Source organism: Podarcis bocagei, assembly GCF_964188305.1.
Source record: "Podarcis bocagei genome assembly, chromosome: 10".
In the NCBI taxonomy this organism is placed as follows: Eukaryota; Metazoa; Chordata; class Lepidosauria; order Squamata; family Lacertidae; genus Podarcis; species Podarcis bocagei.
Window position 1 is genome coordinate 42,286,368 of NC_138135.1, and position 140,734 is coordinate 42,427,101.

A 140,734-nucleotide genomic window follows, 5' to 3' on the forward strand; every position below is an offset into this window, starting at 1 on the left:
GTCAGGGAATGCATAATATATTCTAAACACAGCCACAACATATTAATACATCTTTTTTATTTTTATTGACTGAAGCCTTGATTTTTGTCTTAGCTTTTCTATTTCAACAGTATTTCTGAGTGGGCCAAGGCTCCAGTGGGATATAATGACACCAAAGTAAATAGAAGAGTTTAAAACCAAAGAATTGTTTCTCCAGATTCTGTCAGCAATTTGTACCATGCTAACCGAAACATTGCTTCAGTAAGAAAAGCATACATGCATTGAAGTAATGCAAACAACATTAGTATCAGTGGCATGGAAGGGACGGACTCATCATGGGGCTACAAAAGGGTAGATTTTGACCGATACTGAAGTAATAGGCTAGGACAAAATTGTTGTGTGATGTTAAAAGTTATACTTTAATTCTGGAAAATAGGGTAGCAGACCTGAAAAGTAAGAAGACTGCCAACGTACCACAAAATAATAAACATAATTTGGAATTATGAAACAGATTTTAATATCACATTACTGAATTTTAATGTGCTGTGAATGTGCATTCATTCACCCCACTGGGGTGTGCAACTGCTGGGGAGAAATTGATGCATTTTTTACACAAAACATATTTACATCATTAATATGTTTGGAATAAGATGGACATTCCACATTTTACTTTTTAACAGATACATATTCCAATCTACAAAGCAGAGAAGCAAAATACCTAGATGTGGGCCAATTTGATTTTGATTTGTTTTGCTTGATTGAGAGGTACAGGAAACGAGTTTAAACACATGTACTTAAATCCAACTGTGGATCAGGCTATCTCGGTCACATACCACTGCACAATCACAAACCATTATTGTACGTATACATCCATTTGTTCACCGGATCATACCAGCCACTTTATAATAATTCCATACATGCTTTTAAACCATACTGCAAAAATAAATTTCAGATACAAATATTGTAATTTCTCTGATATTTATAAAAGAACTTAGCCAAAGAAGAAGAAGAAAAGGTGGGAAATCATGCAGCGTAAAATAAAATACAGCATACATGGAGCTGAGGAACTTTCTATCTGCAGAATCCAAAAAGAATGGCAATGCACAGGCTCACCACATGTTTTAAATGCTGAAGGTCCAATGACTATTTCAAAGCTTTTGCCTTCTTTTTGCCACTTCCCCATCCACCGCTGAGCTGAACTGGATGGTCTCGAAATGAGATCCGCTCTTTATGCGAGGGCCCCAAAGGTGATCTTTCAGGCACAGGTGCATCCTTTTCTACACAAGAAGAAATTGGTATGAAAATGCTGTTGCTCAAGTCATCTTTAAAACAACAACAACAACAACAACAACAACAACAACAACAACAACAACAACATAGCAGCCTCTCATCATGCCTAATTTTGTTACTTAGTTCCTAATTCGAAAAGTTTTAGCAGAAAATCTAAGCTACTTTAAAGCCATTAACTGATTAAAAACTTTGATCTCAATGGCAATTTGTGGATATTTAATATGTGTGTGCTCTCTCACACATGTGTTTCTTCTGAATAATTGCAGATAAAACATTCATTGGCCGGGAAATCACACTAACCACATTGGCGGAAATAAGAGATGTGCAGAGTGACAACAATGTGATCAGCACTGAATACTATTTCACAAGGGAATGCCTCTGATTAAGCATATACATTTTAAACACATAGTTAACACATTCACAAATTGCATTGATAATTCATTCACATTTACATGCTATCTCGCAACTGAGATTTGTAAAAAGCATGGGCAGGAACAGTATTTTAGGAATATTAGAATCAAATTGAAAAAATCCAGACATATAATTTACATATTCATTGTTTCCTTTTCGTGTCCAACTATTTCTTCGTCATTTGCACATACCGTATTTCATGAACACATAAGTGGCACAGAGATATCGTTTTTATGGATTCTGGCATTTTTTAACCACATGAAGAAAATTCCAGATGATTTATAGGGCCAACGGGTTGCTATTTTAATTTCTCAGCCCAACATACGCTTGCCAGACGTCCACCAAGGGAAAGACAGAGGAAGTCACCATTTACTCCACTGAATAAGAAATGGAGAAAGCTGACCTAAATATTGAATTTTTATTCAAATCTTAAGTCTTCAATGGTAACTATGTAGCTGTCAATAACACCTTCAGAAATTTCTGAGTACTACATAGGGCTCCAATCAGCCTCAAACAGGAGCCATATAGCACTCACTGGGGCTTGTCAGATGTAGTTTTATCACTTCCCTCCACTATACAATATAGTGATCATGGTAATGGGTTCAGGATGAGGGCTGGCTGCCCATCCTGAATCTGAGTGCTTCATTGCTCTATAACTGCTACTGTCGGTGGTTAAATATAGCACTGCATGTGTGTGTGTCGCTTGCCACAAAATGTTCCTGGCCTCCAGGGTAACCTTAGCTTAATTTGACTAATTCCTCCGTACCTTCATCATTCCACAGTCCATCTGCCCACAACCACACTGTGATAATGTGCATTCTGTGCTGGATGCAGGTACATTTTTGGGGTGCTGCACACACATATTGTTCCTGTCTTGCACCATTCATATATATAAAGCTCATCCTGCTGGAACGGTTATAATCCATTTTGTACCGAGAATGAACTTCTCAAGTGCTTTCTGTCTCCCTGTGTACACAGAGAGCGCTTTTTCATGTCATCTTCTATTGGGTGGACTGTCTGACATTGCAAGGCCTGTGCCAATTCACATTTTCCAGTCTAGCTACATGCACCAGGAAAAGCAGGGAACAGACCATGGGTATAACCTCAGATTTGTATTGATTTAGATTGATGGGGCAGGGCAGCTGCCCCCTTGCCCTCCCTTGGCTACGCCAATGGAACAGACTGTATATTGATAAATCAGTACATCAGTTTCTGTAGTCTCTTTTTAGGGACAGCTAGAATTTGAATGACCAAAAATAATCTCAAAAAAGTACTATAGAACAACATGTGCTCAGCTGCAGTGTGGCATTACATCATTTCTGCCCACAGCCAGGAGGCATGGGAACACAAATTTAGGGGAGTAGATAACTCCAATGTGTTGGTGTACATGTACTGGTTGGTATACATACCCACCTGTGTGTACAGACAACATGGACAGTGGTGGCTGCTTTGCCTAGTATTATAATGATGCGAAGAGGTGTACAATTAAAAAGCACTATCTACAAAAGTGCTTCACACTGTAAACATAGCCTAATTGTGCATTTCACACAGTGTCTCCAGTTTCTGGTTCGTGCAGACATTCAGCACTTCCCAAAATGGAAATGAGAGTGCACATTGAAAACAATGCAGAAATGAGTCATTATAGTTGTCATTAAGCTGTACTGCGCCCTCCCCCCAAAAGCAAAAGACAGGAATTTCTGTCTTTCATTTTAAATGTGAGCCCAAAATTCCCTCTCCAGGCAATTAGAAGTCTTGCTCATATTTTTCTCATCACTATTCTTTCGACATTCTACAGGTCATGGAAGCTCACAGGCTCCCCCCTTTTTTATACAAAAACCTTTCACATAAACTTTTGCGTACCTAATTAACAAGTATGTGAAAACCAGAATCATGGGTTGTATCCAAGTAAGTCCAACTCAGAGTAGAGCCATTAAAATTAATGTCTGGTCATCCCCATCATTCTTAGTGAGTCTATGTTGGATATAGCCACTTGCTTTTAGGTGGTCTCATTTTGCTTTCAAACAGACACTTGCCTACTTAGGTTCACTATTAGAAGGAATGTGTAATTTTAATGTAATTCCACATATTAAATTAGGAAAATATGCATCTTTCCATTTGAGTACACACCAGCTGGTGCCAACTTCAGTTCCTTGAGATGCATAAGTCTTTTGCAAGTATATTTTACAGTATGCGTTTTGTTTATACATTTGCAGTGTATACAACACGGCTACTAAAAGTGGATATGGCCTCTAGATGGATGTGTTTATAGTCAAAATCATCCAAAGCCTCTGATATGGCTTCGTCTGATAAATGAAGGTAATTCAATGACTTTAAAAATATTAAGAAGAGCTGGTTGGATCAGCCCAGTGGTTTTCAACCAGTGTGCCATGGCACCCTGGGGTGCTTTGAATGATGGTTAGGGGTGCCATGGGCAAAACTGGTCTCTGTCCCTCTTCCCTTCCCTCCCTCCTCTGATGCCCTCTCATGTCTCTGCCTCCCAAAGCCTTGAATGGATGTTTGTCATAGCAGCCCTAGCTACAAGTTTCCCAGGTGAATGGTGCCTCTGGGGCTGGCCAGGGGGTATTTCCCAGGCCCCTGTGGGGCAGTGTGAGAAGGCACCTCTCTTTGGGGTGGGCAGCTCAAAGACAGGGGGGGGAGCAGCTGTGGTTGCCCAGAGGACTCCCAAGAAGAGGGGAGAGGAGAGGAGGCTGAGGGAACACGCCACAAGGGAGGGTGTTTGGAAAAGGGTGAGAGGCTGCCAGCTCTGCGAGCAAAGGGTGACATAACTGGGCTTCTGAGCCCCACAGGGGTGCTGCAGAAAGAATGTAGTGGGTCAAGGGGGCCGTGGACTCAAAAATGTTGAGGCCGTGGACTTCAAAAATCTATCTAGTCCAACACCCAGTGGCCAAACAGCTGCCTCTGGGAAGCTCCCCCCAAAAGACCTAAGCAAAACAGCAATCTACTCATTTGCAATTCCCAGCAGTTGCCATTGTAATACTTTAGCCCCAATCCAGTTAAGTGTAATCATGACCAAGTCCTGTTGATATGGACAAGCCATAAATTTAATTCCATCACTTTCAATGGCGCAATGAGATGTGACACAATAAATCTGTTATCAGGAACAACATTTCCCCATAAGTTAAAAGGGGTGGGTGGGAGAGAGATGCAATAGAGATGAGATGTGGAAATAAGGGTGAGAGCAGGGAGGCAGTTAACTCTCTCTCTCCCCCTCCCACTTGGTTTTTCTAATTCATTCCTGCCCTAAGCTGCGAATTATCCCATGAAAGAAAACATAGCCACAAAGCAAACAACAACCTTGGGGTGTGAGATTCAAACTGTTGTGAGAAAAGGGTTTAAAAGTTGCACTCCCAGCACCAGGCTCTGGGTTGATTCATACCTCTGTGGCTGCATTTAATGCTTAAGAAAATGCCTTCACAGTAAAATGCTGATCACATATTGTGTCTAGTTTGAGCCTTAGTCACAATTAACTTTAACTGTGTCCCAGTCTTTGCTTCAATCCTCTGGCGCTTAGAAGTAGGTAAACTAGATTTGTGTGTGTAAACCATGGGTAGGCAAACTAAGGCCTGGGGGCCGGATTCAGCCCAATCGCCTTCTAAATCCGGTCCGTGGACAGTCCTGGGAATCAGTGTGTTTTTACATGAGTAGAATGTGTCCTTTTATTTAAAATGCATCTCTGGGTTATTTGTGGGGCCTGTCTGGTGTTTTTACATGAGTAGAATGTGTGTTTTTATTTAAAATGCATCTCTGGGATATTTGTGGGGCATAGGAATTTGTTCATCCCCCCCCCCAAATATAGTCTGGTCCCCCTCAAGGTCTGAGGGGCAGTGGACCAGCCCCCTGCTGAAAAAGTTTGCTGACCCCTGGTGTAAACTCTATAACCCTGCTTCTTTAACAGCTTTCACCAGAACTTACACCAATTACAAGAAGTTGCACTTAAGATTAGAACAGCAGTATTAAGGGAAAAAATAGATGTGGTTCATCTTATGTGACTGAGTTGCATCCAGACATTTCCCTATGTGAATGGAAGGATTCCTTCTTGTACAAATGGTACTCTAATCCAGTGGATGCTTCCACTCACTGGATGCTCCTGCAGGAGGCAATTTCTGCTGATCTCTTCCTTGCTGCAGTCACTGCATACACTGTTCCAGAGTCCCCGTCCTCCCCGACCCTATGGAGCAGAGGGCTGAAGAAGTAAGAAGGAATTGCTGAAAACTGTCTCCTCCCCTTTCACCCTCGGAAGCCCCCAATTAGTGAGACTCTTCTTCAGGTAAGCCTGGATTCAACCCATGCTGTTTGGTTAATCAGAAATAACTCTGGACTTATAGTGAACTTTCCCCATTAAAATTATAAGAACCAGATAAGGAACTCTATTCTAAGAGCAACACTGATGTTAATCCAGTTATGCCTTTGGTGAGGTTTCTAATTAAGCCAAGTGAGAAAGCAACATTATTGAGTTTGTCTGCTTCCTTAACTGGAGGCGTAACTTTAAGGTTGGAAAATTGTGATGAGGAAAAGGTAGGTGGGAGGAACAGCATTAGAGTTTTTGAAACTGTAATTTTCTTGTGAAAGAGTCAGTCCCTCATTTTGTGTTTAGACTGAAGAAAGTGCTCAGGGCTATTGTTTTGGTATGACATCCTTGATCCAATAATTGTCATTATAAGTTGCTGCCTCTTATAAATTTTATGAGGGTATGAACTATTTCTTTGTCTATCTTTATGAAATCTATTTTCTTATCTTCCTTACTTCCTACCCAGCCTTTGTATCTCTGAGTCTGTTTTCATTTATAAAAATATTGTTCTGAAGTGGTTTGGCACTTCGAGAGATTTGGTGAAAAGTGTTACAAGACTACCACTTAAATAGCAATAGGATGCAATCTATCCTGAGCATCTCTTCCAAAAAGATCGTGGAAAGGAATGAGAACTGTGCAACTGTACTCTAAGCTTCCTTTCATTCTAATATGGCTTGGGTAAGAACAACAACAACAAAAGAAATCCTGCTGGGCTGTATCTAAAACTTTGTATTAGGGACTTGAGCTTCAAAATGTGATTTTCATTTGATAAATAAAATAAAATGTTTACTTTTATTTAATAATGGTATGAGCATTATCTTTCCTAAAAGATACCCACCAATCTGCTTATTTATTTCATAAACTGTATCCTCAGTAAAGGAACCTGTATTATTGAATTTGATGTTAAGAGCCACAGTGTATCCTGTAGCTTCAAAATCCCACACAGAACTACATGGGGAAGTGCAAGTGTGACTTGCAACATAATGTTGCGGCCTGGGGTGCTCCTGTTTAGGTTTCAGACAGACATTCCTCCATTCCCCTTATACCCTGGTTTTCTGTGCCCCTGCTCCACCTATCAGTCTAGTGTGCCCACTAAACACCAGTAGTCACTGGGCTTCATTTTGCCAACTTTTAAGGATTTTGCTCCCCTCCCTGTGGTGTTATTTTGGCTACATAAGTTCCAGCATTTGAAAAACAGATTTCACTGTATGTATATATGATGTGGCATTGCCTCTCATAACTTCAGCAGCGTTATTCAGGTGCTGGATAATTTCTTATTGCATTGCTTTTATAAATATATTTTTGATGGAGAAGAGAGAGGACATTCTTAAGTGGACAGTTATGGCTTCTGGAATCATTGCCTTATTCCTTTCTGCCATTTAGAAAATGTATGTTGTGTACCAAGCATAATACGGGTGTAAGTAGGTGTAGCAAGAGAATAATGATTTCTAGTGATCTTTATCTTCCTATCTGATACATCATTGTTAACAGAAAGTCAAGGAACTCTGGGAAAAACCAATCAGTAAATTCTCCTGTGTGAACTCCATAGAAACACACAATAATTTTGCCGCAGCAGAGCCACTACTTCATCAAACAGCAATCTTAAGTGCTGATGTCTATGTAGCTTAACTGGGCCACTGGGAAACAAAAGAGAGATACCAAAATTCTTGGTGTAGCACTGAGGTTTGCAGGGATTAAAAATAGAAGAAAAAACCCTCTGTGGGGAAAACCCCCAAAATAGCCTAATAATATATAAGATTCACAATTGATGGGGTGGGAAAAAGGAAAGTGGAATATAGTACCCACGAATAAGGAATGACTGGCTGGCTTGGACTCTGAACACTTCACACTATAACATTCTGTTACAAATCTCAACTTGCTTCATGGCTCCTAGCTAAGTTTACAGTACCAAACATATTGGTGCTGCCCTCAACCTTCCCATCTCTAGTTTTTCTTGAGAGTTCTTCATGTAGGATAACCCTTAATTTCAAAGTCAACAAATGTGTTAGGAGGAGACAAAAGGAAACAAAAAAGAACAGAGTTCTCCGCTTATGATTGTTACCAAAAGGCCGATATTTCATTGTAATGTTTCTGAGATCACAAGCCCTGTTCTTGTCAAACTAATGCCACAACAACCACACATTCATACACAAAAGCTACTCTTTATAAAACCACAATTACAATAACACATAAATACAGAATTGCTTTTTTTCCAGTTCAACCTAGTACTACATCATGTTTTGTGCTTATAAACCATTACTGCCTTGATATGTTTTCACAGGAGCAGCAAGCCATAACTCTGGAAGCTGAATTCCTCCTGGAACAGAAGCACCATGTTCTTGAAGCACCATTCCAGAAATTGCATACATGGTGGACCTAGCAAAGGTTCTGAGGCTTCTGGTGCCACATGAGGTCAATGATATTATTATCCCTTTAGCAGATCAGAAGCTTCAGGCATGGAATGAGGGAGTCTTGCATGCTCCAAGGACTCTGTTGCAGTAAGAGCAGTCAGATGCCACAGCAGAGGCCTCACAGTATAGAAAAGGGTGCCCTCAAAATGTACCCAGGCTGCTCTACATCTGTGTCATATGCATTCCCCAGAGCTGGCATGAAATAACCTGAGTCTGCTCTTGGAATACTTCTGCCTGAATTGGGAAGTCCAAGGTATTTGGGTTGGGGTGGAAGCATCCTTTATAATCTATAGCATTTGGCAAACTGCATGTGTGTTTAGTATTACAATGTAAAATTTTGTGACCGTTACAATGAAAAAAGCGTTTGCTAGACACTCAGGTGATTTAAATTATTTGTACCCAGCTACTCAAAATTTCAATAATATTTTGAGTCAGATTTTAAGGTGCCTGCATGTACAAAAAACCTGCAGAATTAATTGTGTGCTGAAAAGACTTCTTAAATTTGAATAAATGCTCCTTTCCCCCAGGCATTAAGTTCTCTTCTCTTTAATCTATTTTCTTTGCTAATGATTTGTTCTGTGCGCTCTCTTTCTCTCTCTCTGCCCCCCCGACTAAATCTTCTATTCTTTAACAGATGTCAAAGTTGACATACAACTCTGTTTTGATAAGTAATGCAGTATAGGAAATATTTGGAACTTTTATTGGAGGGGGCAGGAAGAAAGAAAAATAGAGACTTTGCAAATCAGTGTATTGGCATACCATAACGTCTGCTAAGACGTCATAGAATTTTCACCAGTCTATCTAGAACTCTGTGACGTATTTTATAATTTATCCAAATCCTTTACCATATTGTATTACTTAGCAGCAAATACAGCATGGTTGTGTGTGAGAGGAAACCAGCTATTTAACAACAGTGACCAGAACAAATCTTTTGCTGCAAAATGTTTACATCAGTTTGAAGTTATATGAAATAAGTAGAATTTAGCAGGTTGGAGTTGAGTAACTGTTTTATTATTTTTATTCTTTAAACAACGTCTCTTGGGTCTGTCCTGAAATCATTTATTTAAATATTTAAATCATATGTGCATACAATGATAACTGGTGAAAGCTTTTTTAAAGATAATGTACAATCAACAACTGTAAGCCTGTTAACACGACATGTACACACACACACACACACGGAGAGAGAGAGAGAGAGAGAGAGAGAGAGAGAGAGAGAGAGAGAGAAATAATCACAGGAGAGGATTAGGCTGAAGGGAAACATAGGCCTCACAATCTTTTAGTGAATGAAAAACTGTCCCCCCTCACTGGCAAAGGGAAACTTTTACTGAGAAGGATGCACCATTTATCTTTTAAAAAAGCAAATAATGGAACTCATTGATTTCTAATCTATGCATTTCTTTCAATTCAGTTTGCAGAGTGTGCCTTTCTCCAGGTCCAAGTCAACGAATGATATTTTCAAATAGATTTACTTATTATTGCAATTATTTATTTTACCATGGTAGGAAAAATGTAAAAGTGTTGTAGTCCTTTATATTATTAAGAAAATGTGTTTCAGAGCATGACTGTTGCATGTGTTGCAATCTTGCTCATGTTTATTCAGAAGCAAGCCCCACTTTGGGCTTTCCCAGGGAGTATGCAGAGGATTGCAGTCTTAGACTTCTTAGAATGTGAAATAGCCCAGACCAAAAACAAAAACAAAGGAAGTCTAGAGTTGCCATGAAAGAATTCTCTTTTGAAACTAAGAGGAGTTTCATAAAAGCATTCATCTTTGGAATCAAATTAAAAATATTAGCAAAAATCACTGGGGCATACAAACTCTCCAGTGCCAAAAGCAGCTAATTGAGTCTCTAAGCCAAAATTACATTAAGCTTGAAAAATGATTCTCCAGATTTCTTAGAAAAATTAGATAGAATATAAATGAACATAGTAATGTAACAGACCTCAGCTTTATTCACTAATAAGTACCTTTGAAACATTATTATGTCTCAATCTTATTTTTTCTTATAGTTTTTAAATACTAAAATGTTTCTGATTACTTTTTCTGGTAAACCACGTATTTCTACCTGTCCACCAATTCTTTATAAAAGCGCTATTTAAATATATGTTTCTGAATAAAGGCTGCCTGGTTCTTGTATTCAGCATACACTTGCATCCTAAGCATTTCTGCCAACTCCATCAGACATTTTCTATGAAGGAATCATAACATCAAGGAGTGTGATGCTATACTGGTATAGTTTTGGTATGCCCAAACTTCGTAGTGTTAGACTTATCGCAGTAGGTGCTTAACTGCTGTTTGTGGATTAATTGCATACTATACTCTTTTTTTGCCTTCACCTTCTGTAAAAAAAAGTACACTAAACTGTTCATGTCAAATTACTGATTTAATACTTATGTATTAAACAATTAAAAAGACAGAAGACTCTCATTTTAAATCAAAGCTGCACTACTAAAGTGAATGAAACCATGCCATTTGTCTCACTGATAGCTACCAATGATCAAGTGGTTTCAGGATTAGGCCTTAAGCGGCAGACAAATACCCATCTTCAGGAAACATCAAAGGGTTTGGTAGGGCCTAGAGGAATAAGTAACTAAATTATAGGTTTTAGTTAAACAAAATCTCTGATGATTCTAATTTTCCACGTGGTTTTATGTACACACATTATCATACACATTCTCTTTAAATCAATTTGTCAATCACTCTCCCATTCATACACATCTAGAGATATATGTATGCAGTGATATCCCCCCAAAATGTTTAGGGGTACTCTCATTTTCCTACTCATATTGAAATACTGCCCCTCAATGAGGCCACACTTAGATTCACAAAATGTTTAGGGGTATGCATACCCCTGTGTACCCCCAGAAAAAGCACTGTATGTATGTATATGTCTATACATACGTACATATCTCTTGCTCTGGATATGCCAGATACACATTTCTGTAGTTCTATGTTATCTACATGCATACACTAACATTTCAATATATCTATAGGCATACATTTTATATTCACATAAAATTTCAAAGTAAGGGCAGAAGTAGAGACGAAACCACCACTGTCCTGCTAGGAATGTGTCATTTGATGCTAAGCCCTGTCAGGTGATTCAAGCTTTATCTAGCTGATTATTAAAAGGAAAGTACAACTTACTTGAAGGTCCTGCAGAGTGTCTGTGTGGCTGATTATTTTTTTCTTTGTTCTGAGTCAAAGTACTTCCACTGGTCATGGAAACAAGCTCTAAATCCGTGTCTTCTCTCCTTACAGGGCTTGTCTGGAAGCAGTGAAAGAGAATGTACACAATCAAGAAACAAAATATGACATTTTCTGAATGCAGCTCACATTACTCTCAAATAAACAAGCCGGCTCTGTCAAACAATCTTCTTCAGAATGATCCCACAATCCTTTATTGCTGCCCAGTCTGAACAAATGCACTATGTCAAAGCATTTTTGTAAATAGGAGGCGATCTTAAAATTGTGGTTTGTGATCAGAATCAGTGCAGCAACAAAAGACAACATTTTAGTACAGTAATTTTGAAGAAAATAAATCTTGCAGACAACTGATGAAACCTTAAACAGCTTAAGATCATTTACTGAGCAGTCTATAATTTAAAGTCAGAGTTGAAAGCCAGAAATGTTATATTTGATTATTTTTTTGCCATATTTGTGCTTAATCCAGAGCAAGTATCAGTTCTATCAATCAAACACTGAGTGAGTAATTTCATCTTTGCTACCTAACTAAACCTTCAGAAGAGTTTTTATGTACAGCTTGCATAAGATAATTATATTAAAATGTAACATATTGATGGATTTAAAAGAATAGAACAGAAAAAAGTTCTTTCATGTCAGTATGTTTTTAGATTTAGAATGGAGATTGAATAGAGAAATTAATTCAATGGTTTCAGCAATGCACATATCTGTACATTACAAATACTGGTCTTTCAACCATAAATCCTTGTAAGTAAGACTATTTATGTTTAGATTCATTTCCATGTAAGGATCACAGCCTATGAAACTGAAATGTACATACGAATTTAATTTTGCCGAGTTTAAAAATGTGTTATTTGTGAATGCAATGCTGTATTTAAGTTTTAAAACATAAATAAAATTACAATTCATAAATGTACTAACATTTTTTGTGAAATTAGTTGGTGCATCTGCAAGAAAGTTAAAATACACTTACATCTTATTGAGGGAGGACCTAAGAATACAGTACAGTCTTTATTTCTCAATTATTTCAATGGACTAAGTGCTCTCAGCTTCTGAAGTGTATCTGTAATGACTGTGGTGATTCCAAGATCTTGGCAGAACAAATTAATGCAGTCATTCAGTGTTTGTCCACTCTTATAGACTGGAGTAGACTTCAGGTTTCTTGGATCTAGTTTGGTTTTGGTTTTTAATAGAACCCCAAGACCTACAAACTGGAACCATGTGCAGAAGACAGTTGGAATTAAAGAAGAGGGGGCCTCTGAGAACACTCTGAGCCTATGAACTTGGTGGACACATTTCAGCAGCCTAATTTAGCTAGAAAAAAGTAATTATGTTGCTGCTGTTCCTAACAAAATAAGAGACCCTTCCTGCTCAACTATTAATTGCCAGAAATCTAATTGCCAGTTGACCCTGATCTAAATTCTCCCAATCTGTTATACAAACATCTGTTTTATCCACTTCATCTGTGATATAGTCTTGGCCCCTTTTTGGAGAAGAGAGGTTTTGCCATGCTGATCCATGCTTTTGTAATCTCTAAAATGTATTGCTGAAGTGTGCTTCATTGAAGGCTGTCCATGGAGATAGACCAGAAGCTTCAACTAGTGCAGAATTCTGTTGCCCATCTCTTGGAAGAGGCTTACATTTGGGAATATATTCATCCTACTTTACAAAGACTAGACACCTTCTGGACTTAATTTAAGGTGGCTCTTTTAAAATCCCTTTATAGTCTGGCACCTACAGGTTTCTTAAAGTTCACCTCTCCCTAGATTAGCTGAGTTACTGCCTTAGCTATGCAAGGCTGTTCCTACTCCATGTGCACACATGTGAGGTGAAGACATACTTTTATCTTAATGATTTTGAGGCTGTGGAACAGGAGTCACCAACCTTTTTGGACCAGTGGGAAAATCTGGAATTTTGAGAAAGTGCTGTGGGCACCACTCACAAAATGGCTGCTATGAGGGTGTATAGGAGAGGCCAAGACAGTGCAGACAGGGACTGAGCAGAAAGAGAAAATACTTTCTCAATATTGCAGACTTGTGAGGAAATATTTCATTGCACCAGATGAGGTCCTGGTGGGCATACTGTTGGCCATGGATGCCATGCTGATGAACCCAAAAACAACCTATTTGATGAGATACTTTGGCCTTGCGTCCTATTTATTTATTTGCAACATTTATATTCTGCCTTTCTTCCACGGACCTCAAAGGAGGATACTTTAGTCCTCACAACTATGTGAACTAGGTCAGACTGAGTTTGCATGACCTGCCCAAGGTCATTAAGTGAGGTTTATTACATAACAGGGTTTGAAATCTGAGTTCTCCCAGTCCTAGTCTGTGCTTTAAGCACTAAAACATACCTCTGGCAGAATGCTTATGGCCACAAAGTGGACACTGCGGTGCTGCGTTTCTGCTGCTGCACAGTCTACTGTACTGATTGTTATTTTAAACACTTATTGCTGGTTTTTATTCTTTTATTCTGGTGGGAGTCATCTCAAGTTTTCAATAAATGTTTTGAAATTAATATATTCACGAGGTAGAAGCTACCAATTAACATGTCTGGCTGTATCAAACAGGTCTTAAAGAAGTAGCTTGATCTCTTTGTGGGCTTATACAAAAAAATAATCTGGGTTCCTAGTCATTCAGACTGGGGGTAAAATTCATTCCTCAAACATAATTCAGAGATAAATCTGTATTATACTGTGAACAAAACCCATCCACATATTTTGTTAGTGTATTATGTTGTTCGTCAGAGGGGATGTAGCATACATCTGAGTAAAGTCAGCACCCACCCTAATACAGTGGTACCTCAGGTTAAGTACTTAATTCGTTCCGGAGGTCCGTTCTTAACCTGAAAGTGTTCTTAACCTGAAGCACCACTTTAGCTAAAGGGGCCTCCTGCTGCTGCTGCGCCGCCGGAGCCCGATTTCTGTTCTCATCCTGAAGCAAAGTTATTAACCTGAAGCACTATTTCTGGGTTAGCAGAGTGTATAACCTGTACATTGTCTATTCTCCCTGCACCTCGAAATCTGAGGTACTGCTGAAAGTCAATGTGCAATTGAACAAGTGGAACAAGGGCTCACAACTCATGTTTATTTCTAAACAGCCCTTTACCTATGTAGATCACAGGCTGGTTTACAAAGCAATCACATAAAATATAATGAAAAACTAAAATCGCAGCTAAAACATTTTCCCCAATAGAATACTTCCAGTAATTTAGTAAGAACTTGAATGTTCATGCCAGTAAGACACTCTCCCTTATCTTCAAAAAGTCTTAATGAACAAATTAAGCTGGTACCAAACAATAGTTACTGAGGGGGTTTATTGTAATTTTCCACAGTTGAGGTGCCATCACAGAGAAGGCCTTGCTTTGTGTCACCACACAACAGTGGGACTAAAAGTAAGGCCTCCCTGATGATCTAAAAACATGAGCAGCATTGCAGATGTGCTCCTTTAAGTAACTGTGTTCCTAGTCATTCCGGGCTTTTGAAATCAACACCTTACATTGCACTTGGCAGCTTATTGAATGCCAGTCCAGCTCCTGGTGGACTGGTAATGACACATGCAAAGGGGATAACCCACAATTGAGGGACAGATGACAAATGCAAAGGGCTTATGAATTATGTATATATGCAGATTTGATTTTACACAGCTGTAGCATTCAAAGAACGGTCTCACCCTGATCTCAGAAGCATTTATAGGACAATCATATGCATATTTACCCATAAGTAAGTCACACTGCGTTCAGTGGGGCTCACTGCCAGTTAAGAATGCACGGGATTGCAATTGTAATCATTTTTTAATGTTGTACACTGAGTTAATGTTGTGCCTTGAGATCATTTTATAAAGGGTGGCATACAAATTTAATAATAATAATAATAAATGTCCAGATTTTAAAAAACCAATTACCATGGTAAAAACAAAACATCTTACCACATGTTGAACTCTTCCTCCCTTGATAACTTCTGGATCTATCTCAGGTAAGAAATGTTTGCTATACAGTGAATGGAAAATGACAAATATGTCAGTAATAGAATAAAATGCATCAGAATACTAAAGCTAGTATCCAATGAACTATTTCAATTGCTCCAAGGGCTTTGGTATACCCAGTGAGATGTTTGCCTTATCTTTGAGCAACAAATTTAAACCACACAACACACTGCTTCCTCCCAGTCTTCTCCCTATTTCAAAAGTGATTTCCTAGGCATGTCAAGTGGGGTCTTGTATGACAAACCTAAAGCTTCCTTGGGCACACATAAATATCACTATTAAACAATTTATGGAGAGCATTTTACAATTGTCTCATGGCAATGTATGAATACCATAAACACAGCTAAACGTATTTTAATAGTATAAGCCCCCCCAACTAAATATCGGTTTGAGAACAATACAAAATAAACGCTTAAGGCAATTACTAGGTCCTGTCCTTAAGTGTACATATTTACCTGTTGGCAAGCTTCACTGTAATCAATGGGACTTCTGGATAAACATATCTTTCCAACTCTACAATTCCATGATTCTATGATAGTTAGCATTGGGCTGTATGACACCTACTGCTTAGAAACTGCAGGTCGTCAAATGTTTAGCTAAATATCATTAAGAATTTTGGCTCTTATGTTCAGTGGGTTTAAGGAATATTATTTTTAACAATCTGGCTCAAACAGACAAGGAAGTCATTCATTGCCAGAAAGTTTAAGATAAAATTCTCAAAATGCAAGTTCTTTAATAGCTAGAAATTTATCGAATTTACTAGTGTATTGAAAGAGTATAAATTACACCTATCATTATCCAATCTTATTCAAGCAGTCTATTATATAGCAGTAATCTTGGTTTTGGTTAGATAAGTCTATCAGTTATTTGACCACATGGCTTCTGATTCCTTTCCAGTTGATGTTTTGCCATCAAGTTGAGGGTAAGTAGGATCAGTCATAATACCTAAATTATCCTAACAAATGCTATTAACATTAATGTGCCACACACATCTACAGAAGTGATTTAATATGATTTAGACTGCAACAGTATGCCTACTTATCTGGAAACAAGCCCAATTGAACTCAATGGCTTACTTCTGAGTAGGCATATATAGGAGTGTGTTGTTAGAAACAACTGAGATTGCATAAATGACATTTGACCTTAATTCTAAAAAACTATTGTATTTATCTTCTCTAAATGCTTTTATGAAAATTAAAACCAGGGAATAAAATAAAAACTAAATTGTAATATCTGGGCCCCCCTGCTAACTTACAGAGCTCAAGATTGAAAATACTATAGTTTATGCTTTTATCTTTTCACCTGGTTTTAAAAAAAACACATATTTTTCAAGGGTAAGTATGGTACTCATGTATATAAAAAACCTCCTCATTCTATAAAATATTGTTTAAAAGGTTAAACTATACATTGAACTTCTATCTTTTTCTGAAGACTATCATGAGAGCCTGGATAGCTCCGTTGGTTGGATTGCAGCGCTGATAACACCAAGGCTGCAGGTTTGATTCCTGTTTGGGACAGCTGCATATTCCTGCCTTGCAGGGGGTTGGACTAGATGATCCTCAGGGTCCCTGCCAACTCTACAATTCTGTGATTCTATGATTACTTGAGGATTGTTGCTTTAAATAATATTCAATACAAGTGAAATTCATTTCTAAGATGTTCTAACGTTGTCTGGCATCTCACTCCTAAACATAATTAATTGAAATATACTATCTTATTCCAAATAATAATATTTTGGGGAGTATCTGTTGTCACTGACTTCCACTTGATACGGTTACCATTGCTGTTAGGTAAGCAGCTGCTCACAATGTTTAATTCAATTTGGCACGGGGTTGGCAGATAGCGCCCTACAAAATCATGCTATTAACATCCTTACTGAGAAATCAATCGTGACACTTTGTCCCTGGGTCCACTGCACCATTGATCTCAATACAAACAGATTGCAAATAAGGGAAGGGAGGGATCTGTTTAGAGCTATTATGACAAGTAAGTAGGATATAAGTGATGTTAAATAACAATAAATCAAAATTGGGAGGTACAGAGAACCTCGGACTGCCAGGCTGCCTATGGACAGCATGTTGCGAGGCAGTAAGGTAAAGGGACCCCTGACCATTAGGTCCAGTCGTGGCCGACTCTGGGGTTGCGGCGCTCATCTTGCTTTACTGGCTGAGGGAGCTGGCGTACAGCTTCTGGGTCATGTGGCCAGCATGACTAAGCCGCTTCTGGTGAACCAGAGCAGCGCACGGAAATGCTGTTTACCTTCTGGCCGGAGCGGTACCTATTTATCTTGCACTTTGGCGTGCTTTCGAACTGCTAGGTTGGCAGGAGCAGGGACCGAGCAACGGGAGCTCACCCCGTCGCAGGGATTCGAACTGCCGAACTTCTGATCGGCAAGTCCTAGGTTCTGTGCTTTAACCCACAGCGCCACCCGCGTCCCAGTAGTGTTGCATTGTAGTGCGCACCTGCTTCCTGGGGCAGAATTGTGTGTGCTATGGGCTGATGCCAATTATGCGTACTAGTTCCTCTGATATTCCACCAATTGGAGCCTGTCTCTTGTACTTTAGCATCTTTATTAATCGTGACCATGTTTTAAAAAAAGCCCACCTGTATGCTTTTTGTCATTTAGCTGTCCCTCCACTGACAAGAAAACTCTGAGGAGTGTTTTTTTTCTGATCTGAGGGCAGAATTGCCTTGCATCTGCAGGTGTCATCTGCCTGACAGCCTTGATAACTATCCTCAGAGAAACTCTCTTTTGACTTCTGAAGAACCACCACTTACACAAAGATAAATCATTGAAGTTTAAAGGGAAAGCATTTCCTCAAATGTGAAGACCTGAAATTTTGTTTTTTTTAAAAGCTTTGTATTATTTCTGCTCCCTTTTTCCTTGTGTATTTCTGTAAGATATATTGTCCACTCTAGCCCATGCCTAGTTCAAAATACCATCTGCCATGCCTCAGCATATCGGTGCACTATTTAGTGTACCTGGTTAGCTATTAAATTACAATGATTTTGAATGCATTCTGTAACTTGGAGAAAAATATATGTTTTCCTGCATTTTTCATAAATACAACTATTTGGGTTTCTGACAGAAAAAATATTCATGGATATTATGAAGTGATATTTCATGCTGGCATGTCATAGCAATTCACTAAGGTTTGTGGCAGAATGAGATGCAGAATTTATTAAATTAATTCTCAACGGGAGTGTGTTTGAAACTTGGCAATCTGGCCTTTGGCAAAAAAAAAGCATATTTGTTTTAGGACAATTAAGATGGGTTTCATGTTACATGATGTGTTATTACAATCCAAAAATCTAATTTAAAGGCAATGATCTCACCATTTTTCATTTCTGGGGCTAGTTGCTTCAAAATCCCAAACCTGTGTATGAAGCCATTGGTATGTACGTTCTTTGTTCCTTTCCATCTTATCTGCGGAACCATAAGCAAATGCTTCTTCCTTACCTGTGGATGAGAGATATTTTCAAGTTCTAACCTTTTGTTGGAACAAATGCCAAACAAACAGCACTGATTTACAGCAGAATGCTATGCAGGTTTATGGGGCAGTGGCCTCAACAAGACTTCTTAATAAATATTCATAGGATTGGGCAGATAAGGTGGTAAGTAAAAACAGAAAAAAAGACAGAGCCCGTATTTTCTCCCTTACTTTCTTTCTCTGTACTTTGTAGCACACAGAATATTTGCAAAATAAGGCTCCATATAGAAACAGAAAGTACAAAATGTGTCTGTGGAAGGTTAGTAGGGCTACTAGAAAGGACCAGTTAAGTAAACAGGTATGTAAATAAGCTTCTATAATTGCCTTCCCTTTGATTATACCCACACAAGATTTCCTCAAAAAACATTCCAAAGGGCAGGTCCCCTCCTAGTGGGGCACTAAATAGCTGAGGTTTAACTGTGTCTTCTGCCTAGGGATGGCAGAGGATTGCCACAACTCTCATGCTTGCCTGAAGTCCGAAATGGAAATGAAGCAAGCAACTATGAGTGGCATTACTTTTTTGCTGCTTTCTTTTTTAATCCACAAACATTACACAAATTATCACATTATTTTCTGCATAGTTTCTGTGTTTCCTTTTCACTGAAATGCCTTGAAGTTAATTGCACAATTAATTGACCGTAATTATGTTTGTTTCAGGCTTTCAGCCATAGTGGGTAGGAAGACAAATAACCCAGGTTTTAATAGAAGCCTAACTGTAACAGAACAGAAAGCTCTGATTGTGATGAACACTGGATGGGACAGGAATTGCTGCCTCCTTATATGCCCACTGTGCCATTTCTGAGTTTTTACTGGTGGTCAGTTTTATTCTACGAGCCTTAGCTGGTTCCAAGGTGTGGTTAGCACTCAGATCTGGCCCTCTCCCTCTTCTTTCCAGTCGCCTTTGACTGGATCTAACTTCCAGGGGTCATTTACCTTTAACTTTTACCCACCAACCTTACTACTGATGAGCTTCTATCTCCTGATCCTGCGCTGTTCTCAAGGGATCCAGGACCTTACTCTGTTCTGCTTCTTCCTATTTTATAAAAAAATTCCTTCCAGTAGCACCTTAAAGACCAATTAAGTTAGTTCTTGGTATGAGCTTTCGTGTGCATGCACACTTCTTCAGATACCTATTTTATGTTTGTTCCCTTGAGTGACATCATTTCTACTTTTCATGTGCACCTGGGCCATGGCTAAATAAGATGGACTCTGCACTGGGGTGGCTTGGGATGTAGGATATACATGATGGACTGCGGTGACAGAGCTTATTTAGAAGGTGTTGTAATTGCAGTTCTACGAAGATGTAAAAGAAAAAAAAGTGGAGGGAGATGGGGATAGCTTGTGAAGAAGGCGCAGCAGAGACTGTACTTTTTGAGAATTCTAAGGAAAAACCATCTTCCGCAGAAACTGCTGCTTGCCTTCTATCACTGTGCCATTGAGAGCGTGCTCACTTATGGCTTATGTGTGTGGTACGGAAGCTGTACTACCCGGGACAGGTTGGGGTTGTGCAGAGTTGTTAAGGCAGCAGAGAGCATTGTTGGCTGCCCACTCTCCACCTTAGAGCAGATCTATGCCACAAGGTGCCATAGGAAGGCACTGGACATAGTAAAAGATCCATCGCACCCTGGTCACTGTCTCTTCGAGCTCCTGCCGTCGGGACGGAGATACAGGACGATGAAGACAAGAACGAGCCGTCTTAAGAACAGCTTCTTCCCCAGAGCGATCTCGGCCCTGAATGGGAAGCCTGGACTTTGAAAGTCATCTAATCTTCCTTGCTGTATTATACTGTATTGTTTTAATTAGTGTTTTTATAGTTGTTTTGATTTTGTGTGGAGTGCCCTACCTGGGTGGATGGAGCAGCCAAGTAATTTCGTTGTCCCCGAGAGGGGGCAATGACAATAAAGATATTATTATTATTATTATTATTATTATTATTATTATTATTATTATTATTAAATCCTGGTCAAACTCAGTACATGTACAAAAAAAAGATGAATTTGCAATATAGAAGGAACAGAAAGAAAAGAGCACCACATCCAAACATGTGTGAACCAAATACAGTACCAGACAGAAGTGAGGTAATCTCCTGTGCAGACATTGCTTCAGAAATGCAGCAGACACTCAAAAAGTTACTTTACCAACTCACAGCAGCTGGTAGAAGTCAACTTAGAAAGAAGAAATTCACATTGGAATATGTGATATTATATGTTAAAGATCTCTATACGTAGTGCAGACCTCTTGTTTCTGGCCTTTTCAGACCAGAAAAGCCTGAGACTTCTGGCTGATTTTGTGATGTGTAGAAACACTCAGTGTAAGGTGGTGGAATGAACTTCCAAATTCATTCCTGATTTTTCATACTGTGAACTTGGAGCACTGAATGTAATCAAGTCATATCTCCAGCACCTGTTTCCTAAAATCTATGTATTATCAGGATGATCTGTTGGAGCATTTAATCCCTTGGGATGATTATGTGCCATGGGAAAGTACCCTTTGTGATCACTTTGATTCTCTAGAGCAAAAAGAAACCATATTCTCTGTACTTTAGCCTGCTCTTAATTTTTCTCTCTCTCTTGCCACCAGCAATAACATTTTCATAGCAATGCTTGTTCTGTCTCAAGACATTTTGGGAACGTTCCCAGTCATTTTGTTAACAGAGTAACAAAATACACGGACATTTAAGGCAGCAATCACATGCACTCTTACTTGGAATGAAGCTCTAGAATGACTTACTTCTGAGGAAACATACACCGGATTGGGTTGGATTTACTAAAGACAAAATGCTAGCAAGCTTAGAAGTATAATATACCCCATGTGCAGGCTTACATATTAGTCATCTTGTATTGTGTTCCCCACTTCCCCAGTGGCGAAAAGTTGCATAGGCAATGCTAAATGGGCTTGGTTTACTTTGGATGAGAGTGCCGAGACTTATTGTATCGTTATGATATTGGCTTTATTTACAAATAATTATTTACAAATATACAAATTAACCCTAAGTGGAGGCAAAGCTGATCTGGTAACCCACATCAGATTTGCAGAGATGCCAATTCACAGCGTGCTTTCCCCTTCTGTCTCAAGTTCACACAAACACACACACACACACACACACCTCTGCCCCCTCCTCTTAGTTGGTATCCCAATCAAATGTATTCCCAACTATCTCATAACCATTTGCTCCGATCAGCTGACTATTCTGGGGTATTAAGCAGCAAATCTATCTAACTAAAGAATTGTTATTCAGGTAGGTAGCTGTGTTGGTCTGACAAAGTCAAAATACATAAAAAAAATAAAAAAAATTGTCCACTAGCCCCTTAGAGACCAACTAAGTTTGTTCGTGGTATAAGCTTTCATGTGCATGCACACTTCTTCAGAATCGTTAGTCAATAGTTGTCACAATATCAATTATTTAACAACATGGCTTCCTGTCATGCTGTATTTTAAACAGCTCATTGGTGATGACAGCCCTAAATGAATGTATCTAAACAGGCAAACCCTTGGAACATTTGCTTCAATTTAGTATTTTAAGATGTGACCATGACCACAGTGTACAGCAGATCATCTAGATTTCAAACCAAATCGTAATAGTCTTTCCATTTGATTTTACATCTCAAAAACGAAATGATCAAATGCTGTTCTTACAGTGACTCAACAGGAGACCTCTCCATCTGGCAGCTGGCTTTTGGAGCTTTTACCTGGTGCCAGACCAAAAGAGATTGACTGCGCTGCTTCTGTTCTGCATAGCCAGCTGACCAGTAGCCTCCCTGACTGAACTGGCAGAGGCAGTCTCTGGTATGGTGATGGAGAACTCTAGGACTATTGCCCATGCCTTTGCAAGGCTACTTTCCCCCGATCCAGCTTGAGCTTCATTATTTATTTATTCTATTTAAATATGTACAAACTGCACTTTCACAGAAAAATGCAGTATAATGAAGTGATGTCTCATGTGGTCATTGGCCTGACCCACAGGACAGGACATTCCCTGGATTTGGTGGTCTGGAATTGGAGTGGTGATGGCTCTATGACTCCAATGTCATGGTGAGACCGCTTCCTGTTGAACTTTAGGGCAACTCTATCAATTTTCCCCTGCAGGGGTGGGAGACCAATTAAGATGGACTCTCCTAAGAGTCTTATGGGTTTCAATGGATTCTTTAATTTTCTGGAAATTTTCCAGTGGACAGAGCTGGTGATCCTGTCAAGGCCTCTGTCTCACTGTATGGTGCTGAAATACAGAAGGCTAGCAACACAATTGCCTCATAGCATCCCCTTTGATGATATGAAGCACATTCAGCCCCCTGGCATACTGGAGAACTGTGCGTGGAAAAATAGACCAGTTCACAAATAAAAGTGCAGCTGATTTAGCGCACGTATGCCTACTTGTGATCGCTGAAGAATTGATGCTTTTGAATTATGGTGCTGCAGAAGACTCTTGAGAGTCCCATGAACTACAAGAAGATCAAACCTATTCATTCTTAAGGAAATCAGCCCTGAGTGCTCACTGGAAGGACAGATTGTGAAGCTGAGGCTCCAATAATTTGGCCACCTCGTGAGAAAAGAAGACTCCCTGGAAAAGACCCTGATGTTGGGAAAGATGGAGGGCACAAGGAGAAGGGGACGACAGAGGGCGAGATGGTTGGACGGTGTCCTTGAAGCTACAAACATGAGTTTGACCAAACTGCGGGAGGCAGTGTAAGACAGGAGTGCCTGGCGTGCTCTGGTCCATGGGGTCACGAAGAGTCGGACACGACTAAACGACAAAACAACAACAAATGCCTACTTATGGTGGCAGTGAAGAGGGCCTGCTTTGCTGCCTCTCTCATGAAATTTACTCTTCTAGCATATAGGTTAAAAAACATTGTTCAACACCATTCTAACTACAGTGGTACCTCTGGTTACGAACTTAATTCATTCCGGAGGTCCGTTCTTAACCTGAAACTGTTCTTAACCTGAGGTACCACTTTAGCTAATGGGACCTCCTGCTGCTACTGTGCCGTTGGCACACAATTTCTGTTCTCATCCTGAGGTAAAGTTCTTAACCCGAGGTACTACTTCTGGGTTAGCGGAGTTTGTAACCCGAAGTGTTTGTAACCCGAGGTGTTTGTAACCAGAGGTACCACTGTACTGGTATTTTGTGACGTAGGAAAAACAGTTAAATATGAACCCATAGTAGTAAAAATATTTTCTGGAACTTAAGTAGTTAATAAAATGACCAAATAATGTGACTGTGGAAAAAGGGGTTGAGTAAAATGGGCATATATGCTAGAGACTGAACAAATGCTAAAAATTCAACTACTGTTTAACTTTTCTGATTTATAAGTATAATTCACCTCCCACACAAAGCATCAGTACTACTGCTGCCAGGGTAAGATTAATAAAGAAAGTAGTCATTCAGTCCATGCATCCTGGATGAATTTCAGATCTCTCTAACACTGTGCCAGCATTCAGATCTAATGTTCAAGGTTTTTTGTTTTGTTATTTGTTTAAACAGGCTTGAGGTTGCATTAAGAAAAATGGAAGACAGGTATCATGGCAATCTTATTTGTGGTCTGAAAGCAATGCATAGTAATTTGGATTTTTACTTAAAAAGGTAAGTGGCTTATACTTTGATCATAGTGATTTGCACCAGGCTGAAGTCTTAGAAAACAAAGCATACATTAAGGAAAGTGCTTATATAAAAAGGAAAATCAGATTGACTCAGTGTATTTCTTCTATTGTACCTTTACTTTCTAAATTATTGTATTTTTCTGTGTATAAAACTAGTCCCCCCCCTAAAAAATAATGTCAAAATTCTGGGGGTGTCTTATGCATGGATAAATCTCCCCCATTTTCTTAAATTGGAGTCCCCCAAAATAGGGGATGTCTTATACATGAGGACGTCTTATAGACGGAAAAATACAGTAATTTTTCAGGGTCATTACAGCATACTATGAAATAGGGACAATTACAATAAGGTATATACATGCACATCATTTACGCTTATTACAAACAGCTACTCCCATTAGTCCAATATATGTTAATGTATAATTAAACCAGGAATAGTTAACCTGTGATCATCCCTGATCAATTCTAGGAGCTAGAATTCAAAGCATCTGAAGGACCACGTGTTAGCCATTCACAAGTTAAAACAACAATTGTGGATACTTCATGTACAAAGCATGTAGTGCAAATGATTTTGCAACGGTACACATTTTTGCACTTTCAGGAATCACTCCTGTGCCTAAGTAAACAAGAAACATGCAGTGTGCTTGTAAGAGAACTTATGAATATTATCTGTGGATAGATCCCAGATCTTGAATATTCATGTTGAAATTTCAGAGATCATGGGTCTCATTAAAGCAGAAAAATATGGGAGCTGCTTCTTTACACATAATAATGCCCATGTTGTAGTGTACCCAACCCAAAGGCTCAGAAAGACTCCTGTACCTGGAGGAACAGCCAAAGCATAAGTGAACCAGTTGAAAAGCATAAAGACTTGACTAAAATATAACTGTTTATTAAATATAATTTCTTTGATAAAGAAAGCATTCATGCCAAACTGACCGCAGTGCAGCTTGATAAATCAGGACCTAGAAAGTTGTGAGTAATCACCAGAAACATGGGCTCCCCCCTCATCCTCCCCTCACTGGCATGCCAATTCTGGTTGGTTTAAATGATTTACAACAACACCGGAGCATCCATATTTGTATTGTCTATGCCTTGCATTCTTTGGTTGTTGTGGTGGAAGAGCCAGTGTGAAACTGGAGCACATATGGTGGAAGTAGAAGGAGTCATGATGAGAAAAAGTTGCAGAAAATCATAATGGAACCATTTTCATTATGCAAGAAAGAAGCACTTTATGATACAAGGTTAAACAATGAATGAGTGGCAGCGTAGCTAAAACATTGTAATTTGCTACTTAGGCAATGTGGTTAGCTATACTATACTCAAAGATTTACTACGGACAGTGGAGTAAGTTGGATAATTTGCATGGCACCAGAGGGGATGGATGCAAAAAAAAGATGCATTTAGCAACATTTGAACTATAATACTTGGATGACTGCTGTTAAAAGTACAGGTAATGCGTTCTATGCAGTATTTGAGGAAAAAGTAAAAACAAACAAACACAAACATTAAAATCTTAATATGCATTTTGCAATGGAATACCTAATAAGAAAGTTGTTTATATATTACATGACTATTATATATTTCCTTTCGCAAAATGCAGCTTTAAAAACCTCCTCAATTTCAAAGAGCACACCGGTTACAGAGCACCGTGACAGCTCAAGTAAATTGTAGCATATATAGCCTGGACTACTAGGAAAGTCTGACAAAAATCTAAGAAAGCAGACCTGGCTAAGAGTCAGGAGTCATGCTTATTATATAGAAGTCCCAGGGGTATCTTTCAATCAGAGGTCACAATCGAGGCAACAGAAGCAGTGTCACGATATCAGAGAAAGGGCCAATTCAGACCTGCTCCCTGACAGTCACTGAGGTCAGGGCTTGCGGCAAATCATTGTATTACAAGAGAATATTCCCTGTACACTTTTAGAGCTGTCATCTGAACAAACAAGGCCAGGTCATCTGTAGGTTAAACAAGAAACCTTTGCTGACAGCATAAACCATATATTCTCTTTAATTCCTTTTTAATTTTCATACCTGTATCATACATTTTAAAATGAATATTCTTTGTTTCCACTTTATTCACTTCAGTAAGAAATATTTCCTTACTATAATGGACTGTTCACCATCTGCACAATTGTTAGGCAACTATTTAAAAAGAAATGTGTATCTGCAGTTAAGGTCTTAGTGATGGGGAGGAAAAAGGACAATAAACATGGTTGATATATTCAATATATTTTGCGATGGACCTCATTGACAGTTAGCCTGATGTAGCACAAAGAATCCACATATGGAAGCAGGGTTCTGCACACAGAACTGGATCTGATACTCTGCATCTTTGGTCAGATACCCTCAAATTTGGAAAGCTGTGTTAGACAGGTTAAAACCTGCCATAAGGTTGTTCATGTTGGACCAGGGTCCATGTGTGCATCTCCCAACACAGGGATGGGAAACCTGTGGCCTTCTGTAACCATTGGCCATGCTGGCTATGGCTGACAGGAGACGGATTCCAAAAACATCTAGGAGGGCCACAAGTTCCCCATCCCTGCCGTAATAAATGGATAGTACACACTAAGGGTTGAAAGTGCTTATCACCAGATTGGAGAGGCAAAGTCAGTTCAGGTCTTCCTTATCCTCCCCACCCTTACACATGTGATGGATGTCAAAGCTGACCTTGCTAGTGCCCTGGTTTGTTTGGATTTTTTTGTTATTTATCTATTTATTTTGCTTTTAGATTGCCCTTATATTGACCCCAAAGGACCTTAGATCAGTATAAAAATTACAACAACAATTATGTTAAACCACAATTAAAATATAACAGGCAATCAATGAAAAGGGTTCAGCGGCAGAAGTTACACCTTTTATTTGCATAGTCTTATGTTGAAGATCTGTAGGTAGATAGTGGCCATAAAGGCTGTTCAGGTGCAAATGAACAAGTTGATTTGGCATGACTTGCTAGTAGTTTGCAGACTGCACATGTTAATAGTTTCCAATGCGAAGAATTTTAATTTGGGAAGTGTATGTTAGATATACTACATGCACTAGCACTTATTAGAGAAATGTCAAGGGGTTATACTGCTGTACAATCCCATTATTAAATATCTGAATCATTTCTAGCCATGCCTACAATTTCTCATAAAAGTTTCTAAATCTAGTGTACTTACCTTCTATTTGTGCAGATTAACCGAAAAGTGTAAAAGGTATATGACTTTGTTCCTTTTATTTAACAGCACCACATTTTCAATATCTAGGCTTCAATTTTGCAGTCTTCTCACAGTGTTTTGTTTAAAATAACATTTCACATCATCAAAAGGAATTATAATATGTGGGTGTTCCACAACTTTATTAGTTACAAAAAGAAAGAGCATTAGCTTGTGTTCAATATTAAAAACTATGTCAAAAGGAAACAACCTTTTGGGAATGCTGTAACTCTCTGACCTCATTAGGACAATCAGTCCTTCATAATGCTATAGTTAACATCCAGGGCATAGAAAAATCAGACACCCCCCCCCCTAAAACTTGCAGTCAATCACATTATGATATGCCCATATAAGGATTGTCCATGTCCTAATCCATACACTTAACATTATTGTAGGTACTAAGGCAGGAGCATATTAAGAGGTAAGGCAGGAGGACTACATAGGAGGATTGTTCTAGAAAAAGAGATCAGGATTGGGTCATGTCAAGACACAGCATCTAGTACCCAAACATGAGCCACACTGGATGCATTCCCTGACAGATGGTCAGCTGACCATTCACTGTACATATGTGTTTGAACAGATGATTAGCACTACAAAAGAAAACAATGCTGACCATGTTTGATCACTGCTGAATACAAAGATGTTCCAGTTTATGCAAAATGCAAGGATGTGTCAATTTAAGCATGTTGGAGGAACATTCTTAAAGCGTTCTTAAGTGGGAGGCAGACATTTCTTTCTGTGCTGCATGGTCACAGGGTAAGTGTATCTAAAACAGACCACAGACCAAGTCAGTGGGATGATAAATGACACAATCTCAGCAGCAGCAACATGTCAATGGCAGCAATAAGATCTCAATAATATATGAACTGTTTGAGAATTTGTACACACCAACATGTGTTTGCGAAATATATCTTCATCATTTATATCCTGTCCGTCTGCCAACACTTTCTACGTGAAATAATTAAGGTTTACACACAAGAATGTAGCTTTCCATTCTAGATTGATTTAGTGCAGCATCCACATCATAGTTCTATATGTGGGAAGTTCCACTTTTAAACTACTGTTTAGCTACCTTCTTTATGAATGCCAATAGTTAATATGAATGCCAGGGTTATCAATCTACTATTGGGAACTATATGTCTTTCTTAACTATGAATATATATTTGGGGCCAAACTTGACAAGACACCATTCACATAATTAGCAACTGGGTATGAATAGTTTAAAAAAGTAAATAGATGACATGACCTCACCCCCATGTGCTGATGTGGGTGGTAATGAGAATTTAACCCATTGCTCCTGCTACAGTCCCATCCATGGGCCCTACATGTCTGCTATTTGTGTCCTATTATTACCACAAACGATGGTTGGACAGTGTTCTCGAAGCTACCAACATGAGTTTGACCAAACTGCGGGAGGCAGTAGAAGACAGGAGTGCCTGGCCTGCTCTGGTCCATTGGGTCATGAAGAGTCGGACATGACTAAATGACTAAACAACAACAATTACCACAAACAGGAGCTTTTCTTCCAATACAAATAGTAGGCACAGGTTTCCAATCCAGACTAGATTAGAGTAAAGCAAAGGGGTTAAGCAACCTCATTCCATGCAATAGGATGATGGTCTGGATTAGGACCTGTGCCTCACCATTCAAAGAATTGCTAACTGCATGAATGATGTCCCATCTTTTTTGGCCCTCAGTTATCTAGCTGGAGTTTCCATAACTGACCTTTATGTGTGAAAAAAGGACTTAAAATAACTAATCAAAGCATTTCTTCATTCACTGAGACTGTGCAGAGTGTAGGAAGAAAGACAATGAATGAGCTGAGGAAAAATACAGTGACATTTGTATTTGTATTTAAGAAGTCCAAGCATTGTAATACTTTATTCAATCTTTCTTGCCAAACACCCTATCCTGCCTCATCTGTCCCCTGCACATTCTCCCCTGAGCCAAACCTATTTGAATTTAAGTTGTTACTAAAATTATCTGTCTTTTGCACTCTAAGACCTAGGTCACAACCTTATTTAGGGGCAGGAAATAGTTATCAGGTCACTGACTGGTCAGATGAAAAGGATTTGAAATGCTTCAGCACTCAGCGATTTATTTCTCCAAATGACTGCCTTATGGAGTATAAAATATTTTAACATTCTTCCTTCCCTTCCATCTATTCTTTGTGTGGGGTATGGAAAAATCACTGAACTTCATACCATGAGGAACAAATTGGTGAAAAAGGAAGTACATTCAAAACAATCAAAATCAAATCTTTTGTATTGCCTGATCTACAGTGTTTGTTTAAATTTTAAAATTGTGATCTGTGGTGGCAGGAAAAACCACATACACTCCTACCAATGAACATAGCAGCTTGTTTACTGAAAAATAAAAAAGCATGATTCATTTTTTTAAATGCAACTTCTGGCTTAAGTATACTTAGGATTGCAGGCGACTGATTAAGAGAGTAAGTTCCACTGGACCTAGTGGGTGACATCAAATGCTGCCATTCTGTTTGATCCACTAGACCTCTACTAGTATATGAGAAGAGTAGGCAGAAAGCTTTCTGCTACAGTCTCCTCCCCACACTTGAAAATAAGCTTCAGACAATTGGGAAACTGAGTAAGCATGCCCAATCTTGCATTTGATGGTGCAGCCATTGCAAAATGCAGAAGTATGCATGCTGGGCTTTCAGTGCTGATAGAAGCGCTCACTCAATGGACATTACTACACCTGAAAGCAGTCTTTGTCTTAGCTTGACTGATATGCTACTATAATTAAGATAGATAATCTGATTTAACTAATCTTATGAATCCTCCCAGACACAATTTTGCAAGTTGATCCTGGGACAATGAGAGGTACCATCTTTATACTGCTCATGCACCTGAAAACCAAGTACCACATTATAAAATAAGAGGTATGGGAGCATTCCCCAAGTCTGATATCTGAAAATGTAATATAGAAAGGTACATGTGAACAATACTGTGACTTCTCTGATGTATTTCCATGTAGACTGCTGAGAGAATAAGACCTACTAAATTTATATTTTCCTGTAAATATGAAAACAATTAGGCTGCATGTGCCATCCGTTATTCTCAAACATGGAAGTACTTCTGTGTCACTAGCCAGTAACAGAGGAAAGAACTATAGCAGGCAAATTTATTTTGGTTTTGAATTTAAAAGCTAAATATCATAATACTAACAAGGAAGAACCAAACAATTCATTGTCCAACTATAACCTCTCTCTCTCTCTCTCTCTCTCTCTCTCTCTCTCTCTCTCTCTCTCATCTTTCTGAACAGGAAGACATTCCATTTCCAACAAGACTTTTAAACAGATATTTTTCCCAGTCTACATCTGTATTAGCATTGTTTTTTGCAGGCTCAGTGCAGTCAGACTGCAACTTCTACTTCCTATATTTGTTGCAGTCACCCTTTTTTCTTGGTCTTCCATTAGCCTCTATAGTACTTTGCGAGTCTTGGGTCAGCCCGTTCTCTTCCCCATATTTACCTTTTGCCCAAGTTTCACCCCTGACACACTGTAACAGACTTTTTATGACTTATGACTTCATTTCTCTTATGGGCCGGTTGGAGGTGCTGCACAGCCTAAGACATTTAGTTGTCCTCCCCTCTTTGAGGAAAGTGGATCCTGCCCATGAGAGCAACGAAGTGCAAAGGTCACTGAGGTCTGCAGGCACCTAACAACACACAGGAGTCTATAAGCTTCACTGACCTGATCAGAGCGGGGGTGGGAGAGTGTTTAAGAATGAAAATGCTTTTGCAAGAAACCTAGTAATCCTAAGACTGCAGTACTAAGATCACTAACTGCATCACCGGTAAAGATAATAAATGGTCCCATAAAATTTGGGACCAAGTCTGATATCTGAAAATGTAATATAGAAAGGTACATGTGAACAATACTGTGACTTCTCTGATGTATTTCCATGTAGACTGCTGAGAGAATAAGACCTACTAAATTTATATTTTCCTGTAAATATGAAAACAATTAGGCTGCATGTGCCATCCGTTATTCTCAAACATGGAAGTACTTCTGTGTCACTAGCCAGTAACAGAGGAAAGAACTATAGCAGGCAAATTTATTTTGGTTTTGAATTTAAAAGCTAAATATCATAATACTAACAAGGAAGAACCAAACAATTCATTGTCCAACTATAACCTCTCTCTCTCTCTCTCTCTCTCTCTCTCTCTCTCTCTCTCTCTCATCTTTCTGAACAGGAAGACATTCCATTTCCAACAAGACTTTTAAACAGATATTTTTCCCAGTCTACATCTGTATTAGCATTGTTTTTTGCAGGCTCAGTGCAGTCAGACTGCAACTTCTACTTCCTATATTTGTTGCAGTCACCCTTTTTTCTTGGTCTTCCATTAGCCTCTATAGTACTTTGCGAGTCTTGGGTCAGCCCGTTCTCTTCCCCATATTTACCTTTTGCCCAAGTTTCACCCCTGACACACTGTAACAGACTTTTTATGACTTATGACTTCATTTCTCTTATGGGCCGGTTGGAGGTGCTGCACAGCCTAAGACATTTAGTTGTCCTCCCCTCTTTGAGGAAAGTGGATCCTGCCCATGAGAGCAACGAAGTGCAAAGGTCACTGAGGTCTGCAGGCACCTAACAACACACAGGAGTCTATAAGCTTCACTGACCTGATCAGAGCGGGGGTGGGAGAGTGTTTAAGAATGAAAATGCTTTTGCAAGAAACCTAGTAATCCTAAGACTGCAGTACTAAGATCACTAACTGCATCACCGGTAAAGATAATAAATGGTCCCATAAAATTTTTAACAAGCCGGCACAACTACCTGTTTTATAGACAAATGTGTGAGACTCCAAAACAGAGAGCCTTAAATTACAAGAATTAGCATGTAGGGCTCCACAAACATTTTTTGAGGTTAAAAAGGGGTCCTCATACTCCTAAAGGTTGGGAACCATTGTATTAGAGCACTGATTAAAATAACTTTTTCCTCAAATCACAATATAGTTTTACACTATTACCTCTAGCATACCATGATAATATTTCATTACTTCACTTTGAACTTGGTGCTTAAACTCCAGTTCTATTCTCTAATAATATCTATCTGAATATATATTTATTATTCACGGCCAGATTAGAAAATCAGGCACAGATTTTATTTTTAAATTTTGTTTTAAACAATGAGAAAGCAGACAACTTCAACTATGTAACTGAAGCTCCAGTGTGTGCAGTGTATGGACCCTGCTGCCTTACAACTTTTGAGAGCACTGCTGTTGTGAACTGGGTTTGCACTCTGCCAGCAAGGCAGCTCTGACCCATGGAGAGCACTCCTTCAGATCAACACTGCCTCAGGCTTTGCTGCGTTCTCCAAGAAGTCTTACATTTCAGGCATCAAGTTGAATTTCTTCTGGAGATGATTAACCCAAACCCATGACAGATTTTTTCCAAGATATCTAACTCCTTATGTTTATTTTATCCTGGCTCTTTTTGGATGTACTGGACACAAGTAGCCTACTCATTTTACATGTTAAAGGGCTGGTGGAGAGCCATTAATTCCTTAAAATGAGAAAATATTTCAATGTGCAGGGCTCTGTTGTGTGAGCTCACACTAGATAATAAGAAACAAAGCTACAGGACTGTGATTCTTGAGTAAAAGATTCCCTTCTGTCTTGGAAGGTTTCTTTAAAAACACTTTTCATCACATTCCGAGGCACAGATCTTAAACCTTATAGAAATGCTGCCACTGCAATATTATAAATGGCCAGTTTCATGCAATTTGGCACACAGATCTGGAATCAACAAAGAATGAATTTCTTGCAGTTTCCAGTAGCTAATTGTATGTTATAGATTTTGTGAACCATCTCTAAGTAAAATTAGATTTTGAAGATTCAAAAACAAGTTCTGCTTTTGGAGATAAAATAATAGTTTAGGAAGTCTAGTTATTAATGTCTGAAAACAATAGCTGAAAGGAGCCATAATGTGTAATATCCAATGCCAGACATACTTGAAGCTAACAGACATAACTAACATAGGTTCATTGATTTCAATGGGTCTTCCCTGAGTATAACTTAGTTGGATACAACCTAATATCTTTATTTGCTCTTTGAAGTGATACCAATGATACTTTTATAAAATGATGCTTACTGATTTATAAAAGACATAAAACCAATATTACTTTCAAATCACACGAATAAGTGTCACTGGGGTCATCTCATACATTCTCTAAAAATACAAAATGAAACAAAAAACTAACATCCAAAGATAATGTAAAATCTAGACTAGTGATACTTTTTGTCTTTCCCTATTTTAAAAAATCAACCATAGCATTCTTTGAAAAAGTCCAGAGATACTGATATTTATATTGTAAATCCAACAAGAGTGCTTAGAATTCTAGCCTCAGCCAATGTTATTAGAAAGAGAGAAGGTAGACTGGAGCCCTAAATTCAAGAGAAACTCAAACTGTTTCATGAAAAGAAAGGGTGAACCGTACTAATCTCAGACATGTGGGGGTTGATTTTGCTTCCTTAGAGGTATAAGATAGTTTATCTGAGCTTTCGCATGTTGCAGGGCTGACCTTTGGCACTAACACAGGCCCAGAAAGCTTTAGCTCAAATAAATAGCACAGAAAAAATGCTAAAAACAGTGGCCTAGCTCCTTTAAGATGTTACAAAATATCCAAGAATATTTTAAAGGGCACAAGCTCCTTTCATCTGATTTAGAGATTAAGTAAAACATGTGAATGGTCTCATTCCAATGGTCTACATTTAGAAGATGCCATCATATGTACATTCATTAGGCAGAAGGTTCAGGCAAAACAAAAAGTCAAGACTTCTGGTAGCATTCTTATCTTGCTAGTCTAATGCAGGGGTTCCCAAATGGTGGTCTGCAAACCACCAAGAGATTCATTCAGCTAGTCTGAGTCCACATTAAATATTTGTATTGATCTTTAATTGAATTGCTATTGCTTCTTTTATTTCTTATATTGATTTTAAATTATATTCCATGGAATTCAAATTGTAATACTATAAAATAGTTTATACTCATTAGAACAATCATACTGCCTAGATACCCATATATTGTATTGTACCACAGTTTCAAGCACTTTTTTCTTTCATTTTGTTTTACCTTCTCTCTACCCTTTTCACTTTATTTCTCTCCTGAAAATTTTAAATAAAATATAAATATTTTAAAAAGCAATTGCTACAACAGTAAGTAAGTAAGTAAGTAAGTAAGTAAGTAAGTAAATAAGTAAATGGTCTTCCAAAACCCTCAGCAATCTTCAAGTGGTCCACGTGGCGAAAAAGTTCTGGAACCACTGCTCTAATGCCTTCAGCTTCTGGAGAAAGTTCTAGGATGGGCTTCCTCAACCTCGGCCCTCCAGTTGTTTTGAGACTACAATTCCCATCATCCCTGACCACTGGTCCTGCTAGCTAGGGATCATGGGAATTGTAGGCCAAAAACATCTGGAGGCCAAGGTTGAGGAAGCCTGTTCTAGGATCTACATGCCCACTGTCCTGGGTAGATCACTATAAGAAATCCTAGGCTGAGATCTGCTTCAAGTCTTCAACCTGTATCTTCTTGTACTTAAGATCACTGGGTACAAATGTACTAAGGATTCCACTCTTTTTAAATTTTTAAGTAACTTCTTCTCACTGGCAATATGGGCAGTTGTTGGTATTTCTGTCTAAAAAGCAAGACTCATGTCTTGCCAAGGAGTTATCATAGACTTTGGAGACAAGGAGTTGTCATAGACTTTTATCATAGATTTTGGAGTTGGAATGGTTCCCAAGGGTCATCTTGTCAACCCCCTGCAGGAATCACAGCTAAAGAATGCCTGGCAGATGGTCATCCAAGCTCTAGTGAAAAACCTCTATAGAAGGAGTGCTCACCACCTTCTGAAGGAGTCTGTTTCGCTGTCAAACTGCAAACAAAGCAAATGGGTTTCTTGCTCTTGATTTTGTTCTGTTGTATCTTGAACCTAAGGCACTGTGATTGTCTTAACAAGAAAGTGCAGTATAAGCCATCCTTTGCCAACCAAGTGCTCTCTAGATGCCAGGGGCTGATGGGAGCTGCAGGCCAAAACATCTGGAGGGTGCCAGTTGGCAGGAGGCTAGTATAAGTAAATAAACTAAATTCAAGGTCAGCTAAATGTTTGGGAATGGACACGTAGCCTATCCTTTGGTCTGATCCAGCAGGACAGATCTGTTGTTCTTAAAAGCTCGGATGTGAAAAACAAAAACAAACAAGCAAAAACTTTGTTAGAGCAATGCAGTGCTGCTGCAGATGTAATCCTAAAAACCACATGTAAGCAGAAGTCTGCCTATGGAAGACAGTGCAGTCATTAACAGGTTAGATGTTTTGAAAATACGAATGTTGAAATTCTTAGAATACCAAGCAAACTGTGGTCCCCAAGGAAAATGATTATATTTTCTGATCAGGAGGCTAAATATTTGCATAGTTCAACTTAAAAGCAAGAGAGATTAAAATATCTGCATAGCATACAACTACCAAAACATCAACTTGTTTATTTATTACCATTTTATCCTTCCTTTCTTCAACAGAGCTCAGAGTATAAAGCATGGTTTTTCATCTGAAGCCAGGTTTGATTTCCTCAAGAACTGGAACAGCTGGTATATCAGCCTAAGCTGAGTAAAGGCTCTTCTGGCCCAACTGTCAACTGGTAATTCAGATGTAAAGCTGAATCCAGGAGTTTGCTCGAGCAACAAACCTGATTTTTCAAGCCATCTAAGGCAGGTTGAATCCCTACTCCAGGGTAGCTCTCTCCTGACCAGAAGCACATCCATTATCCGAAGTGAGCTTCAATTTGTTAGTCCTCATCCAGCTCAATACCACCCCATCATGTGTTCAGAACCATAACAGCCTGCTTCATATTAGATGAAAGGAGAAATAGAACTGTGTGTCATTTACATATCGATGACAATATACTCCAAATCTTTGGAATACCTCTCCCAGTGGTTCCATGTAGACAATGAACAACATGGGGGACAGAATTGATCCTTGAGGGACACCATACACCAATGGCACACTGAACAGGAATCCTCCAACAGTACCTTCTGGGGGAAAAGACCAGTATCACTGCAAAACATCTCTGCCAGTCAGTCCAGAAGGATATCATGGTCAGTGGTCTTGAATGAGAACAAGAGAACCTACCAGGACTTATTCCCCCTCTTAAGTTCCCAGCTTGGATTGTCTACCAAGGCAACCAAAGCTGTTTCAGTTCAAAACCAGGCCAGAAGTGGAATTCAAAAATAGATTGTTTTCACCCCATGTGTGTCTGTGAACTTGAATCACCCAGATTCCCATTTTTTGTTGGTTTTGCAAGCTTTTATACTGCTACTTTATTTATTTTAGATTGTACATTTATTTTTATCATATTGCTTGTTTTTATAGTGTACATCACTTAGAGAGATATAAAATATCCAGTGGCTTTTATATCTTTAAAGGTACCGTATCTTTGTGTCACGTGTCAATGATACCAAGTTTAGCTGTGGATCTTGTACTGGCAATGAATGGAGCTAAATATCAGATGGGGCAGTAACAGTGCTGGTGAAATGGTAAACTGCAATGTTCCATCATATGAGATCAGTACGAACCTGGTATTATGGTAAAAGCATGCCGTTCCCATAATTAATATTATCTGTACAACATTTTGCACTACACCCCATATGGCAGTTTTGCTGGCTTACCATACACATTGAAACAGCTTTAGCTGAATCAATGTGAGGTCAAGACTGTGAAAGTATGACTTGGCATCTATCTCTAGCTGTTAGTGAGCCACTGGTGCATTGTTTCAAGTACTATCTGTGCTGTTACAGTAGATGGCTGGGATTTGTCAGAAATTCTTTGTGTAGATCTTCACAGAAAATTCATTTCTATAACTGTTGGTTGCAATGTGCTTCTCATTATGATGATTATCCTCCCCTATTCTAACAAATGTAAAAAAGATGCATTACATGACATATTTGTGGTGCATTTTCATATCCAGCAACATCAAAGTCTGATTACGTATATAATGCATATGTATACACATAGTTATTAGTTAAACAGTAGGCTCTCATACATGTAATTGACATTATATACTGAATAAGTATCCCCCCCAAAATTAGCCCTCTTTGCGGACCCCAAAGGACTATACAAAAGTTGTAAAACCTTTTCTCTTCACTTCTGCTACATTATACTCCATATATTCTCCAACAATAAAGGAGGTGATCCTTCCATTGTGTTTCAATCTTGCCTATCCAGAATAAGCTTTTTTATTTTTAAAAAATAATTACGTTTATTTTAAATATTTATATCCAGCTTCTAAAAAAACAGAACAACCAGTGGTCTACATACAAGTTAAAGGAATAAAATATAAAAATTAAGAAAGATCACTGATCAAGAATGCCTGGGTGAATAAAAAAGTTTTCATCTGCCACCAGCAAGATACAGATGTAGCACCAGGGATTCCAAAGAGAGACAATGGAAAAGGCCTCATCTCTGGTTACCACCACTGACCTCACATTTGAAAGAAAAGGAGGAGGAAGAGAAGTACTTTGGAAAGGAAATTTTATTTCCTTGCATAAAGAATACAATGGGCCAGTTTACACTTAAAAATAGGCCAAATTATAGTGAATAGTGAACGAATGAACAGTGGAAAAATTGCTGCTACTTCTGCTGCTGCCATGCTTCCTGGAATGCAGCTATAGTTCACCTTAGTGACAAGCAAACCTAGGCTCATTATTTGTCTTCCTCAGGCAAAATATGAATGGTAAACCAATAATTACAACTCATGGTTTGATGTGGTTTGACAAACCACAAGCCCATGTTCAGACGTAATGCTAAGCCAAACCATGGTTTAGCTCCAGGCAGCATGACAGCAGCAGGACTTGGGGAGGAGTGAAGGAGTAATGCTTTTGAATCTCAGTACTCACACACTCACTCTTTCATAATAAGCCATGGTTTGGCTTAGTGTAAATCAGACCAGTATCTAAACAATACAAACTATTATTAAAGTGGGATCTCATTGACCCAATAAACTGGGTTACAAGCATCCTTTCTATCCATTATAAAAATGTTTCATAATTCACTAATTGGACAATACATTAAAAACAAACACAGACCAGAGATGTCTTTCCCCCTATCATTTCCCCATCATTAAAGAACAATGCATTTCATGTGTATGATGCTTGCGTTCCATAAGAAGCTGTATATACTGAAGTAAACTGGAAAAAATGGCCATGGTAAGAGCATCTCCCAGACAAAAGGATACTGTGCCATACAGTATAACGAATTTATATTGAGGTTGCTGCATTGACTTCTATTGCTATTTCTGCATACTCAAAAGTCTGCACGTGCACAGGAACTATGTGGATTTAAAGCCATGGATACCACCTGCATCACTTTCTTTCTTATGTCCTTGTCAGAGAAAGATACCTATGGAAACAATTTGCTTCTATACTTCCCTGTTGTGTCAATTCCCCAGTTAGAAGTTTGTGTACTATACTACAATAAATAAATAAATAAATAAATAAATAAATAAATAAATCACACACTGTTTAAACTCTTCAGGATAAATATGCCTGCCCAGCAATCTCTATTCTCCTACTGAGTTTTGCTGCTATCATCCTACAAAACCTAAAGTATGAAAAATTTGAAGCAAGGCAAGAACTGGATGTCAGCTCAAAATAATTATATTATAAATCTAAGTTAAAATTGGTTTTAGTCTGATCTATTAACTGGACATTTTAGTACAGGTAATAAATGCTTCCCCACTACAATTTCTATCTGTTACTAGAAGAAGAATATTTAAATCCTAAAAATATGAAACACAAATGTGTGCAATATGAAAATAACAAAACAAGTTAGCCACATATGATTATGAATACCGTAAAAAACCCTTGCATATCTAGTAGCCAGATACAATTTTGGATATATATTATTTCTCTTCCTTATTGTGTCAGGATTTATTTTAACACTGATAATTCAGTCAAAATGAGAAGAAGCAGTCAAGAAACATACTATGTATTTGATAGTCTCATTCCTTATACTTTTTCACTACTGTGATATATTCCAGTTTAACAAAAATGAAAAAGTGTTCTAATTGTTTCACTTCCTAGGGCATCCCCTTTCAAAACTAGCAACCCTTTTAACAGATAACATATGTGTACTTGCTGCTGATGTTAAATTCCCCCCTGCCTCCTGCGATTCCAAACATTCAAGAAATAAAGGAAATATATTTTCTATGAAGATATCACTTAGTTAGGCTCTCTGATAAACTGAAGTTTAAAATTTCCACCTGGGTACTCTCTCTCTCTCTCAGTGTGTGTGTGTTCAAGGGGGGGGGGGTGGACAGCAGATTTGCATTATCTGAATTAAAGTGTTTGTCATTGTCAACCTAAAAAGAAGTATTTTAAGGAAATTGATCCATACATCTGAATGACTTTCATAATTTCGAAAGATCTGAGAAAAAAGTCAAACATAAAATGAAACTCCTTTGCATACCTTCAAAGTAACCAGTTTTTGCAGTCTGTGCCTTCTTTGGTGGTTTCACAGGGGGATGTTTATTTTCATTGTTTTTGAACAACGCCAGGCGCACAGCTGGGTCTAGACGACATGAACAAGTTAAAATCAAAAGGTCAGATCTTGCTCACTCATTCCCTAAAAGAAGTATTCGCCTTTTAGCCATTTATTAAGGGGGGGGGAATCTATGTAGGTTTTACATCATCAAGAGAAAATATACTATTTCTAACATTAAAGAGTTAAAAAGAAAGGAGAAAGGAAATCACTTTGATATATGTGACATATCTTAAACAATTATTCCATGGCCCAATTATTCTCTGGGCCAGTTTCTATGGTAAAGCAAAATGCCAATTAAAATCTGTATATTTAAAATAATATTTAAATCTTCTAGCTGGAAGCTGCACTTTCTTTTTTTAAAATAATAATATTTATTCATAGGTTCAGAATAATAAAAAAGAAAAAATAGAGAAAAAACAACACTACAATACATTAAAAAGAAGAAAAAGCGCAAAACATAAAAACCAATACAGCAATACAACAACAAAAAATAAAAAAGAAAGAAATAAAGGCACAAATCCCAAATTTCATATCTTTAACTTCCATTTGCTTGTTTCATTGACCTCCTCACTCCTCCCTTTTTGTATTCTAGTTTAATTAGTTATTTCAGCAAATTCTTTCCATCTTTCTCAATTTTTGTTAAATAATTTATCTTAACAATTTAACCTAATAATTAACTCAACAAATCCTTTCCATCTTTCCCCATATTCTGTTATTCCAATTACCTTAATTTATTTAACCTTATCTTACCATAAAGTACCTTAAAGCTTGAATCTTAATACTCAAATATACATAACCCCTAATATCATTTCTGCTAGAGTCATATAGTTTCATTCCAACATTTTCCTTAATATTCATTGATTTTAGGCTAATTCCCCAAATAAAAAAATTTCTTTATAAATTTTCTTCCAGTCTTCATCAACGTCTCTTCTTCCTGGTCTCGGGTCGTGTCAGTCCTTACTGTCCATTCCATCTAGTCCATCAACCTGGAAGTCTTATGTCCAAGGCCCTTAAGTCTCTTCCATGTCCCTTCTGCAGATCTTCTTCTTCTTGTTTATACTTGCCCTTTTCCTTGTCATTTGTTGATCTCTTTCTTAATTTCTTTCCTTTCTCATTGAGGAGTAGGTCTCTGGGGGGTTCCAACCCAAAATTGTCTCCACCTCACTTCATAAAACCCGCCCATTCCCCACAGCCCCACTCCCCACAGTCATCAATGTAATCCAAAAAATATTTAAAAACACATTTCAAGGTCTCTCCAAAGTTAGGACCCTCCTCAGCTCCAGACTCCCCCTGGCCCACTCCAACTTCAATCTTCAATGACAGCGGCTTATACTCCTGTAGGGCCTCGGGTTTCTCCATTTGTATTATTTGAGGTGCAACCGCATCCTCCTCCATTATCTTCTGCACTTGCCCAGTCAGTACAGGTTCATGAGTTGGTCCCTGAATAGTTTCTGTATCAATATTCCCTGTTTGTCCACAGTTGTTAACCACAACAGTCATCAAGTCCATTTTCTCATTCATCAAATCCATCTTCTTGTGCATCTGTTCCAGCAAGGCACTTGTCTTGCATAAAGCAAGCACCCAATCTTCCTCCCAGCTCATCTTTAGTCAAGGTCAGAAAAGACTGGTCCCACGATCTTAATCTCACAGCTGTTGAGTCCTCAAGTAAACTGCAGCAACAATTTAACAAGCTCCCTCTAGGGGAGACAATTTCTATTTGTATCCATTTTTTTAAGGCAAGCCCAACAAAGGAAAATTACTTTCATTTTTCAGATATTTTTCAGATATTTTGTTTCTTTAGAATGCAAAAGGCAACATTGGAATCAGTCTATTTCTCTTCTTTAGCTATCTGTCAAAATGTTCCATTCACTGTCAATGAACCTTTCCAACTATTTCTGTCTCTGACACCCCGTTCCCAGGTTAGAGATGGTGGAAGTTTATCCTTCTTCGCTCCCTCTCCTGCAGGGGTTAAACAAAGTTCTCCCCCCTTTTCTCCTACTTCCAAGGGGGTTTCAGTAATTATAAATGAAGGAAATTAGGCTTTTTTCACGGCTTTCCAGGCTTTAGCTTACAAAGTTTTTGCTTTAGTCTATATACAAAAAGTGGAAGGGGACTTCCTGTTTTGAACCTTCCCGCACTTTCTGTTGAGTAGGTCCAACCTACATATTCTATAACTAGACTGACCTGTTGAGACTGCCGAGGATGTTGAATAATGGTGTCTATTTCAAAATTGGAAATTATAAGCATCCTATAATCTGGTGCTAACTTTAAAGAAGACCTATAATAAATATTTTCAAATAATGTGTTGCATAAAGTGTGTTACTTGTCAAATCCACCCGATGAAAACAGGCTTCCCTACATTTATCGTAATTCTACATCCCCTTGCCCGTACAAAAAGGTGCTACAATGGCAACACCTCTCACCTTGGGGAGGGGAAAGAAAAAACTTCTACTACATCCAGTACCTGAAGTGTGGGAAGTATCAAACAGATGGCCAGTGCTATCTGCTGCTTGGGGGCTACTCAGGGGGAAGGTGGCTGATTCCACTTACTGCCTCCCATCTCAGTAGGTGATCAGTGCTATCAAATATATCATAGAATCGTAGAGTTGAAAGGGTCATCTAGTTCAACCCCCAGCAATGCAGAAATCTCAGTTAAAGCATCCGTGACAGATGCTTCAATCATCTGCCAGCATTAATCATCTGGAAATGGGAGATTTTCATACACAGCACTGTACATGTAGCACACTCCTATGGACAAGGACACCTGGATGATGCCCAGGTGCGTCTCCATTTAAACATATTAAGCTCCCTTCACACACAAAAAAAACCGATGGTGTGGAAAAGTCTCCATCATTGTTCAGAACTACATGTTTGTGAACAATAGTTACGTGTGTGGGGCCAACTGTATGGACCTTTCCACTCGATAAATACCTGTAGGGAATTGAAATCAGCAGAACTGTACCTTTATTCCTATGGTTTACTCTATCTATGCCTTTATTCCTATGGTTTACTCTTACGGAGCAAATGTGTATTTTATTATATTATGCACTGGTAACAGAAACTGGAATTACATATGATGTAGACTAGAATGTTAAACCCTATCATTTGGATGATGTGCCATTAAAGATAAGTTGGCTTGGCTCTAGAAAAAGTGCTTAGCACTGTAATGTAAAACGAGACACAAGCCCTTGATAAAATTTATATATTGTTTGATTTTAGTGAAAGCTTTAAGTGGTTAAACTTTGTTTAAATGGGGGGGGGGGTTGTGTGGGAGAAGAACTATGACAGAGTATTTGTGAATTACAGACCAATCCAATCTGTGAATTGCTGTGCTGGCGGGCATTTGGATAGAGAGGAAGTGTTCCTCTGCCCAGCCTTGCTTCACCACCCTCCACTGACAGTGGCCAGTGGAAAACCCTGAAATGCAGCAGGGTAACACACATGATCCTGTAATTATGAAGTGTGCCTTGTTACAGTCACATGATAGCACTGGGCTCCAACTAGGCGTCTTTGCAGCACCAGTCTGAGTGCTGGTGCAGGAAAGGGGCTTTTTAAAATCCCCAAGTTCCACTCTGAGTGGCGTGAGTGGTGGGGTTGTGGATGCAGTGATTACTGTGCTACTCCATCATGCCCAGCCACTGCCAGCCAGGGATTAGGATTACGGGCTTAAGAGGATAAATACTGCATCTTCAAGAATCAAAGTATAATGAGGAACACAGTTCCTATCTTGTCAAGACATGGGAAATAACACTTTGTGACCATGGGTGTTTAAAACCAAAGTGATACATTGTGGACTACTGCTTAATTAAGACTGTGCATTCTCCACACTTGGAAATCTTTTGACGTTCTGCCAGTTCTCCTTGGCTGCAAAGTGTTCCAGTATCATGCCCACACTTTTCCGATTATCTCATATTAGAGAAAAGTAGTTGGTGTGGATACAGTAGATGAATAAATCACAGCACACATTTGGTATGGTTAAACTGTGGCCACAACTTATTTAACTGCTTGAATAAACATTCATAACTGTAATGGATTAAAGCAGAACAGCCCTCTGATCCATTACCTGACAGCACTGGTCCAGCAAAGTACTCAGACACCAGTTGTCTACAGCACAGCATATATCGAAAGCTAATCCTGAGTCCTTCCTTTTGATAAAAGCCACAAGACTTGGGTACTTGCCAGAACCTAATTTCCCTTCATGCAAACTTTCAGACATCAACACAGACAGACTTCGTAAAAGAATACAAACATGCAAATAGCCTGGATCGCCTTCTTTCTAATCTGAGTTCAGGATAGTGCTCACTATGTACCTAGACAACGACTCCATTTTGTGCTTGAAATGGAGAAATGCTTTTCAAAGAGAATATATAGCAGATGTCAGCAAACTTGGGGTATGATTCAGTTATAATTCGGGTCTGTGGGGCTTTAAACTGGCAGACAAATTTGGTGGACTTCAGAAAATGGAGAATTTAGCAGTCCCTTCAAACCCAAACATTATAATTTGCATAAGAATCTGAATGAATCCAAAGACCCATTAAGTTCAGCATTCTGTTTTCTACAGATGCCCCAGGAAAGCTCACAGAGTAGTAAGATGACAATAGTCATCACGCATCACCTGCTCTTTCCTTTCTCTCTGATTGTGCTGCTTTGAGCCATAGAGTATGGACAGCAGAGTTACTGAGCAGCCTATCAATACATAGTCTATGGTCCAGGGCAACGGGCAGAGAGAAACATGGGGGAAGTCAATATAGCAATACAGCCAGAGCTGCCAGAGGCCACACTAGGAGGGCTGTTGGATGCCATCCCCTCCTGGTACAAAGGCTACAGACACTGAAGCAGTGTACAACACACATGCCTGGTAAGAAGGTGGATGTGAAGTAGCTTAAAAGGCTTCTTACCAAAGAAGCTAAGAGAAGGCTTCCTGCCACTATCCACCCTCTGATTCCAAAATAGTCAGCCAGAATATGGGGAGGGAAGGAGAGGAGACAACAGAAGGGAGAGGGAATGGCTTTTTATTTTTTATTTTTCTTTCTTTCTTTTAATAGAAAGAACAGAGTAAACAGGAAAAGAAAACAGGTGGGAAAATTTCCAATAAGGAAAAGGGTGTTGGTGGACTGGAGAGAGCTGAGGGGGGAAAAGGACTGCAAAGCTGCACTAAGGAAGAAATAGGGTCACTAAAAGGCAAAGTGAAAAATTACCAGAGCAATCAGAGACAGAGAGGGGGGAAATGGAGGGGAAAACAGGCAAAAAGCTAGCCTGAGGAGAAAAAGAGAAGGAGCTGACTTCTTTGATGAAGGCAGGAACAAACTGAATTGTGGGAGCTGCCTAATTCCCTCAATTTCACCCAGCCTTTGGCCACCTGGTGGAGCTGTTACTCAACCCTTTACTAGCAACTCTGTGTATTATATGTATTGCACATGCGTTTATCTTAATGCACATGCATCTCTTGGGAACTTGGCATCTGTCAGGAATGCTGTTGCTCTTAACCATTATACCAGATCAGCCCTCTGTTTATATACTGATTCTATTCTCAGTTAGTTGTGAAATTAACACTTTTTAGAAAGCAAATGTACAAACACTCATTTCCCCAACCTTGTTAATATTAGAACATCAAGAAGTCCTTTCTATACAACAAAAGACAGGACAGCAGACTTTGATATGCTTTAAGAAACAACCATTTAGGAATGGATTAATCATAAGTAACATAAAGCAGACCACATATGGAGAAAAGATGATACACTCTAATGGGTTGCATTAATTACAAATGATACGTAGGCCACCAAGATGTATGTATGTGAAAAATTCAGCTGGACACCAGATATTCTGGATATTTTGATAGAACAGGGTGGGAGGCCATGAGAATCCCTGGACTTGCATGTACTCTTTGGGGGCTCTCTCCATTTTCTTTTCCATTGTCACAGGCACATGCTTAAGATTTTAAATTGCATTTCTTAAAGGCATACTTGATTTTGCCACACAAAATTCAACACTGATGATACATCAAAACATCTGCAAGGGAGTTTCAAATAGCATTCAAAATATCAAAGTGGTATCATTAATAACTTGAAATTAGAAGTCAACATTACTGGCATTTCAATGTTTTCAAAATTGTTTTTTTAAAAAAAATTCACAAAATTGAGAATTGTCTTATTAAATAAACAATCTAGAGCAACCATTGTCCACATATCTTTCAAGATGATATGAAATGAATATGTCTACATTATAAACAAAATTAAGGCTGATAAAATCAAAATAATTCTGTTACCTGACACATAAGTGCATAGAAGTGCAAACTACTTTGAAATCAATGATACTTAAGTAGCAATCCCATGAACATCAATCAGTTTTGGATGTGTCAACCTTTCAATACACTTCAATGCTTTTAAGAGGTGAGGGCCTCTTTCCAGATGTAGATCAACAGACCAGATTTATTTTTGACATGTAACTTCTATCACATAGTTCATCAGGAATGTTTACTTACCAAGCTTATTAGATTTCTTTGCTTTCATTTTATGTGCTCTCTTTAGCATCAACTGTGCAGTAGAAATGTCTTTAAAACCCCTAAAAGAAAGGTGAGTTTTAGTCATCAGGCAACAAAAAATATGCATTTACTGAATATACAGGAAAGTACGCAGAAAACCACTCCTGTGCATACCCAGAAGAGTTGTCAGTTTTCCTCACATCACATTGCAGACCTCACATCACATTGAATATTGGTCTTTGAGGCCATTTTGACACTGAGGGGTGAATTCAGGGACAGCAAAGGACATGTGAGAAGGGGATGGACCTAAAATTGAATTACATGTGTATACCACATGCAGGGCTGTTTGGATTCTCTATAATGCAATAGCAAAGCACATATTACAAATAAAGTATATGTGGAGATCTTGGCATGGGCTGTAGACCTCTATATGGTTCCAATAACGTTAGCCCACTAAAATTAAGAAAAGTGCATGCATAATTGCTCAAGATTACATTCAACACTGGCTGCTGAACGGGCAACTGATCTCGGGGATACACAAACCATATTTCATAAATGTATTACTATGGACAAACTTGATTCAATAAAACCATTCTCATTGCCAACAACTGCACATTATGTTCTTATTACCATCACTTATGCTGATTCAGTCTCAGAAAATCTAACATGGTGTCCATCATGATCCAAGGATGGTGTACAAAGTTACCGGACACACCAGCACAAATGTTTCAGATTAGCTGTGACAGCCACTAACACAGCTTTCACCTAAATGAGCAAGTCCTGATAAATACAGTTGCCATTAAAAGTGGAAGTATGATAAACTGAACATACCATTCTTCTGAAATTTTTTCTTCTTTTTCTGATCTTTGTGATGACCTTTGGGGGAGTTTCAGGTCAGAAAGCTGTGAGAGAGTGCTCTTCTCTGACCTGAGGAAGACAAGCAAAAGTTCTTGAAAGCTAGCCCAGTAACAGAAGTAAGTCCCGACAGTTTTTTATAGTGCTACCAAGCACCTAAGCCTTCTGAAACCCAGAAAAAAAAATCTATTTTAATATACCAGGAACTTTATCTTGGAGAGTAATAAAAGTCAGACTTCCACATGAAATGTTTACACTCCAATTACTCAAAGCGTATTTCAAGATTTTTCTACAAAGGAATGCAGAGCTGTAAGAAATCCTTCTGCCCTTATCTAGCAGATATCTGCATTTTAATGTCTACTTCATACTTTACTTTTTTATTTTATGACTTCAGTTTATAGCACTTTAATTTTATGCTTTTTCAAAAAAAATAATGAGCAAACACTGGCTCATTAAAGAGCTACTGTTTGCATTTGATTTGCGTTATTTTAGTGCCAAGCACATGTGCTGAATACTTAAATCACATGAATTAAAAATAGCAAAACAGCAACAAGAAATTCTAATTGCTCTTCCAGTGATTATTAAATCAGTTAGTTACAGAAAGCAACATTAAAAGCTATTTATTTACTTACCTGTTACTAATCTGACTGCTTTCTGACAAGAATGATTTGGGTCTTTCCTTAAGCTGCCGAGTTTTATGTGGAAGCCACTTTAAATGATGTGAATTGTCCCCACATCCTGTAGGTTCATTATACTTTTAAGGAGAGGAATAAAAATGTTTAAACAAATAGTTCTCTTGGACAATAACATAACACATTACACATTTATAAAGCAATGGTATACATGCCTACTCAGAAGTAAGGCATGTGCTATATAATCAGAGCCATCAACATTTATAGGAGAGTTTTCCTTAGCCTCAATGCAGTCTACAAGAAAATTAATAAATGCTCAATGCATAAAAAAAATTAAGATTGTTTTCTAATGACCTGCTCATTGAACATTTATCCTGATTTGTTTGCACAAAATTTGCAGGGAAGTTATACAGCATCCACATTCATTCTGGTAGCTTGTGGGGAGGTTATATGATGTTACATCAAGCAATGGTTCTATCACTTGCTAGTGCAACTTCCTATCACTTTCCATAGTGCAAAAATCCTCACTTTTTTGATGGTGGTGGTTGGGGGGTGCTGTGCAAGAGCAGGACCAGCCCTTCTATGAGGTGGACTAAGGCAGCTGTCTCAGGTGGTGGAATCCCAAGGGGCAGTGCTCCTGTGGGCACCTCTCGCCCCTGCTGCCGCCTCAAGAGAAGTGAGGAGACGAGAAGTGAGGCAACGGCAGCTTCTGGCAAAATCTCATGGTATCTCGTGGAGCTCTCACAAGTTCTTGCCGCTGCTTCTTCTCCTCACTTCTCTCATGGTGGCATGGAGGTGGGGGCCTGCTTGGCCCCCCACTGCTGCCACCAGACAAACAAGGAGAAGCAGTTGCAACTTCTGGATTCCGGTGAGATCTCACTGGAATCCAGAAGTCGCAGCTAAGCAAGCCTTCAGCATGGGTGGGAGTGAGGACTTCTCCATTTGACCTCAGATGGTGAAATGGGACAGGAGTCTACTTTAATCTACTTTAATTGTGCAACCTAAATTTGCTAGCATGCAATTGGATCCAATCTACATAACAGCAACAGTCCAGAAGTGGCCTAAAACAAAGAAAAACATGACTGAAGAAAGCAACTTCTATTTGCTTTCAGAATTTGACAGATGCAAGTCATAAAATCTGGCAACCAAAATAAGAGCTTTGATGCTTTTTCTGAGACAACACAGATTTTTGAACAATTGCTGTAAAGTCTTTGCTTCAAGCACAGTTTCTCACTCCCCACAGAAAAAAATTACAATGCAGGGGCTGATCTGAGAAATATAATTGGCATGAGTGCAGATATAGGGACAGATGACTTCTGAAATATATGGCTCTTACGTCATGAAGTGCTTTCAAAAGATAAATCCAGCACCTTTGATTTGTCCTAGAAGTACACTGCATTGCAAAATATGGAGAAATAGAAAATAGAATATAGAAATAGAAAATACGGAGAAATAGAAAAATTTCACATAAAAGATTTCTCAGTGAATGAGTGATGCTTTCATGAATATCTAGCACTGGTGAATGAAACTCTACATGGTATGATAGACCTATGTGACAAGCCACGGTGACTTATAACCGGACAAGGAAAATTAGCAAACAAAAGTATCATTCTATGAGAATAGGAACATGCAGACCATCCTTCTTTTATTTTACACAGACTGCATTCATAGGCTGTGCCCATGTAAGCTATATGCACAGAAAAGAACCCTGTGAGGTCGGAGGTTTGTTTGAGGTTTCAACCACAGCTGCATCTTGCAAAAGGAAGATGCATTTTAAACCAAAAAGCTGGTCTTTGTTGCAGCATAAGCATCCTTGGTGGAAACTTCAAAGAAACAGCCGTCTGTGTGCACAGCTCTCCCCCATGCACACATTTTGTTTAGTTGGATCACAGCCACAGACTTTAACAAGATCCAGTCATTTTGCAATAATCTGGAATGCACTTAACCACCTCAATGTACCTAAGACGTGAGCAGGTTATGATCTGGAAGCAGTTTGAAATTCAAATTAAAACTACATTCCTGAAAGCATGGCTGGCACCCTGAACTTAAACACATTTAATTGGAGAGGAATCCTACTTGAAATCAGTGAAATCACTCTGAAGGAAGCATGCTTAGGACTAGAGTGTAAGGCTTGCATTTAATTACTCCAATGAGTGAAAAATTAACATGCTTAAGAACTAATGTCTGCCATTTATGACCATTCTCTATCTTATTGCTAGTACAAATATTGTTGAAAACACATTGCATATAACAAAGAGAATTAAACATAACATAAAGAAAGCTGAAACTTCAAAGATTATCAAATAGCTAACAGACATTACAGTTCAATGATCTTTAGCTGCTCTGAAAATCTTCAGCTGTTGCCATATATTGCAGGCTTCAGTGTTTTTGAAAGCGCTGTGTCAACTAGCAATTTTTAATCCACTGCCAAATGTGCAGCTGAGGCACATCATCATATATATATATATTGCTACTGTGAAGTAAAGTGTTGAAAGAAATCCAAAAATAAAGGGGGGGGGGAATTAAGCAAATGAAAGAAAAGCAACATGAAAAATTACATCTGGGGATGAGGAGGAAGTCAGAGGCTTCTTAAAGTAATTATGTTTTTCCAGTCAATAAATTGCAATATTAATCACACCAAGTGTAGTGAGATCCTTAAGGAATGAACAAAGGCCAAATAAGAAGAAAGTTTCCGTGACATGTTACCTTTGGCGAGGGCAATTGGTCTGAGAATAGCAGTGTTTGTGAAAGGAAGCGGGTGGAATCCAAAGCTGGCCATTCTTTCTCTATGACAGCCTGGTTTAAAACAACAACAAACCAATGAAGTCAATAGTGCAGGGATAATATCAGTTTCGTTTTGATAACTTCTATAAAGCACCATTTTGACCGCGTTGCATGCTGCTTTCAGTGATTCTGAGCCATTCTATTCTAATATAATAGTCACCTGTAGGACAGTAATGATGAAGCTAAAAATAAGTTTTGGATTAATTTATATCATTTGATTTCCCCCATAATAATTCCAATGGGAATAATCTAGACTAAATTGTTTCAAAGTGCTATTCAGCAGAGTCAGAATTAAACACAGAAAGCTGCCTTCTGCAGAAATTTTAAATGCAAATGGAATTTTTGCAACATCTGGAATTGCAGAGCTAATCTTTCCAACTGGCATCCAAACTCTGCCTGTAAAAGGTTGCTGTTGCACCACCAAACACACTATTGAAGCATACAGAACGTCCTCTCACTCTCTGTAATTGCCATTACAGTATAGGAACATGCAAGACAAATGCTGAAAATTTGTACAGAAATGTTCCTGAATGCATTTGCCCAACCACCCTTTTCCTTGACCCTTGCTTCCTTCTTAGCTCCCTTGCCCCTGTCTGTAGTTTTCTCTGTCTCATTTCTTCAAGTCCCTGCTGCCTCCATACCACTTTCCTTCTCCTAGGTTTCCTTAGTAATCCAGCTCACCTCTCTTCCCCTGCCTCCTTGCCTCTTCTCTTCACCATACCTTTTCTCTTCCCTTAAGTATCTTCTGCTTCCAAAACACATTCACCAAGTCCCCAAGGAGGTGGTCCAAGGACCAACTTCTACATGGAGGAAGGCAATGGGGCCAAATCATGGTGTAAACACACAATCTGGGGGATTTTGAGGCTGAAAGGACTTGTAGCATCCTAGCAATGTGCTGCTTCTCTCAAGGAGTAACCTTTTAGTGAGGCAGCTCAGAGTCGGATGCCCAGTACAGGCACATGGGGAGAAAGGGAAGAATGGAGATTGTCATTCTCCTCCCTGTAACCCATTTCTCCTCTGCTTGAATTACTACAGGCATTCACTGCATCAAAAAGTATTTTAAAACTAGAAGCAATTATAAAATCAATTACAGACTAAGATCACCTGAAAAAAGGAGAGAGAAAGCACAGGTAGTCTATCATTGCACAGAATTAACTGTGCTTTGTTCATTGAAAGTTTCAGAGAATTTTCTATTTTGAATTTCCCTTTTCCTATATAGTATTATGATGATGGTTATCATTATCACCATTATTTTTTCCTCTTTTGTTTTTTTGTTGTTGCTGTGGACCCACTTCCTTTTTTGGGGGTAGCAAGACATGTGAGATGGGTGGGTTTGAGAAGGAGCACACATATGGAAAGATTAGCAGCAACTGTATCAAAAATGCCAAAACAACATGTTGTTACTTCTTTCACAGGGCAGGGGGGGGGGGAAGGGGCGGAGAGAAACAGATTTGAAATTTTAAACACTTTAGGCATATGCTGTGGGAAACACCAGTGTATCCACAAAAATTGGGTGTGCTGCATAGAGTGTATGTACCTGCCCTTAGGGGCTGAGGCTGTTTCTATGTCAGCAAAATTTTGGTGTTTCATTTTGATTCAACACCTTTCCCTCCCACATAAGTCTCTAAATGGCGTGGCTACAACATCTTTCACCCATTTATGCATTACTGCTAGGTTGCATTTATTTCTCTGAGATGATTATCCGAGCTTTTGGATACCAGAAGATAGGATTACCGAAATTCTATATTGACCTATTTAAGAACAACCCATGTTGGTGAAAAGGGGAACTACTAGGTTACTTCCCCCTTAATGAAAAGTAAAGGGACAGAGTCATATTTCACCTATTTTGAAAGACATTACATTTTGGATGCTGGTCAAAAATTAAACTGATTTTTAGAACTGCTCATATTTTAATAAAGGCTACATGATTTTGGGATCATCAGTCTTAGCTATACGGTTCCATGTTATTCTGAAGCCACTAGTATTTTTTAAAATTTGGATTTTTCAAGCCTTACTACTTGCGATTTACAATTGTGAATATCACAAAGATTAGTTCTGGAAGTGGGGAAAGATTTGGATTTGACTGGATTTAAAAAAAACTAGACAGAAATGGTTCAACTTTCCCTAAAGTACTATGTGTACTTTTTTCTTTTTCTTCATTCTGTTTCACAGCATGAACAATATTTCCCTTGTTGAACACAATTCAGAAAGAAAAATGTGCTGAGACACCAGAATATATTGTTGTTGTTATTTTGGAGTTTCACATGCTTCCTTCTTTATGCAGTAGGATATTTGACTTCAGGAGAACAGTGGAGATGTATGTAACAATGTTGGGCTACAATATGCAGATGGATTAAGTATTATGAAAACACAGAAGCAACCATATCAAGTCAGGTAATACATAGTAGATTAAAACAGCCCTCTTAATTATTCTCTACTCCCACATTAGCCTCTCAGTTCAGAAACCTCTTAGCTTTTTAGTCAGTGTGTGTGTTTAATGCATCCTGAAAAACACGGCTCCCAGTGACTAGGAACCAGTCTGGAAATAGCACAATGGAGGAGCAGTTCAAGTCCTTCTCTTCTGTATGTGTGTGTGTGTGTTTGTGTGTGTGTGTGTGTATGCCTCTACATATGAGGTCTTCTACATGAATGCTGATTGCACAGAGTCCCTTTCCATGCAATTTTGGAGAACGGAATCACATATTGCCTGCAGTATAGTTGATAAAGATTTCCTTCAACAAAATATGGGTTTTCTCTAGTTCAGTTCATGATGCAAGCTAGGCAACAGCAAAGATAAAGAGATTTAAGCTTTAAATAGGAAACTGAGAGGGGTTGCTAATACCTCAGAATATAGATGCACGATTCAAGATGATGTTAACAGATTGAAGAACTGGACCTAAACTATCAAAAGTAATTTGTGATCTATGGGTCTTAGTAGACCATAAGCTTAACACAAGTCAGCACTGTGATGTACCAGCAAAAGAAAAAAGCTAATGCAATTGTAGGCTGCATCAACAGAAGTACAGTGTCCAGATCAAGGGAAGTAATAGTACTAGTCTATTCTGTGTTGGTCAGACCCTACCTGGTATACTCAATCCAGTTCTAGGTGCCACAGTTTAAGAAGGATATTGATAAGCTGGAACATGTTTAGAGGAGGGCAACCAAGATGATAAAAGGTCTTGAAACCACATCTTATGAGGAATGGTTGAGGGAGCTGAGTATGTTTAGCCTGGAGAAGAGAGGGCCAAGCCTTAAATATCTGAAGGCCTGTCACATGGATAATGGAGCGAGCTGGTTTTCTGCTGCTGCAGGGTAGGACCTGAACCAATGGATTCCAAGTGCAAGAAGGGAGATTCTGACTAAATATTAGGAAGAACTTTCTGACTGTGTTGTTTGACAGTGGAATGGATTACATTTGAATATGGTAGACTCTCTTTCATTGGAGGTTTTTAAACAGAAGTTTGACGGCCATCTGTTAGGGGTTATTTTACTGTGGTTCCTGCATCAAAGGGAGTTAGACTAGATGATCCTTAGGGAACTATGACAGGTTCTTGCTTAGCTAGCCATATCTCCATGTGTTCATGTACACACACATATATACACACATTTCCATAGGCACCCTCCCAACATATATACCTTTTCTATTTGGGTACGAAAACACCAAACCTGAAACTTGCAAATGTCAGGCACATATAGCACAGCTCTGTTCTTCACAATTAGACGCTCACAAACTCTAAACCTCAAAGCCAGTGTTGCGTGTGGCCAGAATAAGTTGGATGAGGATGTAAGATGTCTAAAGTCCAATCCCTGCTTTTATGGCTCTAAAACTCCCTGGGTGGTCTTAGACAAATAATATCCCCTATATGCTTCTCTGAGCTCCATGGAGGAGAGAGGAATATTGTGTGTAATATAAATTGCATACTTTCTTGAATACACCTACCCAGCCAAGGAGCTCTGCCACTGTACTCCCTTCATTCTTAAATGCATTTTTGATCTGGTTCATAATCTTACTTCATCATCATCATGCTACTCTTGAGCTAAGCTACCCAAACTGTGGACAAATCTATTTCTTGTGGGATGAAAAGTCGAGTTAGCTACTTCATGAAGACAATTCTCCTTCAGATACTCATGATCAACAGAGAAAAGGTGAGAATGCAAGTGTAGGGAACTTGCTGCTCAGGTAAAGGCTTCTTATAAACATGAAGAGAAGAACCAATTCCTCATTTTCCTGATGACAGGAGTGGGGAAAACCTCACCAATTTGCTGACACTATCTTTACATTTATTTATTTAGTTGTACATCACCCTAGACTCCTTCCAGTGGAGGGTGATTTATATCAAAAATAAGAAAACAATATGGTACACAGAGCTGAAAACATACATACACTAAAAATGTAGAAGAAAATAATCAAATTATGATTATTATTATTATTATGGTACTGTATTTATTTATATCCCACTTTTCCCCTGATAGGGACTCAAGATGGCTCACAGTTAAAATAGAAACGGCTAAAACATAGAAAAAGCAATAATTAAAACAGAATGAAACATTCTTAAAATCTATAGAATCAGAAGTACACACAATACTAATGAGGAGTTCACCCCTTATTTGAACATAAGAATAGACTTGATGGATCATGAAATGGCTCCTCTAGTCCAGCATCCTGTTCTCATAGTGTTCAGCCAAATGCCTACAGGAAGCTCAGAAGCAGCAGGGCTGAATTAACCATTAAGCAAAATAAGCATGTGCTTAGGGCATCAAGGGAAGAGGGGCATCACGGAAATTTTCCATTGCTGGATTTACCATAAACCATATGGTGCAGCTGAACAAAAATAAACACTATTTATGTAAATATACAATCTCACTGTAGCTTTTGTTTTCGTTTTGGAAAATAATATATATATATATTACAGTTCACTATTGTCTCTATTTTGAATTAGATATATATGGGGGCACCAAAATACTTTAAGTCCTTAGAGTCTCTTAATCTGGGCCTGAGAAGCAGTGTAACACTCTTCCCACTAGTAATTCTGAGCAACTGGAATTAGAGGCATGTTGATTGCCTTGTCAAACTGCAGGAACCTGGGTAAATAGGCCTCCCCCTTCTTAGCATGGAGAAGGCAGTTCCTGCCTGCATAAAAGAAATATAGTCTCTGGTTCAAACAAGCAGGAGCTTCACGTATCCCATGTTCAAGGACAATTGAGTTGTCCCTATGTGATCTCAAGTCTCTCCTCTAATTTAAAGCTATGAAGTGATCTGATGACTGCGGTCTATAGGCAGTGTATGTAGAGTTGTTGGAAACTCATAGAAGTTCCCTTCTTGCTCATCAAGAAGCAGGGGAATGTCTATATTCATCTGCCTATGTGTGCAGGGTATTTCATTTAATAAAAAAGAACTGAAAGCACAACCAACAGTGTTTTGTATGGTGTGTTTTCCCTTTACAGTATATATTTGGGGAAATTGCAGCATCCCAGTCTCCCCAACAAGACTTATTAGATCTTACATATTCTTTCATTAACCAGATGCAAAAATAAACAAATAAAAATTGGGTAACATTTACAACACAATTCTAACAATGCCTATTCAGACAGTGGGGTTATGATTACAACCTTAAATGACATTCAATATGCTTCTGAATTTTTTTGGAGGTCAGAAGGCACAAAGATGAAACTGGTGGGAAACATGCATTTGCCATTCTTCTGCTTTTTACTACAAAAAACCCCCCTAATTTATTTTTAGTACTGCTTTTCTGAATTTTAATATTAAAACAGAATAAAATACCCAGATCTATTTTAAATAACATTTCTCCTACACAAGAAGGAAAGTGAAAAATCCACACATCACTCCTTGCACTGGTCCCTTTAAAGGGACTGATAGATGTGTCAAGTATGATCTCAGCTGCACTGATGGCTCCTATTCACAAAGAAAGCACTTTGGAAGTCAATGCTGACAGAATTAACGCATTCTTGGCACATGGCTGTCCAAGCACTTTAGTGAGAAAATGACTCTCCAAGTTCCTGATTTTTTGGAAGTGGCTAAAATAAAGCCTGAAGGCTGTGTGCTGTAAAAGATTAACTAGGTCCCAGTTTACCTCATATTGTGTATAAAGACATCATAAATGTCATGGGTTTTTTTAAAAGGGTATACGTTATGATGGATTTACAATAGGGTTAAATGCTCTGTAATTGATGACAGACAACAGGATGGAGAAACTTAAGAAGAGCACATTTTGCTGGCCCTTTCTCAGAGGCTGAAATCATGAGGTACGAAAAGGAAATAAAATTGAAGCACAAGTCATCACAGACTCTTAGCAGGGATTAGAATAAATTAGTTAATATCTTAGGCACCCTTTAGATATTACAGAAATGGTTTGGGAGCTGCTTCCTGAGGGTTAATCTCAAAGCACCTCTGCAATGTATAAATATATCCTACCATATGCATAAGGTGAGCCGAACAGGTTCTGATAATTTCCCCTTATTCCAACCAGGGAACCATTGTATGGTAAGAACATGCCAGTGGGTTTCAAGCATCCAACAGACACTTCCCAAGCTGTTATTGTAAGGTCTAAAGGGCACCAATGATATAGTGTGAAAAAAGGAAAGGCACCAGAGATACCCAAATAACCACTGATATTGCAACAAATGGGTAGAAAACATGCCTGAATCTTGCAAGTAAAATTCACATGAATTAAAATGGAAAGGGGTTTAAAATTTAGGGACCAATATAGAAATAACTTGGATATATCTGGGCACCTAACTATCCCACTTATTTCACAGTAAGAAAGAAGGCTGATAACCCCAATGAAAGAGTTGGTTTAAAAATGGCTCTAAGGAATAGATAATTAGTATGAAATGTAGTCACAGCATAAAAAAGTAACTCAGCCAGAGGTGGGGAACTTGTGGTCCTTCAGATGTTGCTGGACCACAGCAGCCATTGTCCCTGAGCATTGGCCGTGCTAGTTGAGGTTGATGTGAGTTAGAGTCCATCTAAAGGGACAGAGATCCCACCCTCCTAAATTAGACATGAGTAAAGCCCTCAAACTCTAGTTATAGGTGTACAACTTCTTTCCCATCCAAATACAAAAAAACCCAAAAACCTGTCTTTGAAGGGTCTTTTAAATCAATGTCTAGAAAAGGAATTCAGGACAGTTAATTCTGTAGAGAGCCTCTTGGGTATTAATATCTGCAGAGGAGGTCCTTTTGCTTGTTCTGCCTCCCTCAGAAGTTTGGGTGGCAATGACCAGGAATTCTACACAGAGGTTTGACTGCCACCTTTACTTTATAGTTTTAGGGGAATGATGTTTACTGTGACCTTTGACACCTGATATGTGTGTTTTAAGGCCCCATCATATTCCTGTGACTGTCTTTTCTTTTACATTTTTTTAGTACTGAATTTTCAGTTTTTACAACCCACCATGGAACCTGCTGGTGAAGGGCAGGAAATAGCGTACATGATCAGTAGCCAGATTTTTGAGATTGTTATCATCATATTATCTTTGTACAATGTTTTTTACATGAACAGGCAATCCAACCAAACTCGTTTGTTTGCTACCTCTAGTCAGACTCCATCACTCTGAATTAGCTGTGAGTTTTGAATGCCACTCTTATCATTGACTATACAATTAACACCAGTGGGAAAAGAATCCCATATTAAGAGTGCTCTGTTGCTGGGAAAGGTTGTCACTTAGGGAAGGGGCGAGACATGGCAGTAGTTTTGAATTTTTGATTTATACTCAATTGTAGCTACTAGCTATAATTCTAGTTATACTAGAAAAACATTATCAATGTTGCATAAATATTCTGTTTATATTAAATAATAATAATAATAATAATAATAATAATAATAATATCTTTAAAACTGAAATATTAGTGTGTTGATCATTATTGCATTAATAAGCAATTCCCTAAACAGTTTTTTTGGGGGACACACACCATGTTTTTTATTTATCCTTCATCATCAGAAATAATTTATAGCAATTTTAATCTATTCCATCTGAAACTCTCATATTACTGTTTGATCACATAAATATTCTGACTTTGCAGGATTCCACTTTCTTTTCACCTTAAACTTTTTAAATTTAGAAGGCAATTATACTCATTCATGTCTAAAGAGACAGGAGAGTTAAATTACTCAGAATTCAATTACCTCTTTGTTTTAGTCTGTTTAGTAGAATTTGTTAATTTTATCATTGTTGCTTGTAAAACAACTATCAGACCTGTTATCCACCATAGTTCAATATATCCTTTCTTGTAAATAAGACTAAATAATTATATGCTAAAAATGGAATAATAAACAAAAGGGGCTGTATCAGAGCCACCCATCTACAGAAGCACTCCTTACCCCAAATATTAAAATTTAAAAACTGCAGTGAATATATACATGCAAAACTGAAGTATTGAGATGCTAGAAAATATTTTTATGATAAAAATAGCAGCTTTTCTATATGTACCTATTTACACATGGGTATTTTGCTGTACTGTTCAGCATTCCATGAAAAGAGTCACAATATTAGCATGACTGGCAATAGAACAGTTTATAGGGCAAGAAACTAATATAGCTCAAAAATTACCAACAGGTTTGTATTTTAAAAGAATGTAAACCACTTTTTGAAGGATTTTGTCAAAAAGCCGAGTCTACATTTTGCAAATAAAAATAAAGAAAATTAAAAGTAAATTAAAACAAATAGATGAAATAAATAGATTTGTTCTCCAGTTATTTGCCAGGAGACAAAACTTTAAAACCAATTCATTTCTTCTTACATTTAAATCATATTTTTAGCACCTGCACCAATTTAGCACCAATCAAATAACTTAGAATTATAAATTAAATATTAAACAACTCTACTTACTTCATCAAACATAAAGTCATCCACATCTATTTCGCTATAGTCATCATCAGCTTCATCAGTTTTAACAGCTGCCAAAGCACTGGCCAGTTTCTTTCGCAGACGGAAACCTTTCCAGAGTGCCTAAACAAAAATGTAAAGCATGTTATATGAGGCCATAGATCAAATCCAAATCCAGATTCTCTGTTATCCCATTAGGAAGATAAAACATTGTAGTTCTTTTTCTGTAATAGCTCAATGATCTGTTTTTTGAACTTTATGTGACATTTAAAACTACAAGACAAATTAAATATCAGCATATGTCTAGAGCTCAGAATACTCTGGAGGTTTGGCTCGAGTAAGCAGAATGGAATCCTAAAACCCTCTCAACTACAAACCAAGGTCAACTAATTAATTATTTGACAATCCCTTCAGGACCTACTATAAGCTTAGGGGAAGAAGATATACGAAAAAGAATTAAGTGTTAACTTTCACAAAAATAAAAACACACTTAAATAAAAATTTCCACTGATTACACCTGACAACGTATGCAGACGTAACAGCAATTAACTTAGGCCAATCATTTTCACCTTCACTAGCAATCTCTAGACTATTTTTTTAAAAGGAAGAATTAAATTTATGGGAGAAAGTTATGAGAAGGGGAAAGGACAAAGAACAAAACAAACCCACAAAAAAATGAAAGGGAGGAAAGGCATCAAGAGAACCACTAATAAGAGAACAAATAATGGCTTGTAATAAAGGAGATAACATAAAACCACATTATGTGGCTCTGAATTTGAGAGCATTCTAGTTGCATAACTGAAAATAGGCACTACCGTTGCCTCCTCCCTAAATCTCTATAAAAATAGCATATAAATAATAATACTTTGGGCATATTAATTGTAGCATGACATATAGTTAAATAGTACTAACAATAAAACTCTTAAGTAGAAATTCTGTTGTCCTGCTTAGCTGTAGTGCTCTACTAAGTTTGGGGCTGTGCATTTGATTTTGGTCCTTCTGAAAGTTCACATTTAGAATCCAGGGGGAAATATAAAAAAAGGACTCAAATCTCTCTTTCACTTTTGGAACCAGGTGAATTTCCATCACACACATTCTGGGTTTTAGATATTTTGAAGTTCTGATTTCAACATTAATTTATCTCCCCCCCCCAAAAAAAAAAGATTAAAAGAAGTCTTAGCATACTCAAAAGGTTGTTTTAAGGCTTGAAGGCAGGATGACATTTTTATTTGCACCATAAGGTAATGATTCACAAAACTCTTAACACTAGTGAAATGTCACGGAAATTCAGTGGAACTAAATCAGTGCAAGTAGCCTTTTTAACCATATAGTGTCAGAAACCAGTAATACAAACTTGATTGTCTAAAGCAGGGGTGGATAATAAGTGACCTTCCAGATGCTGTTGGACCACAGCTCCCACTATCTTTGAGTTATAGGGCTTCTGGAAATCGGAGTCAAACAACAGCTGAACAAAGCATGATTTGATCTCTTAATTGCAAACTTAAAAAGAAACTGCCTTGTACCAAGTCAGGTCCATTGGCCCATCTAGCTGTCTTGTCCATACTGACTGGCATCAGTTCTCATGTTTTATACTGGAACCTTTACTGTTCCTAACTGGAAATGCTTGAGGGCTGAACATGAGACCTTTTGTGTGCAAACCATGTGCTCTATCACTGAGCTATGCCCCCCTTCCCTAGATCAGCGGCAAGGCTATTGAATCCAGCAACATGTTTGCATCAACAGTCAGTCCTGTCTCTCCCCAGCATGTAGCACTGAATATGAAGTCACCATTTAGTTATCAGGCATGTGGCTCCCAGTCACTATTTTGAGTCCCACCACCCTTCACATAATGGAAACAATTTTTCAAAAGCAATGGGCCATGGGTCTGGCTCTCCAGATTCTACAGGGCTCCATTTCCCAGCAGTCCTAGCCAGCCTAACCAATCAACAGGGATAACGGAGTTCTTATATTAGCCCTGTTGGAGGAAAACAAGATAGGTATAATATGCCTGAATAGGGCTTTACTCGTTAAAGGACAAGACTTCCTTCTATTTGTGTGTTTCTCTATGTGAGTGATGTCTAGTCTTAGATTAGGTTGCCCCCATGGAGAACTACCAAGGAGCACCCAACCTGGGCTATATTGATCCATTATATGAGCCCCTAGTAGGCAAAAGGAGAGGGCTCCCCCATCCACTGATGTGCACACATATACGGTGAAATTGTAGAGTGGTACCTCTGGTTAAGAACTTAATTCATTCTGGAGGTCCTTTCTTAATCTGAAACTGTTCTTAACATGAGGTACCACTTTAGCTAATGGGGCCTCCAGCTGCTGCCACGCCGCCGGAGCACAATTTCTGTTCTCATCCTGAAGCGAAGTTCTTAACCTGAAGCACTATTTCTGGATTAGCGGAGTCTGTAACCTGAAGCCTCTGTAACCTGAAGCCTCTGTAACCCGAGGTACCACTGTATCTTTAAATTTTATAGTATCTTTTAGTTTTATTGTATATTTTAAGGTGAAATTGCATCATTTAGTTGCACCCACTTTAGAACCAAAGAAAGTTTGCTTGGTGGATTGACTCTGTGAGGTAATGTCCAGTGCTTGATTCTGTTTGCCTTTATGTTTTTTCAGGTTGTGTGGTGGTCCAAGCTTATGTGAGAGAGTTAGGGATCCATTCTCAAAGACTGCAGACTGACCTGAAGCTTAGTAGCAGCTTTATGCTTGACCGTGGAATCATGGTGATCTTCCTTCTTTAGGTTGACAATCTTTTTCCTGGTATAGTAGCTTCGCCAATTAGACTGGATCACAGTTGCAGCCAGATGTTGCCACGTATAGAAATTTATCTTTTTACGAGCACAGTAGCTTCGCCAGTGTGATTGGATAACTGTGGCTGCCAAGCTAGAAATATCAGAAAAATAACAGACTGTACTCAGCAGTTGTGACCAGTGCCAATGACAGCAAATGATTTTGGAAGTTTAAAAAATTCTTTCACCACCCACCATTTACATGCAACACAGACTGCAGAGGAAGGCTGATGGATAAACCACTACAATATGGAGAATTATGGTTGTTTATTATTGTTGTTATGGTTATTATTATTAGGAAAACTGGAGTAATAAAGAACAACAGCTGAAGATGATACAACGACTGACAAAATAACTAAGGAATAACATAAAGAAGGAAATATTTAGCCCAGTCCTATGCACTTCCTGCCGTGAGCAAAACTATTTCTAAATTGGGAGTGGGGTTGGGATGAAAAAGAAATTTGGTGGCTGAGGATTTCTTCATGCAGAGCAGCAGGAGTGAAAAGGGAGGATGAGGCAAAATGGCCAGATTATTCCAAAGGTATTCTATTTTAAAATTATTTTGTTCAGAGCCATAATATGATCCACGCTTATTTCATGAGGTTTCTATTTAATTTATTATAATAAGAGTGGAAATCTACATGATGTCAGATTTTGTAAATGAAAATTATTTCACAATTAGGAATATATACCCACAGTCATATGGCTGCAACAGCGGATTTGCACATGGAAAACTGGACTTTCTGTGCACATAGCACTTTGTTTCTACCAGAAATAGCCACATTTAAATCCCTTGGGCCATGTGCCTGTCAGCATGGTGGATATTATGTCTGATTTGGCACATGAAATTCTGTTCTATTATATTTCACATGCACATACTGAATTACTCACACAAAATTTCAGGGTAGTGGAAAGGGAGGGAATTATATCTTGTATGGTGATTTTGTTTTGTTGGAGACACATTATCACCATGTGGGGGGGGGCGCGTTGAATGATTTTTTCGATGGCACTTTTCGGTCCTAACAACAACAACATATTATTCATATATCACTTAATGCAAATATGTCAATGTTCAGTTAGATGGAAAAAGGAAGCACAATGACATGGCTTCTTTTTGCCCAGGAATGAAATTTCACCAGCCAGCTCAAGTCTGGTAGTTTTGTATTAGCAAGCATATAGAGATTACTGATACAGTAAGACCATATAGCTCGCCATAATAGTATGAGGTGTGACTAGAAAAGCAACAAAGAAAGCAGTCATGAAGACAAGCAGAGCCCTTCAGGTTGAGAAGGAGAATGACTAATAGCATGATTCTACAGAACTCTTATTATGTTATACATCTTAAACCTGCTCAAAAATAACTGCTTTTTAGAAAAATTGGCAGGATTTGTGGCATCTGCACAAATTTACCATACACACACCACCTTTGAGGGTTATAGTACAGCCTGAGAATACATATTTTTGTTTTGGACAAAACATCCAATGCAAGGTAGAAACTACTGACAAAATATTAACAGAATCATAGAAATGGAAGTGTCTGATTCGGTTTTTATTTGATTTGGTCTTGTAAGCTTATCACATATTTTAACTGTAGTATGTTTTTATTATTAGCGATATGGCAATAAAACTGCTAGCACATTTGCAAAGCTAAGCAGAGCCCAGTAAGGTTTCAAACTGGACGGGGAACCATGTGGAGAAATTCCTGCATTGCAGGGGGTTAGACTAGATGACCTTTGGGATAGCTTCCAACTCTACAGTTCTATGATTCAATTATTCCTACTATATTTTATGCTTATTTATTTTGTAAAAGTGCCTAAATAATTTATTATGAGGCAACTCATAAAAACAAATAATAAACATCATCAAGGCATTGCCAATGTAGGCAATCTAAGTGTACAGTGCAGAATCACAGAATTAGACAAGCTTTAACATTTTTTTTATTTTTTCCAATAATAATATTTATAGCAATAAATGACAATTAAGCACAAGTGACTGAGAGTTCATGCCATCAGTTGCATCAAATTATTTTTGAAATATAGGGTATGGGTGGAGCTTTTGTTAGGAAGACCGCAAAATTGTTCAGCTTTTTTTTGGGAATAAACCCAAATTGTTGAGCTTTCTTGGGGAAACCTCCACGCAAAATAGCTTTTTGAGCTGTTTTCACTGCTTTTCTCAGCTCATTGGCATACATCTGGGTTTTCCTGGCATTTTGCCAATTCCCCGCTGATGCTATTTTTGAATCCAAAAACCAGGACATGTCAGGAATTTTCCTGATGTATGACAAGCCTAATCAAATATGAAAGATATCACTAGCCATTATACCCTTCTGGGTGTGTAAGTTTAATCTTTTAGTCTTAAAAACTAGACTTTAACAAGTTAGTTCAAAAACTGATATTTTATGATAGGTAAAATAATAAAAACACTTGTCATGCCCACTCTAAACTGTGTGTATGGCAGATCTAATTGCATGCATGGACATTTGTCTGCACTGTCTAGTCACAGGGTGTCCCAAGCAGACCCACACATCTTTCTCTCTAAATTTGCAAGTTCTTATGGGAACATGACAATTGTCTGTTCATCATGTGTTCAGATATATATATATATATGGTGATAGCCACAGGATGGGGAATTTTAAAGCAGCCATAACATGGTAAGTGGGTCTGTAATTTTACCCTACATAAAGGAACCAAGGCTCCCTGCTTTCCCTCCCACACAAAAAAAACGTTTATAGATGAGTTACCACATGGCAACAACACAGGTCTGTGTAAACTCAGAGAAAAGCCTCGGGAAGGCTTATTGCAACCATAGTACTGCCTATCCCTAACCCATTTCAAAGTCCACTGATTTCTAAACTGGACAGGTTTTATTATGGTAAACGCACAAGCAGTGAGATTGTCTGACAACTGAATCAATGCATTAGATTACCATTTGGGTATGCTTTCGATAATGGAATGTTTGAGGCTTGGAATATGTTATTCGTATATCTGTAAAATACTTACCTTGCTTAGTTTAACACTATTTAACACTATCATTTAAAATGATACTTCGCTTCACCCGTTTCACATAAAATAGCATATAACTTTTGACAGTTATAAAGATAACCTGTGAGAGAATAGGTCTAGGCTAATTTAAGGTGAACTGATTATCAGAAAAGCAACCTACAAACTAGAATGAAAAGAAAGTTAAACAAGATTCTGAAAGGAAATCCAAGTTGATTTACAGGCAACCAGATTCTATAGATATGAATATCTGTTATTTAACGTAAGTCATAGATAATCGCACAGCAATGTAGTAATGAAGGTATTCTTAGCTGAGCAAGTACATCCTATTATACTAAAACTTTGAGGAGACCATACTGAAACAGCTTATTATCATCTCTCAGGTACATCAGTTTTCCATACAAAACTAGCCACATATTTCTGCAAAATCTTTAGTACAGCATTTGAGGGAGACACTACCAGCAGTGACACATGCACACATACCCACCTTTGGGATTTTCAATGATTTTCTGAAATGACTATCTACAGCAAAAAATAGATGGCTGTGTCCTATGCAGAAGCAAGGAACCTGAAGTGATGCCCTACCTCAGGGTAGTTGCTTCTGTGCTTGCAGATCATGATGTTGTGCTGGTAAAATAGACATAAAAATCCTTCCTAATTATTTACTGAGTACTGGAGCAAAACTATTTTTATTATCTATTAAGGGAAAAATATATAAACTGAGGAGAAAATAAGTTTTGACAGTCACTTTATAGAATCATGATTATTTCTGAAAGATCATCTGGTACATGGAACCAGTCATGCCCTTATCCGCATTAAGATTACACAGTGATATGGTTATGTTTCCATAATAAAGTGTTTTGACCTTTGAATCTTACTTTTGTGAACTGTCAAAATGTTGAAGAGAATTTCCTTCATTGCTTTCCATCATTTGCTTGCTGAACGTGTTTCTCTGCAGACTGATTAATACGTTATCTTTGCTTTCCTCATTGTGATTAAGGGAATATTGAATAATGTCCTCTTGTCTGTGTTCTCCATTTTCCCCCATTCCAGACACTGTCACGAAAGAGTTAACGGACATAGCCTGAGTGTGGCCAGGAGCACTCCGTCTTTCAGCCATAATGAATGAGTCTTGCTTATTTTGTTTTACACCACTTATACTGAAGTTATTTTGCTCTGTGATGTTAATGGCTTCTTGGTTCAAAGGATCTGTCCGTTTTCCTGGTTCCTCTCCTTCAGTAGCATTTAGAACTCCATATTCATGTGCGTAACGGTGCTCACTACTTAGTTTCATCAGCTTCTTAAGATACCAACACTGGAGCTGTACAGCATCTGCAGAGAATTCACTTTGGGAAGGGAAAATGTTAAAAAACATCTATTGGTTTTAAAATAATGACTCATCAAACTTTCCCCCATCTAAATTTTAGTTATGCTGCCCCATAAGAAACAAAAATAATAACTTCCCTGCAGTTTCAAAGACCAGAGATTGTCTAATTAGCCATAGGTCAGGGAAAAAGCCTCCCTGGGGAGAGCAAAAGCCCCCAAGGTTTCAACAATATCAGGCACAAATGCCAGTTTGGAACAATTTCTGTCCAAGATGGACATATGACCAGCTGAGACCCTCAATGGGGCCAATAGATACAAATTCTCCTTTAGTTAGAGATTACAGCCATAAACAGAAACATCTGAAGATCTGAAAAATTTCACAGAATTAAGTTTCCTGATAGAAATATGTGAAATATTCTAATACACAGGGTAGCACCTATTCTATAAAACCATAAAACATATACTTTGATTTTGAAATTGTAGGTTTTAAATGTGCATATAGCACTATTTCCCCAAAGCGGCTAGAATATTACTCTTTTCATTTTTACATGTCAAATTAATGACATGTAATCTTGGGTTGGTCTTAATAAGGTATAATGTGTCACTGTGCCTGTTTATCCCTCCCCTCAAAAAACACCATACCTGTTAATTAGTTATTTATGCACCTTTCACTTTTTGTCTGAATGAGCCAATGTGGTGGCTTCCAAATAAGAAACACAAATATTAAATCTAAAATAACCAGGAAAAGACACTTGAGAATCACATAAATTATATAAAATCAGCAGACAAGAATAAACTAAAAGCATTTTATATCTCCTTCCCGTGCAAAGCAAAATCAGTAGCAACTTTGGATTTCCAAAGCTTTCCTGAAAAGCTAGCTTCCAAATGTCTGCCAAACAGCGATAAAAGATTGGGCCAGTCAGGCTACCTTTAGGAGAGAATTCCATAAAGGCTGTGGCACAACCAAAAAGACACTGCCTTTGGAAAACACGGAGCAGTGATTTATTCTTTATTTTATCAAGATCAAGCACTAACCGAAACAATTCGGTATTATTATTTTTGGAACACTGTTGCAAAAAATGTCTGTGGTAGTATACAGATTTTCATAAACAGTTAATAGGATATGGTATTGTTCCACTTATCTCTTCCTTCTAAGACTAGAGATGGAAAATGGAGTAGGTTTATCTGTCAAACAGAAGAACTCTATAAGGGGCCAGACGTGGGATGTTACTTTGAAATGAAACTCAGTTTACATTAAAGTTGTAAAATTCACTAGAATGTGTATTAGAAAACATATTAAGTGATGCAATTTCAACTGAAAACATACCAAATGTAGCAGAAGATGCTTTAACACAGAATATTTCATCAGTCAATCTTTTCTTATCTAGGGAGCACTTCTGCTGCCTTCTCTACTTTTCAATGTATTGCAGAATACATTACTGAGTGATACAGTAATGTAGAGACTGTAAAGCTGGTTTCACTCAAGTGAATCTCTAGAATTACAAGCCTAGTTTTAGTTATTTCTAATGTAAAGCGCCCCAAGTTCAATTTTTGTAATGTTCTAGGATTGCAAAGACCCAAAGCTCTTGAGGGCTGGATATAGCTTTCAGGTAATTTTGCAATACGAAATAGTTCTGAGAGAATGATTTGCATCACCATTCAAGAATAAGACAAGAGGTGATGCTGGATTCTAACATTTCAGCTTAATATACATATTATTCAACATTAATTATATCATTATGTAAAGAAGCAATATTACTTTAAGTGAACTTGATATTTTTTATTATACCTATGGAAATTCTGACAAACTTTAAAGTTGAATATTGTTTACTATGTTGTGCTTTTTTACTTGAAAGATGGTGAGATATTATCTTGCTTCACAAACAAAAGCATTTTGGATTTGTTTGTTTTTAAAAAAAGATAATATGTATTATATAAAGAAAAGTAAAAGATGTGACAAGTACATATTCAAAGAAGCATCAAGTAATGCTATATAAATTGACATATACTTTAATATCATTATTGTTCCAGTCTAGTTTGCAAAAGGCCTTTAACTCCATAAAGAGTTTTAATGTTTGTATTTCTTCAGTTATATTTCCTTTTATAAGCTTTTATGCCATTTTCATCTGTTTAAACTATAACTGTTTAAAAGGGTTTCAACTTCCATTAGTGTCTTTTATTTCCAAGCATCTGTACAGGAGCCTGTTGAAAGCCAAAACACTGAAACGGAAGTGCATTTTAGCATAGCTACTTACAACTAAGTGTGAAAAGATTAACTGACAGACAGAGTAATTAATTTTTTTTAAAGCACATAATTCTTAAACATGGGTAGGCTAGGTATAGTGAATTTGAAAGCAGGAACAACACAACTTAATTGAGCAGCTCTAGTGTATGAAACATGGATTAGGAAACCTAGCAATGATTACCTTTGGCAGTTTACATACTTGAGGTCATACCTACAGGGCCTCATAACTTAGTGAGATGTCAAACAGACAAGAAGCTTGCTTAGTTTTTATGCTGTTCATTAGGCATGTTGCATTAAGGCTGCAATCTTATGCACTCTTATCTGGGAGCAAGCCCTGCTGCACAGCCTGAGGGCTTATTTCAATTAAACATAGGATCATGCTACATGACACTTAATTTACATGAAACAGAGATTGGTTTAGGCACACATAGAAGGGGGGGGGGTCATGTGTGATTTCATTATATGAAATTTGTTTTCCATATTTTTAAAAAATATATACCACACCATCAGGAAATTAGAGAAAGATGAGAACTCAATAGCAAAGCACATGTTTTTCATGTAAAGTGTTCCAAGTTCAGTTCTTGGAATCTGCAGGTAGAGGTGTGGAAGAATGCTGTCTGAAACTCTAGTAAGTCACAGGTCATCAATACTGAGCTACATGGTCAAGTAGTCTAACTCATTATGATGGCAGCTTTCTATGGATTCCATTTTCTTTGTGGAATGGCACTATTTTTATTACGGTTCTCATTATTGTTGTTTTGATTGTTTTACAGTACAGTCCAATGCATGTCTTTTCAGTTTTGTTGTTAGTCTCTGTGGATTCTTTTCAGAAGCACACATATGAAAATTAAATAAATAATGCTGGCCCATTTCAGAAATTAAAATATATCTTAACATTTTTCATAATGTAAAAGAAGAACAGTTAACTGATAGATAAGACACAAGTAGTCTATCTTAACCAGACAGCTTCCCCCCCTTTCCATTATAAATCACACCCATTTCTTTTCAGTCAGAATTTTACCTCATCACCTCAGAATTGTATGCTATTCTCCTATGACCAGATTACCATTGCCGACAACATCACAAAACTGAAATTCTGCCTATTACCTTTTCTTTACAATAAGGAACAGTCTAGTGCAGGAAAGCAGAGATTTAGCAAATGTGTCTCAAGTCTTCTAAGCAAACACTTTCCCACTTTGTTTTACAGCACTTCAAATAAGAATTTGTGTGCTTCTCCTGAGTGAGGTGAACACTTTAGGCTCTGTTCAGACACTTAATCCATGTGGTGAAGCATGCAAGGAAAGGAGTTACACTGCACACATGGTAAGAGCACATGGACACTTCACACCTACGGAAGACTACTTAAGGAAAGGCACGGTCTTTGACAATACAGTACTAATTTCCTCATGCATATACGTCTACAATAGTAGATAGCAAAGTAATGTCATGAAACAACTGATATAGTCTTAAACACAGTGAGTGCAATCTAGCCACAATTAAGCTGTTTTTAGGCCCATTAGTTTAATGGGAGAGTAAAGCATCTGGTTAGTTTAAAAACCTTACTAGTGGCTTTGTTTTATGAAGCCTTGAGGAAGAGCTAAATCCATCTGGTACATTTTGAGACTGTTGTTTTTTAAAAGGTGTCGCAAGGCATGAATTAATTAAGTAAAAGAAAAACTGAAATAGATATTTTAGCAACTTTTCACCTTAATGTGATTCTGATGTATTCATATTCTCATATTTAGGAGTACAGAAAGGCATATCAAAATGCTGAATATACTTACATTAACCTAGTTGTGGCTTTTTTGCTGACTAAATCAATTTTTTGAATCTGAGCTTGACAAAATGCTGCAAAGCTTCCTGGCTGTGCTTTTTTCATCATTCTTTCATCTGCATTTTCTGCATCAGACTTTATGTTTTCATCATTAAGCACATTCAGACTGGGAAGAACTTTAAGTAAAGAGTGCCTTTTAAGATGAGAGAAAGCTATGTTAGTGCTAGAATAAACACAGTTTATTATCATCTCTGCTGTAAGGATGATGGTTAGGAAGATGCATTTTCTTGTTTAACTACATAACTATTTACCTGAAAGACAATAAAACATTTTGTGATTCTTTAAAGATGAAACAATGGACTTCATTTGATTATTGGACCATATATATAAAGTTCTGATCCAAACCAGGCAGCAGCTCAATACAAGGGATTAGATGTGGGAGAGGTAAGTTTGGGTCGCCTGACATTTAAAAAAAAAAGCAGAAAAGTAGCTATGGGGTTGCCCAAGTTGGATTAGGTGATGATACTGGGAAAAGGGGGTGTTAAACTCTCCTACTTCCCACTTGCTGCTTCCTCAATTGAAATTTCACCCTTGAAGCTTCAAAAATCCAACTGAGGAGAGAAAAATATATGTGAATCGCTATCTTTTTCTTTCTCTTGTGGGCTGCTTCCCTACTATGATACTTCCCTAATTGAAATTGCACCTCTGTAGTTTCAAGGAGGTCAACTGAGAGGAAGAGACAACAGGTACATGCCTCACTTTTTTCTTATACATGGGCTGGAATTTTAAATTTGTTTTATGGAAGAGCATGGCGGTCATTTTGGGCACTGCAATTTCACCCTGAAAAAGCACTTTTGGGGGGGCCGCGATCTCGTGCAGGTCACTTGACTCACGCAGGAGCATGGCCCTGGAATACAGTGTCCCAGTTTTTCACCTCGACATGTTGGATGGTATGCTCATGATGACCTAAGGCAAATAAAGAAGCCCTTGCTTGTTTGGGAGCTCCTTATATGTACTGGGGATTCCAGATCAGGAATTCTGGAAGCACAGTAATTTTATGGTAGGCACAAACTTATAGGATCCCCCAGGCCAGCATAAGTAAAGGTAAAGGGACCCCTGGCCATTAGATCCAGTCGTGACTGACTCTGGGGTTGTGGTGCTCATCTCGCTTTATTGGCCAAGGAAGCCGGCGTACAGCTTCCAGGTCATGTGGCCAGCATGACTAAGCTGCTTTTGGCAAACCAGAGCAGCACACGGAAACGCCCTTTACCTTCCCGCCGGAGTGGTATCTATTTATCTACTTGCACTTTGTGCTTTCGAACTGCTAGGTTGGCAGGAGCTGGGACTGAGCAACGGGCGCTCACCCCATTGCGGGGATTCGAACCACCGACCTTCTGATCAGCAAGTCCTAGGCTCTGTGGTTTAACCCACAGCGCCACCCACATCCCCAGTATCACCCACATCCCAAGCCATATTCAAGCCATATTCTTTATAAACAATTACAATATCACCAAATTTAGACTCAAGCTAGCCAAGGTTAAACACTTTTAAGTTCCATGGATTTCAGTGGAAAAGTTAAGTATATGTTGAACACTTTCTTAACTGAAATATACCATCAACCTGATGGACAGATGCCCAAGGAAAAACAATGAACTAAAACCACTAAATTTTGGCTGGCTCATATTCCTTGCTTCTATAAATAACAGCATAGCTGCAACAACAGCAAAATGTTTCTTGATTTTTTGTTGTGCAATAGTATTAGATGATAGCACTAAACTGATAAGTCCACACTGCATGTGCAGGTCCATTAGAAACAATGTTGAATAATGATATATTGAAAAGATGCCATATCAAGTTGATTAATGTTGGAAAGTAAGGTTTCTTAGAGCCATGGGATCTTAACACTAGTTTTTCCAGCTGGGTTTCTCCTAGTGGCGGCTGAATCAATATTTCATTTAGTGAAAACTTCCTGGTGAATATTCTGTCACTTAAGAGGTTCTATTAATCATTACTGCAATGAAACACTTTCCCCCTAGGAGTGCTCAAACTGATCCCAGGGTTTAATTTCTAAAAAGTGATTTCTTAGTACTTCAGCTTCCTCAGTGTTATCACTGGCTGGACATGAAAGTAGGAAACCTATTGGGAAATTTTACAACTAATTCCTTTGTTGGTATCAAGGGGTTATGTAAAGTTCACTGAAACATATTGCCTGAAGTTATAGTGAATGCTGAATTCAACAAATCCATACTTTATAGTATCCCGTTAGATAAATTAATCTCTTGTCCAATTATGAAAGCTCAGTTGGTCAAATAACATCGGAGGACCTTGATGGCTCAGGAATTTCAAGGATTTTTAAAACTGGGCTTGCATGGAGCAGCAATTAATTATATGTAATATCAACCATTAAAAACAATATAGATACAAATGGTAAGACAGTTATGTTGTCATATAACATGCACTACTTTAATAAAATTACTTTGTCTTTTACAATCACAGTACCAGTTATCTTCATCATGCAAGAATATAAATACATAGTCACAAGTAATGCTGTGCTAGTCAATTTCTACATTTTTCTGCATATATGTTGCCTCATCTGCACCTGTTATATAAACCATGTTTGGAACAAGGGTCTGCTCAATTGGTATGACATGGAACCAGTTCTCATGGTGAGATCAGGAATGGATCTCGGGTTCATGGTACCCTCCTTGCCTGTTCCCTAATTACATACAACAGTTAATAGCTGGCTGATATATTGTGTTTATTCAAAAGTTGGATCTCCCTGATCCTCTGATCTAAACACTTCTAGCATGATCCAAATATTTGTGGGTTTCCAACTTTGTAGGGAATGAAGTTCGTCTCTGTGTGTGTGTGTTTGCATATATGTGTAATAGGACTTTCAGCTGAGCTGATCCATTTTTAGAAAAATGGGTTTTCCAAAGTGAGTCAGCCAAGTTCCATGTGGAAAAGAGATTGAAAAGAATCTGAAAGCATAACCAAAACAAGCATAGAAAGGAATGTGAAAAAAGGAAGATCATTCTAGCTTTAGAGATATCTTACAATTATTTGAAAACCAAAAGAAAAATTTATACAAGGTAGAATGACATACAAATCATTACTAAGAATGGAAATGAACAGTATAGCTTGGTTATCATTGTTTGCTTCCACATGAACCCAATTTGATAGCCATTTTAAATTAGACCGGGAATCACCTAGCAATTGCTAGTCTACATAAACAAATATCAGCATTGGAGAAAGAGCTACCATCATGTACAACAGCAATTGTACTTTCAAGAAACAGGAAATACCCTTTTACAGATGTATTTGTTGAGCCACTTGAAGTCCAAAATGAACATGCCTTTTTTTTTGTAAGGAGACCAGGGAGAAGCAAATAAATTAAATAAAATGGATGTTTGAAGTGGATGTAGTTTTAATAGCACTGATTTTGAGGAGATGGGATACTGTATTTATGAATGTCTGATGTTTCACTAGATTCCTGGATTAGATGCTATGAATCTGACCCTGGGTTGCTGAGAGAGCTCCAAAGAGCAACCCTCAGATGCCATCTCATTCATCCAATGTTCTGAGCAAAGCTCAGAAGATGCTTCCTAATGAGATGCTGATCTACCCTGTCAGTGCTGTTATTATGTGCAGGGTTTGTTGTTGTTAGTTTTGCCTCTTGGTGAACTGGAGCAGAGGTAGTTTTAGGGCAGTGTGAGCAGTTTGGCCGCACTGGATGCAGAGCTGTATTGGGTGCTGCAACAACAATGTAGAACCAAGTTTGAGAGGCAGGGGGTACCAAATTTTAGGCAGTGTTGCATAGGGCAACACTGAAATTTGAGAGCCCAAAGTTCACCACTGACTGGAGAAAGAGGAGACCACCAACTTGGATAGTTACAAAAGTGGCTTAGGCAAATTCATGGAGGATACGACTAATAGCCATCCTCACTATGTAATACCTCCAGTTTCAGAGGCAGTACACTTCTTGGCACTGAAAGATCCAGACTAGCTGAGTTCAATGAGATTAACTCTTGCGTAAAGTCTACATAGGCTTGCAGCCTAAGTGAGTTGAACTTAGGTCCTGTTGAAATCAGTGGAACAAGTTAGTCAAGAACCACAGAAAGCACTAGGAATTATTTGTAATTAACTTGACTTCTTTTCTGTGCAAATAATGATTGTAATCATAAGTAAATCTTTTTTTTTTTCAGAACAAGAGACAATCATGGTTTTGTTTTCACATTCCCTTTCATCTGTGATGTATGGTGTTTCTATAAAACCTTGGGAAGAAGGGAGAAAAGGAGAGAGGAAGTGAAACAGCTCCCCAAAAGTACATTTCACTATTATTTGGTTAAAGGCATAGCTGGCCACCCTAGAGGAAGAAAAAAGAACAAAATCTCAGCCACCATATTGATACTCAGCACTTGTCACAATCTCTTACTCTCATCTGGTTACCTCCAGTTCTCTTCCTGAAGAAGTGGATTTCCTTGCAAGGATAATTCTCTTAGGCTATCACAACCACCAAGCCACTGAATGACACTGTTAAGATCTGCATTTGTTAAGAAAAGTACAAATAAAATAAATGGAATAACTCTTTTATTGCTGTTGGGATCACAACAAATTATTTTCAAATAATTGTCAAATTCAAAGAAAATAAATTAAATCAAGTTCATCTTTCCAGAGATTATTAAATGTCATCACTAAATGCCAACCCATTTCACCCTTCCTAATCACTCCAACACAGATTATGTTCACCATATTGGATTGTTATAGGGTGCTAATTTGGACAAATTTCATTTGTTCATTTAATCACTCCGTGAAATTTATTGCTCTCTTTTCTTTTGATTTACCTGAACACTGGATTTGCATGAATGCTATTTGGTATGCTGTTTATCTTTGTTATATTGGTAGATGCCCAACCAGTCTTTTTTCTTGGCTAAGGACAGTTGTCACTCACCAAATTCAAAATCCCTTGCCTACTACATGAAGGCATAGAAACTAAACCAACCAAGGCTTAATATAAAGTAAAAATCTATACTTACAGCAATATAAGGATACAAAGTTATTTTGATTGCCTTATCAAAGTAAGACTCTAAATCAGAATGAACACACAGAAGTTGTAGATGCTATTAAAAAACAACAACAACTAATGGTGTTTTAATTTGAACTGTTGTCTATTATGTAGTAATACGTATTTAAGTATTACTTAGATAAACTATCTATGATTAATGGTTGAGGAGAAGACCTTGGAATTGCCCACTTGCTCTCTACTTTTCCATTGTCATTAACCATATAAAGGCTTCTGTCAGCACCACCATTAAGTATTATTCAAGCTAAGCAGGATTTACTCTTAACCAGGGTTATATCTGGGTTTCAATCCTGCACAAGAGCAAACTCTCAGCACTACTCAGCACCTCAGCCTCAGCCATGGTTAAGCATAGCAAAGATTTGTGTTGGTGAAGAGATAATGTGATTCTGGAAGTAGGGAAAATTTGCATACCAACTTAAGAACAGTGCAACAAACAATATAAGCATTTTATAGCTCCCTCTGTATATGTGTCAACAATCAGGCTCACTTATATTTTACAATGCAGCATTTGAAACACATGACAGCAATGTCCCTCCCCTTTATCTTTTAAACTCACCTAATAAGCAGTTGTTACTGATATCTAGCTTTTCCAAAGACACACACGAAAAAAGAGGTGCAAGTTGAGTCAAACTGAAAGAAAAACAACCAACATTTTAATAGAAAGTCATTGCAAAACTATCTTAACCATGGGAGTGAAAAAGATGGAACAGGTATTGCAGAACTATACCTTCAAAACCCAAATATTTTTGTATCATTTGGTAGCAAACTGCCTGTTAGCTATCCAAGGTGCTAGAAGGTAATTGTAACAGTTTTCCATGTAATAACAGATAACATTTATCAGGCTTCAGGAAATACCATAAGAACTATGGTTTTCAAAAGTAATGAAACAAGCAGTTCTGTGGAAGGTTTAGTTTTCACATAATCCCCTTTAGTGGATGCTGCTCTTGGGACAGAACAAAGGTGATCTCTTCCAATCAGTGCAGTGGAGATACTGCACTCTTATCTTAATTATTAGAATGAGAAATAAATGATGCATACATTGATTATATGCAATCTATTTGGCACACTTATTCCTACTTTTTTCTTAAGATTCCTCCCCCCACCACGCAGCTAAATATAAAAGCAAGAACACCCACCCTTGTAGCTTAGAGACACTCTGAACCTCCTCATACAGATATTTACTGCCTTAAGGAAAGCTTGGTATTAAAAAGAAAGAACCCTACCCAAAGAGATTTGTAATTGTAGACATATTGCGCCTTGCACCATCTGTTTGTTTTATAGTATATTTAACTCAAGCAGCAACTGAAGTTCTCAGAAACTGCTTGCCATGCAAAAGGTTCTTAAATGCATGACAACACAACCTTGCAGCCATTAAATTTCCAAGATGTTATTCCATTTAAAAATATATGTATTGCCTTTCTTTTATTTGTCTCATTACTGCATGAGAGAAATGCTTTCTTGTTATACTAACACAAGGAGGATTATTGACCATAGTATTTAGGGTTGAAGGTGGCAAGCCAGCAGCTTTGCAATTTTAGGTGGAAGTTTCACAGTAATGGGTCAAAGCAACAGCTAAACATTTTCCGGAACACAGAGTTGACAAACATTTTGATCATTAAAAGCTCAAATTGTGGCCGTCCTGGATTACAGAAGTTAGTCTGTTTGAAATACTTTGGCAATAGACAAGTTAGACTGTGGTTTAATGGTGTCGCCTGTTCTTATCAACTAAGTCTTACTCAGAGTAGACCAGTTGGAATTAATGAAGCTAAGATAGTCATGTCCTTTAATTTCAATGAATCTACTTTGAGTTGGAAACCCCACCAAATCTCTGGGCAGTATACTGCTAACTTTTGAAATGCTCTAACGGAATGAGAACAGAGAACACTGTAAAATCATAGATGTAGAAGAACTCTGTATGAAATACATCTTATGTTGCTTGTTAATAATGGCATTTAGAGTGTCATAATTTAGAGAACTGGATGTCTTACTTGCCATTCAGATCTAAAATTCTTGTCCTGTACTATACAAGGCAAATCCTTTTTTTCAGTCTGTCATTCTATAGCTTCCTTTTCACTGGCGGTCTTTGTCTTTTTTTTCTTTTTCTTTTTAGAAAATTCAAACCAGAAAGACAAAGGACATTACAGAAAACTTAATACCACTTGACCTTGTCCCACTAGCCCTGGGCATTAAAAGGATATAAATTACAAAGACGACACAGAAGTAAAAGATATTTTTTTAAAGTCCAATAGCTTCCTTTTTCTGGTATCATTTAAAGCCAAACAGTCACAAAGGCAGGACAAAGACAGTCTGGGAGACTTATATGAAGAAAGCAAAACTGAAACAAACTTGAAAGTTAAATGCATGTGGTAGTGGGGGTCGGGGACGAGAAGCAGCAAAGTGCTGAAGTGTATACTCCAAAATATACACACTAAATACACATTTTGTCAAAATCCATTTATTGCACTTCTCTGCAATGCAGATAGTTTTTTTTATGGATGCTCACAGACTTTTCTTCTCTGTTATGCAATTGACTTATCTTGTTTATTATTCAAAATAAAATAGCCACTTTTGCTGAATTAAAGATGCACAAGCGTTAAAAGAAAAAGGCAACACTTCATATTGATAAAAAATAATAAAATAAAATGATACTTGATCATTACATAGTGCATCTTGTAAAATATTTGTTTGGGTCATGATTCAGACAAAGCAAAGGCATTTTAAGTAAAAATTCAAGGAGAAGTTTAAACATATGTTTGAGGATGTGATCCCATGCCTACTTACTTGGGAATAAGTCCCATTAAACTCAATTGGTGTTACTTTTGAGTAAACATATATAGGATTCCACTGCATATTTCTTAAACAATCAATGGTACTTAAAAGAGGCAAGTCTTAGGAGTGATTTAGAGGTTGCAGCTGGTGCAGAGTGTAGCAGCTAGGTTGCTTATGGGGGCAAACTATCACCAGTTTCTAACACCCTGCTTGGGGGATTTGCACTAGCTGCCAATCTGTTATCAGGCCAAGTTCAAGGTGTGGGTACTAAAATATAAGGCCCTATGAAGCTCAGGCCAGGTTACTTGAGAGACCATCTTATCCCTTATACAACCAATAGATTGCTGTGGTCTGCAGGGAACTTTTTTTTTTTTTTTTTTTTGGCAACTTCCAAAGATCTCAGAAGCCAACTCCACAGTAACTCGGAGAAGGACTTTTACCATGGTTTCCCCTGTTCTGTGAAATAGCCTTACTGTCACTATACGACAGGTGCCCACTTTCTGGAAACAAGTGGAGACATTTTTGTACTGTCAGATTTTCCCAGCTAGATAAATGTATGTCTACTTTCACATGTATGTCTAATTTGTTAGGGTTTAGTCTTGTTTTAAATGCATTTGCTATAGCTTGTCCCCACTGTGGAAGGACGTGTGGATCCAGAATTGGCCTCCACAGTCACTTACGGACTCACTGTTAAAACCGTGTTCATGGAAGGCAATCTTACTTGGCTACGAGTGATCGCCAAAGAAGAAGAAGAATGCTCCCCAATCTCTTAACAAGAGATCTGGAGAACCCCTCAGACTTGCACACTTCCTTTCCTTCTCAACCTCATATGCTCCTCGGTCCCTCTTCTTTTCTAATTACTCCTTCTCTTTTCAGCATTAGCTGAAACAGAGTTTGAAATCACAGTTAGAATCAGGTTTCAAATGCTTATTTTAAAGCTGCCTCTCCTGAGCTAACCATGGTTGGTGTTGAAATAGAAGGGTAGGGAAAAGTATTGAAAGCCCGAGAAGGAAGGAACAGGAGAGGGGTGCTCTTGCTCTCTTAACCACGGAAATTCCTACATGATACAACTTATAAAACTTAATGGACAACTACTTTGAAAAGGGAGAAGGTATTCTGCTTAATAAATATATGGTGCATATGGAAATATTATTATTATTATTATATATTTTTATCCCACCTTTTCCCCTGATAGGGACTTGAGGCACAGATAAATAAGGACAGCTTTGAAATATGAAAATATGTTCTTCTCACATCATGCAGATATAATGTACTTCATTCTTTTAACAGGGGCAGTCATCCAGATAAACATACTGTTCCAATTTTTAATATGTGCAATGCTTAAAAAAAAATACGAGTCACCTATCAGTATTTTGTCTGCTAAAACTTTATTAGCCATCCATGTTTACCTTTAAAAATCAATTATTCCTATTATAAACTAAAGATGAAGACCTGTTATCATCTATTAGTTGCAAATTAGACTTTCCTACTGGAGCTTTATTCTTAAGGAATATATGGATTCACAATCCTAACATTCATGGGGGCTTCCAGCAGTCAACAAAAAGGAAATGACACTCACTGCACACTCTTAAGAAGAAATCATACAACTGCATCAGCTGCAGGATAAAAGCAAAGGAACAGCTTTTCTTTCAACAGCTTACTTCATTACATTCAATCCTTCTGTACAGAACATCCAATCACTTATGCCATAGCAAAAGCATATGGAGCTGCTTAGAACATGGCCACATTGGTAAAGAAACTACAAATATCAACTACTGAACTACTACATTTTTTACTGCTTTAATCATCGATTCTGCTGATATTGTCATCCATTCCAGCTATATTTATAGTCATGCCTATCCACTTCATCCTCATTCTCACTTTTGCTCAAACGATTTATGTTAAAGATGTTGACACATACAGCAGAGGTACGGGAAGCTTTTCCTGCTAGAAATGTCAGCCAAATATCCACTCAGCTATTATGACAGAGTGCTTCCTTCCACACAACAGGAAGCACTTCACCAGCTGTCGACTGCAATATACAGCAGCAAAGGGAGGGGAAAGAGAGAAGTCACACAACAGGGTTCAATATGTATTAAAGGCCCATGGCTGTATGCTTTGTATGTAGAAGGACCCTGACTTCATTCCTTGTATTTTCAGTTTTAAAAGGGCCTGAACTTTATACAGTGGTACCTTGGGTTACAGACGCTGCAGGTCACAGACGCTTCAGCTTACAGACTCCGCTAACCCAGAAATAGTACCTCAGGTTAAGAACTTTGCTTCAGGATGAGAACAGAAATCGTGCAGCAGCAGCGCAGCGGCGGCAGCAGGAGGCCCTATTAGCTAAAGTGCTGCTTCAGGTTAAGAACAGTTTCAGGTTAAGAATGGACCTCCAGAACGAATTAAGTTCTTAACCCGAGGTACCACTGTAATCCACCCCCTCAAAAAATATAATATTATTAGTTTTACCTGTTTTGTGAGATAAAAAGTATCTGTAGCAAAGGCAGCCAATATGTTGAAAGCTTTTCCATTGTTGAGATGCTGTTGTCTTCCAAGTATAATTCTCTTAGCAAAACATGATTTTCCAAGCTGGGGAACTAAACATAAATCAATAGCATATTAACATATTATTATAGCACATTGTCTATCGTACTAAAATGACTAAGGCTGCAATCCTATTTGCAGTTACTGCAGCATAAGTTCTTAATAGGTTTTTGAAATATTATTGTTCATTTAATATGCTGTGAGCCACTTTGAGCACAATTTTGTAGGAAAATGGCATGCAAATAAACAGCTGATGATGTTACACACACACACACACACACACACACACACACGTAGAGAATATACATATAAATGGGACCAAAATTAAATAAAGGTGCTTCAGTCTCTGATGCTCCTTTGAAAACTGAAATGTATACTCAATAATGTAAATAGTGACCATTCAACAGCAGCAATGGGGGATATGATTCTGTGTACCATACATGTGCATACAGGTGTGTGTGTGCATGGATCTGCCCAACACTCCTTTCGCAACACATTATTTCAGAAATAAGACGAAATTTGAAGTCTTATAAAGGGGTGACGCTATGTGATTCCCTCTCAGGATGATCAAACAAAACCTTATGCATTGATAAGAATGGGGCACTCCAAGTGTCATCTTAGAAGAGGCAATGCACCTTCTCTATTGAACATGAAGGAATATATTATGTAAAATAATGTATGCTGTGGCACATAAATACATCTTTAGAAACCCAAAAGTGTGCTTTTTATTCAGAACTACTGGTTTTTCTCATCTGCAAATATAATCAACTGATAGTGTTGGATGCTTCAGACCTTCCACCAAGTGGATAGAGCAATCTATGGGTGGAAGAGATCTGCTACCAGAGATGTCTTGGGAACAGTGCACAGGATATTTAGAGGTGACTGCTATCAAAGAGAAAGCTCACTGTTGCATTGCTACCAGGTAACAATCCAGCAGATTCCTCAGAAGAACATGTAGTCATCTGGTTGGCCACTGTAAGAATATGACTGTGTCTTTGGTCTGATCCCTGAATGGGTCTTCTTAAGATTTTTTTTTTTTTAAACTATACCAAACTTAAAACTGGCACAGCTATTTTTCTTCTCATTTAAAGCAACGAAAAGAGAAAAATGAAAAAGCAAAAAAGAGAAAATCGGGGTGCCTGGCACGAGCCTAGAAAACAACAATTTCTCTACCACAGACTTTCCCCCATGCCTAGAATTGCTCTGTAAGACTTCTTTAATTGGATAACAGCCAAGGTGTTGTAGTTTTTTTACCTCATTGAAGTTATTCCCTTGTAACTTCAGAATTTGAAGAAGGCCACAATTTTCAATGCCATCAATATGAGTAAGATGATTAAAGGAACAATCTATATACACTAGAGTAGGAGTATGAGATAGTCCTTTGGTGCTGATCAATTGATTGTGATCAATAACAAGTCGCTGAAGATTTTTCAATGACTCCAATCCACCTAAAAAGTAAAGTTACAATATTTCAAAGCGTTGAAATAGAAAGATACATTGGTTTTGACTTAAGGAATCAGAAGTACAACAGGCTTATATTATATACATAAAAAACAAGTATGTTGCCTCTGTTTCCATCATCATACTAAATAGTTACTAAGCATGAGAAGGCATTAACATATCTAGTCCATAATATGATTGTTTATCGAAATCTTACTTATTTTTGAAATCAGTAACAAGTCATAATAGCTTCCCATCAGCACATTTTGTATTTTATTCTCCATTTGTTAAAACCATGTAGCATTCATAAACCATTCATAAACACCCCATATTCTATGTTTGAAGGGAAGTGGATTTATTTCTTTGCTGAATATTTATGTTGTATTTCCATTCAACAAATTCTCAAGGAAGCTTGCATGATCAAAAATACAGAACACTTAAATTACATCTAAAATACATAAAATTAAAGAACATATTAACAATAAACTATATAAGAGCAACATACAACCACATGACAAAAAAAATGAAAATAAAATCAGGACTGATAAAATGGCCTTTGCCTAGTGCTGGAGTGACATTAATAAAGGTGCTAAACCAAATATTGATATGCAGTTGTAATTATTTTTATTGGGACCCATGGAAGGGATGGGGGGAAGTCAGGAGATTCAGAGTAATCTCAGTATTTGGATTCTGAATTGATGTTCATTGTGTGTTTATATTTTAAAAAATCAAATAAAAAAAAAAAGGTGCTAAGTCAGGTTGCAAAAGAATTGTCCAGGTCTGGACACTACCAAAGAAAAGGCACTTTCTCTAGTAACTACCTGCAGCATCTCACCTGGTGGGTCCAATTAGAGAATGACATTCAGTTAAGTTAGCTGTGTGCATGTTGTTTGTGCACCTTTACATCATAGAAATATGATGTGAAAACATAGTAAGAGACTGCTGGATCCATTTGAATGCCCCTCTAGCCCAGGGTTCTACTTTCATAAGCAAGACCTCAGTGCACATAGCTATTGTTGCTAGCCATCCTTTCATAAAATCATCTCATCTTTTAAAGGCATTCAAGTTGGTGGCCATCACTACATCTTGTGGGAGTGAATTTCAACTTTAATTAGACAAAAAGCAGAGTGGGAAAAGCACAGAACAGTGAATAACAGATACTGTTAAGAAATCTGTAGGGTGAAGGCAGGGAAGATACTTTCTGATGATTCTTTTGTGCCACAAACATTGGTTGCCATACATCTAGATTTTCCTGGACGTTTCAGCAATTTCCACCTGGGCACTGTTTCCGACGACCGAATCCTGGCTATGCCTGGAAAATTCTGGATGTATGGCAAACCTAGCTGTAACGTACAAAGTGGTGTGTGATGTTGAGTGATGCTTTCCCAGTTTTCTTGTTTTGAAAGGAAAACAACTTTTTGTGACATGGTATATGTGCTCACTGCTTCCTTTTTGTCTGCAAAACACTGGTGGAGACAGAGAAAGAAACTAAAGTCAGTACGCTAACCTTTCTATTATTTGAAGTCCAACTCTTTTATGGACTGGAAAATCTACAGTGCATACTTGCAATATGCTCTAATACAAATGTTGTCACATATTGTTCCATATAACACTTTGATTATCCATTATTCAAAATGATTTTTTTGTTAGAATTAGGGACATGATCTAACGAAGAAATTTGCATGTGTAGCAGAGAACTATGTGTGCCGTGGAGACATCTTGCTTTTACTATAGCTGTTCCTACTGCCAAGTCACAAGATGTTCTTCAACTTGAACTACAAATAGGCTCATCAGCTCTGGGAATTGTGAGGCTTAAAAGTTTACTGAAAGCTTATTTGGACTGAGGTCCAAGTTTCAAACCAGGAACTATGCCTTGAATTTCAGTTTAAAATACGAACAAATATTTCTGCTGACATGAAAAAATAGATCCAATATTAACATAGCAATCAGCAGCAAATATCCTACTATCTATAACCAAAAGCCTCTGCACTGAGTACCAATCCTGCACTTACTCACTTGAAAGTAAATTGCATTGAATTCAACAGATACCCATTAGACTGTACTGTTAAAATGTCACAAGTTCTGCATTACATGAACTAAGTTTTCTCTAAAACTAAGAATCAGACTACTGGTTTAAATATGATTTCCACTAGGACAGATTTGGGTACCATTCCTCAATTACTAAAAAATAATTTCAAATATACTTCTAAATTTAAACGCAACATTGCAAGTCAGCGGTTTGGAATCTGCTGTTAAATAATCTGGAAAGCTAACCTGCACCACCTAGTGGATTTATGGAATATAAAAGAGTTATTTAGACTTGTCACTTTGGATTCATTTTTTTCTTTAGGAAAGTCCAGTTATCATCCCCTCCTGCTGACATAAAGCAGTGGACCGATAATAACACTATATCTAATAACAGGTTGAACTCTTGCTTGGTGCATTATCTGTTTTTTAAAATAAACCTTGGGATCACTCAAATTGCATTGTAAGGGGTTAAACTAAATGTTTCATCAGGAGTGGCTGCTGTGGTTGTGCTCTGCTACCATCCTAATATTGGGGTTGCTGCTATTTAATGGAATGGTGTCAGGTGATGCAGGGGGGTGGAAAGCGTTAGGACTGTGTGGGCACACCAGAGGAAATACTGGATTGGTTCTGCCTGTGTGCCAGTGCAGTCCTGGATTCACCTGCTACACCACTGTCCTGGTAAGTGGTAGCAATGCTTCCCCGCCCACTTCCGTGTGCCATTAGTAATCACACCACAGTGTTTTATTAAAAACGAAAACGGGAATTTCTTTTCCTGGGGCTAATAATTGGTCCATGCGTGTCAGAAGTAACAGTAGGGAGGGAAGGGTTAAACATTTCCTTCCCATAGGCTCCTTGCCTGCTATTAATTTAAAAAAGAGCATATGCACACACTATCTGACAAGTTTTCCAATTATACATTTTGTGTCATGTGTAGTTTGGCACGGTCTTTTTGGGGGGCATGGCGAGGGGCATGGTTGGCAGGTACTGAAGGAGGTGTGGAATTACTAACACTTCAAAAAAATAAAATAGCATACTTTTCTGTTTCTGGATCCCCTGTAGAGTTGGAAAGGACCACGAGGATCATCTACCCCATGCAATGCAGGAATCCTTTGGTCAATGTGGGGATTGAACCAATGACACTGAGATTATCTTTGTGCTATCTTTGATTTGTTAAGATGTTATTAAATCTATTAAAGCCCACAGCTTTTTTAATAGCTTAGTCTCTATTGGTATAATAATATGTGATGCTTTGTTTTAAGGGTTCTGCGTAACTCGGAAGGTAACAAAGCTTTCTATTTACTAAAGCTGGTTCCAAAAGAAATACGTTTCTGATTTCAAAATTATCAATAACCTAGACTTTGTTTCTTTTTAGTTTATTTTTATTAGTTTTCAAATTATTATAAAACCATGAAGGCAGAGGAAGAGTAACAAAAATTCAGAAAATATCCAACTTAAGGCATATTTGTAAACCCAGAACTAGTTTAAATTATTCTGATAATGAGCAGTCAGTATTCATAGAATGCAATATGATTTTTAAAAAATTTAAAAACCCCTTATTTTATCAACTGAGCTTAAACTATGTACTCTCTCTGCATTTAGTTTTACATGATGTGGAAAACAAGAGAGACACTAAGGACTAAAATGTTATATACAGACAGTGCAATTCACTGCATGTTTACTCGAAGTCCTACTATACTCAAAGGACTGACTACCAGGTAAGTGACAGCAATTTAAGCCGCATTTTAGAGAAACAGACACAGAATCATTTGAATGGAATGTAATAAGGACTGGGGTGGGGTTGTTGCACCGCAACTTCCAAATCTACCTAGGAAAACTCTACAGGACTCAGAGATGGAAAAGGAGGGGGAAATCTTTAAAAACACAAGTCTATCTTTGTGTAATTCCATAAGGTGTTTTTTTTAAAAAACCTATCAATATGTGATTGTGTAACATGAAATGCAGCTTACAAACCAGACCTCCCCCAAGCAGTTGATGAGGACAGAAAAGCAGGCTCCAAGTGGTTTTCTTGAACATCTACTTTCTCATTCAAACTCATCTCATTTACGGGTAAGCACAGTGCTTTCATTGTATATACAGACAGGACAGGAGGCTTTTGCCTCATTGGCCCTGTAGTCTTCATATCCAAGACTCATCAATTCATATTATGTCACTCTCACATTAATCTTTCTGATATTCTACCTCAGGAAATCCATCTGAAACAAGTAATCCTTTACAGTACTACTGGCACCGAAGACAGATTGAACACAGATTCCAGCATTTCTGCTACCAATCAGTCCACCTTGTTGGTTTACCTTGGATTACTGATCTTTGAGATTTAATGAACACCAACAGTCACTATTCCAAGCAGAAGCTTGTGCCTAAGAAATCTGTCACTTTAATATAGAAAATTTAGCAATCTAAAACATAACCAACAGGATTGGGTGCATTGACATTATAAATGTTCACATTTAAATTAATATTTATATACAAGATTTATATACTAGAAGTAAAATAGCTTCTTAACCTTTCATTTTCAATGTTGTAACCTTTTTGGGGGAGGCAGAAACTTTGGTATGACATCATACAAAGAGGCTTTACTGGAAAGAAGCATTCATTCAGCTACCTTGACACTATTTTGCATAACAGGAGACTAATAGCAACAGTTTTGGAAATATAAAATAAATTATAATGTCATTCTTTGGTTCATACTCCCCTTTGTTTACTATGTGCAGACATCTTATTTGCTCATGGGGATTTTTTTGGCTACTTTTATTTTTTACCACAGTAAGATAGCCAAGGCAGCTTTTGCTTTTATTCAGCCGAGTGCATGTTTCATTGCTGATTCATCAGTTGAATTCTCAGGTTTTGAAAACCAGTTTCCTAATATGTTACTTCATTAAATGAACCACAAATCAGATATGTACCTTATTTTACTAACCATACTCATGTACACTACAGCCTGGATTCTGTTTCTTTGTCTAGCATGATCAACAAAAGGAACCCTGGTTGAAACTATGAAAACAAGGGCAAAATCTATGAGACAACCAAGCAAATTGCAGCATGAGATGCACTGAGAGGGAAGGAGGAGAGCAGACATTGGGATCAACAGTGGGCCAAACGGAAGACAGGTCTTCCTTCAACTACGTCCGCAAATTTCTGTGAGCTTTCTTGTTTACTTTGCCTTGAAACAAGTTAATCAGCAAGACTGGCCATTTATATAAAATCTGCTCCCCACCACAGACACTGAGTGCACCAGGGAATATGCAGATGGACACCTATTTACTTTCCCTGGTAAATGAAAGTTGTTTACTTGTACTGAAGTGTAACTAGGAACCACAAGACTGCCCACCTATGACCTGACTCTCAGTGCTGAGACAACCACCATATTTTTAAAAAGAGCAGACCACAGAGGCTACTAACCCAAACCAATTAACAGAGGAGTTTATTGTTAATCACATAAAAATATCTTATTAAGAACATTTATTTGCCTACTAATGGTTGCAGTTCTACTATTTATCAATGGAAATAGTCAGGCCCTTACCAATTCGAGTGATTTTATTGTAGGAAAGTTCAAGATTCCAAAGATTAGTGCAGCCATATAAACCATGAAGGGATGAAATGTCATTTTTGTTCAGAATTAGAATGCAGAGATTTTCAAGATTCTCACAATTAATCCCTTTAATATTGTTTTCCTGTAAACAAACCAAACAAATATATTAAGTTTTATTACATTTTTTTTGAATGAACTAAAAATAATTAACAGTACAATCCTATTCATGTCTACTCAGAATGCTCAATAAATTGAATGAGATTTGTTGCCAGGTAAGTGTTTAGGATTGCAGCTATTGCCTCCGACCCTGATTAAAACTGATACAAAAATCAGTTCAAGCCCGGCTGAATTGGGAGGGAGGTTGGTTTTCGTAGGTTCCCCTGGGTGAGAGGCAAAGGAGTGTACTTATGAGATTACTATATTCTGTCTACCACATGTGATACACTTACTTGTGAGCTTTAGTTTATCATCTGTGCCCCTAAACTTTGTGCTGTACATAGGGTTATTGGGTGAAGGTGTTAAGATGTTTAGGGAAGCTTTTAATGTTTGATGTACCATAGTATTTTAATATTCTTTTGGAAGCCGCCCAGAGTGGCTGGGGAAACCCAGCCAGATGGGCGGGGTATAAATAATAAATTATTATTATTATTATTATTATTATTATTATTATTATTATTATTATTATTATTATGTGTCTGGATGAGCCTTTGGCAGGCAGTTACAGTAAAACTGCTTCAATTCCATTCATTGTAGGCAAGAGAATATTTGAGTGGAGGAACTGATTACCACCTGGGATGGAGGTCTACATGTTTGGCCCTTTTCAGCTCCTCCAGCAGTTTTTGATGGGGCTAGCCACTTAGTCCTCTATTTGCCAGGTCAGTCTGTAACTAAATTATGTTTATCCCTGATTTGACCTAGAAGGGGATGACCTGACATGTATTACTGTGACTCACATGCATAAACTGGGTGGGCATGGGGTAATTCAGCTGTGCACATCTGGGTTCTTGGTACAGCACCAGACCAGTCTAGATGGTCAAAGGTGTCGGTGTTGGCATTGTCCATAGAAATATAATCTTTTACCAGAAAACCTATTGATTTGGGGATGGGCTTAGAGGCACTGCATCTGTGTTAGACTAGACAGACAGATCTGGGATGCTGTCAGTGTATTCACCACGCTGCTGATAAGCAGCCTCCCTGACCAGGCTGGTTACTAGCAAGGAGAAAGATATCCATATGAAGGTTGCTATTTGAAAATATTATGCTAGACCTTTGATTTGATCCACTAGGGCTCTTATGTTCTTATTGTATGTGGAGTGAATGTTTAACAGCACCTTTTGAAATAATTTCCACTTCAACATAGACTAAAAAATACATAGTAGTACCTCTGCATCTATGTATTTTAGATCTTTGCAGTTGCTGAGTCCTTCCAAAGAAAGCAATCCACAACGTCTGAGACTCAAAAATTGTAGCTTTGAACACTGTGACAACGTGGAGAGGCTGCAGCCTGGCAAATCTTGAAAGGTAACTGTGGTCACCTATACACATTCAATAAGAGAAATTTTATACTCTTGCAACATTTGAAATATATTTGCAATGCATTATATAAACTGTGATTTCAAACCATCCAAAATATTGTTTCTAGCTCAAAACAAAAAAGTTTGGAAAAATCCAAAATCATATCAGGGGGTAGGGGTAGAAAACAATTCATGACATCCAACACACCACAATGGAAAGATATACTTCTTTGTTCAACAATTGTTCTACGCTACTGTAACTCTCGTTTTGCTCATCCACTACTCGGCAGGCTGTGTAGGAGGTGTAAAGTCTCTTGGAAGGTTGTGATCAGGTTGCCTAACTGCACAATACTGCCATAGTCCCCACCCAACCCTTTACATCAACAGAACTAGAGCACACAGTGAACAAGGAATGTGGGAAAGAGTTTCTATAAAAGTCAGTAAATTATTCAAGCATTTTTGGCAAACTTTATGATTCCACTTCTTATTTCCTCTGAGGGGAATGTTATGTCAGCACTAAGAACCTATGAATAGCTCGCGATACATAAGCACTAAAAGGATTCACAAGACACTTGTACGACAGTTTTGAACTTGCAACTTTTACTCACCTGTTGCAGAGAATTCCAAGGGCCAGCCTGCATTATCATGGCAGCACTCAGAGGAGGCATCAGACCAGAGAAGCATTTCCGTGGCCTGCTTCTTTCAACTATTTTCTTTCCCTTGTGTTCCCTATAAATTCTAGACCAGGATTTACATCCTTTCATCCACACTAACCTCTTCTTTTCAATAGAATCTGAAAGCACGAGCGGTTGCTCAAAAGAATTGACTGAATTCTCACATCTGGCCCAACGACTAGTGACTTCCTCATGAATTTCTTTTAAAGCAAACTCTATTTTAATATTTTCAGATGCATAAGACCCATCTATCTGTCCAGCGTCTCCAGAATCTAGCTGAACATCCATGCTGATGCAACTGCTATACCTGTTGTCTTCCTGATTAACTATTGTAATAGCTTCACTATTGGGAGCATTTGTATTACCATTTTCCTGAAATTCCACAGTTGTCAAAAAACGGTATCTGTCATCATTTCCTACATGCATCATTTCATGTATTTCATCTTGTTTCTTTTTCTCATACTCTTTTTCCTGTGTTTCAACTTTCTGTTGCTTTTCCTCAATTAGTTTCATTCTTCCATATTTAGCTTCCTCCTGTTCTTTTACCTTTTTGATTTCTTCCTCCTTATTAGCTATTTCTAAAGTCTTCTCTGTATTTGGGGGGGCCATTCCCCTTTTTATTTTGGCAGTTTCTTCTTCCTTTCGTTCTTCTACCTGTTCTTCCTCCTCTTCTTTTACCTTTTTGATTTCTTCCTCCTTATTTGCTATTTCTAAAGCCTTCTCTGTATTTGTGGGGCCCATTCCCCTTTTTATTTTGGCAGTTTCTTCTTCCTTTCTTTCTTCTACCTGTTCTTTTGCTTTTAATTTCTTTGTTATTTTTGTAACATTATCAATATTGTCCAGTTTCATTTGCCTTTCTGATTTTTCAGTTTCATCATCTTCTTTGACTTCTTTAATTATTTTTCTGTTTTTAGCCAACAGTTTTTCTTTATCCACATTTTCAGACTCCATTTTCTTTTCTATCACAAATTCTAGGTGGCCTTTTTCTGTCCTTTTCAGTTCTTCCAATATTAGTTGTTCTCGCTGAAGTCTCAAAATTTCTTTCTTCTTTTCATATTCTTCATGCCTCTTCATCTTTTCCTCAAGTTCTTGCCTCTCTTTTTCTTCCCATCTCTTTCTTTCTTTCTCCTCTTGTTCCTTCTTCTCTAGGGCCCTCTTCATCAATCTTTCCTGCTTTTCTTTCCTTTCCCTTTGCATCACTTCTTGCAATTCTCTTTGTTTTTCTAGTTCTTTTTTCCTTTCTTTCAAGACAGGGGAATATGTTTTGTACACCAAGAAGGCTCTAAAGGTAGCTTGGATTTTTACAGCGGCCATATTCTGCAGTTCTGCCAAGTGTTGTCTTTCCATAGCTTGTTGTTCTTCGAATGCCTTCTTTTCTTCTTCTATTTGTATCTGTAAGTTATTAATCAATTCCTAAGCCCAAACAAAAAAGTAAGCATTTGTAAGAAATACCAAAATTATGATGTACAAATCATATAAAATAGAAACTGATATTAATGGTTCTATATTAAATAGGTTGCACATTAAATAGGCATATTAAAACAGGCAGGTCAGAGGGAGGTGATGTCAATCTATTTGTAACATATATTTTGAACTGTGTTCAATTTATTTAGTGTATTGCTATTATATTGGCTCTGTTATAATAATAATATGAAATGAACTATTTGTAATTGTCCCAGCAGGTGTAGAAAAAGCATGTTATTATGCTGAAAGAATAAACCTGGGGTGGTATTCAATGCTAGTATCATAGGTGCCAACTCCCTGCGGCCCTGGGTGCCTAAGCACCCACAAAATTCCCAATGAGGGGGCCAGGCACTCTCAAATTTCAATGCCAGGGCCATTCAAGCTGCATGGCACCCATGGTCCCAGGCACCCATGGTTACGGGGCCAAGAATCAAAGTAGACTTATTAAAGTTAATAGACATGACTATCTTAGATGCATTAATTTCAATAAGTCTACCCTATGATGGTTTGGGCATGACATGTGGACTGAGGATTATTTTCCTATACATAAACTACGATGCTACAATCTTATAAAAATTGTCAACATTCTTGTATGTAAATTACCTCATGCTGTCTCATTTGTTCTTTCCAAGACTTCTCCTCTTTCATCAGCTCCTTTTCCATCACTGCCTGTTGTTGCTGTACATAATATAGATCATCAATGTTAGCACTTCAATTAATGTTAGATTTAAGAATGTCTGACAGAGAAGGTGCATGTAAAAAAGTAACAGAAAAGGCTGGAAAATTATAAAAACCAAATGACAAAAGCTGAAACATTTACTAAACACTGTTCCTCTAGAAAATCATACTGGTCCTTTGATTGTTGGTATTCTTATAATAAACAATAAAGCAATGTTTCTGAACACACTCTTAGATAATATGTGTAGCACCAAAGAGAAATAAGGTCCTTTTTGTGCCCTAAAGGAGCTGATTGCGACAATATAATTCTTTTCCTGTAATATTTGAAGTATAATATATATATCAATGTCAGTGAAAAGCATGTCAGAACTTATAAATGACTAGCATATTATGAAGAATCAGTTCTTTTATTTAAGCTGTATCTAGGTTAGCTACACACGGCACATATATGTTTAAATTATTATGCTATATTTGCATTATTTAATGTATTAAACTTTAATGTATTTCATTAATGTATGTTTTATATTTTATTTTTTCTGATGTTTATTGTTTTTTAATGCATTCAAATTCATTTCAGTCTAAAAACAAGATATACTAAATAAATAAAAGATACGACCCACAGGTTTTAAATATGCCCATTATCTACATTAAAATATTACCGCATGGAACATTTCTAACTTCATTCTTTCAGCCTCCAGTTCCTCCTGCCGTAGTTGCCTCCTTTTTTCCTCCTCTTCATTTTGTGTTTCTTCCATGCACTTCTTAATTTTCAATTGTTTTATTCTTTCATTTTCAAGTTCATTTTGCTTTTGTTCCCAGAGCTCATATTCTCGCTTGCATCTTTTTTCAACTTCTTGGAAAGTAAAGCTAAGGTCTGTGCCACCATCATCTAGAAGAATGCAGGCATGAGAACTTGGAATCATTGATACTATTGCCCCCCCCCCCCGCATAAAATTGTGTTGCCAGCTCCTGGTGGATTTAAGAATTTTCACTATACCATAAAAACAAGGTGTATGATTATTTTTTTCTGCCTGTGATAATCTATTTTAACATTCTGCACTAGAGGAGGTTGCTTCATCTTCAACATCACCAACAATATAGCTCACATCATGCAGATGTAGAATATACCATGTATGGAAAATAACTGGCTAAACAATCTCTGGCTAAACAATATTGATCTCAGAGACTTGAGCTCAGTCATGAAGATGAGTGATTCTCTGTGAGTCACTATCTTACAAGATTGTTTACCTGTCAAAGAACAGATATCAGCAATTTCACTGGAAGCAATGTCTCCATTATTATTGGCCTCTATTGTATTATCAGAAGTCACATTGATCTGTTGTTCTTCATCTTCATCTTCTATTTCAGACAATACCTAAACAGCAACAAATATTTTCATGAGAGTGTAGTTGAGCTTGGAACCATCGAACTATACACAGAAGCAGTTATGTTCTATGCTAGTCATCGTTCAAAATTGCAAGAGATATAGTAGGAGAAATATAGGTAATGAGCAGATGTTATTTGCTATGGATGAAAAGTTTAGGAGCACTTGTATTGGCCACAATCCAACTTGGTGTGTGCAGAGTCTTGTTGTAAGAGCAGCAATCTTACTATTCAGTTGTTTAATGAGGAGGAGAACTGAATTAAATTCCTTTACTTTCCCCCCTAAGCTGCTAATCAGAAATATCACCGATTTTCGAATGGGGGTTTGTGTTTACAACCACAGCTAGATTGGTGAAAGAAAATGTGAATGCAATACAGCACTAGCTTGCATTTAAGACTTCTTATTGAATTAGGGATGTCTGCATAGAAGTCTACTTCAACAAGCATATTGCCACAAGCAAAATATGAGACAAGCCTCCTACCCAACAATAGGTTTGTATTTGTATTACAGTTTGTATTTTAACAGAGATAAATTCAAAATATAATTTTAAAGGAAGTTTAGAACAACCACCAAGCTTATCAAATTATTTCTGTTATGACAATCAATATAAGCTTATCTCTACATGTGTCACAATTTTCTGCTATATTATTGCTCTCTACTGCCAAAAACTAATCAGATCCTGAATTTTTTTCTACATATGAAATTTTATTTTTGTCATAACTAGCCAGTTTCTAAAAAGAATGTCACTGGGAACAGTTTTTTCTGGAAACATATATTTGAACTACGTATTAGTGCAGGGGGAAAAAAGAAATAAGAATACACACACACGGTGGATTAAAAAAACCTATTTAAAAATATTTCCTTATATTTGAACTGGATTTTTTTTTTTTAAAAAAGAGAATGGTAAATACTAAGGTTTTCTCAAATCAGGTGTGGGGAACTTTTGGCCCTCAGATGTTGTTGGCCTACAAGTCTCCTGACCCTTGGCCATGCATGCTTGGACTGGTGGGAGCTGTAGTTCAGCAACACCTAGACAGCCAAAGGTTCCCCTTACCTATCTTAGATACTAACCATATTATTATTAAATAACATGTATATAAGCATGTTAGCCAAAGCTGAACAGGAAATTCATGCAGGTGAGTGAGAGGGCTGGCATCCATTTTCTGTACCCAGTACAGAAGCCAGTTTGGTGGCATGAGGAAAGAAGCCACCAGGTCTGAACCCAACAGAGAAACCCAGTTTTCTCACCCTTCTCTGCCAACCCAACCCCAGCAGATCTTCTCATGGCTGGACTGTTGTTTGATAAAGCTTAGATTCCTGGTGGTAATTCCCCCACACAAGGGTGGAAGCCCAGACCTTGGAGGCTGTTAAAACCTAGAGGGTTCCTGAATGCTCTTGAGAATTGACCAGTGGAAAATGCTGATGATCTTTTCAAAGTCCTGTCTCACTACAGAATGGCAAGCTAAGACAGGAGATTGACACAATTGCTTCTGAGTATCCTCTCCAGCACTGTGCAGTCCAAGTATATCCTTGATATTCTGAGGAGCTAGAGGCTATGCAGAAAGCCTGATGAAGATTAGTTAGCACACATAACTGTGCCTACCCTGAGGCTGTGCAGATGACTAAGGCACATTTTGCAGCCTGCATTGCACCCCCTAGCAGCTGGCCAGTGGATCTATTCCACATGGTCCAGAAGTTGCTGACTCACACTCTGAAGGAACATCTTGTCCACATCATCTGGTCGCATAAACTGAAGCCAAGCCCACAACACACCACTGATCCCACAACATATCACAGACTGTAGGCATGTTTGGCAAGTGGAATGAGCCGTGGCAGTAGTCCTAGTAAAAATATATAGAGAAAATACCCTTTTCTTTAATTCTTCTGGATCTTCATTATATTCAGAAGCCAACTCAGCCAAGCAATCTGAAGCATTATTAGGAACTACCTTGTATATATCACCTGCAAATAAAGAAATTATAATGTAGACACTGCAGAAGAAGTTAGTGTTCAAAGCCTCAAATAATTCATTTCAGTGAGACATCCTACTAGAACTTATATAAATAGATAGCACTTCTTTCCAAATGGGCAGGGTTTTTTTTTAGGTTGGATCATTATACATCCAACACTAAAGATACATTCCATACAAGATCAGGGTTGCTTATTCTACCTTTAAAAGACTCATTAAAATTCCAATGAAAGGAATAGGTGTTTTATACAAATCATACTTAGGATATCTTAATAATCAAAGCATAATTTGTGGCAGGCCCAATGTTAAACAAGGGTTTCTATCAATTTCCTAAATTTGTACTCCTATGTATTTTCCTGTTAATATTTACAAAAAATCTCCATAACAGTGATAAACAGCCACTGCTACCCGAACATTTAACATTTGTCTATTTAAATATTTTGAATACTGCTACCTTACTTTTCAGTTACAAATAATTCTAAAAATGTTTGAGTGCTGTAGTTTCTCTTGTAAAACATAAGCATCATACTTGTACACCAGTAGCAGAACTGACTAACTCACTTACTTGATATTTCATCATTTTCCAAATCTTGCAAAATGAGCTTTTCTGCATTGTGGCTACTCCTCTTCACAAAATTCAAATATTGGATAACTGATTCTGGTAGCTCATCTGAAATCTAATATACATTTTAAATTAAATTCTATGTTATTTTCATATTAGGCTTGTTTGCAGCTAAGTTACAATCCTAGGTGGAACTATGTAAGGTAGAAGTATTGGAATACAAGTGCTGCAGTCTCAAATCCTATTTATTTATTATATATTACCTTTCTGCTAATTCACTTAAAAGCAGTTATTTGTTCATGGTTTAAGTAAGTTTATAAAAGAATTAGATGAATTCATAGGACAGCAGTGGGAAACATTTAGCCCTCTGATGGAGTCCCACTGAGAATTAGATGCTGGTTACAAACAGTGGAACTACATTTATGTTATAATATGTTACTGCAGAACTTATATGCAAGTTTCTTTAGGGTCTAGGATACTAAGAAACAAGCCATCCACATGGTACCCTCCATGGCATATATTATCAACCAAACTAGTAAATATATCAATCTGCCAGAACTCTGTATACTGTATATGCCAAGTTTGTCAAGTATGCAGAAAGATCACTGTATGCCACCAAGTCCTGTGGAATACTTACTGGTTCGCTGTCACTTGAAGCTTCTGCTGATAAATCAGGATCAAGATCAGGATCATCTATTTCAGAGGATGAAAAACTGATTTTGCTTAATTCAAGTTCTATTTCTTCTTCAATTTGTCGATCATCATCATCTACTTCCATTCCTTTTACTGTAACATGGAAAAGGCAAAAAGAAAAGAAATGCATGTGCTGCCGAACTGTTACTTCTACGGTTAACATTATGTTGTTGTTTAAGACCATTCTAACATAATATGGCATGCTATCCATCTCAAGTAAAGGTGGAGGTATAACTAGTGATCTTGACAGTATGAGGAAAGGGCCAGGTAGGCAGTTGCTGAGGTTTAAGTTGTGGAGACATTACATTGCCTACCTTTGTCTAGTTGTTGTCACTGTCATTAACTGTGCTGCCTCCTGACTGGTTCATTTCCTTGCCCCATGCATAAAGACCATTGTGGCTTGATAACAATTGTAGCTAATGTATTTCTGTTGGCCAACCACTTTTCAAAAGCAACACTTTGCAAGGGCAATAAAAATGGGGATACAATGTGCCTGCTTTTATTTATTTATATACACTCAGGGATTGCTATATATATATATATATATATATATATATATATATATATATAGTAGTAGGGAGACGGTTTAAAAGCAAAACAAAACCACAACCCACTTGTGGGTTAACTGTCCTTAATATTTTACCAGGGACAATTTACACTTAATGGTAATTATTAGTTGTTTATCTACATGGCCATAATGAAGTAATGTGGCATTTTGCAGAGAAATGAAAGAGAAATGACAGGTTACTCCCTTAAAAAATCAGAACGTTATATCCACCGTCAAATAATAAATCTACCCAATACACACAACTCTCAGGATATATCCAAGTTTGAGGCACACTCACTGTGCACTAATGCAACGGAGTGACACTTGGCACGTCTTGGCTCCAAAGAGAAGCAACTTAAGTCGTTAAAAAGAAAGAAATAGACGGCAGCCAGAGCCTCAAGCTTACAAGCGACACGTGCCCGCCAAGCCCCCAGAGCACTTGGACTACACGTCCCAGAGTGCATTGGGGTAAGCAAAGCATTAAGCCTTGAGCGGGCAGCGCCCCGTTGCACGCTGGGAGTTGTAGTTCTAGGCATCGCCCTCGCTCAACTGCCGCCCCGCTCTATCTTAGCGATCGAAACGGGTTCCTCCCCGGCTGTTTTGTCAGGAGAGGGGATCCGTCCCTGCTCTCGGCGTCGAAGACCGCTTCATCCCTCCCGCTTCCCGCTGCCGCTGAGCACTGACCTGCTTCAGAACCCGAGAGCTTAGAGCGGCTAACTTCAATGTTACAGGAAGTGTAGCCATGACAACCGCGAACAGCGCGCAGAAGGACGTCCTAGCTACGGAAGCCGAGAAAGTTCGAAATTAATTGACTTGGAATCGGAGCCCCGGGAGGAAACAAGGGATTTTTGAACGCCTTGGGAGGAGGGCGCGGGGATGCAGAGGAGCCAGCTGCACTTAGGATGCGTGGAAAGGCAAGACGCTGGCCTGTAGCTAGGGAGAAGGACACCTTTCTTCATCGCTTTGGCTTGTTTTTCTTCGTGGCACAGCTCCTGGAAAAAAATTAAAATGCTAGGCAGCCTCGTTGGTCCTTTAGGAACCTCCTCCCTCCAAACATTCAACAGTGGTGCAATACAGGGCTATGAAACCTATTTATTTGTTTTAACAAATGTGTAAAAGATTTGCAGCCCGAAATCCACAGAAGCGGTACAAAACGTAACAATGAAGCAAAGTACGAAAAGTGTACTTTGAAGTCCTGAAAAGCAATCAATTTCTACAGATTCTAAGAACAAAACAAAAAACTTTCCCACAAAGTCTGAAAACAAAACCTTTTCAAGGGGCGTACAATGAATATTTTACAAGTGACTCAGTCACACCTCAGGGAAAGCCCCAAACCAAAACAGAAAAGCTGGACATGGGCAGTGGATAGTGAACAAGATGCTCAAGAGCAGTGGTCAGCAAACTTTTTCAACAGTCCCTTAGTCCTTGTGGGGGGCCAGACTATATTTTGGGGGGAAAATATGAAGAAATTTCTATGCCCCACAAATAATCCAGAGATGTATTTGAAATAAAAGCACACATTCTACTCATGTAAAAACACCAGACAGGCCCCACAAATAACTCAGAAATGCACTTTAAATAAAAGGACATATTCTACTCATGTAAAAACATGCTGATTCCCAGACCGTCCGCGGGCCAGATTGAGAAGGCAATTGGGCCAGATCTGGCTCCCGGGCCTTAGTTTGCCTCAAGGGTCTGGAAACCAAGCCATATGAGGAACAGTTGAGGGTGTTAGGTATGTTTAGCCTGGATAAGGGGAGATGGAGAGGGGTTACGATGGCCATCTTTAAATATTGAAATATACTCAGAGTCGCAAAGTGATTTCATGCTCTTTATTCAGCTCATAGCGGTGAGGGGGAATGAATGAAAGTCCCCTCAAAGTATCTGCTTTATATACATTATTTACACATTGGGCTGCACATGATTGGCTAATTCCGGAATTCTACTGTAAGCCAATCAGGTTGTGGAGTCACTTCTATCTGGAGCATGATTGGGTGGTTCCTGCCAACCAATCATACTGCTGCATTGTTCTAGAACCAATCAGACTGCTGCATTCTGAATCCTATTGTTCTAGGACCAATCAGGCTGCTGCATTTTGGATCCTATTGTTCTAGGACCAATCAGACTGCTGCAGTTTGGATCCTATTCAACTCAGTACATAACAAATATCTAACATGGAAGGTTGAGCAAGCTTGTTTTCTTCTGCTCTGGAGAGTAGGACCCGAACCTATGGCTTCAAATAACAATAAAGGAGATTCCAGCCAAATATCAGAAGAATGTAGTTGTGATTCCTGCATTGGATTCCTGCACGGCCCTTTGGCCCTTCCAACTCTACAATTCTATGATTCTACATTTTAGTAGGCATGTAAACATCATGATGCTAAGCACTTCTCTAATTTTAGCTAAAAGCTCTGTTTCTAGACATGGGACACCTCTGGGAGCATGCAGTACTCTCAGCCGCATGAGAGTACCTCTGTGAGTTAGGAAGGGAGCCAAATCAGGCAGGTGCTAAATCATGAAGAATCTAAGTTTCCTCGCTTCAGAAATTCTTATACAGGTGAAACTCAGAAAATTAGAGTATTGTGGGAAAAGGTCATTTATTTCAGTAATTCAACTTAAAAGGTGAAACTAATATATGAGATAGACACAGACTGTGGAAACTTTTGCATCTCATTTGAAAACCAAGGACCTAGAGTCTGGAGGAAGAATGGGGAGGCACACAATGCCAGATACTTGAAACACAGTGTGAAGTTTCCACAGTCTGTGTTGATTTGGGGACCCATGTCATCAGCTGGTGTTGGTCCACTGTGCCTCATTAAGTCCAGGGTTAACGCAGCCATCTACCAGGAGATTTTGGAGCACTTCATTCTTCCTTCCACAGACGAGCTTTATGGGGATGCTGACTTCATTTTCCAGCAGGACTTTGGCACCTGCCCACACTGCCAAAAGTACTAAAACCTGGTTCAATGCCCATGGGATTACTGTGCTTGATTGGCCAGCAAACTTGCCTGACCTGAACCCCATAGAGAATCTATGGGGCATTGGCAAGAGAAAGATGAGAGACATGAGACTAAGCAATGCAGAAGGGCTGAAGGCTGCTATTGAAGCTTCCTGGTCTTCCATAACACCTCAGCAGTGCCACAGGCTGATAACATCCATGCCACGCCACATTGAGGCAGTAATTGATGCAAAAGGGGCCCAAACCAAGTACTGAGTACATGTGCATGCTTCTACTTCTCAGAGGTCCAATATTGCTCTATTTGCAGTCCTTGTTTTGCTGATTTCATTTAATATTCTAATTTTCTGAGATTGCTAATTTGGGGTTTTCATCAGCTGTACACCATAAACATCACAATTATCTCACTTTGCATGTCATGAGTCTATCTCATATATTAGTTTCGCCTTTTTGTTTTTTTCATTAGGTTATTCTAGTGTGTCATTACTGAATGCTCTTGCTTCATGATATTTCTTAAGTAATATCACCCATGGGTTAATAAGTTTTTTCCCTAAATTTTATTTCAGCAAAGTATCAATTTCAAAACATTCCGAAGACTAGGATAACATTTACAGAGAGTACAATAATAAAACATTTTGATTTTTTATTTTGATTTTTTTAAAAAGCTCTCTTAAGAAGCCTTGGAGAATATGTGTGAAGTTATGTATATGAGAACTGAACTGAATCCAATAAACATTGTTTTCTTACCTTTCCCCCTATATAGGAGTCTCACTAGTTTTTTTAAAAAGTTTTTTTTTTGAGGTTGGGCTTCATGTGCAAGGTAAGTTGTAAGTGAGTGCACTATGGGAGACTCTGGATTCTATATATTTACGAGAGGTAGAAATTAAGCCCATGTGACTAAACTTACCATTTCTATGATTTGGGCACATCACTGGATTTGTAAGCACCTTAACTCGTCTCTAAGGTTTTTTTAAATTGTAGAAAGGAGAGAAAGAAAGAGAATGGTTCTTGAAAGCAAATTAAGTGTAATGGAAGTGTCAAACAAACTAAACATCATTTACAAAGGCATGTAAATAGTAACCTCAGTAACAAGGAAGTAAATCCTTATCAACACAGCATACTGTGTGGCAAATCTAAACAGTGGAATTTGGAATTAACATTAAAATTGGAGTATCTGAGAAGAACTATATTGTGGGTTTGCTTCTTTAGAGGTGAGAGGAAAATAATATTTTGCTGTGTGTATTATCAGATAAGTGGTGCCAGAAGTTTCTTATTTGTTTTACTTATTAATAATATCTGTCAGATGTCTTATAGAACAAGCTCTCAGGGTGTCATACAAAAGGATACAATTTTTAAACCCCACAATTATTCATGCATCCACCCAGTTTGATTTGCTTAAAACATTTTTGTTAAGCCAATCCTATCCAGACATGCAAAAATTATGTGTGCTTTATCCATTTCTAGCTACTGTTGAATTTCAGTCTTTTCAATATTTTAAACGCCTGTCTTTAACTGTTGGGGTTTTTTTGGGGGTGGTGGTGGTTATATTTTGATGTTTATTTTACATTTCATAAACCACTTGCAATCCAACAGCATGTAACATTAAATAAATAAATAAAGTCATTAAGATCCTCACTGGAAGAATCTGCTATTCCAAATATATTCTTACACCACTCTCTATAATGTTGCAAGAACTTACACAAAGAGTTAATCCTAGGACTGATTTGCTCCTAGAACATGCTTTCTAGGCACAGGTGTGGGATTTCTAGGTCAGTGTCCAAGCAGAGTCTCCCCCCCCCCCCCGCCGCCGCCCTATGCTTTCCCTGGGAAAACCAACATTTTACTCCTAATTTGGAACAAAGGGCAATAACCGGAAAACCTGGTTGCCATTTGCTCTGATTTTGTGGTAAAATGTGGGTTTCCCCAGGGAAAGTGGTAGAAGAAGGAAAAACCCTGGAAATCCTAGACCTGTGTCTAGATTTTCAGTTGAGGTTTAGGTCCTGTTCTGTCACAGAAACTGCTTTGATCACCCTGTATGATCATGCCTTTGTCGGGAGAGTGACACAGGGGAAATGTGTATCTGTTAATTCTGCTTGACCTGTCAGTAAGAAAGACAGAAAATTGGACTGCGGAAGACTTTATGTCCTTAAATATTTTCTGTGTTAGTAATAATAATAATAATAATAATAATAATAATAATAATAATAATAATAATTTATTATTTATACCCCGCCCATCTGGCTGGGCCTCCCCGGCCACTCTGGGCGGCTTCCATAAAAACCAAAAATACAATAAAATATCACCCGTTAAAAACTTCCCTGAACAGGGCTGCCTTAAGATGTCTCCTGAATGTCAGGTAGTTGTTTATCGCTTTGACATTTGCTGGAAGGGCGTTCCACAGGGCGGGCGCCACTACCGAGAAGGCCCTCTGCCTGGTTCCCTGTAGCTTTGCTTCTCACAATGAGGGAACTGCCAGAAGGCCCTCAGCGCTGGACCTCAGCGTCCGGGCAGAATGATGGGGGTGGAGACGCTCCTTCAGGTATACTGGACCGAGGCCGTTTAGGGCTTTAAAGGTCAGCACCAACACTTTGAATTGTGCTCGGAAACGTACTGGGAGCCAATGCAGGTCTTTCAAGACCGGTGTTATATGGTCTCGGCGGCCGCTCCCAGTCACCAGTCTAGCTGCCGCATTCTGGATTAGTTGTAGTTTCCGAGTCACCTTCAAAGGTAGCCCCACGTAGAGTGCATTGCAGTAGTCCAAGCGGGAGATAACCAGAGCATGCACCACTCTGGCGAGACAGTCCGCAGGCAGATAGGGTCTCAGCCTACGTACCAGATGGAGCTGGTAAACAGCTGCCCTGGACAAAGATTTGACCTGTGCCTCCATCGACAGCTGTGAGTCCAAAATGACTCCCAGGCTGCGCACCTGGTCCTTCAGGGGCACAGTTACCCCACTCAGGACCAGGGAATCCTCCACACCTGCCCGCCTCCTGTCCCCCAAAAACAGTACTTCTGTCTTGTCAGGATTCAACCTCAATCTGTTAGCCGCCATCCATCCTCCAACCGCCTCCAGACACTCACACAGGACCTTCACTGCCTTCACTGGTTCTGATTTAAAAGAGAGGTAGAGCTGGGTATCATCCGCATACTGATGAACACCCAGCCCAAACCTCCTGATGATCTCTCCCAGCGGCCGCATGTAGATGTTGAAAAGCATGGGGGAGAGGACAGAACCCTGAGGCACCCCACAAGTGAGAGCCCAGGGGTCTGAACACTCATCCCCCACCACCACTTTCTGAACACGGCCCAGGAGGAAGGAGCGGAACCACTGTATAACAGTGCCCCCAGCTCCCAGCCCCTCAAGACGGTCCAGAAGGATGCTATGGTCGATGGTATCGAACGCCGCTGAGAGATCCAGCAGAACTAGGAAACAGCTCTCACCTTTGTCCCTAGCCCGCCGGAGATCATCAACCAGTGCGACCAAGGCAGTTTCAGTCCCATGATGAGGCCTGAATCCCGACTGGAAGGGATCCAAATGGTCCGTTTCTTCCAGGCGTGCCTGGAGTTGTTCGGCAACCGCTCGCTCAATCACCTTGCCCAGGAATGGAAGATTTGAGACTGGGCGATAGTTGGCCATCGTGGCCGCATCTAAAGATGGTTTTTTAAGAAGCGGTTTAATAACCGCCTCTTTCAGCGGGTCTGGGAAGGCTCCCTCACGGAGGGAAGCATTCACCACCCCACGAAGCCCATCGCCCAGTCCTTCCCGGCTAGCTTTTATAAGCCAGGATGGGCAAGGATCCAGGAGACAGGTGGTTGGTTTCACTCGTCCAAGCAGCCTGTCCACATCCTCGGAGGTAACAGATTGGAATTGATCCCACTCAACTTGACTAGACAGAACTCTAGCACTCTCCCGCCCCGGCCCTGCTCCCACGGTGGAGTCTACTTCTTCCCGAATCTGAGCGATTTTATCTGCAAAAAACTTTGCAAAATCATTGCAGGAGAACATGTGGCCCGTACTGGGCCCCGATGTTGCAGGTGGTTCCGCTAAATTGTGAACCACCTGAAAAAGTCTCCTGCTGCTGTTTTCTGCAGATGCAATAGAGGCGGTGAAGAAATTCTTCTTCGCCGTCGCTATCGCCACTTGGTAGGCTCGACGTTGAGCTCTAACCTGTGTCCGGTCAGATTCGGAATGAGTTATCCGCCACCGGCGCTCTAGCCGTCTCAACGATTGTTTCATTGCCCTCAGATCCGTGGAAAACCACGGGGCTGTCCGGGCTCCATGCAATCGGAGAGGGCGCTTCGGAGCCAAACAGTCAATAGCCCTGGTTAACTCCACATTCCAGCGGGCCACCAGGGAATCAGCTGAAAGGCCATCAACATGGGATAAAGCATCCCCTACCACTCTCTGGAAACCATTTGGATCCATTAAGTGGCGGGGGCGGACCATCCGAATTGGTCCCACCTCCCTGCAGAGGGGATGGGTCGCAGAGAAGTCCAGTTGCACCAGGAAGTGATCTGACCATGGCACTTCTTTCGTTTCGCTTTTACTTAGTGTCAGATCACCAACATCCATAGAGGTAAACACCAGGTCCAAGGCATGTCCACGGCTATGGGTTGGGCCAGACTTATTCAGGGACAGCCCCATGGAGGCCATGCTTTCCACGAAGTCCCGAGCGGCCCCTTGTAAGGTCGTGTCGGCATGGATGTTAAAATCCCCTAGGACGACCAAACTAGGTGTCTCCAGGAGAACATCCGCCACGACCTGAAGCAGCTCGGGCAGGGAATCCTTGGTGCAGCGGGGAGGTCGGTACACCAAAAGGAATCCTGTACTGCCCCTATTGCCCAACTTCCAGAACATGCACTCAGAAAACTGGGTCTTCCCAATAGGACGCCTGGTGCAAACTAATGACTTCCTAAAAATCACTGCAACCCCCCCTCCCCGCCCACGTGACCTGGGTTGCTGTGCGTAAGAGAAACCTGGTGGACAAGCAGCGGCAAGGACAGGCCCATCTGCTTCATCCAACCAAGTCTCTGTTACACATGCCAGGTCAAACCCTCCATCCATGATCAAGTCATGGATGGCAGTGGTCTTATGAATCATTGACCTGGCATTGCACAGCAACACCTTCAGGTCATGTGGGTATCCCTTGCTGATTCTAGTATCCATCCGGTCAGGACCAGACCCGGAGGCAGGGATAGTCCTCAGACAACGACTAAACCTGCCTCCTCTGTAATGACATGGTCTGGTCTTAGCGTAACTCCTCCTCCTACCCGTGATCACTGAGATCGGTTGTCCCAGTTAGAAAACATGGATACATTTTACTGGCAATATACATTTAAAACTAATGTGAAATATGCATTTCAGTTTTATATAAATATCACAATGTGCAACCATTGTTTCCAGGTGCCATTTAAATGAAGAGCAAAATGAGACGAAGTGAAAAACTCTTCATACTAAAATACTTCTTAAACATCCTCAATGGAATTTTCTTGGTAAGAAGTTTTCATGTACTGTTAGACAGGAATTAAACATTAACTGTAAGTTCTGTAGCATAATTCAGATACAAACAGCCATTATGTGTTGCTTTCAGGTGTTAGGTCTTCTGCTTGTGACTTTTGGTCTTTGGATGTCGCTAGACAGAAACAGGTTTTTCAGACTTTTGCGTAAGTATAAGCGCCTGCCCAGAACTTTCTCTAACCTTTAAAGGAAAGCGTATTCTATTTGCCCATTAAAATGTTGACTTCCCACAAGATGGCAGCATTGCCTTAGAACATTTACTGTACAAAGCCAGGAATCAAAATATCAGTCTTGTTGTCATGTTATGATGCCCTTCATTATACAAACTTGAAAGAAAGCAAATGGCTTGAACTAGAAAATTGTAAAGCTGTAATACTTGGATTTATACTAATTTAGCCCCATTGGCTTCAATATACCAACCATCCAACATTGTGAACGGTTTGCTTTTCCAGCATTTAGGTAGAAATCAATTCAGTCATTCTGAAAAGAAAAAAAAACCATCATTCAAACTGGTGCACATGTTACAGCCACTGTGTGGAGGCTGTTTTATATCACTTCATATTGCAAACTATTTGGCTCAACTCATCACAAGTAACAGATAATTTTCTCAGTGCCACTGCAGCAATTGAGAAGAGTGTTATTTATGGTGCACAACACAAAGGAGCAATAGTGTGTACACTGACTCTTACTGCAGGGTCAGTATTATATAGAACACAGTTATACGGGCTATAATAAATAGTAGTACAGTAATGGGCTGATAGTAGGGAGTTCTGCCAAAGTCAAAGTCTGGCTATTTGATAGCTAGTTATATTATAGCTAATATACACAGGGTAGGGCAGAGGTGTCAAATTCAAGTGGACTGGAATGGCACATCCCCGACGCAATAGATGCCCAGATGGCACATTCGTGTGTGTGTGTGTGTGTGTGTGTGTGTGTGTGTGTGTGTGTGTGTGTTCCACCACAATTCATAACTTTTAAAATGCACTTCACTCTTTTACACCTGGCTTCTAATTTAGATTGATGGTGTGATATTGTAAGTTAATTGCAACAACTGGTGGTTGATTGCACTTTGCCCTATAGCGAGATGGCATATAAACATTGTTTTTACAAAATTAGATAATTGCGATTACACAATATGCAGTATAATCAGCTTTTTTCGGTAGGTATCGTGGTTGTCCTCTAACAGATTCCCTATCGTGGCTCCATCTTAATAGATTCGGTTTAGGCTTGTTTTAGAGACCACAATTTTGCTTACTTTATTGATGTTTTCAAACCCTTTAAAAATGTTGATTTTGATGTAGCAATGAATCACAACTTCAAATACACTTTTATCATATGAACTGTCTGCTGACACACTACTCTGCTGCACAGTATAGGGTACATTTATGTTATCATCATAGGATAACTACCACTGAATTGTCCAACCTTGGTGCTTTTTTGTTTAGTTTTTCCCAGCTTCAAAGAATGAATTGGGTCACTGAGAGTTCAGTTCCGAAGCCTGGCAAGACGACATAGTCTTGATTTACTTCTCTTTCATCTTAGGATAAGTGATCATGTAACTAATAGCAGGGTGGATTTGACAGCTTCACAGAGAAATAGTTACCTCTCAGGGCTTTGGCAGTTGAATTTTGAACTAGTTGGAGTTTGGACCATCTTTAAAGGCAGTCCTACTCTGAATGCAATTAGAGAATGCAACACTGTGGCTGCAGTTGGTATACCAACCAAAGCTGAAAAAACACATACCTGGTTTTGGTGCTACCTGGGCTTCCCCAACCAGCACCAATTGCAAGAGCATTCCCAAACTGCAGATATTGATTTTTTTTTGGGGGGCGGCGGCACTATCTAGAAATAGCGGTAATCCTTCTTGAGCTGGAATCTACCAACCCACAGCATTATCTTCCCTGGAGTTAACTTGTTTCCCCTCATCTATACAAGAATTGCCTCCAGGTTGGTTTAGGGTTTCAGTAGTGTGACTACTAGTGGTTGGATAGTGTTCTCGAAGCTACTAACATGAGTTTGACCAAACTGCGGGAGGCAGTGGAAGACAGGAGTGCCTGGCGTGCTCTGGTCCATGGGGTCACGAAGAGTCGGACACGACTAAACGACTAAACAACAACAACAAGTGTGACTACTGTTAGTAAACATGTGTAGGCTTTAAATATATATATATCCAGGAATTCATGAAAGTAAGATTTATTTTCTCAGAGACAGCAAACTAGGATAGATATCTCTAGAATGGATAACCTAATACAATGGTACCTCAGGTTACAGACGCTTCAGGTTACAGACTCTGCTAACCCAGAAATAGTACCTCGGGTTAAGAACTTTGCTTCAGGATGAGAACAGAAATTGTGTGGCAGCAGCGGGAGGCCCCATTAGCTAAAATGGTACCTCAGGTTAAGAACAGTTTCAGGTTAAGAACGGACCTCCAGAACGATTTAAGTTCTTAACCTGAGATACCACTGTACAGTATCAGGAAAGGATGTTCTTGCACAGGTCAGTCTATGTATGCAATTTCCCGTGTTTCAGAGTAGCGTGTAAGCAATTTCACATATTCACTTATGGCTATAGACATCCTGTTTTAAGTGTCACACATTAAGCATTTAAAAATACAAAATACATTTTTACATTTTTTTTTAGTATCCACAGAAGGACATTCAGTGGCAGATTCTGTTTCTCATATGCTGCTTGCCGTTGGATCCATCATTGTTTTTATTGGACTCTTGGGATACTTAGGAAGCATTCGAGGAAACAGGTGTTTAGTAGCTGTGGTAAGTATAACTTGTGAAAATCCTTAGCACAAAGTTGTTGCTTGCAACACACACTTAGCTTTCCCCACAACAATCCTCGAAGTGGTTTAACCTTTGAGATTGTTCTGCATCCCAAAGCTGATAGAGTGATACAACATGCACAAGAATTGATGGGATCTTACTGCATGTACACAGGGATATATCCTTAATAGAATACTGTATTTCAAGTGCTCCAGCACAGAGAGGTTGAGTGCTTAGCCTGCAGAGGAGTACTGTACAGAAAAGGAGCAAAAACTGTTTAGACTCAGGGCAAAGTCTAGAGATGCCGCTTGCCAATTTGACTTTGGCAGTAGCTCCCACTGAAGTCTCAAGGCAAAATCAGAAGTCTTACTACAGGGGGCAGTAAAATTGTTCAGAGTCTTTTCCCACTTTGTCTTGGAACTGGTCAGATATTCATCTATAATGCAAGTCCCCTCTTCACCAGGTAAATTCTGGACTTGTTGGGAGGGAAGTCAGATGCTAAGTTCAGTACTAAAATCTCATCAAATATCTCATCAAGTCTTTTAAGCGGAGCTTTTGATTCCAGTCTATCTTGGATTTAAAATCATTTTTACATCATGAAACTGTTCTTAATCTTTTGTATATATGATTTCCCCCCCCCCCCCCGTTGATTAGGATGATGTGTGTGTGTGTGTGTGTGTGTGTGTGTGTGTAAAATCAGAAGTGATTCAGAATCCTAATCAAATAATTAAATAAATATTTAAAACCTGGGGAAGATAAAAATATATTTGGCATTAAAAAAGAGGGTAACATAGAAGCCCAATGAGCCTTCAAAGGACGAGAGTTTCAAAAATGGGGTGCCACCACAGAAAAAGCCCTTAGGCTTGCTTCTTTCCTTAACTAAGTGGGCAGGATCACCCAGAGGAGGGCTTTTGAAGAGTATTGCAGCAAATGAGTGTGTTGGTAAGGGGTAAGGCCCCAGGCTATGCACAGTGGCAAACGTTGGGGTCTCAAATTTCAGTAGTGCCCTGTGTGATGCCAGAATTCTTCCTCTGCTTCTTGTACTCCATTCTAAATAATAGCTGAGGCATCCCCTGGCACCCCCGAGGCTCAGCACCCGGTGCAGCTGAACTGCTAAAACACTCCCCTAAATCTGTCTCTGCTATGTAGCCCTTAAAGGTAACAAAAAAGTTATATTGCTTGTCATCTGTGATTTAATGGGATCTATTCAGTGGGCGTCCATAATATTCATGCAACTAGGTTACAGGATTCTAAATCACAATGACTTCCTCAGTTTATTACATTTTCTACACAATATTGTCATTTGAGCATTAGTGAAATGTGATTTCTCTGAATCAGATGTGAGAAAAAACACCTGGAACCTGTGCAACAAATGAGTAACACCTGTACAATTGTTGCATTATAAACATTTAGCAAAAGAGCAGCTTATTGTTTCAATCTATCTGGTCATGCCTTGGACTCTACAAAACAACAACATGTCTAACAATGACACAAGAAACTATGTGTGTCCAAAAGGGTGTTCAGTGGAGGTAAACTTCATTCAAGACCTTTAAACAGCTTGGTTAGAAAACAAAGGCTCTGCCCAGATTTCTAGCTGGAAGGGAAGATTGTTTCTTTGTGGAAGCATTTTTAATACTTTACAAAATCTCTGTAAAGAAACGAATGTATGTACCAAGGCGCTAGGATATCTTATGGAGATGCTCATACTACTGCTTTGCTTTTCACTGCACATTTACTCAGTCAAGAATAAGGTTCTCTTTCTTTGCTGCCAGGCTAAGATTTGGGTTCAGAACACACTCATTGACAAATGAAGTCATTGCATTGCATTGTAAATATGTACATGCTTGGGGAAAGGCAAAATTGTGATTTAGAATGCTGTAACCTAGTTGCATGAATACTATGGGCACCCACTGAATAGATCCCATTAATATATGTATAAATGTACACAGGATATGGTATCTTGAAATCTGAATTTCCAATTGGAATGCTATAGCTTAGTGGTAGAGCATGTGGAAAGTTTCAGCTTCATTTCCCAGCATCTCCATGTTGAACTGGGAAAGTTCTCAGGAGATGCACTACCAGTCGATGTAGATAAGTCTGAGCTAGATGGGCCAAGGGGTCGACTCACTATAAGGCAGCTTCCCATATTCTTTCTACATTCCTAACATGATAGCACAATTCATCACTCAGCAACTGGTGCTCAGCTATAAAGCTGGTATGTTTTACAATGATGACTCATTCCTATAATACACATAAATTCTTGCAGGTACCAACATTTCTAGTAACTGAAATTCCTCTCTATATTAATCACACAGAGCTTCTTAATGCCATTTTGTGCAGCTTTCCTAGTAATAGGTTTATTTTTATTTTCAGTACATGGGTCTTCTTGTTCTTGTCCTTGTTATCCAAATGGCAATACTTGGGGTCCTATATACAGGAAAGGAAATGGTATGTACCTTTTATTTGCCCAAAAGTATATTGTGGCCAAGTGCACAGTGCCCTGGAACCATCCTACGCATGATCATGCAGAGGGATTCCAAGCATTCCACATCATTTACTTGTCTCAAGAGTATGCATGTATCTGAAAAAGAAACCTTAACAGAAAGATTGCTTATTTATTTATTTGCACCATTTATACCGTGTATATGTATATGCCTATGGGGGTATGAAGGGAGAGATAGTATCTCTATTGGGGGACACACCATGCTGCTTTTGGGGTAGTTTGTCCACCTTTGGTTAGTTTGTCCACCCTACACTCAGCTTTCACCTGTGGCTCCTGGAAGCTGTCAGCATTTGACACCCCAGGAATGGCTTTGACTGATTGGCTGATCCAAGTGAGGATAGCCGATGGGTCTCAAATCCTTAGTGATTTAGAGGTTTCTCCTCCATGCAAAGACAGGCTCCAGTGGATTGAATGGATGCAACTAAGAGTGGATACAGTAGTCAAGAAGGTGGTTTCTGCATGTGTTGTAGAGGGAAGTGAGGGGCAGATGCAGACCTTCCAAGTGTTCCTATTTTTCAGGGATGTCCCTGATTTAGAGAAACTGTCTCAGTTTCTGATTTGATCCTGGAATGTCCCGCTATTCTGTAGAATGTTCTCCTGTTTTCATTGGAGAAATGTTGGAGGGTATGGAGCTATCTGACCCCCTGAGCCATCTGAAGGCAATCCTGTATGGAGATTTTTTAAAAAAATGTTTAATGTTTTATTATGTTTTTATATATGTTGGAAGCTGCCCAGAGAGGCTGGGGCAAGATGTGTGGGGCATAAATAGTAAAAATTATCATTATGGAATGGAACGTCCCTATTTTCATTAGAGAAATGTCAGAAGGTGTGCAGATGTAGCTCACCAACCTAGCAAGGTAGCCCATCTAAGAGAAGAAAAACTCTGATCCTAAACCTCCACAGCCTTTTGGGATATCTTCAGGCAAAGAAAAGGCTAAGGAGTAAACCCTACACAAATCTGAAGTGGAGTCCCTAAGCCGGTTGGATGGTTCCTTGCACACCTCCTTCCGGCAACTCCTGCAGCCATGCTGGTGCCAAATATATTGATCTGCTTTCCTTTGGGCCACATCAGGGAGGTGGAGAAGGAGGTCTTCTCATCTGGGCAGCCCAGGACCTCCATAACACTACCCAGGCTTGTGCCCTGGAAGGCCATTTCAGTGCTGTTAACACATCAGTTTGACTTCATCCCTGGAGGCACAGTCCATTGTATCTTGAAACAGATGGTTGGCAACAAATTATACAGCGACCCAGAATAACAACTCATACAGAATGCAACAGACCAGCTGCTGACGGGGCTTCTCATCAGCAATGTATTACACCTCTGCTTTGGCTTCCTATATACTACCGAGTCAAAATCAAGGTCTTGCTGTAAGAAAATAAAGCCCTGAATAGCTTGGGACCAGCTTCCTAGAGGGATCTCATATATGCCAGCCTAAGCTTTTCATTCAGCTGGAGAGGTACTAATTAAGGATACCACATGATATTTGCCTGGCTTCTACATGACAGTGGACCTTTGGGGGTGTCCACACCTAGGTTTTGGAACCCCTTGCACAATAATATTAAGCAAGTAGAAGGTATCCAGGGTTTAGTGAGCATTTGCTGTCAAATGCACACACAGAGAAGGCTGGCGACATGAGCAAAGCTCTTTAATGGGACAGTAACCCCAAAGGGGCTTGGCTCTAGCTGGATTGTACCTATCGCTTGTGAATGCTTGTTGTTAAGATATAAAGACTGACATGTGCAATAGCTTAGCCCTTCTGCTATGGTGTATGCGCACAGGGTATATACACAAACTGTGGCTTACAGAAAGCTGTGTCATCTGTTTCCATTTTTAAATAGGTATTTTAACAGCCCTCAAGTTTTGGCCTTTCAACATGCAAATCACATGCACTTTGTTGATTCTGTTTCCCTTGCCTGGTGGCTACTTTGAGACTGGGTCACTTTATTTTAACCCCCCACCCTTTTTTGCTTTCTTCTTTTCAGTAGTCTCCTTGCTGGCAGGAAGGGTGTCAGCAGCCTAGACACAGCCTGCCCTGGGGGGAAGCAGACTAGCGGCTAAAAAGGGGATGTGAAAAATATACAGACATTAGACAACAAGATGAAAGCAGGGGGAGAGATTTCCGAAATGTGAAAGCTCTGGAACTCTCATTCTAGAACAGCTGCATGCAGGCCTGAGCTCTTCGATTCGTGTTTATTTTCATTTCCCTTGAGAACTGTAGGATACAATGAGCATGAGTAGAACTGAAAGTCTGTCTGCATACAAAAACTTCTTTGTCTAGATATTCATTGACTTATACCATCATGAGGGCAAGTGGTGGCTGCTTGAGCTCTGTGTATATTTGCTTCCTGTCTCTGATGAGCCAGTCATGAGCACTGGCATCACTGCGCAGGGTTCAGCTCTTTGACCACAACGGAAAACCACCTGAATTTTTTTGTGGTTCTGGCATGTGACAAACATATTCCTTCTGTGTGCTGAGAGCTGTGCACAGTTGGCTTTCCATCAGCAGGAGTCCATGCAACTTGTAGGCTCAGTGTTGTCGCTTGAGGAGCTTCCATGTGGTGAACTTTCCTTGGAGAGGCTGCAAACTGACTTTCAGCCTACCTTCGGTGAGTCAGAAAGTGTTGCAGCCTGAAGCTCATACCAAAGAGACCAAACAGATAGATCACAGCAGCACTCCCACTTCGGAGTATAGGTATCATGGATCTATATTCCCATACAACACTGTTCGTCTATAAGTGAGGGATAAAATGGAATCCTGTGTAGATGCACTCTTATGCACTCATTCTCTAAACAGCAGGTGAACTTCCTATGGAAGAAAGATGATTTTTTTCGTCCCTTCCACTCTCAGTATTCAGTGTGTGATCACCTTTTGTCGAGAGCAAAGGATATCAAGGGGACTGCATTGGAAGTGCTGCTTGCTCAGCTCCTCCTTCTGAACATAGCCTTAGTATGCATGTATATACTTCTAAGGAGCTAGAAACATTGAAATCAATGGCAGTCTAGCTCCATCCCAGGCTCTTTTTAACTGTATGTAATGAACAATTGACTCCACTTTAAATGTTTTAGAATGCCACTGATTGTCCATAGCAGATGACTGCAATTTTCTTAAAAGTGAAGAAAAAATGATGACACACTAATGGAATTATTAACACTATTTGTAAACAGGCCAATGACTTGTGGAGAGTTCAGATGGATGAGCTTATTTCTAACTACGGCAATAAACATCTATCTGCAAAGGAACATCAGTGGACTATTTTGAATAATATTCAGCGTATGGTAAGTCATAGTGGTAGAAGACCAAGCAAGCACATTGTTTTCTGTATCAGATGAAATGCCTAAATCCTGCAGTGCTTCCTTTCAAAGGTCATTTAGCATACGTTACTGAATGGAATTTTTAGCTGAAGCTGGCTAAGAAATCTGAAGCATTACTGCGGTGTAATTCTTTGGGAATCTAAAGTTAGATTAGCCATTGTGCTGCCTGCTTATAGGAAGCTGCTTTCTTCCAATAAGCTGTTTGTAAAAATTTAAAAGACATAGATTACACAGGAAGTGCAAAGTCTCTGGTGCATGCATGACCTTTCTGTTTCTTCCTCTCCTTCCTCATATCTATAGGAAATTAAACCCCATAGCAGTGCTCTGATTTTCTCATCACTTGGGGAAGTAAGAAGAAACTCCTGTTTTAACAACAGGGCTTCATTGTTGATTTTACTTTACTACTTTATCATGCAACTTGACATGACTTCCCTTTATATTACTCATAACACTGAGGACTTTTCTCCTTCTCCAGCTCCACTGTTGTGGGCGATACAACTCCACAGACTGGAAATGGAATAAGAATAAAGAACATGCAAATCAAGTACCATGTTCTTGCACAACATCTAACATGGAGAAGTGGTTTTGTGATGCACTGAAAAACGCAACATATACTAGGGTAAGCGTACAATGTATTGTAAGGCATGTTTCTGTACTCCCAGTAGAATTTGAAAAATTTCTTATGTATCTCAGTGTGCTTGAAATGCTAGCTGCTGCTCCTGATGAAAGCAAACACTACTTGCAGCAGGGGCTGGCTGTATTTGGAATCTTCTGTAATAATATGGATTGTTCCTTTACAGCTGCAGCTGTACATGCCCAAAGCTGATGTCTTATGATGTCAAGTGTAGGGCAGGCCAAATTGAAACCCCTGGCCGAACTGGGACCCCTGGTGGACCTAATTAGGCCCACAGGCTGGAGCTTTCCCATCCATGCTCTGTATCTGGAAAGGCTCATATTTGAAAACTGCTAACCAAGAATAAAAAGCAGATTACCTAATTCTAGCCAGCATCCTGCTTCCTATGACAGCCTATAAGATGCCTATGAAAAGTCCACAAGCAGGACACACACATTCTCACCCTATACATGAGCATTCTCCATTCCTCTAGTAAGTAACGGAATACATTTGCTCTTTGGCATTTCCCCCACCCCCCAAAAATTGTTGAGCCCTAGGTAAAAGATAATAATTGAGTGTAACTTGAGAAATAAACAGTTACAGTTGTGCCTCGGAAGTTGAATGGAATCCATTCCGGAAGTCCGTTTGACTTCCCAAACATTCGGAAACCAAGGTACAGCTTCCGATTGGTTGCAGGAAATTCCTGTAGCCAATCAGAAGCTGCCTCGGATGTTTGGATTCCAAAGAGCGTTCACAAAATGGAACACACACTTCCGGGTTTGCAGTGTTCAGGAGCCAAAACGTTCGACTCACAAGGCATTCGACTTCTGAGGTACGTCTATACTTCCATTTAAATATCACTTTTTCCCTCAGGGTTGTGAAGAAGATATTAAGACGTGGTATGAACAAAATACATGGCTATTACTTTCAATCAATACTGGATTGCTAACGGTAGAAGTAAGTGTGTTTTTCGTTAAATGACAGTGACTCGTTTTTTACAGGACACTTAAGTAAGGTGTGTGTCACACATTACCTTCACAATAGATGGTGGCTATTTTATTTCATTTTTCACATGTGGGTGCAAAATTGTATTACACCACATGTGGACAAAAATTCCAGTCATGTGTATGAAATAGGTACATATTACAGAGAGTTGGGACTCCATACTGAGTCTAAAACAAGCTGATAGTGAAGAGACCTTCAGTGGTTTGTTCTCAACATAGGGCTTAAAGATGACCTGGAAACTTCAGCTGGTGCAAAATGCAACAACTGCATTAACTGCCAGTTTGTTTCCAGGTCCAAATCAAGGTGCTCATTCTAATATTTAAAGTTTTAAATTACTTAGGCCCCAAATATCTGAGAGATGGCCTCCTTCCCTACAGACCTCAGAGGGGCCTCTTTTGGTAGTTCCACCATCCTCAGCATTGGGCATTCTCTGTGTCAGCCCCTGAGTTGTGGAATTCACTCCCCACAGAAGTACATTTGGCTTCTTCACTATATAGCTTTTGGCAAATGCTGAATACACACCTCTTTAACCTGGCCTTTGACACCTGAGATGTATGTTTTCAGGACCCACCCGATTCCTGTGAATGTAATCTCTTTTGTGTGTTCTTAATTCTGACATTTCAATTGTTGTAACCTGCCCTGGGAACTGCTGTTACAGAGTGGGTTACAAATATTAATAACACCATGGGCATTTTCTCCAACTTTTGCTACCTTTTTAGGTGCTTCAGTTCGTAGCAGCAGGCTGGCTCTTCAGAACAATGAGGAAGAATATGGTTTTGCCCAGGAATTAGCAAAAGGCTGCGTCATCATTGCACTAAGCATCTTGTACTCTACTACACAGTTTTCAGCTTCATGTGTGCACACATTAATTACAATCTTGTAAAATGATTGATTTTTCATATTAAACGAAATAATGTTTGTGGTGGATCTGTGTTTGCATCACGTCTGACACTTAAAAAGAATATTTCTTTCTCCCTAGTTTTACTGAAATAATTTAGCTAACTGCAATAGGTAGCAATTATTGGCTAATTAAACAATCCATGGCCTTTTGAACTGTGTGGTGTGTGTGTTATTTTTGTTGTTGTTGTTACTATGTTACGTATTTTTGTGTTTTTATATTGCAAATCACGCTGTGAACCTCAGATGAAGGGTGGTGTAGAAAGTTAGTTAGTTAGTTAGTTAGTTAGTTAGTAAATATTTGTGTATCCCTGTGAACATGAAGTGCATCTCTCTTAGTTCATCCCCAGTCAGAATGCTGACTTCCTCATCTGGCCAGACATGGTATGCATACAGCTGAAGGCATGCCTGTGTTGTAAGCACTGCAGTTTTCAGAAACTGAACCGCATGGCAATAAGCAGATTAAGTACAGCGATGGCTGCTCTCAGGCTGAGTCCACAATCCTAGGCATCCTTACCTGGAATTAAGCCACACTGAGGACGCTGTGTCTGCTTTCTGAACAGACATGAGTGCGCCTTCAAATGCTCATCGCTGAGTTAAAACCCATCCCTATAATACATCCTAGTGTTTTGGGGTTTCTCTCAGTCTCTTGGGAATAATGTAGTGATGGGATTTGCAGGAGACTGCTTGCCTATAGTGCCTATCAACATTAACTCCCAACCCGTCAAGAATGATCTTGGACCAGAGAGTCCCACTAAGGTGCAAACACTGCTAGGCAGAGCAGACAAAGTCAGTTTCTCAGTTGATATAGCAGCACTGGAGTACAGAAGCTTAGCAAGCAGAAGCATATTTGAGAAGCCAGAAAGTATCATTGCAATTCCCAGCAGAATTAAGCAGCTTTGCAGTATCCATTCCATAGCTGCACAGGGGATCAGACAACATCACACATCAGTAGATGAAAACTTGCCCAATTAAGTGATAATTCACATTTTTTTCCAGTTTCCTCCACAGCATTCTGGGTAGCTATAAAAACAAGGCTTTACAGCAGCCCTGCCTAGCTGAAAGGTATGTTTTTTTGAAACTTTCTGTTGACCTACGCTTACCACATTCCTTACCACTAGGTTTACATGCCAATGCCCCGTTCTCCCCCTCCTGTGATGGATCCTAGTATTGCCATCCAAAAATGAGGGATGTTATCCATAAAAAGCCATAATTCAAAAGGTTGAACGTGAGAAACAATTCAAATTGCTTCAAAATAATACAAATGCAACCCAATTGTTTGAAGGAATCAGTTACTTAAGGAAGACCACCCACCCCCATCATTTTTGGTCTACTGACACAATGTTCTCCCAATGTGAATTTTGCCTTTCAATTTTCATACAGAGCATGTATTTATCTTCCATTATTATCTGCAGCTTCACTTTTAAGGTTATGGCTCTGAGTAATAGCATTAGGTTTTTGTCCCAGTTGCTGCCCTCTGCCTCTGCAAAAGTTGGAAGCACAATGGGGTGATCCATCTCCAGCTTGGCCTCAAAGTGTCCAGAGTAATTGTGTTGATGAGGAAGAGAGACTTTGCTGATGAAGCAGACAGTCTCAAAGAGATTAGCCCCTTTCCCTTTCTTGCCGCTAAATGGAAAAGACCATAAGAACAGAGGAAACTGTCTTATACCGAATCAGGCCATTGGCCTGTCAGTACCCTGGCTGGCAATGGCTTTCCATGGTTTCAGACAGGGGTATCTCTAGCCCTACCTGAAGATACCAGGGATAGAACCTTTCTGCATACAAAGCAGATGCTCTATCACTGAGCTCCAGCCCTTCTTTATAATATTATAGTCTATGCAGATGAGATCCTGAAGACATATAGACAGTTGTCCATGCTTCACAGTGGATGCCAAGGCTTATATACATGGAAGGAAATAGGTTTTTTTCCCCTTTCCAAATTCCACCCATCATGCTTTTACAGTTTTTAAGACATAATTGTAATTCCCAATGTTAAACCAGCGATCTCTTAACTGCATATTCATTCTTTTTGATGTGTTGGAGAATAGTATGGGGCCTGTAACTCAGGAATAGGCAATGTGGTGCCCTCCCGATGGTGCTGCAATGCACCTTTCATCTTCCCTGGCTATGGTCATGCTGTAAGGTAAAGGTAAAGGGACCCCTGACCATTAGGTCCAGTCGTGACCGACTCTGGGGTTGCGGCACTCATCTCACTTTATTGGCCGAGGGAGCCAGCGTACAGCTTCCGGGTCATGTGGCCAGCATGACTAAGCCACTTCTGGTGAACCAGAGCAGCGCACGGAAATGCCGTTTACCTTCACGCCAGAGCGGTAACTATTTATCTACTTGCACTTTGACGTGCTTTTGAACTGCTAGGTTGGCAGGAGCAGGGACCGAGCAACGGGAGCTCACCCCGTCGTGGGGATTCGAACCGCCGACCTTCTGATCGACAAGTCTTAGGCTCTGTGGTTTAACCCACAGCGCCACCCGCGCCCCTATGGTCATGCTGTAGAGTTTGCTAAAAGGGTGGAGAGAGTCCGTTGTTGTTGTTTCATTCCACACTGCTTTCTAGTTGCCTGGTGCAAAACATAAAAATGAAACAATCAATTCTGATATTTACTAGGAGACCAGATTCAAAAAGATACCTATTTTAGGCCAGTCTTGATCATTCTGACCTACTCAGGATAAAATAACATAATTCAGCATAATTCAAAGGGACTGGGTTTTAGGAATAATGATAAACTTTTTTAAAAGGAAAATTATAATTTTTACAGGAAATCGATGGTGTCCCTTTGAGTGCATTTAGGAGCTGATTTTAATATTACAGAGCTAAATTGATATGTGGCACCAGTAACATCAAGAGCTGCTGGTTCCATTTGATCAGTCATCAAAGTCCCGCTTTTCTCAGGCAGATGATAGCCCATGTTTACTCTTAACAATACAAACCTAAAGAGGCACTGCGGGAAAATACCTTGGTAATGTACACAGAGATGCTATCCAAACTTGGGTCTTTCTAAACTGGATTTACTACTGAAAGTCTAATCTTTGTATAGATCTGCTGGCTGAAGCTGTCTGGTTTTTGTCTGGGTGTTTCAACAAAAGACCCACACACAAACTCATTTCTCTCCACTGGAAGGCAGAAGCATCAGCTATTGCTAATTGGAGTGGACACCACATGCTGATGGTTGGGTTTTAAGCAGTTGCACTTTAATCACATCTGATGGGGGTATTACTGTGATCATGATATGTGAACTGTAACACTGATATATATATATATTTTAAAAAAGACTAACCAGATAGGCTAGTATAACTTTCTATCACTAGGCTAAGAATGGGGGAGAAATTGGTTCCGTTCACATTTCTATATGAACCTAATGGGAATTCGCATTTCCCAAAACCACATGTGAACCAAAATGCAACTACCCTTTGAAATTTGCACTTCTCCGAATTTTGCAATGCAATTCTCCAGGCAACAAATGTATACAAAAATGAATGTATTGGGGGAAGTACACCTAAAGATTCGTAAATCAGGGGAAATGATGTTAGGAAAATAACAGTAAAGGGGGGAAATGTATGCTAACATGTGTACATTAGGCAAAATTGCATACAAAAATTTGTATATTTCATGAGAACTTTTTTATCTTTTATTTTAAAAGCAAAGTGATGTGAAATTGTTGCAAGCTGAACTTAAGTCTGGAAATCTGAACTTAAGTCTGGAAAGAATGAGAAAGATACAGACACTGAAACCAAGATTCATTCATTTCTAACCTCAGCTACCTTCTGAACCAGGAGGGTTCTCATATGCATATCTCACCAAGGATAATTTGTCTAAATAGATGATTTCTCCAAATGGTTACAACCCCATCAACCATTTTTATCTAGTAGAACAGGCCAATGAATAAAACCCTTGTCTCAAAATGAAGGTGAAATTAGAGCATATTTAAGTGTTCTGGGCTAACTGGTGTTCACTGTCAACATATATACATGAACACCTTTCCTGAGAAGTCATGATACACTACACTGCTCTTTTAAAGGTGGGGTCCTATGTGGAGACTCATTAACATTGAGTTTGCTTTCTGCTATGCTGAATAGTGCTGTGCCAAAATCTGTCCTACAGTTTCTTGAAAGTTTTCTTCCTTGGAGAAACAGGCTTACTTTTTTTAATTAATTCCCAGGCCACTTTCGAACTTCTGCAGGTGTGAGGTTTTAAGCTTGCCTTATTGTTGTGTGGTGGCTGAGGATTATGTGTATTTTGTTTTGTTCCCAGTAAACCTTTCCCCAGCACTTGCAGCCTTCTTGGCTGCCTGCACTCTGTGATCTGAAAAATCTCAATGTGAGGAGTTACCTAGTGATAACTTGCCCTGGGCTTTGATTGAAGCATGGACACCTGGGAAGGCTGCAGAGTGCAGACCACAGATGAGCTGATTTGTGGAATGAAGGGTACCCACAAACACCCCTCAGCCACTTCAAAGGTAAGGTAAGTAAAACACACACACACCACACCCATAAGAAGTTCGTCAAAATGTTCCCTTTGATCATTTTCAAATGCCATTTCTCTTCTCCTTAATTGATGGAGAATGATCAAGAAGGGGAAGAAACACACAGGAGAAAATCTCAGGAGAGACACTAAAAATAATGCTTGGAAGCCATCCTCACTGGCAAAGCCTCTTGTGGAACAAGGGAAGGCTATGACAATCAGTTTCTTCTTCAGCTCCATAAGCAACATATTTCTTACTCTCCATTCCCCTAATAAAAGATTGGATCTGGGTTATTGGAACTTCCTTCCCAAAAGAGAAAGGAATGTTGTCCATCCCCCCCATCCCCTGCCCACTGACATGATTCCACATGGCCCCCATCCTCACTGAGATTTCTGATAGTGGGTGAATTGACATGTACAAACAAAGTAATATACACAATAGATCAGTACTAGAACAAACTTCACAGTAGTTGAGCAAATGGAATGAAATGCATAGGATTTAGAGTGACTGAATGTGGGCCTCCTTTCCCCACTCCCCTCCAGCAGGTGTTCATCACTGTCAAGATTGACAGTGAAAACGGTCTGATTGGCAGAGAGATGCATGGAAATGCAGGCATGAATCTGCATAGAGGTGTGGAATTTCCTTGCTAGATATATTGAAGGGGACCCAGTGGACCCAGTGGGTTGATTGAGTGCACCTAAGGCTGCAGTATTACCAGGTGTGGACATGGACAGGAAACTTCTGATGTATAAGCAGGAAATTAGGTAGGTAGATAAATAAGACAAGAGGGGTTGAATAAGAATAAGTTTGTGCATATATGTTGAAATGTAAACCTACGAGATATTGCCACTTCTAGATAATCCTTCAAATCCCATCTAACACTGTATATCTACAGACAGTGAGTATTGGCAGAAGAAATTATATAACAAGACTAATTTTCCTGGTTTGGAAGCTATTGAGGTTCATTTAATTTCCACCCAGCATCTTGATCATCAGCGAGTAGCAGGATTTTGTTAATCCTAAACACTATGCTGGTACTTCAGTTTTTAATACATCTGGCAGAGTAGGGATCCAAAATACACACTGCTGTATGAAAATTGGTGACCCAGTTAAAAGTTCTCAAGGTTTAAACCTACACAAGAGGCAGTTATTGCTTTCTATGAAAGTGTCTAGATGCCAACCACTCTGATATTTTATCCTAATAGGATTTCATTTGATACCCTCCCAATTTTTAAAACTAGATTAACCATGCAAAAATAAGTGTATATTCTGTGTGTTTGGCCTTCTTTGTATTCACTAATTAGGTTAACAGGCATGACTGATTAATTATGCTGTCACTTGTTTCAAGTCTGTCTAAATCTTATAATGGAGAAATATGTGAGTCATTATAGCCTGGGAATCTCTTTCTCTGGCCCTCATCTTTTTTTCCTCCTTTCCACCCTTTTAAAATTGATTTTTAATTTCAAGTAGCAAAGCATACCCATGCATGGAAAACAGAGCTTAATGGTTGTACAGAAAATAAAGAAAAATAGCGGCTGATGGTTGTGGTTTCAGACATTCCAAGAAAGGCAATCAAATGAAAGTGCTTCTCCATAAGGTCCTATGAGTCGATGGAGGCTGAAAACCATGTTTGATGGAGAGTGAAAACCATGTTCAGTTGTCTTAACAAAGTCAATAAAAAGGATAGCAGATTGTATAGAAGGTGTGAGCCTTCCCCCTTCCCTGATCAATATTCCTTTTGTGAAATAGTTAATCTGTCCATAAATATGATGTTTCTCTATAAACACATAATTGGGAAATCTAGGCTTCAAAAAGATTTGCATTTGAAGTTTTCCAATTTTTTGCAATCCCTAATCCAGCTGCAGCTCATAAATGGAGGATGAGGTCTTTACAGGTTATGTTCTTAATCTGAGGAGTAAAATAAGAGAGTAGGGCTATTTTTGGTTATGGTTTTAGTGACTGTCCCATCATTTGATTAATTGTTTGAAACACTTTTTTTCCAAAAGGGGGAAAAACACACCACTTGTTTACCAGAGAGTCGGGTAAAGTGCATTCCTGCCAGCCAAGTTTGGATGTGTTGTGATTAATTTGTTTTAAACTGTACAAAACTATAACAGAAATAACTGGTTCATCAAAGAAGAAGAAGAAGCTTACAAATAGCTTCATAGGATGGCATGCATTAAAAAAAAAAAGTCTGCAAGAGACACCTGAATGTCAAAATTGAAGATTTCAGATGAATTTCTGCTGGGGGTAGTGGGGCAAAAATGATCCCTGTATTGGCCAATAGAGGGCAGCCAACATTTCTCCCACTATGTAGCATCATTCCCAGGGCCAGATTTAGGTTAGAAGAAGAAGAAGAAGAAGAAGAAGAAGAAGAAGAAGAAGAAGAGGAGGAGGAGTTTGGATTTGATATCCCACTTTATCACTACCCGAAGGAGTCTCAAAGTGGCTAACATTCTCCTTTCCCTTCCTCCCCCACAACAAACACTCTGTGAGGTGAGGCTGAGAGACTTCAAAGAAGTGTGACTGGCCCAAGGTCAACCAGCAGCTGCATGTGGAGGAGCGGAGACGCGAACCCGGTTCACCAGATTACAAGACTACCGCTCTTAACCACTACATCACACTGGCTCTCTGATGAGGCCCTAAGCTACTGAAGGCAATGGGGCCCTTTATATGTCCAGCTGTCCTTTGTCAACAACAAATTGTTGCTGTTTTTTGTGTTGAATATATGCTATTAAGCAGGCGGGGCCCATTACTTACACCATAGGAGCTGACACAACACAATAAAAAACACTGTTGTTGTATGTAGGTTTTATTTTATTTGTTTTTTATCTTATATTTTGGAAATGTACATCCAGGTTTTTTTTCCTTTAGTTTTTTTGGGGGCCCCCAAGAGAGTGGGACCCTCAGCTATAGCTTGTTTAGCTTGTTTAGTTTATATGTAAATCCCACTCTTGAGGGATTATGCCCTAGGACCACAACTAAGATGCTGGTCAAAGCAGCAGCAACATTGTTGTTGTTGTTGTTGTAAAAAGGAAGAAAGGAACACTTCAAATTTAAAAGTCTGACCACCCTAATTCTTACAATTCAACTCCACACCAAAGTTGCCCACATTCATCAGGATGAATCATCACACAAAAATGTTTTGGAGTATTTGGCCCATTAGTTTCTGCAGCTTTCCTAGTTGATTTCTCCATAACCCTCCAGCACAAAGACATTTCGGTTGCACATCCTTCTAAAATTGGTTCAAGTGCTCCTCTATGGTGTTTCCTATATCAAATGTTGGGTAGCATGGTGAGAGATTTTAATGAGAAATTTTAATAAGGATTGGGAAGTACATTTGCCCATATTCAGGCAGTTTTCACCACTGTCAAACCCTTAAAACTGACTTACCATTTGCACACATGGATTATGAATTGGCAAGTTCTGACCTGAAATGTTTATTATGTTTCTCCTGTGTATTTATTACCCATATGACTATGACTTCTATTTAACCACATCATGATCTCTTTCACTTGGAGATTTCTTTCCCAGCCATTTGTCTCCGGACTCACTTATGATGGAATAACTGTCAGGCATAACTTCATATGAAGTATAACTTCCTGATGAAATTCTGAACTAAATCTATGTCATTTGCTCTGGAACTGATACCAGGTTGTCAAAATGCACTTATAAACCTATCTATATATCATTCACTTTTTTTTATTTTTTTTTCTCCCTCTGAGAGGCTTACAATAAATAGTAAAATATTGACTTCTGTTTCAGGGCATATGATGAAGTGTGCATGCACGCAAAAGCTTATACCAAGAACAAACTTAGTTGGTCTCTAAGGTGCTACTGGACAATTTTAATTTTTATATATATATTTCAACTGCGTCAGACCAACACAGCTACCTACCTGAATCTAGTAAAATAATAACACAACAGTAAAATAATAATGATATTAAAGTCAACGAAATCACAGGTTGCACCCAACATTGTCCACCTATGAAAGGAAGCCACCTTGCAATGGTGGAATTCTATTTTACACTGCTCAGTTTTATTTGTGTTATACTGTTGTGTTGTGTTTTCATCCAGCTTTTAGGAAATTTTGTTGGATGTTGTTACTTTTCTTTTTCTTTTTATGTAAATAAAAAGCTCTACACCCCTATACTTCTCCATAACACCTGAATCATGAGAGGCTGGGAAAGCTCTGGACTGATGTTGAACACAAGGATTGATGTTCTAATGCAGGGTTGCACTGGTTGAGGGCTAGCAAACTGCACTTGAATTCTGGAAAGATAAGAGGTTCTGTGGATGGGAGGTTCCAACGTCTAGGAGATCAGTAAGGCCCAAGTTAACAGAAAAGTGAAACAGAGCACAAAGATGGCAATAGGTAAGCCTCCTCAGGAGGGCTATTCATTGGAAGGTGATTTACACCCAGTCAGACCACTGCTCTAAGCAGCTCAGTATTGTCTACAGTGACTGGAAGTAACTCTCTGGGGTTTCAGACAGGACATGCCTGAAGATATTGAGGATTGATTCTGGGTCCTTGACATGCAAAGCAGGTGCTCTACCACCAGGTTACTTTGCCCTTCCCCGTAACCAGGGTGCTATAACTGAAAAGGATCTCCCCTCCCTGGTGGTTCAAACATAATTTGAAATTACATGACTTCTTAATCCAAAAGGTTTTTCTTGAAGAACATCCCTCTGCTGAATCTCTGGCATAATATTATGCCCCAATAACAATATCCTTGGATAGTGGAGTGGTATATTAAACAGGCAGCCCTGTTTAGGGAAGTTTTTAATGACTGATATTTTAATGTATTTTTAACCTTCTGTTGGAAGCCGTCCAGAGTGGCTGGGGTAGAAGTAAATTATTATTATTATTATAGCCAGTGTGGTGTAGTGGTTAAGAGCGGTAGACTCATAATCTGGTGAACTGGGTTCGCGTCCTCGCTCCTCCACATGCAGCTGCTGGGTGACCTTGGGCCAGTCACACTTCTCTGAAGTCTCTCAGCTTCACTCACCTCACAGAGTGTTTGTTGTAGGGGAGGAAAGGAAAGGAGAATGTTAGCTGCTTTGAGATTCCTTCGGGTAGTGATAAAGCAGGATATCAAATCCAAACTCATTATTATTATTATTATTATTATTATTATTATTATTATTATTAGCTCTGCTCATAGTAGACCCAGAGCCACTGCAATTTGCTAAACGAGCTGTCACATTTTCAGGCTGTTCCTCTCTACATGTGCTTTGCAAAACAGAAGCATGACATGCATTTTTGGAGGTCAAAGGGGAAGACATTAAGGCAGGTACCAGGCCTGAGGTGCCCAAGTTACAATGATACCATTAGTTGTGCTGAAAACCAGAGAGAAAGAAGACTGAATGGCATGTATGGCAGATCAGTAGTCCCTTTCCCTCTACTGATGGCTTCTGAGCCCAGTCTCTGAGCTTAGTGACTCTTTGGAACCAGGGCCTCAGAAAGTATACAAAGTTATGAGGAAGATGTGAGAGGCTGCAGCTTGCAGGTTGCTCAGGATGTATAAAAAAGCAAGCCCTTTGTGCTTACTTTTTTTAAAAAAATAAAAAATAAAAAGCAGTTCTTAAAATATTTCCAGGCACATTTCAAATAATCCAACTCAACAAGCTTTCAATTTGCCATTCCCTGATTCCCCTCCCCCTGCCCCACATGTTTTGAAATAGTGTTTTATAAATAATCTATTTCAATGTGTGTGTCTCTTTCCCAAGGGGATGAAAAGTCTCTCTGAAGTTTAAGTAGATACTTTCAGTAGTAATTAGTAACATTTTCCCAGCAATTATCTTCCCCTTCTCTTACAGTAGTACTGTTAATTGAAATCTGTGGGACTCCACGCAGACTGAAGTACCACTTCCTGGGAGTTACGGCAGCACATTCTGACTCTGGGGAAACAGGAACACACTTTGTTCTCCTGCACTTCGTTGCAGAGGTTTCATGCTTCTGTTTTGTTGCTTAGATTTAACGCGAGGAGGCATGACACATACTACTTGGCACTGCGCATTCAAGCAGAGAAAGTCTGCACCAAGCAAACCCAAATTCTTTGAAATTATGCATGGCAGCACAGCAAGCCCCTTTCAGATAATCAATTTGGGTTTAGCAAATGCATGTTGTGTGTTCAGGGATCGAGGGAGGAGGTTTTGTTTCCAACTTACACGTGTCCATTAGAATGTGTGGGGGAAAACCTGTGTGTTTATGTCTTGTACATACACAGGCCCTGTAGGCAGCTCTAAAGCCTGCAAAAGACACCAGTTCACCACAAAATCAGATTTGCTTCTTCCTGGCTTAGCTGAATGGGTTGATCCCAGTCAATTAGGGATCATTCCATGAATAGAACCAGATGGCTATGCTATGTAGCCAATCAGTTTTAGCTGTGTGATGACTTCACTGAGGGCAAAATTAATTACAGTGGTACCTCGGGTTACATACGCTTCAGGTTACATACGCTTCAGGTTACACAGTCCGCTAACCCAGAAATAGTGCTTCAGGTTAAGAACTTTGCTTCAGGGTAAGAACAGAAATCGGGCTCTGGCGGCGCAGCAGCAGCAGGAGGCCCCACTAGCTAAAGTGGTGCTTCAGGTTAAGAACAGTTTCAGGTTAAGAACGGACCTCCGGAACGAATTAAGTACTTAACCCAAGGTACCAGTGTACTTGAGCAACAGAACAAGGTAGCATAATGTGAATGAGCAGGTCAATTTTATTTATTTATTTATTTATTGCAGAAATTGCCTAACCACAACAACAATGTTGATAAAGGAAAGTGTTGTTTTTTTTCATTTCTGCATTGTCAGAAATGTTTCCAAAAACAGTGACTAGGTTTATGCCTAAATAAATTGACAGTGTTAATGTAATGTGTAATTAGGCCCAGGACCAGCTCTAGACATTTTGTTGCCTGAGATGAAGGCTCAGAAGGTGTTTTCCCCACCCCATTCCCCATGCATGGAGTCTGGCTAGAGTAGCAGTTCACTCTTACATCAACACTGGTGATGGGACAACATCTCCATCATACCTGAAACTTAGGGGACTCTGGCGGGATGGTTGGTACCTCCTTCCGTCTCAACCACCTGTTAGATGTGTGGCTTTAAGGTTTCCGTTTCCAAGGCAGTATGCCTCTCTGCATAGGGACGCAGGTGGTGCTGTGGGTTAAACCACAGAACCTAGGACTTGCCAATCAGAAGGTCAGCAGTTCGAATCCCCGCAACGGGGTGAGCTCCCGTTGCTCGGTCCCTGCTCCTGCCAACCTAGCAGTTTGAAAGCACGTCAAAGTGCAAGTAGATAAATAGGTACCGCTCCAGCGGGAAGGTAAACGGCATTTCCGTGCACTGCTCTGGTTCGCCAGAAGTGGCTTAGTCATGCTGGCCACATGACCCAGAAGCTGTACGCTGGCTCCCTCTGCCAATCAAGCGAGATGAGCGCCACAACCCCAGAGTCAGTCACGACTGGGCCTAATGGTCAGGGGTCCCTTTACCTTTACCTATGCCTCTCTGCATACCAGCCACCAAGAGACGATAGCAGAATAGTTCTACTGCCTTCCTATTCTATGGGTGGACTTTGTAGGAGCAATTGGCTGGCACTGTGAGAACAGCATTCTGTAGTAGATGGACTGTTGATCTGGTCCAACAGAGCTCTCTTATCGTCTTAAGTTGTCACACTGAATTTAACAGGCGTTAAGTGCAACTAACTTTCTTTGGATTATGGCTTTTTACTAGGGAAAATCACCAAGGATATTTGATCTTTCTTCAAGAAACTGACAATATAAATTGGTCAGTTTAAGTCCTTTATGCCATACGATTTCCTTTACCATCACCATTGGAAAATCTGTCTTGTCTTACCATTGTCTTACCCTATATGTTCCATACAAGAAGGGATAAGTTATAAAATAGCCACAGGATTAAACTTGTAAAATTGTACCTTGCTGGGAACATAAATTAGAGGCCTGAATTTACTAGATCATGGCATTCTTTTTAAACATACAGTTTGCAGTTTGTTTCACTCCTCCTCCTGCTGCCCAGAAGCCTTTGGCAATAACATAAAAATAATAATAACTTACGTGTCTAATTATTATCATCTGAAACTATCCAGAATTACAGTTGCCCCCACAAATAAAAATTACTGTAGGACTTAATGATTTTGGCCAGAATGTTAAGATTCCTATGTTATGAGAAATATAAACAAATTTTATCTTTTATGTCAGGGCATGTTGAGCTAACAGTAAGCCTTTTCATCATGATTATTATTTCACAACAATAAAACTCAACTTTTAATAATAACTTTAGTTCCACTTTCAACAATGTGAGGTGTTGTTTCTTCATTTGTGACTTATTTGAGCTGCTTCTCAGTAATATATATATTTATTTGGGCAACTAGCTGAATGCCTATGAAAAAAAGGTGGTTCTAGACTGACACCGTTTAGGGTGGGATTCAGTCACACATCAGCGCACTCAGGCTGTGCAACTAAAGTTGTTTGCCACTTTTGTGCACCAAACCCGTCCTCCCAATTGACTTTTCCTGATAAGGAGAGTGTAGCAAAAATGCACTAGAAACTGTAGGATGACAATTAATACAGCATCAAATAACTTCCCTGCAAACAAATCAAAATGAATTCTGAATAAAGAACCAACATCATCTCACTTCCCAGCAAAGTTTTGGGCAAAAAAATCAGAATGAGTGCTCAATAAACAGATTGGCTGGGAGTGACCAAATCCCCATGTTATTTTAAATTTATGCTTATCTGGAGAATTTGTTTCTCACTCACCTGGCATTTGTGGGCAGGGGATTAAAACGAAGCAAGAGCTGAGCAGTGGCTCTTGAGACGCACAAGAGAAAGCCCCCCCCCTAGTTGTAGGGGAAGGGGGCATGAAGAAGATCACTTGTTCATTTCCCAGTGTCTCCAGTTCAAAGCTTCAGGGGGTAGGTGATGAGAAAGCCACTGCTAAACTAGATCAGGGTGGGGAACTTTTTCAGACTCAGGGTCTCATCCCCTTCTGTGGAACCATCTGAGGACCAGGGATGGGTGGGGCAAAGGCCAAAGTGGGCAGGGCAATGAGTGCAAAATTTACCTCTGTATAGCAGCCTAGTTTTACACATGCTCACATACTCTGTGACCCATTCAGGCAAGTAAGAAGAATTATCAGAATTAAACGGCACATTCTAGTCAGGCCAGGATGCTCAAGGAGAGTCCCAAAGGCCAGAGGGAAATGTGCACAATTCAACTCCCATAAACAGAATATTGTATGCATTCTCCATGAGGTCTGGTGAATGTGCACAGTAGCTGGATGTTAGGCACATGAACCCCTCAGCACAAACCATGTAATATAACAGAATGTGTGTAAGTATGTCACCTAATATGCACACTATCTCTTCTCTTTGTTAAGTTGTTAAATGATATGCCTAGACTATGTTTCTGACACTACTTGAATGTGTGGAAGCACTCAGTTTGCTACCTCTCTAGGCACCTGGCACTTTCCTTGTCAGCTGTTTCACAGGGAAATGCTTGTTACTAAAAAAAGTGATAATAATTAATTCTTTTTTTAAAAAAACAACACCAAAAATACTGAATCAGTTAAACAGAACTTAGAAACAATCAAATGGCAGGTGCAGGGTTAAAGCTCAAAGCTAGGATTCTGTCCTGGGTTATATGTCTCTGCCGCTCTACACTGGTATGCAGTTTTTTGGGGGGTGGGCAGCTTGCATTTAAGTGCAACCTGTTTGTTGAGCATTCATCCTGATTTGTTTGCCCCACATTTGTAGGGTGGATATACACCACCCAGTGTTTATGGAACATCTGTTTTGATTTGCTTAAGCAGTGTCACATCAATCAATCAATCATTATCCCACCCTTTCCAAAGCATTACCCCCCACCCACATTTCCTTGCTGCAAGATGTCTAGGTTTTTGTTTTTGGGGATTCCTTAAAAAAACAAAAACAAAAAACAGGTTTGTTGCACAAGGACACAAAAATTCACTTCAATTACACAACTTGAATGTGTTGTATCTAACCAAATCCCAATTGCAGAATAGTGACTGTCTTGAAGTGGCCTGCATGATAAATAAATAAATAAAAAGGTAAATGACCTGTGGATGGTTAGATCCAGTCAAAGGCAACTATGGGGTGTGGTGCTCGTCTTGCTTCAGGCTGAGGGAGCTGGTGTTGTCCACAGGCAGCTTTCGAGGTCATGTGGCCAACATGACTAAACCACTTCTGCTGCAACAGAACACTGTGACAAGTACCAGACCACTCGGAAATGCCACTTACCTTCCTGCCACAGCAATACCTATTTATCTACTTGCACTGGTATGCTTTTGAACCGCATGATAAATATCACATGTAGTTTAGTCTCAAAAATGAGGCTGCGTTGGGCTGCAAATTTCATTGGTGCAGCAGGTGTGTGTGTGTGTGTGTAAGTGTGTGTAAAAGTGTAAGTATTTTCCCCAGATTGAAATAGCCTCTCATGTCCTGTAGCAACTTCAAGGGAGAAAATATAGACAATGTCTCATCAGACTGGTTGAAACTGAATTAATATACAGTGTTCTTCTCCACTGACATTATTCCTTCCTTCTGAAAACAAAGTAGCATTTCAGTTAGCTATACCACTTGGCATGGTTCCCGTCTCAACAGAAACATACTCCTTGCTACATTATTGCCAGACTTATTTCCAACTGCAATGCAACCTTTGTAGATGTAACTTGGAGCTGTCTTGGGTGAGTGGGGGGTTAAGAAATGCTACATCACAATCTGCACCGATGGTATGGCATAAATAAACCAACCTTCTCCAATCTGATGTCCTCCAGATATTTGGAATTATGGCCCCCATCAGCCCCAGACAACACAGACAGCGGTCAGGGACTATGGGAGTTGTAGTCCAAAACATATGATTGGCATCAGCTTAGAGCTTCTATCCTCCAACCCAAAGTTCATGTCTTCCATGATACGGACATGTTCTGCTACCGTATATACTAATTTTAGGGGCTTCTCTTTACCACAAATGCAAGTTTCATCAGTCAGCTCTGCTGCATTCCCAATTTGTGCTCTTTTGCTAAGGCCTCCTCTAGGTGAATAAAGAAGGAAGTGGTGATTGTGATCCTGGTATACATCCACCTACAGCATCATTGGGCAGGTGTGGCTACTCCCCCCTCCCCCAACACACACATTTGCTGGGACTGCTTATATGTGTTTTCAAATTGACACATTGTGGGGTAATGCAGAATTGCAATGGGCTTTTATTTTTTGGAATAAAACCAGTTTCTCCAGAAGCACTTTTCACCGGCAGAAAATATGCAACACATCTAGACTGTGTGTTAGCTATGTAGGAAAAAACAGCTGCCACCTCTCCTTTGATTCTAGAATGAAATGTTTTGTGTATGCAGTCTAAGTCACAAGTGTGCAGTGAATGGATGACATGATACCTCTTTGTTGCTTAATGCATGCTGCCACGAACCACTAATAGAAGCAGGCTACTTCCAACCCATCCTATGTAGTCATTTACTTCTCTCTTGAACTCCCAAGCTGCATTATTTCTTATTGCAGAGTCTCATCTTTCTTTTGTCCATACATTGGCACAGAAGCCACATTCCCCTGGCAATATGGGCAACTATTTTCTAATTTTTATTTTTGTCTTGGATGGATAATTAAGGACCTGAATCACCCATGCACGGCACAGCGAAATTCCAAGAACTCTGATCAATATTTCTCTCCATTTCATTGTGCTTAAAGCTTTGCGCAGCTGATCGCATGGCACCTAGACCACATAAGGAGCATCACATGCTTTTCTGTTGCTAGGGGTAACTGAGAAGAGAGTGAGAACTGGCTACCGCCTGTCACATGACATTCTGCAAAATGTAATGCATTCGGGCAGCTTGTCCTTAGATTGTTTAAGCCTTGTTATGATCACATGATTACATCACTCAAGTAATAGATGACTGCCAGTTAGAAATAAAGTGATTTACTGCATGTTACTGGAACCAAACTGACTAACGTTGTTGGAAATGTAACCATGCCTGAATGCCCATCTCTATTAAACAGAATTGCCATAAGTCAAGGGTATGTCTCCATACTATTTATTCCTAATAGATTCGACACCTGCTTTATTTTGAGGATGTTTTAGAAGCAGCATTTTTAAAAAATAAATAAGAAAGAAAGAAAGATCCACCAGCTTGAATACAAAACCAGGACATATTAGGATTTAGGCAAGCTAGCAAGTCATTATCACTTTCTTCTCAGCCACCTTCTTCAGAGAACAAGTGGAAATGACACTGTTAACCTTATTCTAGCTTCTGATAAATTTGAGTCCCCATTGCTGTCATTCAGTTTGCGTCTCTGCACGTGCATGACAGAGTTTGCTTAAAAGAGGCTTAGGGGCTAATATAGCAGGGCCATTGCAGGTCAAGCTTCACAGGCATTGGCAGAAATACAGAATACCTCTGGCCTCAAATGAACTTGGGAAGCTCCTATTGAAGTAATGGGATCAGGGAGGAAATGAATTTAATGAGACTTTAAGAGCATAGGAATTGCCATGCCACAGAAGTCCTTGGTGGGTCTTATCCAGTCTTCCCCCCCAACCCTGTGCCCTACAGATAGTTTGGGCTATGATTCTCATCAGTCTCAGCAAGCTTGGCTAATGGTCAGGTTTCATGGTCCAAGAACATCTGGGGGACATTAGGTTGTTGTTGTTGTTGTTGTTGTTGTTGTTGTTGTTGTTGTTGTTGTTGTTGTTGTAAGTTGTATATTGCCTATCCCTTCAGCTATTCATACACATCCCTCCCCATATGTTGAAGGCTGAACTTCAAGTGGACTCTGCACATGATTTAGACCCTGGAAGGTCAGGATTCTAAATTGCAGAGGGAACTTGAATACAACAGTTCAGAAGCTCAGCCCACAATTATGGAGTGTGGTGGAAATGGCATTAGTTATGTGCAGGGGGATGAAGACAACAGGCCACCCCCACGTCCTCTGTTGTGTGGTGGCAATTGTGTGTGTGTGTGTGTGTGTGTGTGTGTGTGTGTGTGTGTGAGAGAGAGAGAGAGAGAGAGAGAGAGAGGGTGAGAGAGAAGACACAGAGAGACAGAGATGAGGACACAAATGAGCAATACAGGTGCATATAAAAGATCCTAGGTTCAATCCTTGGTGTCTTCAGGTAGGGTTGGGAAAGATTGTTTGCCTGAAACCCTGGAAAGCCACTGCTGGCCAGTGTGGAGTACTGAGCTAGGTAGGCTAACTGCACCTAGGCAGTTTCCTGTGTTTCTGTAGTTCCTAAGTTTGGAAACTACTCAGATATGTGGATTAATTGCTAAAGGAACCGGCAGTAGACATTATACCCCCTCTTATGTGAATACTTTAAAGGGGCAGCTCTGTTATAAGAATGGCCTAGAGTGTCTAAGTGTGACACTGCTAGCCCATCTGCACTTCTAAAAATTTCACCTTGCCAGGCTTATGAACATCTATTAAAAAAGAGTTGATGAAGATAGACGTAATTATGGTTCATGCTCTCAGAAGCCTGAGCTAATGAGATCATGGGGAAATGTGGCCAAGGTCCAGTTGGCAATGCTGCCAGTGCCAAGGGCAGGGCTCTAGATCAAAAGAAACAGGCTCGACTTCTAGTCTCAGCATCAAAGGATCATGAAATATGAGCATACTGGCAGTTTCTTTTTTTAATAAATTTTTTTATTGGTTTTTCACAATTTATATAAACACAAACAATACACAATACAAACAAACAAACACATAAACAAACATGTATAATTTCAAATCCTTTTTTCTTAAACCTTACTTCACCGACTTCCCCATACCTCCCCTTTCTGCATCCCAATTTCGAAATTTGTTTCAGCAAATCCTCCCCCTTGAGTTTATCTAATTTTCCCTTGTTCTTTTCTTTTACTTAATCTTCTACAGCTGTAGTCCCCTTTTTTCTATAACCTCAACATTTTAGCACTCATTAATTTTACAATATTTCTTAAGATAAATTTTGAATTTCTTCCAATCTTCTTCCGCCGTCTCTTTCCCCTGGTCTCAGATTCTGCCAGACATTTCAGCCAGTCCCATATAGTCTATCACCTTCATCTGCCATTCTTCCAGAGTGGGTAGATCCTGTGTCTTCCAATACTTTGCGATGAGAATTCTTGCTGCTGTAGTAGCATACATAAAAAAAGTCCTGTCTTTCTTTGGCACCAATTGGCCGACAATGCCCAAGAGAAAGGCTTCTGGTTTCTTGGGAAAAGTACATTTAAGTACCTTTTTCATTTCATTATATATCATTTCCCAGAAAGCCTTAATCTTGGGCATGTCCACCAAAGGTGATAAAAAGTACCTTCAGTTTCTTTACATTTCCAACACTTATTATCAGGCAAATGGTAGATTTTTGCTAGCTTGACTGGGGTCATGTACCACCTGTAAATCATTTTCATAATATTCTCTCTTAAGGCATTGCATGCCGTAAATTTTATACCGGTGGTCCACAACTGTTCACAGTCAGCAAACATAATATTATGACCAATGTCTTATGCCCACTTAATCATGGCTGATTTAACTGTTTCATCTTGTGTATTCCATTTCAGCAACAAGTTATACATTCTTGACAAATTCTTAGTATTGGGTTCTAACAGTTCTATTTCTAGTTTTGATTTCTCCACCTGGAAGCCAATTTTCCTGTCCTGTTTACACACCTCCATTATTTGATAATAATGGAGCCAATCTCGTACTTTAGGCTTCAATTTCTCATAACTCTGTAATTTCAGTTTATCACCCTCTTGTTCCAAAATTTCCCAATATTTTGGCCATTTGGCCTCCATGTTAAGCTTTTTCACAGCTTTAGCCTCCATTGGCGACAACCACCTTGGGGTTTTATTTTCCAACAAATCTTTATATCTAATCCAAACATTATATAATGCTTTCCTAACAATGTGATTTTTAAAAGCTTTATGAGCTTTCACCTTGTCATACCATATATATGCATGCCATCCGAAAACATTGTTATACCCTTCCAAATCTAAGATATCTGTGTTCTCAAGAAGTAGCCAGTCTTTCAACCAGCAGAAAGCTGCTGATTCATAGTACACTTAAAACCATACTGGCATTGATTGATTGATTTGATTTATTACGGCCATTGGCCCATATCTAAAACAATACATCAAGATTTATCCATAAACAAACAATTTAAACAGTTCCAAGTTAAAGCACCCATATAAAACCAATTTGGCAGTTTCTGCTTAGATGTATCATTTATTTTAGTTAGGCTCCTGATGCCTGCTGAAATATACAGATTGATAGATGCACAATTTCGGAGCAGACTATGGATTTCAGCAACTGGAAATGAGTTTTTATATGAAGACAATTGGCTATAATACATGCAGAAGATCTTCAGGTAGCACTGGGAATGAACCCTGCCTGAAGCCCTGGAGGGCTGCTGCCAGTAAGTGTAGACCAGGGTTTCCCAAACTTGGGTCTCCAACTATTTTTGGACTACAGTTCCCATTATCCCTGACCACTGGTCCTGTGAGCTCAGGATGGTGGGAGTTGTAGTCCAAAAACAGCTGAAGACCTAAGTTTGGGAAACTGTGGTGTAGACAATACTGAGTTAGATGAACCAATGATCTCAGTATAAGATTGCTCACTATGTTCCTAACATAATTTATTGGTTTAGTTTTACATTTTAAAAAATCACGGTTGTTGAGATGAGCCCTTTTGACACTGAACAGGCACATCAGTGAAAGCAAGATCCTAATGGAAGGACAGGTTCTCCAACTACACATTCTCTTTTCAAGGCTGAGAAGGAGCCTCTATGGCAGGCATAGGCAAACTCCGGCCCTCCAGATGTTTGGGACTACAATTCCCATCATCCCTGACCACTGGTCCTGTTAGCTAGGGATGATGGGAACTGGAACTGTAGTCCCAAACATCTGGAGGGCTGCAGTTTGCCTATGCCTGCTCTATGGCTACACTTGCCTACACAAGACCACTATCACAGCATGCACTAGCTCCATTGCAGATTCTAGGCACATTCAGCTGAACATGGTGAGACTCTTCCGACTTTTGCCTCCAATGCAGGAAGGACAGAAGTGGAGCTAAAAGTATGAATGAATTCTGGGATGGAGGCGTGGTGCTTCCATGTGCTTCCTTGCCCACCCCCACCCCCCACATTTTCCCCTGAATGCACAGACAAGGCTTTACAATGTATTTTTTTTATTTATTGCATTTATATCCCACCTTTCCCCCCAAGGAGTTCAAGGTGGTGGACATGTTTCTCCCTCTCCTCAGTTAATCCCCACAACAACTCCATGAGGTAGGTTAGGTTGGGGAACAGTGACTGGCCCCAGAGTCACCCCATGAACTTCATAGCTGGGTGAGGATTTGAACCCTGGTCTCTCAGTGAAATAAGATTAAATTCTAATAGAAAATAATAAAATAACTGCGTATCATAGACTAGACATCACAGCTATTAATAAGTAAGAAGACTGCACATTTTAAAGATGGATAATGCTGGTCTATTGACAAACATGAATAGTATTTTAGCATAACAGTAAAGCACAGTGGCGTAGCGTGGGGGGTGCCAGGGGTGCCGGCCGCACCGGGCGCAACATCTGGGGGGGCGCTCGCCGCCTCCGGAGTCGCCGAAGAGCCTCGGGCGCAGGCTATAGCAGAGCCCCATGTCTCGAGAAGGAGGAAGCCCCGGCCATGGGCGCTGCCCCCAGGTGGTGCAGCAGGAGCTAGGCGGCGAAGGGGAGCCAAGGGGAGCCCGGGGGAGCGGAGGCGCCGCGGGGACACAGCTCGGGAGCTGCCGCTGAGGAGCCAGAGCATCGTCCCCGGGAGGAGAGGAGGAGCGGCGGCGGCGGCGGCGGCGGCTCCGGCTGCAAAGCAGGGAGAGAAGGAGGCGGCGGCGGGGAGCCGGGCAGGGAAGTTCCTGCTGGGGATGAAGAGGCGGCAGCGGCGGGAGGCAGACTTCTCTCCCTCTCTGGTGCTGCTGCTGTGAGGCGCTTGCCAGCCCACCGGCCCCTCCTGAGCGGGATATGGGTGGGCGGACGGGGTGGGTGGGGGAGAGGCGCCGGGCCCGCCTCGTGCCCTGACAGGAGCCGCTGGTGCCCCCGCGGAAGCGGTTGACGCGGTGCCTCTCATGCCGCCTCGAGAGGCGTTGGGGGCAGCGAGACTCCGCCGGGCCCCGCCCCTCACTCCGCGCTCGGCTTCAGGGCTGTCTTGCGAGGGGGCGGCGGGAAAAGGCTCTGAGGAGAACCTCGCTGGCTGTCCCGCCGCGTCGCTTTTCCTCACGTCGTTTTTCCATTCCCTTCAGGGGACGGGGAGGTGAAGGGAGCCCGCACGTGGCGAGTCGTCGGTGGAGGTAGAGAAACCACGCACATTACATATTCATAATAATAATAATGCTTTGAAATTTAAGACTCCCCCCCCAAGGAAAAGGCACTTCCTTGCCCTGCCCGTGGACCAGGAGGTCGTGGCGGGCGAGGCCTTCAGCAGCGGGGCCCTTATTTGCGCTGCCAGCCTGACCTTCACCCTCTTACATATAGAGAGGAAAGGAGACGCGGAGGTGCAAAGGCTTACGGGGCAGAAGTAAGCCCCGCTGAGTTCATCAGGGGTGCCAACGTGAATACAGTATGATATTGGGGGGGGGGAGGCAAGTAAACCCCGCCCTGCATAGTTGATCACATTGGCAATGCCCATCAACTGGGGGACTGGCCCCCTCAAATGTTTTATTGGGGGGCCTGAAGCAGCGGCGTAGCGTGGGGGTGCAGGGGGGGGCCGGGCGCAACATCTTGGGGGGGCGCGCTCGCACTCAAGTGCTAAAATCCACGGGTTAGGGGGCGCAAATTACTTGCCTTGCTCCGGGTGCTGACAACCCACGCTACGCCACTGGTAAAGCAAGTGAAAGTACTATATATAAAGGAATAGTTATGGAGCACTGCCTCTGTCTTCAGGGATTGTTCCTAAATCAAAGTTCAAAGCATCCACAGCAACTGGGAACACACCAGAGCATCATTATGACAATGACACTTAGAGTTCTAAGCGTGCCATTTCCCCCTTCTCAGTTAGCCAAGCCAAAGAAAGAAAGACTGCCCATTAACTGAAGCACCTGCTTTGTCTAGCTGCTTCATAATCCTTGATTAATAATGCAAGAACAGAAAGGCAATGAATGGGTCCAACCCAAAGATGCTTATATACATCCTCTCCTATCACTGCACACTTGAATCAACTCTCACCATGCCGATGATCTGTTTGGGGAGTGGGGGAAGAAAGGGGTGCACTCATATTCCATCCACTGATCAATAGTACTAGAGATGCCAGTGTCAAATTCTTGTATGCAGTGAAGAAGATTGTATTGCTTCCTGCTGTCCCCTACTTCAGGCAGCTGATTTTGAATGCTGTGCAAGGGCAGCAAATTATTAGTTATTTACAGTGCAATCCTATGCATGTCTACTCAGAGATGAACCCCAGATAAGTGTGTAAGGGGATCCAGCTTTCATTTATTATGAAGATAATAAGAATCTATATTGTAGTTCCAGTGGCGTAGCGTGGGTTGTCAGCACCCGGGGCAAGGCAAGTAATTTGCGCCCCCTAACCCGTGGATTTGCGCCCCCTAACCCATGGATTTGCACCC

General features: G+C 39.4%; 2 protein-coding genes across 7 annotated transcripts; one reads left to right on the forward strand and one right to left on the reverse strand.

Moving 5' to 3' along the window:
• Nucleotides 1-940: 940 nt before the first annotated feature.
• LRRIQ1 (leucine rich repeats and IQ motif containing 1) lies at nt 941-98,850 on the reverse strand. Of its 5 annotated transcripts, none has more exons than XM_081211188.1 (27): nt 98,754-98,850; nt 97,467-97,615; nt 96,833-96,944; nt 96,166-96,260; nt 94,163-94,289; nt 93,574-93,803; nt 92,840-92,914; nt 90,707-92,185; nt 89,967-90,119; nt 88,576-88,726; nt 82,821-83,014; nt 81,492-81,619; nt 76,810-76,883; nt 75,620-75,713; nt 71,181-71,363; nt 66,704-67,171; nt 62,719-62,920; nt 60,029-60,148; nt 51,102-51,191; nt 48,396-48,517; nt 47,740-47,835; nt 46,909-46,988; nt 40,353-40,454; nt 18,928-19,051; nt 15,535-15,595; nt 11,549-11,669; nt 941-1,256 (listed from the first exon to the last, which is right to left on the reverse strand). In XM_081211188.1, the coding sequence occupies exons 2-27, from the start codon at nt 97,605-97,607 to the stop codon at nt 1,123-1,125; spliced, it is 4,956 nt and encodes a 1,651-aa protein (XP_081067314.1). In that variant the 5' UTR covers nt 97,608-97,615; nt 98,754-98,850; the 3' UTR covers nt 941-1,122. The 5 variants fall into 5 exon arrangements, 4 of the variants coding, with proteins under 4 accessions (XP_081067314.1, XP_081067313.1, XP_081067315.1 ...); XM_081211187.1 differs by lacking the exon at nt 98,754-98,850 and adding an exon at nt 98,368-98,737; XM_081211189.1 differs by lacking the exon at nt 98,754-98,850 and adding an exon at nt 97,837-97,934.
• Nucleotides 98,851-101,832: 2,982 nt separating this feature from the next.
• Nucleotides 101,833-117,801, forward strand: TSPAN19 (tetraspanin 19). Of its 2 annotated transcripts, none has more exons than XM_081211275.1 (9): nt 101,833-101,845; nt 106,430-106,518; nt 106,617-106,689; nt 109,184-109,314; nt 111,688-111,762; nt 114,984-115,094; nt 115,606-115,749; nt 116,617-116,700; nt 117,468-117,801. In XM_081211275.1, exons 2-9 carry the CDS (start codon nt 106,441-106,443, stop codon nt 117,537-117,539), a joined length of 768 nt encoding a protein of 255 aa, XP_081067401.1. In that variant the 5' UTR covers nt 101,833-101,845; nt 106,430-106,440; the 3' UTR covers nt 117,540-117,801. The 2 variants fall into 2 exon arrangements, with proteins under 2 accessions (XP_081067401.1, XP_081067400.1); XM_081211274.1 differs by lacking the exon at nt 101,833-101,845 and adding an exon at nt 102,128-102,236.
• The last annotated feature ends 22,933 nt before the right edge of the window (nt 117,802-140,734 follow it).

Bases quoted from the DNA above. Each gene is read 5' to 3' on its own strand.
- LRRIQ1 (XM_081211187.1), bottom strand. From the start codon at position 98,605: ATGCCTAGAACTACAACTCCCAGCGTGCAACGGGGCGCTGCCCGCTCA. The intron at 93,804-94,162 runs GTAAACAATCTT...GCATTCTTCTAG, and splicing joins TGATATCTGTTCTTTGACAG to ATGATGGTGGCACAGACCTT. The intron at 48,518-51,101 runs GTAACATGTCAC...TCTCCTTAAAAG, and splicing joins ACCAATTGCCCTCGCCAAAG to TATAATGAACCTACAGGATG.
- TSPAN19 (XM_081211275.1), top strand. From the start codon at position 106,441: ATGAAGAGCAAAATGAGACGAAGTGAAAAACTCTTCATACTAAAATAC. The intron at 106,519-106,616 runs GTAAGAAGTTTT...TGTTGCTTTCAG, and splicing joins TCCTCAATGGAATTTTCTTG to GTGTTAGGTCTTCTGCTTGT. The intron at 106,690-109,183 runs GTAAGTATAAGC...ATTTTTTTTTAG, and splicing joins CAGGTTTTTCAGACTTTTGC to TATCCACAGAAGGACATTCA.